This window comes from Ambystoma mexicanum, chromosome 14 (genome assembly GCF_040938575.1).
Source record: "Ambystoma mexicanum isolate Mex_15411 chromosome 14, UKY_AmexF1_1, whole genome shotgun sequence".
Classification (NCBI taxonomy): domain Eukaryota; kingdom Metazoa; phylum Chordata; class Amphibia; order Caudata; family Ambystomatidae; genus Ambystoma; species Ambystoma mexicanum.
Genome location: NC_090940.1, coordinates 389,542,725 through 389,686,903, shown reverse-complemented (window position 1 = coordinate 389,686,903; position 144,179 = coordinate 389,542,725).

The window sequence follows — 144,179 nt, the reverse complement described above, 5'->3', positions numbered from 1 at the left end:
ACCCTATGGAAAACTAACCCCTCAGTAGAAAACAAATACAATCTCATGACCATCTGCTCCCACTACAAGAAACAGATAATCTGCACTAAAAAGGAAGCCTACAATGTTAAAATAAACAATGCCCAATCCTCTGCTAAAGAACTCTTCACCATCCTGAAGGAATTAGAAAATCCCAACCCTCCAACCACTTGCGTGAAGGACAAGCCATGGTGCACCAGCATCTAAAAAGCCCTGGCTAACAAAATCATTGGTCTTCAAAACAAAATCGAGTCCAAAAGACTACAACTCTCAAACAGTAACGCCTTCATACCTAGCACACCTACCCCAACCAACAACACTTCCGGCTTCACATTTAAAATGGTCACTATACCCGAAATCCAAAAAATCATAGCATCCCTCAAACCCTCTAATTGCAAAGGTGACAGCTGCACCGCCCAGATCATCAAAGATGCTGCGTGAGACCTACCCCCCTTCATCTCCAAACTAGTAAACCTATACTTCGACCAATTCTGTACCTAACAATTTGAAACAGTCATGGGTTCTCCCCCTTCTAAAAAAACAGTCTCTCGACCCTGCCATTCCGACCAACTACAGGCCTATCACCACGGTCCCCTTCCTGCTAAAAATCCTTGACAGAGTTGCCTACCTGCGAATTCAAGATTACTTAGAGTCCAATCAACTGCTAGGCCTGCGTCAATCTGGCTTTCGTCCTCAACACGGAACAGAAACCGCCCTTGTTGACCTCAAAAGTCAGATTGATGACATCAAGGACAAAAACAAAGCAGCTATCCTACTCCTTCTGGACATCTCAGCAGCCTTCGACCTGGTTGACCACAAAATACTCTGCAACCACCTCTCATATTGCTGCCCACTTCTCCCCCTCTGCTGTCATGTGGATACAATCCTTCGTAGCCAACAGAACCATGAGGGTCTTCTCATCTGTGGCTGCAGCAGACCCCATCCCCATCACCTGCGGTGTCCCACAAGGGTCCTGCGTCTCCCCCACCCTCTATAACATCTTTACAAAGCCTCTCTTTGATAAACTGGACCATCTGGGTGTCACCTACACCAACTACACAGATGACACCCGTATACTCCTCACCATCACTGGCAACTACAACACAGACGCTACCAGGATTAACAAAATCTTCGCCATCATTCAGGCATGGATGGCTACACACGGCTTTTGCCTGAATGATGAGAAGACCGAGCTCCTCCTAGTCGGATCCCCCAATAATCTGCAGAAACTTAGCCCCGACTACTCCAACTTCACCATAGATGGCAACATCATCCCAGTCATGAAAAATGTGAAAACCTTAGGCTTCCACCTCGACGCCAACACCAACCTCTCCAAACAAGTTAATATGACCGCCTCAGCCACTGCCTACACTGGAAAACTAATCAGGGCCTGCAGACCTTTTCTATCTACGAACAGCTGCCTCACTCTGGCTAGGACCCTCATACAATCGAAGCTTGACTACTGCAATAGCCTCTACCTTGGTGCCAACCAAGCTATAATCAATAAACTTCAGATCCTCCAAAACAATGCGCTGAGAGCAGCATTAAATATTCCCAGGAGAGAGCACATCTCCCACATAAGAACATCTTGCAAATGGTTATCCATTCAACAAAAAATCGACTTAAAAACCCTCTGCCTCACCTATAAAGCTCTAAACCACCTAGCCCCCCGTACCTCACCAACAAACTCACTTTAAAACCTAGCACTAGAATCACTAGATCCTCCCATACTCTCTGCCTCACCGTGCCTAGATTCACCGCCAAAAGAGCCGGGGGCTCGAGCTTCACTGTCCTTGCCCCTCAACTTTGGAACACCTTACCACTGAATATTAAATTTACCAAATCCTTCCAATTGTTCAGATAATTAGTCGTTAGTTGGCTTTTGGAGAAGGCAATCCTTAGATAGACTAATCTCATTACTATCTGTATATATTGTACATACCTTGAAATGTTTAACCGTGAAATCTAACTACCTGCTTGTACATACTGCATATGGCATATTACCGCCACAATTGTATAACTGCAACAAATGTTCTATATATACTGTAATTATGTAACCTGTCCTTAAGCGCCCATTTACCCCTGGGTCTGGAGCGCTATACTAAATAATAAACAAACAAACATAATAGACATGAATCACAGTCATACTGATGTATCCACTCACTTTCTCTCACATCAGCTCACACTGCAATCTCCATATGAGCACCCACCCAGAACATTCACACACATAATCATATTCACACCAATTCGCTCACCAGTCAATCCCTCAAGCAGCTTCTCACATTCGCTCACACTACATTCTCCACAATAGCACCCGCCTATAACATTCACACACATAAAATCACATTTATACCCATTCACACACCCATACACTGTCTCACATTCACTCACACTACATTCTCCACACTAGCGCACAGCCAGAACAGTCACACACATGCAATCACATTCATACCCATTCACACACCAGTCACTCACACTACATTCTCCACACTAGCGCACAGCCAGAACAGTCACACACATGCAATCACATTCATACCCATTCACACACCAGTCACTCACACTACATTCTCCACACTATCGCACAGCCAGAACAGTCACACACATGCAATCACATTCATACCCATTCACACACCAGTCACTCACACTACATTCTCCACACTAGCGCACAACCAGAACATTCACACACACAAAATCACACGCATACCCATTCAACCGCCAGTCACTCATCCATATACCTTATCGCACACTGCATTCCTACACACGAGCATCCAGAACATTCACAATCACACGACAGGCGCACTCACCACCCAAACATACATGCACCATTCACATGCACACACACACACTTAAAAATACATACATACATCCATACCATTACATACATACACAGTCACAAAACTTACTCACGCACACACTCTCAAACATACACTTTAAAAAAAAAAAGGTTTAATTACCTGTTCCGGGAGAGCCAATGCTCCGTCTTCCCTCCGAGGCTACAGCTCACCTGCGCACACAGACAGGGAGCAGGGTCTGCTTCCAGACTGCGTGTGAAGCGAGCCGGACAGTTTGCCCTTACCCAGCCCTCACCCTGCTTTAATGAAAGGGTGTAGGCTGAGTCGTTCCCCCACCCCACAGGACCTGGAGTGGCGGGGGAACCCACTCCACAGGGGCTGAGGGACCCCTGCTACACCAGTGAAATAGTGTAAATGAGCAAATGTGTGATGCACCCTTTTAAGGGCCCTTTGAGACTAATGTGGAACTATTTGGGGGGCAGATGATGAGATGTGCTAGTCCATCTCATCACTTGTGCCAAATACAATTTTGAGGACATGCCTCTTGGTGTCTCATTTCAATACAAAGCTACTAGCTTATGTTATTTTGTTTGGTGTTTGTAAATCACACTCCTGCCATGGGTTGTGCCCACAACACACCCAAAGAGCCAGAGAGGGAGTTGCAACTCCAAGCCCAAATATGTTGACATTATTTAGAGCATCAGTGGACGAGCTGCCACCTCAAAATGGAACTGGTGTTCTAAAAAATATGCGTACCCTGGCACCAATTTACAAATTAAACACCGGTTCCAGTAATGTATTTTCCCCGTGGCATTTCAACACGAAACATTCCAGAAGTTGGTTGGTGGATCAATTTAACATTTCAAAAGCCATACCATGGTATTATGCATAAGATACAATTCCAAGGTGTGACTGCTTTTCAATGTATGTGTGTGGAAAAATAGGGTCATCATGTTTATGAACGAAAAATATTCATGGGAATGAAATCTGTCAGTACTGCTCCCATAGGAAAGACCCTACCTCACAGCTGCTTTGGGTTGTAGCATTTCCTTTTAACACACGGAAGGATTCTACCTTCGGCAATGTAAACAAACGGTTTTATTTTCTGTATGACGCACTTACGAAGATAGCGAAGGACGGCCTGAGAGCAAGTGGGTGTGCCACTTCCCAAAGCTTTAAAAAAATAAAAAAAAGCCTCTAGTGCGTGAAGTGACTAATGCATCAATGTCAAGAGTTCATAGCGAATGCAACTAAACCCCGCCTCCTTCGTGCTTCGACGATGGTTCAAACTTTGGAATTCATTGTTTAATTCCCTTGTGCGTGCCTGGTCGTCACAGGTCGATAGCCTCGCTGACACATAACATAAGGCATAGCAAATGGAGTACTTTGTAGGAAATGTAACTGAGATGGTGCAGCAATTAGCCTGTTTCTGACAAGATTATCGACGTTTTCTTCCTCTGTAAAATAGATATAGTAAATTTGCTGAACACTAAAGATCGATGTGTGCAAATCAGTTGCACACGTGTGTTTAATTTATACAAGAGCTTGAAACAAACTTTTGGATGTGCCGATATGAAAATGTGTAAACGTGCGTATTAAAACAGCATAGTGAGTTAAATGCAAATGCGCGTTACGATTTCTGACAAAATGAGCGTTCGTGGAAAATCTGTAACTCAAATATTTCCAGCTGTCACAGTAACAGTAATGGGAGGATTGATGTTGTCTTTTCTTGTTTTTGTGAAAGGTTTTTCTTGTATAAAACCAGACCACAAATTAAAAAAATATTTTAAAAAACCCAAAACTGCCCACCAAAATAGCAAAAACAATTGTTTACAAAGGAGGTGCTTGATGGTGTTCGCAGGTGTATGCAACAAATAATGCATAAATAAATAAACCTGGTAGTGCCCTGAGCGGGAACAATTCTTGGGTCACAAGGCCTCACCTGCATACACGACCCAGTTTCTTCATTTATGCATTGTGTGCCGGGTGCACATGCAAATGTATCTATTTAGTTTGCTCGAAGCAGACTGTTGTGATATGCACTTATACAGGCCAGACCATTTTTACATGTTTGTCTTTAGGCCACGCCCATTAAGTCCTCGACCACGCCCATCGTGCAAGCCATGCCCCTAAATTAGGCCCCCCCTCAATTTCTTACCCCACTTAAAGCACTGGGAGTAGGTTTAGGTATTTAATAAGGTGGGCAGTATGTAGCAGGATTGTGGGGGTCTCCCCCGCTTTCTTTTGCAGTGAAATGTGTTGGGAAAAAAAGAAAATGAGCAAATGGGCCTTTATGGAGCATTACACACCGGGATGGCCATGCCCACACTGAGCAGAGCGGGACATTGCAGAAACAGCAAAGGCACCATGCTGCATTTACCTTAAGCAACAGGTCCACCAATAGGGGCATGCCTTTCAATACCGACAGACACCCCTCCCCCAACATACCGACTGGAAGGTGTCACTCGCAATTACTGTACAGGCGCACTTCAACATGGGCTAAGTACCGAAGTGCAGGGGACATACACTGTGGAAAAACCCCACAGAGACATCGTCGGGCATGGGCAACCACCTTCACAAGTTCTCACACTGGCACATAAAGAAGCCAGCCAGGGCCCCAGCACACAACCACATGGAGCATTTATGTGGATTACACACGCACATCAAGCAAGGGAATAGGAAACCCTGTACCATTAGCTCCAATCCAGAGGGTGAGAAACAGAGTAAGCACCCACATTGCACAATGTTCATCAAGATACAGCGGAAAGCACAATGCGCCATAACACACAAACTACAACTAAATAGCCCTATGGAAGTCACCCCACGTAAACTAAAGAACTAACTGAAAGATAGTCATAATAGGAGGAAATTAATGACAGAATACACAGGCTGACCAAGACCACTAGAACGCCTGATCAACAGCACTCCGACCCTGAACTATTCAAAGCCTCAACCGACCAGTGTCACATTAGATAACAAGAGAACAGATAGTACCAACCCAGTTCCACACCCGAAGAAAGGGTTCACACACACCTATCACTCCATACAATACTCACTATGATACAGCTGGATCCGCGCAGCACCACCACAGCGAGGCAGCCATAAGGAACCAGCAACAACCCCACCCACAGGGATACAGCTCAAATGGAACCAGAAGTACCCAAATCAGGATACAGACCCCACTAACCCAACTCTCAATTTTCTGCATAATCAACCCACACAAAAGTCACACAACCATTTATCTCCCAGCAATCCACACGCACTTTACCACACTGCATCAACAACACATAAAGAGCACCTACAGCACTGGAGGTGTCGCCTGATCCGATGCTTGCACCAAAGCCCAGCACTCGGTGTAGACCGAGCTGAAGCTGCCAACAGCACACCACTTCTCCCACTCTCCTACTCCCCTCCTCCCAACTAACCCTACCCGCCCTCCTTCCTGTTTACAGATCCGCCAGAGCGCCTGGGGACCAATTCCGTTGGTGACGGTGCGCTATATAAGTACCTTTAACATAACATAACACTATACAACACTAGAGGCCTCTGAATAGACTGACAGGAATACACAGCGTATGGAGGCACTACACAAATCATATACAAATAGTACAACTTCAAAACGATGCATAGCGTCCCATTCGACATGAAATGCAAGGACATCTTGGGGTCAACAGGGTCGAATGAAAGTGGCAACAGATAGGCAGGTCCTGGTTTGCACACTCGAGCAGTAGGATCAACAGGCTGGCGACCAGATGCACGAACGCACCGAGCAGTCATCTCCCTCAAGTGTGCAATAACCGATGGTCTTCCCAGAAGGCGCACCATTGACTTATCTACGAATGAGTTGTGATAAGTGCTGATCACGTTAGTCCCTGCACTTTTAGGTCTGTCAATCAAAAATTAGGTGAACACTACCCTGCAGTCATAACAGAAGCAGATGCATGTATCCTGGCCAAAAACAACAACAACCCTCATCACCAGATTGCAAAACTCGAAGAACTTTCTGATCACCACACTCCTTAAATAGCCCTTTCTTTTTTTAAATCTTTTTGTTAGTGTGTTATAGTTTACCAAGAAACATTTCACACATACAAAAATAGTAAAAACACATGAAGACATTCTTGCAAAATATTCATAAAATTACTTCTCAATTATAAGACACAATCTTAATAAATTCATAATCATATCTAAAATATACACTTGCATTCCTTTAAAACAGTCTCTACAATGGCTGTTCTTGTAACCTCAAATCTGATTCTATGTATTCTAAAAAACAATATTAATAACACAACTTTCTCACTTCAGATTAAGGGTATGAATAAATTAAGATCATTTTAGTAAATGTATTGCATTTAAAATGTTATCACCACAATAGTTAATGAGACTTCATTGCCAGTAAGGACTCTGTACCAGAAATATTCCGTAGTTAAACGTGTTAAATAGCTTATTTCGCAGTGGAGTAACTTTGCTGAAAATGTTGGGGTGTGGGTGGTGGCAGGACACGACAACTAAATGAAAAGGGACTCCTGCCATTATCAAATGTTGTAGGCTTTCTTGCTGTGCTTGCGCTTAACAGAATTGGCAAAACTCTCTCCCAATAGCCTTTATTGGACACCCAAGAGCCAGCACATTGAAGGCCTGAGGTGAATAACTCAGACCATCCAGAAAATGGTCCCTTCACAGCTGCAATCCTTTGTCCAATGCCATTCACTTCTTCACCACTTCCAACCCAAACACGGGATGCAGCACCCTGGTTACTCTCTGGCATAGTCTCCTAGAGTTATCAGACAGTGACCAGCTGGCAAGGCCTAGCTTACCCAATGGCCATGGACCTTTCTCCACCTCCACTCTTGACGCCCAACTATATGGAATGGGGCTATTCAGCTGTGGATAGTGCTTTTATTTCGGTTTTTTCGAAAAACCATATGTATTTTCTAATTTTGCCACAAGGGTTGATCAGTTCATGAAAATCTTTCTTTATTAATTTGGAAAAATCTTTTATTTCCTAGATACACGCTATAAGCTATCTCGAAAAGACTCTGATTATCACTGCAGTACTTGTTCGTGCAATGTCTACATTTTCCTTCCCTCACAGACTTCATTGGGCACGTTGCATTGTTCACTACAATTCCCAGATTTCCGTGTCACAGTTTGCTTTCTCTCTAAATCTTTATTGGATGTTTTCGTACTATGACTATGTTTCCCACAATGCAGCATCATCGTTCTACTTCGCTCACGGTCTCTCTTAGACACTTTGGTATTTGTGCTAGAGTTAGCAGAGTTTTTCTTCTCTCACATTTTTTTATTAGACACTTTGGTACCTTGACTCCAATCCCCCATATGTAGCATCTCACCCAACTCGTGTCCATGTACCTCCCAGGTCTCTCTTCTGTGTGGCCTAGTCTTCGATCCTCTTCCCTTTGCCTCTCAGGTCTGCTCACAGATTTCCAATGTCAGGGATTCAGTGGCTTCTCATGGCACACCGTTCTCCTCTTCAGAGATTAATCACATCTTTCCATCTATTTCATGTCACTTGCCGATCTCGTGCTGGTGACTCCTGCGTCCCTTATTCTTCATGTGTCACTGTCTCCTGGATTCTATGAAAAACACAGACAGTGGCCTCCAGGCCTCAGAACCCGTTCAAACACCCAAAGTGCTCTGATATAATCTATAACCTGGGTCCAGACTAACTGAAGTCAGAGCGCCTCCTCCTCACAGCACTTTCAGGCCCATCTCTCAACCATCCTTCAGGAGCAACCACCTTCATTTAGCCTGCTAACATCTATGCGCCTTCTCCTTCAAACTGTGCTTCTTCCCCATCTCTACACCTCCCAAGATCACACCCTGTTGGTGAGCAGTCCCTTGAACCTTTCTCATTGATCTAATGATCTTTGGCTGCTCCTCATTTCACATTCTCTGTTTCTGACCACTGGTAATATGGTATAAGAAGGGCCGATTACAAAATCTCAGACCACCATCTTGGATGATTTCATTGCCATTTCTCTTTGGAGCTGTTAGGCCATAGTATCAGTTATCTCTTTGCTCCTCTTTTACAAAGGATGCCTCCCTGAATATTTGCTTCACAGGGCTCCATGCAACAACAACGTCCCTTTTTATTTGTACATGTGAGGTTAAATGAGGCCACTCTGCCAGACAGTATTATTACGCTTTTTACAGAAAAAAGGTTTACATGTCACAACGCATTTTCTGTTAATAATGGCTACAACTAAAAGCTGCATGCACAAATATTACCAACACATGAGTTACACATTTATGCTTATCTCTTTGTAATGGTAATGATGACCAATTTGCTACAATTTCCAAAGGCCTCAACCTAATCGGTGCCTTGATGAGCTGCAACAGTGACAACCTTAATGGCACCAAATCAAGGCCTTGATCCTGTGCTCCTGGCACTTGCAAAAAAGTGATATCCTCTGACAGGTGCTACTTTCTTCATTGAAGTGATCCCCACCTAGAAGTAAGTCAGTAACACCAGGGTCATCTGGGTTATGGACATGAGTCTCAATGACAAATGAGTGCAGTGGTCAAGAACTACTTCCGTTAACTTCAACTATTACGGCGGTTTCTAGCATACATGCCCAAGCAAAAACAAACTATGGTGGCTAAGTTTGGCCCCAAAAAAGTTCACACCTCCTCACTTTCAAATGTCCAGCGCTAATCTAACGCAAAAGAAGTAAACAGTTCTGCAGTTCTCAGGTTCCTCACAGACTTCTGACTTGTCTTCTCAATCTTCAACTCTTAGGCTGCTTCCAGACCTCTTGTTTCTCTGGTCTCTCTCAGACTTCTGATAAGCATTTTGCCCTCATATTAGGCCTTAGTAGGCAGGTAGGGAATCCAGAAAACTAACCTCCTTGTTCCCGATAGCTTTTGCCGTGCCCCAACATGGAGCCGCAGAGAACATGTCCTTTTCCCATTAAGCTCGTGACTCTTTTTTCGATATGCCAGAAAGAGTATCTCTCCACCCGCCCGCCCCCTATCAGTCTGGGTGCAAGTCGGGCAGACAATGTTTTTATCCGCCTGCCGTGGGTCTTGTTTTTTCTTTCTCTTCACCGCCGTTTGCTGGTGGAAAGCCCCAGGGTCTGGCTCTCCAGTTCCCACCGTGACCTGCAAACCATTTTCATAAATCTCTGACCAACCTCTCACACCAAGGATTCAAGATATCAGCAAATCTAGCCTTTCTCTACAAGGCCTCCAGGGAACAGCAGGTTGTGGATACTTTCTCAGAGGCTTCCAGGCTTGTCCACCTTTGCTCCAACCAGCAATCATAAAATGGAGTGCTTTCCAAGATCCTCAGCACGACCGCAGTCTCTCCTTGCTGCAATCTCCACCTGCATCAAAGGAGCTCCAGAGCACATGTCTGCTTTCCTGGGATCTAAGACTCAGAGTGAGGTTTCCTCGCCCCATTTATACCCATAAGACGGTGGTGCAGTTTCAAAGACTGTCTCTAATAGGTTATTCCCCAGGTTCCCTTGTTTTCGCACCTGGGACTGGCTAGCCCGGTGGGGAACATAATTTCTCTTGTTTAGCCTTTATAAGTTAGGTGTTGATACCAGCTTATTGTTTTTTCGACTGTATTAGCTATGATGGTAAGCTGCAATGTTTCAAAGACATCCATGGCCTGAGGCATCATCTTGCAAATCATTTGATCGGCATTGGCAGCTGTGCAGCATTCAGTGGCCTCTCTGGGGGTCCTGGTGTGATATGCAATCATGTGCCATATGCGGAAGATAAGCACACTTCCTGCCAATGGTCAGACTGGTTCCTGTTTTCAGGAATCAGTAGTACTGGTTTGCATACAGTCTCACACAGACACTCTGCAATCTTTCCTCACAGTCGGTAAACTGCTGGGCAAAGTAGTCTGCCATAACAGCAGTGGATAAATTCAGTGACATGGCAGCAGGGAATTTATTCAGTACACTTTCTTTGAGAAGGAGACAAATCCCAAGGAAGAACCTCTCCAACCAACTTCAGAGGGGCACATCAGGTAGCTGCCAGACCATCCTAGTGCCCAGGAGCTCATCCGCCACCTCACATAAAAAGATGGAGAGTTTTCCCAACTCGCCACACACCCTGTCCCTTTTTTCTCGAATCCCCTTATCTTTTGCTAGACTTGCCACTTGGAAACCTCGGGGCCAGATCTTATATGGTTCGGGTTTCCCTTCTTGATACTCTGCTGTCTTCCAGTGCTGTCAGGGTCCTTATTTGGGTTTATACAAGATTTGACATTCTGCTGGGACTGTTGCATGAATTGGGAGAATTGAGGCAACTCAAAATCAAGAACCGCATCCTAAAGAAGAACTGGCATTAATGGGACTGCACTGAAGAGGTGTCACAATGGGCTCACAGATGTACCTGGGTTTCTGGATATTTGAGCAGTCTTCATGGACCCAGTAGATTTTAACTCATTCCAGTGGTGTACTCTCTTTGACATCAATCAGGTTTGTGTGGATGGCAGTCTGTTGACTCTCCTAATACAGCAGAACCTGTTCCTCCTTCTCATTGTTGATGGTAACTGTGATCTGGTGTTTCAGGAACTAAACCTGGCAATCATGTACATACGCTCAGAGACAGATATCCCGCCGCTACCCTCTCCTTGGGTGCAAACAGCTGTTTACTTCCTTCAAGTTATAGTCAGATATTTCTAGCTCTGAAATAGAAAGCAGGGAATTAGGTTCTGGGACTTGCACTGAGATGGCAGAAGGACCAAACTACTGGTATTATTCAACGTGACCCATCAACAACTGGAACTTTTTTAGGCAAAGACAGAAGACTCTGTGATGTAAAAGGAAGAATGAATACCAGCAACTCATTTTCAGACAAGTCTTCAAAAGAAGAAGGCTTCATTGTAAATTTGTCATTTTATCAGTAATCCCAGGCTGAACAAAGAGTGCAGAACAGGGGATTAAGCTTTGTGCTGACGTCTTCCTCAAATCCATTTCATGGATTTTGAAATCTTTATTAAAAGAATAAGATTAAAAGTGTTCATTGCCCAAACAGAAATGCTGGAAGGTACTGAATCCAGTTAAGAATCCGAGTTTCTTGAAATACGACCTAAGAGTACTTTTAATCCTCAAAAAGAAATGCAACCTTACGTTATTTTCACAGATTGGCTATTGATGATTTGAAAAGGGTTAAATGGGTGCATACAAACCTGAGGAATCAGTCAAGAACTGATTGGTGGTTATTATTACGATTTAGCAATAATCCCCAATTAGTCCTTTCACCTGCAGATTAAGTAGGATCCATAGTGGTCCTTAACAGTGATGATTATGTCAAGGAATTATGCCGAGTGTCAACTGATTCTACAAGTGACAACTTGACCAAGATCCCACCAGTGATATTCAGATCTTGATTAATGAATTTTTAGAGAAAGCTGCCAAAAAGTGTTGGATTTCGTCTAGTACTAAGGCTTTTTTTATCAGTACAGCATCCTAGAACTCCTGTCTTTTGCATATTGCCTAAAATCCATACAAGTTTAATTAATCCACCAGGAGATCCTATTGTGGCAAGTACTCAATGCTTATTTAGCACAGTTAGGGGTGTATATTGATAAATACTAACAACCTTTAGTTCAAGCAAGTAGTACATATTTGAAGGACAGTGTCTTACAACCTTTAGTACAAGCAGGGTCGGACCGGGCAATAACATTGTCTCGGGCACCAATGAAAAAGTAGCCCATTGTTGCAAATGGCAATTCATTCCTTTTGTGACACAGTTTGAATAGTACCTAAGAGGGAGTTTTTGATAAAATGTGATGCAAATTGTGCATTTTGAAGAATATTTATTGAGCAACACTGGTGAAACTACTAGACCCATAGTAAAGTAGTTCATAAAACTGGCCCACATTGGTGAAAAGGGTGTCCCATATTGACCCAAAAAACAGTCCCATAGCAGCATTTTGTGTTTTTGGTTTGGCCATGGGACTATTTCCCCAAAGGCCAGTCCGAGCCTGAGAACAAGCTAATAATACATATTTGAAGGACGCCTCACATTTTTTACAGATCCTTGCAGGTTTTGAAAATGTAGACAATTATTTGATTTGATTTACAAAAGATGTGAATAGTTTGTACACATCTAATTCTGCAGTGTGAAGGTATGGAAGCAGTTAAGAGTAAGCTTTTTACAGCTACAGATGTACTAACCGAAACAATATTTGTCAAACAAGTGCTGCAGTTTGTATAATACTGCTCTTCTACCTTCCTGGGTTGCCCCTCCTTCCACCCCGTGCACTCTTCTCCCTCCTGCCATTAGCACCAGATGAGCTCTCTAAAGTTGTCCGCTCTATGAAGGTCTCCTCCAAACAGTTGCTGCCCTGCTCTTCTAGGACTATTAAGGACACTATTTCCTCCCTCGACCCGGCTCATGTAGACTTCTGTAACCACTCCTTCACCACTGGCTCCTTCACTCTATCCATCCACCACTCCCTTGTGCGCTCTCTTTTAAGAAAGCCATCTGGTGACCCCTCCTGCCCGGCTAACCATCGGCCTTTCTCCACTGCCCCCTTCCTCAGAAAACTCTTGGAAAATCTTGTCCTCCCCAACTGAGCCTTGTAGGGAAAAACATGGCATTGCTTTCAATGGAGGCAGTGAAATGAATGCAAAGACAGCAAATAATTGAAATGCACTGAGCACATGTAAAATGTTCCATGTTATAGTGAATGGGTGTCAGGATTGAGGCTGGTGGGGGCTCTGGCAGTGTGGTAGGTGCGTAGGATTCATCCTACATTATTCCCCAGGCGTGTCCTTCATCCCTTTTTCAGGAAACAGCTTCCGGGACGAATTGCGATTCCGGCCGGCAGAGAGGAAGGACGTGTAGAGCCAGAGCTCCTGACGGCAAGCCTACGCGGGGCACCCCGCCGCCTGTTAGCCCACCCCAGGCCCCACGTGACAGAAAAGATAAGTGCTGAACCAAGCGCGCACATTCCGGCAGAATTCTTAAGACAGTTTTATTAGAGGAAGTCGGGCTTGGATTTCCGAACTGGAACCGTGCCCGAAGCGGTTTAGGAATGCATGGCGCTCCGTCCAATAACCCAGCATGAGACACCATTAACACGCGATTGTGTTCCTAGACGAAGCATGCTTCCTACATGTGTTTAGACTGAAAAGAATGTAGAGCACAATTGCTAACTCAGAACTATTAACCCCTAAACAGCGACTCCGCTTATATGTACGCTTTCATTCTGACTTTATTCTTGCCTGTTGCTGTGCATGTAAGGTACAGAACGCCATAGGGGTCTAGCAGCACGAAGAGACCAGAAGACTACACAGCAGTGCCGAAGCTAAGTACAACTTCCATTGTTTATTTTACAGTGCTTTCATTCTGTATGATGGTAATGCAGACAGTGCCTTCCTCCATGAAGTAATGTGAGGATAGAGATAGAAGAACAAGTACAGTAACTGGTTGAGGGCTCCAGTACAAAGGCCTAACTTCTCTGGCATAAATGTGCATAGTTGAATGTAAACTGAACACAGTAACTGGTCTGGGGCTCCAGTACAAAGGCCAATTTCATCTGGCATAAGTAAGATTGCTAGTGAATGCAAAAGTGCCAGGGCGGAGAACTCCAGATACAGGAGCCGGAGCTGGGGAGCATGTTACCCTGTTCTTCCCCATCCCCATCCATAGCCGCTCCCTTTCCCTCTTTCCGGTGTTCCTAAACAACCTCTACCCATCCAACCATCGGACCCTAGCCCTCTTTCCCCCAAGGGTCAAGGTGGCCTGTGTTACTTGCTCCCAGGTACCAAGACCCGACGGGGAGGGAGGTGTTCTAGCCGCTTTTGTGCTGCCTCTGCGTTGAGAAGAAGGAAGTCTGACAATGGGCCATCTGTACAGTTTGCACTTAATAAGCTAACCAAGAATAATTAACTAATAATTTCCCATGAAATAACATTTCCCCAGTAATTAATTAATGTACCCTTTAACAGAGCAGTGCAAAAGATTCAGATGAAAGATTCTGTTTTGTCAGTGGTAGTAAACGTGCATGCAAAATGCATTGGCTATCTTTTTCATTCAGAAGGTGCTATTGTGTGCTTTACAGGAAGCAAGTTGGTACAAATATGCTCGGGAGCTGGGGTGTTCGGAGAGAGAAATTATGTGATTCTAGAAGGATCAGCTGGGGTGATAGGAGACGTCAGGAGAGAAGGGGCAGGGTCAATAAGATTGACAGGTCTATGGTATAACTCTAGCTACAAGGCGGGTGGAGGGTCAGTCATCATTTATCCGGAGAGAGGAGATCAGAAGTGCAGCCGTCAGCTGAGCGGAGATGGCAGTGCCAGGCAGTCCAGGCCCTTAGACGAAGCTGGGACTGTGAGCTGACCTTTGTGGTGAGAAAACTGTGCAGAATTTGCAACACTTCCATTTTTTGATAATCCACTTCAGAGAGGGGGCTTTCCTGATAATAACGCAAAGTCTTCACAATTGAATGTGAGCATATTTGTGAATTGAGGAGCATCTGTCTGAATGTGCTGTGAGATAGATAGAGAAAAGTTATTTTTATGGAAAAGATTAATGTCAGTTGGGGAAATTGTATTTCATGCTAAATGTAGCTGTTTGCAAATGTGCATGAACCTAGGCCGAAGTGTGTAAAGCTTGCATTGTGTTCTCATGTTTAATTTTCTCTCTTGCTGTTTTATTCTGGCTGAGTTGTATTACCATGAATATTTTGGGTTGCTGTTCAATGTTGCTATTTTCTTTTTCAGTATGTAAGTTCAATGATAAATGCACATTTTAAAAGTTACTGCATGTCTTGATGCATTATTCCTGGGATCTGGGTTGTGTCATTTCTTTACTGTGACTTCATAGATAGACAGATTGTATGTGTGCGATGTCTCAGCTGTGCATGCTGACAGCTGAGCATTTCTGTCAAAGATGGTAGTCCGGTTCCTTAATTAAATGACCGGGAAAACAGCTAGTGCTGTGTTGTCCCTGCAAGTGCAAAGCCTGATAGCCTGCACTTACAGTCAACCCTAAACCGAATACAAATATTAGGAAAGGGGGGTCTTGTCCCATCATATAGGGCATTTCTATAAATACGCTGTGCTACCACTATTTTATCACGATATTAAAATACTACCCAAGTTATGTAATAGCCCACTGATAACACCTCTAACATATTTTGCTGTGTTGGCCTTGTAGGAACAAATTGTAAGGTAGTTGCTAACTAGAGTTAAGCAGGCTCGATTTGGTATATGTTAAAGGTTGAAAACTTGATTCACCAATAAAACATAAAAAAGAAAGTGTGTTCAGCACGGCCGTTTGGTGCATTTAAAAGGGAACTAATTCTGTGAGGTGATAGTGTGGCACAGCACAGAGTCATTATGTCCCAGATCGAGGCACATTTTTCGGAACTGGTGAACTACCTGGAGGCAAAGCTATTTGCCCATGGGGTGTGGTCATCCGAAAATGCTGTCCTTTGGTGAGATTTGCATCTGTGGGGAGGTGCAAAAAGAGCCCTTAAATGACATTTTTGAAGAAGGCAGCATTATCCAAGTCTGCTTTTTGAGACTTTTTAGAGCTTCAGACAAAAACGCAAAATATGATTGCTTAATAAGGCAAAGATATGGTTCCTCTTAAATCGGTCTTTAAGACTATGGATAATGATGTTGAAGTAGTTAATATATTACAGATCAGTTTGGATGAGCAAGTGAGCAGGCAAAAAGTTTAAAATCGGAATTGGAGTCACGTAACACAGATGCATTCCAAATGCAGTGAATTATACAAACGGCAGTCTCAGAAAAGGAGACCGGTTGAGAAGAATAAACAGGAACTGAAACAATTAAAAGGTGTCATAGACGCGACCAGACAGGACAAAGATGACACCATTCTGGAGGTGCAAACACTCCAAAATAATAACATGGATAGAGAAAACAAATTTCACACTATTAAATAAGAAATGTCCAAAATGCTCCATGCAAATGACCAGAAGGATAGGGAGTTCAATCAGTGCCAAATGCAAATAAATGAAATGCAAGCCATGATTAATAAGTTTACTGGTGAGAACTCTATCCTTTGTCAGGAGATAGACCGACTTCACAAAAGGTGCAAGGATTTGGAACAGCAAATATCTGGTTTTAAATCTCAGGGAAAACAACAAGGCACCACCTTTAATGGGATTGAGATTAGTCCCAACTCTGCACGAGGGAACAATGTACTAATCCCTATACCTGTGACTAGGCCTGATTGTAGCCCATTTGGGGGGTTTGATGCACCCACCGCTGGTTACCATCAACCCTGTCCACCTGAGAAAGGGAATGAGCGACAGAATAATGCATCCCTGAATATTGTGCCAAGTAGCCCCATCAAAATAATGAAATCCATCAAAGCTTTGATTAAACCGTTTAAAAAGGGAGGTGATTGTTGTATAGATGATCACTTAGAATCAGTGCATGATATATTTTAAGTTCTTCAAATACCTAGGGAACAGTATAGGCAGTATTTTCACCTACTTCTTGATTCAGCAACTTTGGGCAGACTTTGAAAAAGAGGTCACCATACCAGTCGATGCAAGACGCCAAGGAAGCAGCGTATACAGCGACGGCAAGGCCAGATTTGTCACCTTGCCGGTTTCTCCAAGATTTAAAAAGAGCTTTTTCTCATTTTGATGTGTCTTTCGATCCTAATTCTGTAGAATTTAAGACCACATACTTTTATGCTCTTCAAAAAGACATTATTTCACAGTTAACTTGTGAATTTGATAGAGAAAAGTCTCTAGAGTGGATTGTTGAACAGGGGACTAAATTATATGAGGTAATCTATAGTAATAGAGAGACAAAATCAAAATCTAAAGATTCCACACCAACGGTAATGGAGATAAAGTCTGCCAAAATTCCGCTCGAATCAGCCCAAAGTCAAACAAGGCACAATATGACAGCTGATCAAAAGGGCGTGCCATCAAAGAGGACGTCACCCCAAAATGTTGTATTTCAATCACATGACCCAAGCAATAGAGACAATTACATTAGTCCTAGATATTTGGGCGACCGACCTAGGGTGAAATACCGGCCCGATATGTCAGGCATGAATAACAATCAAATGCTGGGGGCACAGAGCAGATTTTACCCCAATACTATGGTGTATGGCAATCAAGACAGACCTCGATATGAGGATTGGTTCATTGAAAATGGAAATCAGCATAGGGGACAGCTCCCAGCAAATGAAAGACAAAATATGAACTATGTCCCGCGCCATTATAATCAGTCACCACCACCAGTCGACCACAGCCAAAGGATGGTCACACCGCGCGCTCTCCACCTCCTATGAACCAAGAATTCAGAAACAAATCAAATAGAAATCAATCTCCTGAGAGATGCCAGAACAGATCCAACCAGGGTGAATTTAACCAGTACCGGCTTAGGCCGCAAAGATAGGAATCCAGGGAAATTGACAGATTTCAATGACATGAGGCCCAGGTTAAAATGTTGTCTGAGCAGAATGTCAGAGGAGAGCGTTCTGACAAGTGACTATGTAATAGCGCCTGCAATGATAAAAGTACAGAATCACATAAACCAGTTTCGTGTAACGGTCCTAATTTGCTTGCTGATTCAACCATGAAAATACCCACCAATGAAGGTAAAATAAATAGTACGCACCCACACAAAAAGGGGGTGTTGTTTAATTTAGAGTTGAATAAAACCATTGAGGTGTGTGCAGATGAAAGACAGAAAGGAGAAAATAAACAAGAAATCCTGGAAGAACAGAGAGACAGATTTAAAAAGGACATCATATGCTATGATAAAACACCTGATAAAGAGGTTGGATTAGTTGTTAAAATGTCCTCCCTTGATAGTCAGAATAATGATGAAATGCAGACAGGAAAAATTAGTGCTCAAAAGGAAGGTGCAGGCCAGTCACCTGAGGAGTACTTTGAGCCACACATATTCCAAGAGACCGAGAGGACAGGAGCCATGCAAGTTGCAAATAGATGTTCTGAGCCAAAGAATGACAAGCTACCACATGATTTTTGTGAGGATGTTCAGTCAAGAAGCTGCAGTGTCAACACTGATGGTCCCCGATCAGAGGGACGGACGGTGGCTATACTCCAGATGGGTTCTGAACGTGGAAAAATAGAAAAAGATTCTCAAAATGAAATGGGCAAAAAGGAGGGAAAGGTATCATGTCACTTGCCCCTGTATTTGGCAAAAAGTGAAAAGGGCCTGAGAAAGGTGGGTCCAGCAGAAATGCACACCTTTTGTGTGTGCTGGAAGAAGTTGAGGACAGGTAATATGCTCCCATTACTGTGGAAGAGAAATTTCGACGCATTTGCAATGATTGACACGGGCACATAGGCCACGATAATGTCCAAAGAGCTAGTGAGAAGTGTCAATGAAGGGAGATCCCCACAGAATCATATCAAAGTGAGACAAAGTGAAGGCCTGGTGCACAATTTCAATGGTGAGGAGATACCTATCGAAGGTGTCACTGAGGTTGACATAAAGATAGGAAAACACAGGATGAGACAGGAGGTGTTGATCACATCTCTCGATGAAATTCCATTTCTGATGAGGACAGATTGCCTGAAGAGGTTGTCTCCCCTCATTGATGGAGTGAATGGGGTCTTGTGGTCCCTAAACAAAAAGCCATTGAGGCCTAAGAAGGTGAGGTCACAAAACAACAGTATAAAAGAATGCCATACTGTGGTTAAATTAGATGATGCAGTGAAAGTGTATCTTCAGAATGGCTGTGTGCCTAGTGTCACTGTCGTTCAAATGTGTAAGGGTGAAATGTGAGGTGAAAAGAGAAACAGACTCTAGAGATTTATTTGGACCCCAAGAAAAAATGGCAAACAGAAATAGATCAAAACACATTACACTTTTTCTTTCTTAAAAAAAGAAAATTGCAAACTACCTCTCATTTCAGAGATGAACACAGAGAAACACATTTCGACCCTTTCTGAAATACAAATGGAAGATGGGCAGCCATGAATTTCTATTCCTTGTGAATGGTCATTCTGAAATAATAAAGGCCTGTTTAGCACTTGAACAGGAACATAGTTTCCTTGATTAGAAAATACTCCAGTGAATAATTGGCAGCGAGCAGATCCCAAAATTCAGAATAAAAACCAACACGTTTTTGGGTTGGATTATCCGAATTCAGAGAATATCATCGTAGGAAGATGCTTGCTAAAGATTATCATTGGTCCGAAAAACTATCCGTCACGATGTGTGGATAGTGAGCGGGACACAGAATAACATTTATGTGGGAAATGGCATTATGCACAGAATGTGTATGGTGTTGGAATTCCTTAATCATAAGGTGTGGTCCAGGCTAGGGGGGACCTGCGCCTCAGTTTGTAGACAAGAGACAGGCCAAGGATTGTGCACAGTTGGTGCCATATGAAATTGAGCTACAGGTGAAGAAGGAGGTTATTATTCCCGCATTCAACAGACAAGATACCATAACATTAAAACACAGAAAGGGACAACAGATGAGGGATCCTGATGCATGTGTGTGCTTAAATGAATCCATGAGGCAGCAAGGTCTAGAATGTTAATACATGACATTGGTGGAGAATGGGGCTGGGCCCATCAAATCATGGTGAATAACAAAGAATGTCAGGATATTCATTTAGAAGAGAACTCAGCATTAGGAATGGCAATGCAAAAATCCCATTATACTGTGGATTTCAGCAATGCAGTGATTGGGAATATCCCTGAAAGATATGTGAATGCACAGGGGGAGTTACCAGAATGTTTGAACTCCCAACCTAAAGGAATATTCAAAATTCAGTCTCTTTGCCCTTATGATTCAAGTGAGACGGTGTGCTGCCACCAAGAGAATTGCATGTTAATTGATTTAAATGAAAATGAAACAGCGAAACAGCGTATTGAAATGGAAGCTGATATTCCAAAATATTTAAAGGTGGCAACTCTACAAAGAGATACAGTCACACGGTTAGAAGAGAGCACAGAGGTTCTTCGGTTAAAGGATATCTCTGAATTTTCAAAAATGGTAGTGGAACAGGTTCAGGTTGCAGATGGATGCACAAATGAAGAGGAAAGGAATGAGTTGAGAAAAATATTCATGGAGTTTAAAGAGGTTTTTGCCAAGGGCGCATATGATTGCGGTCTAACCGATTTGCGTGTTGCCACATTACCAGAGGGACATGATAGGGAACTGGTGTTTGTGTATCAATATCGGTTGCCACTGGCATGTTTGGAATCATTAGCTGAGATAATTAAAAATTTTGATTCCAGAGGAATTATTAGGCCCATTCATAGCACCTCAAACACTCCCATTTTGGGAGTGTTTAAACCTAATGGTCAATGGTGTTTGTGTGAAGACTTAAGAGAATTAAACAAAATAGGGCCTGTTTCCAGGTGGCCACTTCAATTTATCGATAATGGTCTCGCACAGGTACACAGGTCAAAGGTGTTTACCACATTGGATCTTACAGCTGCATATTGGCGTGTGCCACTGGATGAAGACATACAACATTTGTTTGCATTTTCATTCGACAGAACCCATACCTGGCCCCGAACACCCTTTTGGTATGTCAATAGTGGGAGTGAATTTGGGATATTGTTGAGGAAGGCACTACCCGATGCAGCAGAAAGGGGGACAATAGTTTATGTAGATGATGTCCTGATTAAAAATGAAAACCTGAAGAGCCATTTTAATGAGATTAGACATTTGTTTGGCCAATTACAGAAAGCGTGAGCCAAAGTATCTTTGCAGAAAGCACAATGGTGCAAAAAGAGAGTGAATTTCTTCGGTCATGAGGTGACTGAAAATGGGTTGAATCCAAATAAGAGAAAGGTGGAGGTAATACCGAAGTTGAAAGATCCTACTAACTTGAAAGGATTGAAGAGTTTATTAGGGATGATAGGATATAACAGGAAGTTTATTGAGAATGACACAGAGATCACTCAACCCTTCACCAAATTACTGAAGCGGAGTGTACCTTGGAAGTGGGAGAAGGAGCAATGTGAAGCGGTGGCTAAACTGAAAGAATGTCTCATGAAGTTGCCATGTTTGGCCTATCCCATAAAGAACCATGATTTCTTTGTAGAAATAGGATTCGCTGATCAGTATATGTTAGCTGTGCAATCTCAAAGGCATGATTTAAATCACAAAACTATTGCCTATGTGAGCAAGGCATTATCTCAGGTTGAAACTAAATTCAGTGAATGTGAGAAAGTGCTCCTGACCACTGTTTGGGCATTGCAACATTTCTGTCCCATCATTCAAGGGAAAAAGGTAATTATTGAAACAAATCACCAACTCCTACAGTTTCTGCAAAGTAAAAGAATTAGGTCAGGTAATTTGAACAGTCCAGAATTACTTCCTGGATGCTGTGATTGCAAGGATTCCCTGTGGAATTAATATATGGGCAGAATAAATAGAGCCCAGTTACCTAAGGGCTGGCAGATCTGCATGATTGCACAGCTGAATGCATGTCTGATGAAACCGAAATAGAATCTAATTTGAATGCATTTGAACAATCTCCACACAAAGCTTTTAATGAGAATGTGTGCAGGGATTTGCCAACAATGTATGTTGATGGGTGCGCATATCATGTGGATATAAAGAAGAAAAACAGCTTGTAGCAGGAATAGGAAATATCTGGTTTAAATGTGAGAACATTCCAAGAGCGAGCATGAGAATTGGATCTAGGAGTAGCCAAGTAGCAGAGCTGGCTGCCATATATAAGGCAATTGCTACTGCAGTTGAAATTAAACTCAAAGTGCCTCATTACAAGTTTGGAGGTAGCCATGGTACTGTTAGCACCATGGCTGCCTCTGAACCGGCTCCATTAACGGGTTCCTGCAATGAGGACTTACCGGCTCATTCCGACATAGGAGGACCCCGTAATTCCTCCTGGCAAGATCCATTTCCCATTCCCATTTGAGCCCACGTAGGGCTCAATGGGAATGGGGAGGGAGGTAATAACGGGCACGTAACAACTGGCCCGTTATTACCTCCCTCTTCCCCTTGCGGGACCCGGAAAGGACGCCTGGTTTTACCAGGCGTCCTTACAGGGTCCCGCAAAGGGAACCTCGTAATCAACGCTCTCGTAATGAAGGTGGCCGGTCCCGTACTGGCCCCCTTCATTACGGGAGTGCCAGGGTTATAATGAGGCCCAAAGAGATAGTATTGGTGACCGATTCTGATTATGGGCTGAACAGTTTTTATGGAATATTTACCTGGATGAAAGGCAAAACGTATCCTCACATGTAACAACAAACCCTTTAAACATGGCAAGATGATCCAAGCCATAAACAAACTGGTGTCTGAAAATGATTTAATAATTTACTGGAGAAAAATCCATGGCCATTTAAAGGTGCCAGGTGAGGGCAAGGAGGGGAATGACAAAGCAGATCAGTTGGGCAAAATTGGTTAATTAATGGGAGAGTTGTTTTCCATTGAAAACCTACTGGGCGAAATACAGGTAGATGCGATTACGCCTCTAAATCTCCAAAAGAAGTCAAACAGCCTGTAGTGCAATGGAGTTATGATACCCCAGATGAAGATCTGATCAAAGCGCAAAAAAATACTTGATTTTAGGCCTATTTTATAATCATTTGGTAGATGCAGAACAAAATCCTCTGTCTGTAAACGATTGCAAAGGGAAGGAAGAGATGAGGTTACTGTTAAAAAATGAAAAGTGAATTAGGTTTAAAGATGGTTTCATGATTAGGGAGTCTGTAACAGGTCAAATACAATGAGTGGTGCCTCTGTCATTTCAGGGACTGATGCTACATCATGCGCATGACGTGAAAACTGCAGGACTCAAAAAACTTTGGAAATTTTAATGGATTATGCTTATTGGCCACATATGTCCCAAGATGTTGAACTATACACCAGTGGGTGTTTGGTATGTGCACAATTTCAACCTGCTTCACCTAAATATAGAGCTCCGTTAATGAAAAGAGGTTTGACCCTTCCATGGTCAGATTTGCAAATTGTCTATGTTGGGCCTGTAAAAAGATCAGCAAGGGGAAATAAATATTTATTAACTGTGGTGTGTCTGATGTCCAAGTGTGTGGAATGTATTCTCGCACCGGACTGTAGTGTGCAAACAGCAGTCAAGTTACTGGTAAATCTTATATTTTCAAGATTTGGGTTACCCCAGAGGATAGAATGAGACTGGGCAAGTAATTTCACTAGCGCATTGATGTATACATTTTGGCAGATATTGGGTGTAAAAAGGAAGCTGCACATCTCATATCGACCATCTTCTTTAGGTGGGGTTGAGAGAAACAATAGACCTATAGAAGACATGCTAAAAAAATATGTAGCTGAGGCAGGATCTAGTTGGATCTTCGGCTGCCTTTAGTATTGATGGCCATTAGATTGACTCCCGCTAAAGCAACAAATATCGGCCCTCATGAGATACTGACAGGGAGAAAAATTGTGTTGCCACAACATTTAATGTACAAGACGCATGAGCAAACACTTGTGAATGCCTCCACAATTCACGAATATGTGGAAGAATTAAGGAAGCATTTACAACATGCGTTTGGTTTGTGCAGAAAAATCTGGAGAGGGCTGCTGATGATGCAAAAACCTATTATGATAGGAAGACATCTGTAAGAGAATACAAGGTAGGTAGGTGATCAGGTTTACAAGTATCACTTTGGGAAAAATAAACATAAAAACTCTACATTTCTGGCAGCTTGGCAAAGGCCATTTGAAATCATAGACAAGGTCTCCCCCTGTGAGGTATACAATTGTCAAAAAGGAAAGTGAAGTATCAGTGGACCAATTCGTCCATGTAAATCAGATTAAGCCCTGCCACCCGAAGCATGAGGTGAGAAGGCTTGAGCAAGTTGAGACTGGTTGAATGCAAATAATACGTGCAGTCAAATAAAGATAACAGAGAAATCAAGGTAAACACATCTGCTTTCATGGGATATAATGTGGAATGGTAAGGAATTTTAAGATTAAGAAATATATTGGGGGGTGCATATTTTTGGAATTATTTTGGTTGCATGATGTGGGATGTTGTTTTGAATTGTGTTGATGGGCTTATTTCCAGGTTTTCCAGGTGTTCCAGTATGGCAAACCCATGGAGCCACTATGTATTAACAATGATTCCAATTTTATTTTCAGGCCTTGTAGCAGAAGAGGGATAACACATTGTTTTATGCTAGGTACTAAATCTGTTTTGTTTCTTTTACCCTAGATGACTAATTCCTTGCAGCGCTGGACCCTTGAAGGATGCCACGAGATCGGAGGTCCCGGGAAAGCCCCAGACCGAAGAATGGGGGTGAAGCTAAGGAGCCCGAAATGCCACAGAGGTGACGCCTCTGGAGGAGATTCCATGAAGTACCAGACTGGAGGAGTTCTGCTGATGACAGCATTGTGTGCAGTGTTAGTACAAAGACCAACGGACAGGACATTCCGGAGATGTGGTCTTGTATATTCTGAGTTCCAGGAACTAAAATGACATAATCTTCACTTTTATTTTATTTTCCGTTTATTTCATGTGGAGCATATTTCGGTGCTGTATTACACCAAAATGGAGATTGGAATGTTGACAACAGATGATGATTTTAAAAAAAAAAATAATAATGTCTCCCTATACATACATACTATTTATTGATGTAGTGATACATCAATGCTGTATCTGTGGCAATGTTGTTTGTCCCATGGAATATGTACATACGTTATGAGCCTGTGATGTAAGGTATATGGTGTTTATTTTGAAATATTGACTTTCTATTTCGTCATGGAAATGTATATATGGGCACCTCAGTCGGGAGTACATGTTTTCTTTTAATTTTTCTTTTATTTTATTTTAATTATGGCCATTTCAAATATGGACACTTCAATGGGAGATACACATATGTTTTCTTTTAATTATTGTTTCCAATTCTTGATTTTATGATGTTTTATGGGAAAGGAGGTTGGAGAATATTGAAGTTTTCCGGAGACACTCATGCACTATTATAGAATTGTAATGAGGCACAAACAGATGCATACCATCAGGATGAATTTGAAGAACGATAATATCACTATGAGTAACCTGGGTTTGAATGAAAGAAATGCATTCAACTGAGGGACCTGGGAAGAAAGAGGTATGGTGATTCTGGCAATTCCAATTGTGTTAATGGGGGTTGGCTAGTTGTTCTTACCATTAAGATGAGGATGTTAGTCCTAATGCTGCCAAAATGAGGAAGGAGAGATGCACTGTGGTGCACACATTATGAAAGGGTTTTTTTTTGTTTCTCCTGCAGTGATGTGGCCGGCGATCTCTACATGAGAAAAAGGAGAGAGTATGTAGGGAAAAACATGACATTGCTTTCAATGGAGGCAGTGAAATGAATGCAAAGACAACAAATTGAAATGCACTGAGCATGTGTAAATTGTTCCATGTTATAGTGAATGGGCCATCTGTACAGTTTGCACTGAATAAGCTAACCCAGAATAATCAACTAACAATTTCCCATGAAATAACATTTCCCCAGTAATTAATTAATGTACCCTTTAACAGAGCAGTGCAAATGATTCAGATGACAGATTCTGTTTTGGTCAGTGGAAGAAAATGTGCATGCAAAATGCATTGGCTGTCTTTTTCATTCAGAAGGCATTATTGTGTGCTTTGCAGGAAGCAAGTTGATACAAATATGCTCGGGAGCTGGGGTGTTCAGAGAAAGAAATGCTGTGATTCTAGAAGGATCAGTTGGGGTGACAGGAGACGTCAGGAGAGAATGGGCAGGGTTAGTAAGATTGACAGGCCTATGGTATAAATCTAGCTACAAGGGGGTGGAGGGTCAGTCATCATTTTGCAGAGAGAGGAGATCAGAAGTGCAGCCATCTGCTGAGCACAGAGGGCAGTGAGAGACAGCCAGGCCCTTAGATGATGCTGGGATTGTGAGCTGACCTTCGTGGGGAGAGAACTGTGTGCAATTTGCAACACTTCCATTTACTGATAATCCACTTCAGAGAGGGGGCTTTGCTGATAATAACGCAGAGTCTTCACAATTGAATGTGAGTCTATTTGTAAATTGAGGAGCACATGAGCAAATGTGTTCTGAGATAGACAGAAACAAGTTATTATAGGTAAAATAATTCAGTATCTTTTAAATGTCATTTGGGAAAATTGTATTTCATGCTAAATGTAGCTGTTGCCAAATGTGCATGAACCAAAGTCGAAGTGGGGGAAGCTTACACTGTGTTCTCATGTTTAATTTTCTCTCTTGCTGTTTTATTCTGGCTGAGTTGTATTCCCATGAATATTTTAGGTCGCTATTCAGTGTTGCTGTTTTTTTTTCAATCAGTACTTTCAATGATAAATGCACATTTTAAAAGTTACTGCGCGCCTTGATACATTATTCCTGGGATCTGGGTTGTGTCATTTGTTTACTGTAACTTCATAGATAGGCAGATTGTATGTGTGGGATGTCTCAGCTGTGCATGCTGACAGCTGAGTAGATCGGTCAAAGACGGTAGGTCCGGTTTCATAAATAAGTAACCGGAAAAACAGCTAGTGCTGTGTTGTCCCTGCAAGTGTGAAGCTCAATAGACTACACTCATAGTCAACCCTAAACAGAATACAAATATTAGGAAAGGGGTGTCTTGTCCCATCATGTAGGGCATTACTATAAGTACGCTGTGCTACCACTATTTTACCACAATTATAAAATACTACCCAATGTACGTAATAGCCCTCTGATAAAACCCTTAACACCCTCTACACTGAACTTGTTGGTTGCCTCCATGACCATCATTTGTTTTTCCGGGCATCCAGAGGCATAGAAACTGCTCCTCTGAACACCCATGAATACATGCTCGCAAACCTTGACTCTGACTCTCCTGCTGTTATCATTCTCCTCTGTCTCTCCTCTGCCTATGACATGGTCAACCATTCTATCCTCATAAAATACTCTGTGATACACTCAGAATCATGGACCAAGCACTGGAATGGCTGACCTCCCTCCTCACTAATCTCCCTTCCCAGTTGCAACAGGGCCCTTTTTTCTACACCACCACAGTCTCGACCTGCAGCGTCCCCCAGGGCTGTATCCTCTCACTGTGGCTCTTCAATATCTATGTCACCCCTCTTGCTCACCTGATCTCCTCTTTCTCTCTTCATTTCCAGTGCTATGCTGATGACACACAGCTTTCATTCAAACTTCCCTCCACTACCTCTTCTTCCTCATATCTCTTCCCTGACTGTCTGACCACCATCCTGGCATGATGTGCAGCTAATGATTTATGTCTTAATGCCAGTAAGATGCAGATGCTTCTCAATGAAACACCTGTGCCTTGCTTTCCTCCTACCCTCTGGCCACCCTCCATGGGCCCTCTACCCTCACCATCCTGTGAGGCCGACAAACGTGGGGTCATCTACGACTCCAATCTCTCTTTCACCCCTCACATCTTGGACCTTGCCAAGAAGGCCCACTTCCAGCTTAACCTCCTCAGAGGCATTCTCCCTTTCCTCACCTTCTCTCCAGAGCTCATGTCCTCTCTAGGCTGTGCAACAGCCTCTTCCTTAATCTCCCCCTCGTCTCTGTATGCCCACTTCAGCTAATCACTAATAGGGCTGCAAGACTTGTTCTTAGCCTCAAACCCAGGACCATATATCTCCAGAACTAAAATCTCTCCACTTGCTCCCTTTGACCATGCCGATCAAATTTAAGACCCTCTGCATCATCCACAAGGCTTTCTGGGGTCTGGGACCATGCTATCTCCAACTTTCTATCCCTAAATACACCCCTGCCAGAGCAATTCACTCCTTTAAATCCAACTCACTAAATTGTCAAACGCTTCTCCAAGCAGAGAGTGGGGGACAGGTGTCTCTCCTCGGCAGGTGCCTCCCTTTGGAACAGCCTCCCTGCCCCTCTTAGACTTGAGCCGGACCTCCTTAAGTTCTGGAAACTTCTCAAGACTTTGCTCTACTCTACCTCTTTCCCTCTTTCCCTTCCTTGCTAAGTAACCCACTGCCACTGAGACTGGTGGCCTGGTCCTCATGAATCTCGAAGGTTACCAGGCCTTCTACCCAGCTGACACCAGCACCCCCACTACACTGCTCTCTCTGGACCCCTGCCTGGTGGCTGTGCATCCTATCCTTGGTATTTGTCCACCCTAGCACTTAGCCTGAGACCTCTGCCTTGGGTCCCCCTTGACACTTCCTCCCAAGCACGCACCTGCATGTGTCCATTGCCCCCCCACCCATCCCTTTCTCATGCACTTCTCTTCACTGCACTTGCATGTCCAAATGCCACAAGACCCAGTAGGACCACAAATGTATATTGTTGTTTTGTCATTGTTATAAATACCTCTATCTCCTCACAAATTAGCCTTGTGGTGCCTTGAAACACAATTCTGCTGTTTACATGCCTAACAAATGCTCAATAAATAAATAAATAAATAACTTTTTTCTCAATGCAAAAAATGTTTTTTGCAGACATCAGGCACATCCATCAGTGCATATATTGTTCCAGCCTAGGCTAACCTTTTTAAGCTCAAATTTGAGAAAGATAATGTTCTAAGTTCAGAGATGGTGATGCAGCATATAGTTTGTTGGTGTTGTTTTATTGATGCCATTGATGGCATTTGGTCAGGCAGTAGAGAGATGTTAATGATATTTTTACAACAGTTAAACACTCAACATGATGCAATAAAATGTACATGGCAGATTGAAGTACCTGAAATTACATATCTTGATGTAAAGCTGAAGGTTCAGAACAGTACATTTATCACTAATTTTCACGTGAAGCACCCAGATAGGAATCATTTGCTTTTGGCTTCTAGTTTTCATCCTACTTCATTAATACAATTTTTTCCATTCTGCCAATACTTAAGAGTGAAATGCATTGTAAGTTATGGGGATGTGTTCCAGAAACAACAAGAGATTATGATGAATACTTTTCGGGCTAGGGGATATTCTGAATCTATTCTCTCTAGATTGACTGTAATAGTCCAAAGTGTTACTTGTGAACAACTATTACAGGGCCACAGTACACAGACAGTACCTCAGTTTTTTTATATTTCTACGTATTTTGGTTCAGAGCAAACAACTGAAGAAGATTATTATTAAACAATGGGCTGTTCTTCAACAATAATCATTAACCAAAACAATGTTTTAACAAACTCCAATCTTTACTTATCGAAGGTCTACAAATGACATATATGTAAGAGTTAAATCATTTCAATCAGTCTTGCATACTTTGGGTGCTAAAAATATTGGCACATTTCCCTGGTTACATTGTGGGAATTGCTCATATTTAATAAGAGGACCTTTTGTGTACCATCCTTATAATTTCAAGAAGGCTAGCTTAAAACATTTTACAGCATGTGATATAACAGGTATGATCTATTGTATATGTTGTCCTTGCAGACTTTATTATGTGTGGTAGACTGTATGGAAAGCTTGTGGAATTAACACTGTTCTAATATGAGAACCAAATATTTGAAATCCCCTGTGGCACAATACTCCGCGACTCACCAGCACACGGTTGACTAAATGTGTTTGAAGTTGTTCACCCCAATATTCATTGGGGATGACTTTTCTCTAAGAGTATCTCAAACAGAAAGGTTCTGGATACATTTTCTGGATTGTTTAGCCCCAAAAGATTGAATGAAGTGGTTGATTATTCCATATTTTCATGGTAGAAAAGGTCAATGAACAATTAAAGAATAATTATAAATAATGTGGCGTCTCTTTGATTGTGAATGGTATGTAGATCATCCTCTTTTTTGAGGGGTGGTTACTGTTTTCGGTAACTTTTTTTACCTTGTTTCTATGTCTTCCTAATCGATTACCTTGATGAAAGTAAATGAACTATAGTTTTGTAGTGAGGACTCCTTATGATGAATTATGTGTAGTTCCTTTGTTTTGACATATTATCTTCTTTTTATTTTCATGTATTTGACTTATTATTTTCTAGATAAATTCTTCTCTTTTTTCTCTTTTTCTTCTTTCTTTTTGTATCTACTTTTTGTGGTTTTGATGCAAGTCTTTAGGATTGGAGTATGATAGCCTTTGGTGCTTTTAGTGTTGTAGGTAAAGTTTTGTTTAATGGACTGTCTTCTTTCTATGTTTGTTTGTAGAATAGTTTTCTGTTGTTTGATTTAGTTATGTTATGGTTATATCGAAAATGATAGGTGAGTTTTAAGTATTACGTCTATGGAGACTTGCTGATGCAATCAAGAGTGAGCAGGTTGTGTTAGCCATGCTGTCCTCGTTCTGTGGTCCGTTCATAGGGGAGTGTGGCTCGTTAGGTTTGCTGTGTCTTTTTTCCATTTTTCTTTAGTCTGGGCTTGTTTTTTAATTTCAACCTTGTCCTCTATCTATAAATATTTGTAGTAAAGTGTGCTTCATTATATTTCTCAAGTTGTTTTCTTTCCGTTGCTTTTTTGGGTTCAATGTTTTCTTTTAACTTGCAGGGTGAGTGATGAGGATTAACTATTATTAGAGTAGTATCTTCAGGAAGGTATTATATGAGGATGAATTGTTTTGTTTCTAGTACTCTTTTGATGATTTTAATTCTGTATACAATGGCATGTGCACATATGGTCTGTTTTCCTGCTTAGTTTCCACTCAGTGATCCTTTATGATGGTGGTTTGTTGAGTTGTTGTTTTTCAATTTTTATCCAAGTGGAAGAATATCTACCTATTGCTTAGATATTGGGCCTCATTACACGGTAGGCGGTAGGGACATACCGTTACCGGTAAGGGATTACCGGTATCGGTAAATCCCCTCCCCAATCACGACCCCGACATACCGCTATTAGCGGCATCGCTAAGTACGGTGGCACTATTAGCGGCAAGTCCGTGAGCGCGCGCCCCCTCAGACCGGAAATAGCGGCATAGCGCTAATATCAGGGCATCACGAGCCATGCGTACATGGCAATACCGGCATGTAGTAGACCCAAAGAACCCTTACCGGCAAGGCGCTAATACCGGCATCGCGAACCACACGTTAAAAGAGCACAGCAGAGTTCCCACCTGCCACAGGTGGACAAAATCAGCACAGGTGGAGGCAATGGAGACTGGCAGCACAAAAGAGCACACCACACCCCTCCCCACACCCATTCCCACACCAAGATGGATGCAATACTAGCAGCATTACATGGGCTAGAGGACATGATTGCAGTGCAGCAGCTACAACAACAGGCAGCACAGAGGAGACGCAGGAGGAGGAGGAGGAGGAGGAGGGCAAGACAGGCGCAGCAAGCACCACCAGTGCACCTAGTGATACCACAGAGGCAGCCACCAATTCCCAGGATCAGAGCCAGTCCAGTCAACCTAACCCCTGAGCAGATACACACCCTGTACCGTCTGGACTGGGATACCATCACCACCATAGTAGACATGATATACAACGACATTGTGAGTCTCATTGACATCCGTACTGCCATCCCCCCTCTACTGAAGGTGGTAACAGTGCTCCACTTCTTGGCCACAGGCACCTACCAGCATACGGTAGGTCAGATGCATGGCATATCACAACCAGTATTCTCACGCACACTGAACCAGGTGCTCGATGCCCTCCTGCAGCACACAAGTCAACACATATACATGCCACGGACTGCCCAGGAGATCTCCAACACCAAAGTTGGCTTCCATTCACTGGCAGGCATCCCAAGTTGCATCGGGGCCATCGACTGTACCCATGTAGAACTGGTGGTCCCACATGCCAATGAGGCAGTGTACCGTAACAGAAAGCTATACCACTCCATCAACGTCCAAATGGTATGTGACTCCAACAAGATCATCACACATTGCTGTGCCCGATATCCCGGTTCAACCCATGATGCAATGGTCCTGCGGAACTCGACAATACCACGATACATGGAGCGACATGCTGGACAACGTTCGTGGCTACTTGGTGAGTAGCAGGCCGACCACATGTCAGTGTGATGTGGATTGTGAGTGGGGGGGAGAGGCATACTCCAACTGGGCGTGAATGGGGGGGGGAGATGCATACTCCAACTGGGCGTGAACTGGTGTCATGAGAAGAATGGACATACATATTTGCATCACTGTACAGTGAGGCAGCCCACAATGGACCAGAGACAAAACCACATGCTGGAAGTGAGTGCCACGACAAACATATCAATCCATTACGCCAAACAGCCCATTCCAAACAACATGCACACCGCACAACACACCATTCCCCCAATTACACAAATCAGCATCATGCATATCAAAATCACAACTGAAATGTACGCTGAACAACATCAGAAATGGTCCGCGCACATGAGTGCATACAAATGGATCCCCTGTAGCCATTGTGGTGAGGCACACCCGTACCCCACCACAGAATTGCCATCAAACAGCATGGGGACATCAACTAAGGAATGGCAGTGTACTAGCAGTGTGGCACTAACGTTGCCAGGGCCAGGAAACACAAATCACTTAAACTCAGGCGGGACATGGCAATCCCTGCCGTATGCATGCATGGTGCATGTCCACTTGCAAGGACCACCTCACCTTCCCACATTGCAGTAACCCTGATTGCCATGCGTGCTTGGATCTGTGGATGTCGTTGAATATGCAATGTTTGTTTGTGTGATATGTGCACGCTCCACATTATGTAGACACTTACACATACCCATTGTTGCACCCATGCAGGTGATGCAGGTTATCCCCTGAAGAGGTGGCTCCTTACCCCTGTGCGGAAACCACAGAACAGGCACGAAGAGGACTACAATCATGCACACACCCGTACCCGCGTGGTGATCGAGCAGACATTCGGCCTATTGAAGGAACGCTTCCGGTGCCTCAGCAGGTCGGGCGGGGCACTCCTGTACGGGCATGAGAAGGTGGCCAAGATCACCATGGCATGTGTCATGCTTCACAATATGTGTATCAGACGGAATGTGCCAATGCCCCCTGACATAGAACTGCGACCACCGTCTGAGGATGATGACGGGGATGAGGATGGAGGAGAGGGGGCTGCAGGTCATGCAGGTGGCGATGCCCATGAGGGACGTGCTGTGCGGCAGCACCTGATAGACCATTGTTTCTGATGCACATGGATTAGGAGGGTGCAATTGGTGTTCAGCTCAGGGCACGGGGTGTATGGAGGACATAAACACAGTGCACCCTTCAACAATAAAGCACACATACACAATGATCAATGTCCAGTCATGTGATTATCCATGCCATTACGTGTGTATTGAGCATTATGACATTCAAACGTGCATGTACCCTCCACCCCAACAACCCTCCCCCCCTCCCCCCACAACTCCCCCAAACACCCTCACCCCCCTCCCCCCACAACTCCCCCAAACACCCTCACCCCCCTCCCCCCACAACTCCACCGAACATGGTGTGCACATCAGTGCTGCATTAGTTCCCAAGTGTCAACAGGGACAGGCTGGCCCTACTTCCCTCCTCCACTACCACCATTGGGGGGTTGTGAGTCTGACCGCCGCAAGGACCGGCTGGACCTGCGCAGGATGGTTGTCTGGTCGGAGCTAGTAGACGAGGGGGTGGCTGGTTCATCTGCTCCCTGTGAGTGACGCATGCTCTCCATCGCCTCAGCAATGGGTGTTAGGACCTGCCTCACAGCGGCCATCTCGTCACATAGGCGCGTCGTGTTGCTGTCCATGGCAGCTTTCATGTCCCTTGACAACACCCGGATCTCCTCCCTGGTCGAGGCAGCCTCGCTCACTTGCCGGGCAACCAGGGCATTGAGCTCCTCCTGGCGCTGGCGTATCAGGCTCATGGTGTCGTCTGCGGCCCTGCCCCTGTTACTCCTCGGCGCAGCTTGCTGCATGTGGGCGACATCAGGTGAGCTCGCCACGGGACTGAATGACCCATCCATTGCATCTCCGGCATGCACCTCATGGATGCTGCCATTGGATGTGTTGCATGGGCTGTGGAGTGGGGACAGCTGGGTGCTGGGTGTACGCTGCCCTTCCGGTGTCGGACATGGGTCGTCCACATCACTCATAGGTGCTGTGGCTGCTGCTTCCCCGACGGAGCTATTGGCTGCGGACGGCGTGCCTTCTGGCACTGGCTCCTGAGTGGTGGGGGTGGGTGGTGGGGGGGCTGCCACAGTGTCGGATCGCATTTCGACCCTTGGTGTGGTTGTTGCGTGTGTGGCTTTTGAACGCTGGGCCACTCCAGATATCCCAGTGCCCCTCGATGTACTGGGCCTGGTGCCTGCATCCTTTCCCTTGGCCTGCTTTTTGGGTGGTGGGGCCTGCGTTGCAGAGTCCAGCTCCTCACTGTCAGATTGTGACCCTGTGGGGGAGCAAGACAGGGATAACATCAGTGATGGGTCAACGTGCATCATGCATATGTTGTTGTTGCTGCAGTTCTTTGGATTTGGACATCTAGTTTGGGCCTGCAGGTTGTTGGCCAGATGGGTGGGTCATCCGGACATGTGTCAGGGTGACACGTGTGTGAGGTGCTGCATGCATGTGGTTGTGTGGGGATGTGCAGGGCATATATGCAGGGTTGTGTACATGTGTGTGTGATGACCCCATCCATTAGCTAATTCCCATTTCACATTTGGGGGAGGGACTCATGCTTAGCATTGCTGTGTTTTGCGTGGTCACTCACCTCCGTCTGACGTTGTTGCCACACCACACTCCATTCGGCCCACTCCCTCGATGGATTCTATGCCAATGGTGCTGGCACATGTCTCCTCCCACTCCTGCATCTTCATCGGGGATCCACCTCCGCCTCCTGTGCCCATGGCCAGATTCCTGTTGGCCGATAAAATGCTGCGTACACGGAGGCGCAGATCATCCCACCGCTTGCGCACGTCCTTTACGGTGCGGGGGGTGGAGCCCACCGCACTGACTTTCTGCGCCACCTCAGCCCAGATTTCCTTTTTTCTCAGGAGTGCCGGGCGCCGCATGTCGCTAGCGAACACTACGTCTGCATTTGCAGCCAGGGTGTCTGCCAGCATTTTCAATTCCTCGTTTGAGAAGCGTTCTTTGCGCTGGCGCGCATCGGCTTTCTTTAGGGCCTTGGGCATTGTTTGTTCTTGTGGGATGTGGTTTTGCCAGTCGTGGTGTTGCTGCAGGTCCTGAGTGCAGGGGATGGCAATGGATTGTGTTTTTAAAGATGGCCGCCGGGCTCTTTCCCGTTCCGGTGCGATGACGCTATTTCCGGTTCCGGTGTTTTACGGTGACCGCTAATAGCAGTGACCGCTAACAGCGGTGACCGCTAATAGCGTGCAGCATGAGGGCGGAGGTGCTATCAGCACTTTGGTCGGAGCCGGTAAGGTGCTTTTGCGCCATGGCGGTAGGGTCATTTACCGGCATGGCCCTATGGCGCGTGTCCGCTAACTCGTAATGGAACGCTATTAGCGGCCTCCTACGATGGCGGACGCGCAAATAGCGCCATGACGGTAAATCACATTTTTTACCGCCTACCGTGTAATGAGGCCCATTGTGTTTTATGGGTATATATATATATATATATATATATATATATATATATATATATATATATATATATATATATATATACATGGCCACGGTAGTGGCCATGTAGTTATGGTTAAGTTGCTGTTTCCATAGGAAGAGCACTTTTTGGGTGGCTTATAACTTCGCTCTCCCTGGACGGATCCTCACCAAACTTTGCAAAAGAAGTAGTTGGGTCACTCTGAATTGTTTTTCAAAGTTTGGTGAGGATTCGTCCAGGGGGGGAAAAGTTATAGGGGGGGTCCCAAAACTTTTTTTTTTCCCATAGACTGAATGGGAAAAAACTTTGCGCACGGCTACAGCCCGAACCGCTGGACCGATTTACACCAAATTTGCGGCAGGAGCGGCGGCCTGGTCCCAAAAGCGTGCTTTTGTAAATTTGGTGTAAATCTGTCCAGTAGTTTTTTAAAAAATGACCAAAATGTAAGGCAAAAAAATTTGTGATATCTGTGTTCGCTTCGCGAACGGACTTCCCTGTTCGCTCCGCGGACAGCACCCCGATTGGCCCATGGCCTTGCGTCATGTCCGTGGACATGCGACGTGTTTGCTGATTGGACGGCGAGGGGCGTGGAGCGCGTCAGATTTTCTGTGGCGCCCACCATCTTGTATTCGCAGTCAAACGCATACAGCACAGTGAAACGTGGATAAAAATTGTATTTAGTGCCGTGTGTTGGTGTGTAAGAGTGTTTGGGGAGGGTGGGGGAGTATGAGATAGGTTCAATGTTTTGTTTTTTTATGTGCTAGACGTTTTTGTTGCATTCGATTTGTCCACGGAGAACACGGCTGTTCTGACATTTTGTAAATAAACTAAATGGTGGGGTGTTTAGAGGACGGAGTATGTGTCATTTTTGTTCGCAAGGAAGGTAAAAATGAGCTATGAACACTCGCGGTGTACTTAATTGTTCGTAAATACACAAACTGGGGGTGTCCTCAGGAAGCTGTCCGTATTGTAATCTGTCTAGTTGAATGTGTTCTAAGAACACTCGCAGTGTCCCGAAATGGTTGCAATTACACAAAATGGGGGTGTTCTGAGAACGTTGTTGGTATTGTTCGTTGTCAGGGTGAAAGTGTTTTAAGAGCACTCCTTTTGTTCGCTAATAGTACAATTTCCTATGGGCGTCAACTGACTTTTTGTCCACTAAAGAAACGATAAATCCGGCTGGTGTGCGCCGACATTATGTGATAATCCTATGACTGGCGCTATTGACCTGGCTGACTTGCTTTTGCGACACTAAATCATATCTCCCGCCCCTAAGCCTGATATTATCAAAGCATTCATATTCCCCGCCTCTCTCCGTGACGTTACAGGGTGCATAATCAAACGCGCCCAGTCGTCTCCAGTACTATGCGACTTTACACAGAACCCGGAAGACAACACACATTATGTCACAACACAGCGCGCCACAATTCGGAATATGAAACTGTGATTGAAAAGCAAACAGCAAGATTGTAAATGTTGTAAAGTACATTTATTTGACATCAAATAATTAGAGAATATTCAGCAATTTGCATTTGTCTTTGTTGTCGATCCGCAAAAGTTCATGTTGAGACACGCGATGTTCTTTTGCGGTACAGAGAGTGTTAGATCAGCTTACAACTCAGTGCGCCACAATTCGGAATATGAAACTGTGGTTTAAAAGTAAACAGCAGGATTGTACATTTGGTAAAGTACATTTATTTCACATGAAATGTTTAGTGAATATTCAGCGATTTGCTAGTGTCTCTGCTGTCGATCAGCAAAAGTTTATTTGGAGCCACGCGTTGTTCCTTTGCGGTAGATAGGCTGTTGGTTTATGATAAAAGCAGTAAATGGTTGCTCTGATAATCGGAAGGTTGCTCAGACAACGAGCCATTAGACCACCCTTTTGGTTGGTATGTTGTTTGTAGCCGCTAGTACTGCGTAAGGGCATATTGGTCCTTGGCGATTGTCCCATAAAATGGTGAGGGTCATGAAGTTGCATATTTGGACCTGCACCTGGCAGTTGAAGACGCCATCCGCTGGAGTCTGTAAATCGTGACATAGGCAAAATGGAGCCACATACCTGTTTTAAAAAACATAAATTAGTATCACCAGCCGATCTTCATTAAAAATCATAATTTTATTTATTAGGGCGTGAAAATATTTGCTATCGAAGATAGTGCAACAGAGTATGTTAATAATAAAATAATAATATTTTCCCATTCATATAGCGCTAAGAACCGTGAGGTATCTAAGCGGTGCTTATTATTAACCACGGTGTGTGGTACTCATTTATCGACAATGGAAGGATGAAAGGCTGAGTTTGGCCTTGCCGGGATTCAAACTTGCGTTAGCAAGCTGTGCACGGATGTCAAAGCGAGCGCTGTACTCGCTGTGCCACTTGACAGGCTACAGTGAAGTGACACAGCGAGTAGAGCGGTTGACCCCCTATAGACCGGTTAAATTATTTCTATTAACCCACCCTGTGTCGTCTGCCTTTTTCAGAGCCCTCTAAACGACAGGGGATCAATTCGGCAGTGATAGTGCGCAGTAGAAAACATTATGCCACTTTCAACGAACAAGTTCAACTTGAGTGGTCTTTAATGCTACGCTATTGTAATTATATTTGGTATAAAATAATCTAAAGGGTTACTTACAGTACAATTGCAATTTCCATTGTCTACGAGTAGTGCAGTCCCAAAATACGACTCTGCGTGTGCCAACGATCTTTCGCATAGTGATATAATATATAAAAGTGGTTTCGTTTCAGAAATTTCATCTTTATCTTCTCTTACGTTTTAGCAACACTCCTTCAAGAGAAGTCTTTCATCACAATCTCTGTCTGTCAAGGTCAAAACACAATACAACCTTATAGTCCACTTCGTGAGCCTCTCCGGGGCCCGAGAAAAAAATGGAAGCAGCTGACCTTCACTGTGAACAAGCATAAATTCTTACTTTGCAACATTCTGTGTAAAGCCATCTGTAGAAGTTGTGGAAGCAGCTGACCTTCACTGTGAACGAGCATAAATTCTTACTTTGAAACATTCTGTGTAAAGCCATCTGTAGAAGTTGGTTTTTGCACGCCATGTTTGTATATTGTTTGCGTGATATTAAAAAAAGTTTGTTTAAAGGACGTTATGTTTCTAAGTACAGCCGAAAGACCCCTGAAAATCGCAAGTTATGGTAAGCTTTGAAAAATAACTGGCCCCACCACCGTGCACTGCTAAGACTAACACCCAGGACATTAAAGATGACATCGCAAATGTCATTGATGAAATCACTGATGACATCACGTGTGTATGTACTTTTCATGGAATTTGTGTACTAGGGATTTTTATTATAATGTTGCGAAAAAAGTGTCAAGGATATTGCAATAAATATCATACCGTTATTAGTGCTTTGAACGATGCATTGATATAAATAGCATTGTATTATGGGATTCTATCTAGTATACTGAGCTACTAATGGAGAAACATAGCATTGTGTGCAGAGTACAAGATGAAAGTATAATATGTGTAATGTTAATATGTTGAATAATGAAATAATAATTGTCCTGAAATGTTCGAAAATTCACAAAATGGGGTTGTTCTGAGGACGTTATTCGTATTGTGTGATTGCTTAGCTGTATGCAAAGAGGGAATGGCACAGAGAGTAAAGTGGACGCCGTCCGCGGACACCGCGGCTGTTCGTGGACAGGGCGTGCTACATCCCGGTTTTTCCAGGAAATCCAACATGTAGAGAAGACTGTACGGATCAGCCAATCAGATGTCGAGGTTGTGGATTTGTGTTGAAAGAGACTGTGTGTGGTGAAGATGGCAGAAGTGGAGAAAGTCAGGGTGTTGGTGCTCGGAGATATGTTTGTGCATGGTTTACAGCAGTACGCTGAATGCAGGCATGTTGCAAAGAACTTTGATGTGAAAGGAGTGGAGGTGGTGTGGAGCAGTGTGCCTGATTGCAATGTACAGGGAATTGTACAGGTTTGTGAGGATATGGCCACAATGAACAGTCCGCATGTGGTAGTTTTGCACTAAGGTGCTTTCCATTTGGGCAACGTCAGTGCCCCTAATTTGTTGGCTGATTTGGAACGCTTGGTTCAAGCAGTAATGAAGATCCTTCCAAATGCAAAAGTAATTTTTTCTGGATTACTACCTAGGGCAATATGGGACAATAGTTCAGTTTTTTGTCCTCAGCAAAATATTGCTAGGTGTGTCATCAACCGAGGCATGTGTGCCTTCATGCTTAGAGCTGGTATGTTCTTCTGTAACAATGAGAATATTGATGCCAGTAATGCTGTTCATTTTAAAGAAGATGGCATTTCTTTATCTTTTACGGGAAATGCCTTTCTATTTTGGAATGTAAGGGTTGCTTTGGAGAAGGTTATGTGAAGATTTTAGGAGTAAAGTAAGAAAAAAAACACGAAAAAAAATACAAAATAACAGGTGTCTGTCAAGCATCTGTAAAAAAAAAAAAAACGTCTCTTTTCAGAGCCAACTTCAAAGGGGAAATGGGGCACACTATTTAAATTTACATTCACCACGCTCAGATTTTCGATGTGTCCGCGGACATGGCGGTAGTCCGCGGATATGAAAATCACTATGAGGGGGTCAGTATGTTCTATGTTACATGTATATGAAGTCAGGGATATTATGGTTAAGTTGTGCACTAAAAACCTATGAAATTCAGTGAAAAAACTTTGTTAAAGGGACATTATGGCTCAAAGTAAAACCGAAAAACCCCTGAAATTCGGCAGTTATGGTAACATAAGCAACCATAACTCGCGCCACCGTGCACTGCTAACACTAACACCCAGGACATCAAAGATGACATCACAAATGTCATTGATGACATCACTGATGACATCACATGGCTGGCCCTCCCTTTTTATCCTTTACTGACATATCGAAGCCACATAGTTTTCTTCAGTAACAGTCAGGAAGTAAACATTGAAAAGGTACTATATTTGTAGACTTAGGGTCCAGTCACATCATATGAAACATATACATAGCGGAAGATACAGGCTTAAAAGAGAGCAATCCTTTCTGTGCATGAAGATAATCATTATGGTTATCAGCACTTTCTAATAGTTTTATTTTTATTACTCTACCTTCCCTCTATATGCTCATATTTGTATACATTATACTCACTCTCCATAGAGTGAATGGGAAAAAATGTTTGCTCGCGCCTACAGTCCAAACCGCTGGACGGATATCCACCAAATTTGGACCAGGAGCAGCGGCTTGGTCCCGAAAGCGTGCTTTTGCAAATTTGGTGAAAATCCGTCCAGTAGTTTTTTTTAAAATGACCAAAAAGTAGGTAAAACAAAATTAGTGATATCTGTGTTGGGTTTGCGGCCACACTTCCCTGTTCGCTCCACGGAAAGTGTCCTGATTGGCCAATCGTCTTGCGTAATGTTCGCGGACATGCAAAGTGTTCGCTGATAGGACGGCGTGGAGCGTGAAGCGCGTCAGATTTTTTGGTAGCGCCCGCCATCTTGGATTCGCGGACGTCCCCGGACAGCGTGGTGTGTATTTTGTAGAGTGTGTTGGTGTGTAGGAGTGTTTGGGGAGGGTGGGAGTGTATGAGATAGGATGAAAGTTGTGTTTTTATGTGTTAGATGTTCTTTTTGTGTTCGATTTGTTTGCGGCCATCACGGGTGTTCTGAAATGTTCTAAATAATCTGACTGGGGGGTGTTCTAAGGAGTCAATATGTGTCCGTTTTGTTCGCAAGCAAAGTGAAACTGTTCTAAGAACACTCGCGGTGTCCGGGGAGTGTTCGTAGGGGGTGTCTTGAGGACGCTGTCCGTATTGTTCTCTGTCAAGTTGAATGTGTTCTAAGAACACGCGCAGTGTCCTGAAATGTTCGCAAATAAACAAAATGGGGGTGTTCTGAAGACGCTTCTAAGAACACTCACGGTGTCCGGGGAGTGTTCGTAGGGGGTGTCCTGAGGACGCTGTCCGTATTGTTCTCTGTCAAGTAGAATGTGTCCTAAGAACACTCACGGTGTCCTGAAATGTTTGCAAAAAAACAAAATGGGGGTGTTCTGAAGACGCTTCTAAGAACACTCGCGGTGTCTGGGGAGTGTTCGTAGGGGGTGTCCTGAGGACGCTGTCCGTATTGTTCTCTGTCAAGTTGAATGTGTCCTAAGAACACTCACGGTGTACTGAAATGTTCGCAAATAAACAAGATGGTGGTGTTCTGAAGACGCTTCTAAGAACACTCGCGGTGTCCGGGGAGTGTTCGTAGGGGGTGTCCTGAGGACGCTGTCCGTATTGTTCTCTGTCAAGTTGAATGTGTCCTAAGAACTATCGCGTTGTTCTGAAATGTTCGTAGGGGGTGTCCTGAAAACGGTGTCCGTATTGTTCGCTGGCACGTTCAAAGTGTTCTAAGAACACTCACATTGTTTGCGGACATTAAAAGTTTCCCATAGATCATAGTTGAAATGTTTGACTCTATGGATGTGATATGCTGCGGTGGTTGTTGCCAGGGCATAGAGTCTTGGGTGCATGGCCATTTGGCCATGCACCCAAGACTGTATGCCCAGGCAACAACCACCGCAGCATATCACATTCATATTTGCTTATAACTTTGGGTGAAAAACAAATGTATAAGGAACAAAGGTATTAGATACTATGGATGTGATATGCTGCTATGGTTGTCCTTATTATTGTATACTTACTGTTTGGTCTAGTAATGGGAGTCCATGTTTTTCTTCTTCATTTCTGTGATAAAAGAAAATAGCATGTTAGTATTAGTATTTTGTAATGACTAATTACATTGTATAAGCAATATACTTTTATTTTTTTTCGACCCTCATATTTAGTAGAGTACAAATCAGAGTACTGTGCAATTTGCTCAGTTTCTGTATTTGTTGCTAAAATCATTGGGTCTGTGGGAGAAAAAAAAATCCATGTTGGATTAAAAAAAAAAAACTTTTTCTGTTATGCTACAGTTTATTTGTTTGTTTGTTTTCAGTGTTCACTTGTTGTTTCTGGCTAATGCTTTATACTTTGCTTTGTTGTATTTTTTTTGGAGCAGTAACAGATTCTTCATTTGTTTTGATATTATAAAATTTTGGAGCAGTTAGATACCAATTGGCGTATTCTAACTGTCTATTTTTTTAATATATTTTAGTGGTTTTGATTTATCTATTTGGATATTGTTAAATTTTGGGACAGTTAGATAGCAATTGGCGTATTCTAACTGTGTATTTTTTGGCCTAATTTAGTGGTATTCATTTATCTGATTAGTTGTTGTAGAATCTTTGAGCTGTTAGATAGCTTTTGGAGTATTCTAACAGTTTATATTATTTTAACACAAATTTATAATTTTGGGACAGTTAGATACCAATTGACGTATTCTAACTGTGTATTTTTTGGTCTAATTTAGTGGTATTAATTTATCTGATTAGTTGTTGTAGAATCTTTGAGCAGTTAGATAGCTTTTGGAGTATTCTAACAGTTTATATTTTTGTAACACAAATTTACTTAAAGGTTTAAATACAGTTTATTTATCAAATTTTGGTTTTAAGAACATCAAATAAGCGTTTGTAAGATTTGCTGGTAATCTCTGCTTTAGAGTAATGGTACTATCATTACATTCAAACCATCCACATTTCTTTTTTATATATGCAGTGTAGTGCCCTGAATTGGTTGTGGCTCCTGCGTGGTAGATTATACCTATTGTTGTGAAGGTTTTCTTACCAAGTGATATTTGACCATGTGTGAATCCAGTCAGCTTGCAGTTGTTTTTGGTACCATCTGCATTGTAACGTAGAAGCATTAGTATTACATATTTACTATGTGTTTGTATTACTAACGTGGAGCGATTATCTGAATTGCAGGTAGAGCATAATCTACCATGGTTTGCATTTTGTACAAGTTGCTGAAATGGAATGGATTCACAATTTGGTATTGATATATATATGAAGCGTTCATTGGGGATTTCTTCTTGTGTCACATTGTTGCAGAGAGTGCATGTATGTTTCCACATGTATGAAATCTGAAAGATTTCATTTATAGGTATGTTTTTGTTTTCCAGTACTTGTAGTAAGTACATTAGAAATTCTTGTGGATCTTCCTGTGAGTTTATAGTGAATTTCACCATTCCAGCACAGTAGTCCAATTGTCGTCTTATTCCAAAAACACTATATGTGTTGTCAGGATTGTTTGCTGTATTTCTGTGAAGTACTAACATTTGCAAACACAATGGGTTTGTACTGTGTAAGTAAATGTTGTCAACAATTGGTGGTAATTGAAATAGAATATTCATTGCTACATTTGCATAGCAACTTACACCAACTATATTTGAGAATTTAAATGGTCCAGGTAGTTCTGTATCTAACTGCTTTTTTTGGAGTTTGTCTTCCTTCTTTAAAGAAGTACCTGGTTTACTTTCTCTAATTGATTCTTTTTTGTTTGTGGTACTTGATGAATTATTAGTTTATTTTACTCTCTTTGGAGGATTTGCAGTGACGTCCTGTTGCATTTCTGTTTGATTTAGTTTTCTTTTACAACGTTTTAGTTTTTGTGGAACAGAATATGTGTTTAGATGGGGAGTGTATAGTGAGCGAAGTCTATTATATTCTAAAATGCAAGGAATATCAGCGTTTACTTTACTTGCATCAAAGTTGATTAGAAATAGACCGTCAAGTGTACGTAAGCGTGATAGTGCTACGTAGCTCATGCCTTCTTTAAAGACTGTGTTACCAATATCTATCATTGCTTTTTCTAGGGTAAGACCTTGTGATTTATGAATCGTGACTGCGTATGCACGAGTTAGAGAAAATTGTTCTCTGCGTACATACATATCTTTGAAGAGAAGGAATCTAGCTGTTGAGCGTCCTATCCGTTTTACTTCTGAATGTTTGTCAAAGAGTATATTGACAAACTGAATTTTGTTGTTACGTGGGTATGTTTGAAAGCCAACAACTGTACCCAGTGCTCCATTAACTAGTCCTTGGTCCACATCAAGGTTATTTTTAAGCATTACTCTGCAATTTAAGGATAATTTTAACATCTTTTCTAAGCCTGCTGTGTTTGAGATTGATTTTTCTATATTATTTAGTCTTGTTGTGGCTTGGTCACACATGGGTAGTGTCATACCATGTACATCTAGTTTGTCTGTGGCGCTAATTTCCATTATTGGTTGCATTTCTTTACTTAGCATGATTTCATTGAATTTGAGACAGCTTGCAAGAGTTGGCATTAAGGCCATACAATTGACATTTTTGTGGGCTAATTGTTCCATAACATCTGTAGAACATGCATTATCGCCATAAAGTGCATTAATGTGCCGGGTTTTCAATGTTGCTTCTGCTTCTTTAGAAAGTATACCAACTCTCAAACTTTTTAAAATGTTGGCATAAGTTAGATCTGCAGATTGGCGCATGTTTTCTGTTAATTCTCTGTATTGGAAATGTTGCCAAAGGTTGACATTTCCAATGCTGCCAACAGTTTTACGGCAGAGTTTGTGCCCTAATGTTTTAAAAATAGGTTCACCTTTTACTGGTGTTAATTGAAGCAGATCTCCAAAAACAATAATGTGTTTTCCTGCAAAGAGCTCTTCATAGTCTGTTTTGAGTACTTCTTGTAATCTGAGGTGAATCAAAGCTAGCATCAGGTTGGAGACCATTCCATTGCAGCTTCTGCAGAAATTTTGTAATAGTCTAATTTGTTCTGGTGTTCTACTGGTAATAGTAGTAACCGGTGCAATGTAACACCACCTATGTTGTAGGCAGCTAAACCTGTGGGGGCAGTGACAACAGCTGACAGTTTGTTGTTTGTCAATTTTTGAAGGAACTTACTAATGATTTTGATTAGGAATGTTTTGCCAGAACCCGCTTCACCACTGACGTACAGTAGTATAGGTTTATAATTATGGCAGGAAAATTCTTTATTTTCATGTTTTACACCATGTGCAATTTGTTTTGTTACTTCTTGAAAAATGCTACTTTGCTCATTGTTTAGTTTTGATTGTAGTATAGTTAAGTCTTCCTTATCTTCATACTGACACATGGTGTTTTCTACTTCTATCATAGCTAATTCTGCCTCATTTGTTACTAGTGGTTCTCCCAGTGGTTCTTGGCTTCCTGTTACAGAAGGTTGACTACTGTCAGGAGTATCCTTATCTAGTTGGGCTTGGAGTTCTTCTTCATGTTGCTGTTCATTGTGCAACATTGTTTTGTACTGTGTAAAGTTTACATCAGGTATAGTGCTTTCATTTGCTTTGAAAGCATCCTCGTATGAGTCATAGTTATCTAGTAATTGTTCTTCTTTTCTCCATGGTTTGAAGAGTTGTAACAGGGACATGTAATATACTTCTTTATGTTGAGGAGTCTTCAATGACAATTTGATATGATTAATTAAATTTGGTTTAGTGAGTTTAACTAAGCTGCCTTCACAGTCTGTCACTCTATATTTACCTTTTTTTTCATCAGGTTTCATATTATTTTTGTATGTGTAGTTTTGGGCTATTTGGTATAGACACATGTTTTCCAAAGTATAACTTCTGTTTGGGTAGTATGTGTCCAATAAATTGTTTTTTAAAATGTCTTGGCTGTTGGGATCATGTTTGGCTATTGTTTCTATGTCTTCATATGATTTTAGAACTCTTTTTCTAGATTTAGCTGGACCAAGACTTAGCCATACTATATTTTCAGATTTACCATACAATGAAGTACCAGTTAAACGATCAGCTGCTTCATAAGATCCACATTCTCTATGGGTGAGCATTTTTATGCTCAAGCTGTATAATTTCTGAGATACTGTTTTATCTGATGACAGGTCATTCCAGAGGTCTTGGAGCTCTGTCTTTTCTGCTTTAGTTAAGTATGCTGTGACATATCGTGCAACTGCAGTAGAATTGTCTGCAATGTACTGCACATCTATGTTTGCATTCCATAAGTGGGCAATGATTGCATTATAATCATTGACATATTTTTCTTCTTCTTTTCTTTTTATGTAATATGTATTTTTAGGTGACTTACCTTTAACACTATGTCTAACTGAAGACATGAGGTTGTTTACTTGACCTGTATTTGTAACTGGTCTAGGGAAACCAAATCGGCATTTGGTGTAGTATTTGCCTTTGTTTTTGTATTTGCGACGAGAATATTTTCCACATTTGTGTCTTTGAAATTGTAAAATTTGTGCACGAAGATCACTATTTGTGGCTTCTGATGGAATTTCACAAGTGACATATTTTTCAATAAACTGTAAAACAGTGGCATCACTGTCTTGACCAAATTTAGGAGCATCTTTAATCCATAAAAGCATGTGGATATGTGGTGCTCCTCTGGCTTGGTATTCTTTTCTCCAAAAGAAGTGTTGCACTTCTCCAAGGGGAGGAACAGTTTTATTACAAATAAAATGTAGCATAGCAATGAAGCGATGGTGAAAATATCTTGAAACATTAACAGGATCCAAAGAACAAAGTTCTCCAGGTGTTAGAATATCTATGTTTGTTTTGTTTTTATTTTATATGCGTAGGAAATCATGTAAATCTTCCCATGCATATTCTGCACAACTTAATGTAACAAACCAAGTGGGTGGGCCAAGGTTTCTGATCATACAACGTACATCTCCATGACGTTGAAACCAGTACTCTTTAGTACCACGCATATTTGCTAATAGATTTGTAATATTTGATTGTAAAACCTCATCCTTTTGTTGCACTTTCTCTAATAATTGTGTAGCTGTCATATTTTGAAAGTGTGATCCTGATTTTAATATGTGTGCAACTCCGTAACATAAAGTTGCTAGTTCACTTTCAAAGAGTAGGTGGAATATGTATTCCATATTTTGTCTAAATCTGGGATCTTCAGAATACATCCGTAATGAGCGGTATTCTGAAGCTGATATTTGAATAGGTCTATCATCATACCTTCCTCCTTTGCCAGTAGGAAAGAGTAGAGGAAAAGCACGTGCTTCTATACTTTTTTCCCATATACTGATTGGCGATCCTTTGGTTTGACGCATTTGGTAAGTTTCCAGTACATCTTGTACGTGTCATTACAGTGCAAAGGATGAATTGTATAATGGTCTAAAGTATTTGATATTGTAGCAGGACCTAGTAGCTCAAATTGACCAGCTTCTTGTGTTTCTTGAATTATTTCAGTTATATCTTTCAAGTTTTCTTCAATATTAATTTCTTTGTAATATTCATTATTCTCTTTAAGATATTGGAAGGCTTGTCTAACTTTATATAAATCTACCAGCTGTTGCCATAACTTTTTGTCTTTTGTAGGTACTCCATTAACTAATATAATTAAAGATTGCTGCATTGGACGTTGCACTCCTAGAGTATGCACATTTTCTTTTAGATTTAATGGTAAATAATCTACTTTTCCACAAATGCCTTTTACCTATTCAGAGGGAGGTAATTTTGCTGTTTTTGGTTGAAGGCGTATTATTGCTTGAAATGGGTGTACTGTTTGAATTATGATGCTCTCATATAAATTAAGTTGTTGTAGAGGTTTTGGTACTGGGTATAATTCCAAATTATTTGTGATAGAACGTGAAGGAGTTTGGTTGTTGTCAAGTTTTGTAGTGCAATAACTGCAAAGTATTAAGGGCTCAGTTATTTCATATTTCTTTTCTGCTAGAAGGTAGAGAGCTAATTCAAACCATTTAGAATCTTCATTGTCTTCTATTTTGTATGATAGGTCCACAGTTTTTGTGTTACTTTTATAAAAAATTCTACGGCAACATACACATACATGGTTTGGTACTTCAGCTGATGTACTTTTAAATTTTAGTATTTCTTTTTTGTATGTGTTTAGCAAAAGGTTGCCATGTGTAGAATTGTTGCTTAATTGGTTTAACGCTATTTCATTCTGTAAATGGCTTTCACTTCCAAAATATTTTTTCTGGATATAGTCAATTTCTTCAAGTAGGTCTTTTGCTGTACCATGTAGAAGGATGTTATTTAACTTTGCTAGTGCTAAAGCAGGACTTTTAGCATAGTACAGTTTATAGACTAGATTTCTTATAGTTGAATGATGTGTTGATATCCTTTTGATATCATGGAAAGTGGTTTTACAAGTAGGTCCTGTAATGCAGGCCAATAAATGTCCTTGTAGTCCTGTGTACTTGCGCACTGGACAGGTATCTATATTTTGCAGTAATTTAATTTTGATTTTGTCTTTGCTTTTTACATATTTATTGAGGAATTGGTGTAAAGATTTGAAACATTGTTTGGGAATGTTACACATTGACGTGCATGGCCATTTGTACACTAGACGTTCTGATTCAGTTGAATGGAGGGGTAATTCTAAGTTTTCAGGGCATATTTTTGTAAGAAGTACTTCTTGTTCCATTATGGTATTATTCACTTTTTCATAACCTCGACCACTGCTATTTATGGCAATTGTATTCATTTGCTTTTGTTTGTACGCTTCTTCATTAAAATATGGTTCTGTGCTCGTAGTGTGATTCCATTCACCTCCGCAGATACTTAAGAAGTTCCTTCTGTTGACATTTCGCTTATTGAGAAGTCTTTTTTGTAATTTAGTTATTAGTTTTGTTAGTGGTTTAATTTTGTTTAACAGTAAAATAAATACATTTCTTTTGAGAAGAATTGCACTGTCCATCAATGCTTCTAAGATTAATTTCCTACGATAGGTTTTAAGCTTTGAACCTGATTTCTCTCCTGTTTTTATAAGATTTTGAAGGACTTTGTGATGGTATATTTTGGCTAAAATACTTTTCTTGGTATGCTTACTTTGCACTATATTAAAATTTGAAGAAGTAGTTTTATCTGTACTGATAGCTGATTTTCTGTTAATTGTTTTTTTAGTTTGTTTTACATTTTGATAGAGGAAGCGAAGTTGTTGTACTTGAAACTTCTTGTGTTTCACTAAATGATTGTATTAGCTGTTTTGTTTCAACTTTTTTTTACAAATTCTGCTAGAGATGGATGCTTATGTTGGACACCTTTATTTTCATTTGCTCTACTTTTGCGTTGCTTTCTACGGACTTGTCTTTTGGTAGGCATTCTTTAGGGTCTGTTGAAAAAAATAAGGAAGATATGGGTTGGGGTGTTCTGGAATGTATGTGTGCTGTGTGCATGAGTGTTTGAGTAAGATGATAAAGATGTATGTAATGGTGTGTGATTGTGCATTGGGAACTAAAACTAGTAGGGATAGGTATTCTTGAATTTATGTGTTACTAAACTGGGGTTCAGATGACAAAAAAAAAGTAAGCTAGTGGTGTGGAAAAGTACAAATAGTAAATCTAATGTATACAATTAAAACAGTTGTTTGTTCTATAATATGAACATTGTAGTGGTTCAGTTGGCTAATTTGTGTGTCCAAAAATAGAAATTTGTGGACCATTCTGGCTGTAAATCGCTGTTTAAGACATGGAAATTTTTGGACAAAATGGTACAAAATCTCTATTTTAAGAAACCAAAATAGCTCGTATTAATGTTATAGTATATTTGATTAATAATACAAATATTATGGTGATATTTTGCTTACTTTTTTTTAAATTAACAGGTAACTTCTTAGTTTTTCTTTCTTCTTCGAATTCGGCTGCTTCTTTTCAGGAAACTGGTCTTCACTGCAATTGTAAGAGCTTCAAATTAGTAACTTTGTTTGTATATAGCACTGTTTTTAATTTAGATATTGATTTTTTTAATTGAAATCCTCAGTGCCTTCTGTAAAACCATTAAACTAATTTATTTACATTAGATACATTGCATCAGTTGAGTACATATGATATGTTCTTAATGAACAAATTGTATTGAATGACTAACTGTAGCAAAAAAAAAATATATTTACTATGTCTTGTGACATTTATAATATATTAGTGAATACCACTATTTCTGTAAGTAAACTGTTCTAGGTTATAGCGCCTCAATGTCATGTCTAATTTAAAGTAATTAAGTAAATAAATAAATAAAAACAAAAAATATGAAATTGTATAAGTATTTTTATAAAGGTTTAAACATAGATTGTGTTTGCATGCAATTTTGTTTCAATATATGTAGTCTATATATTTCATTTAAAATTTTTTAGTTTAACATGATTTGAGTGTGTGTGTATAAAGAAAGTAAAAAGTATAAAGGTTTATAAGTGATAGTTGATTTTAGGAAATTGAAAAAAGTACAGTAAATTCATTTTACAGATTTTACAAGGTAAAAGTCTGTTTGAAAATGTGTTCATCTCATAGCTCTCAACTCACACGCTTTTGGCGGGTGTCACACGCCTTGTAAAGGGCAGACTCACCCGCCAAGCCTCCTGCACGCCCATTCATTCCAATGGGTGTCTCACCCGCCAAAAACAAAATCGGGTGATTTCACCCACCTGTAAAACAAAAATGGTTGAGAGCTATGTCATCTACTATACAGAAAATATGCATACCTGAAGTTTGTGTTCATGCATATGGATATGCATGGAGCTGCAAGTAGATATCTTGAAGACTTGTACAGTATTTCTGGTAGATGCTGCTTGCCAATGATATGACACTTGTACTCAGAGAGATTCAGAGTACATTTGCAGTGCTGATCTATGATGATGCAGTTAGATGTAGAGGTCTTGATTGTGATTGGTGCATGGTCATGTGATTTTTGAGGAACATCCAATGAGGGAATGGCAGAGAGAGTGTAGTGGAAATGGTAGAAGGGCTGTTCATGTTACGATATGTCCACGAACATGGCGGTAGTTCGCGGACATCGGGAGTTACATCCGGGGATATTTGGGTTCAGAAGTCATGCAAATGAGAATAAGCACTGAAAGGGATTGGTCAGGAAAGTTTGGTGGGTGTGTTGTGCCAGGAGAGATTTTCTCAGATACTCTTTTTGCTGAGAGAACAAACGATAGCTATGGCTGTGTGTTTCAGAAAACAGATTGTTTGGATTTTAGGAGATTCGTGGATACATTGGTTGAAGGTGCATGCAGAAAGCTGTGGAGTAGCTGTAGATCTTGGATTCCCACATGTGGAAGTACACTGGCATGGAGTACGTGGAATGAAGTGGTTGGACTTGCTACCTCTCTGTGCTACTTTGGAGAAAGAGCAACATCCAGACATAATTGTAATTCATTGTGGAGGGAACAGTTTAGGACATGTGACTGGAATTTGTTTGCAATTTGCTATGAAAGAAGGACTTAGGAAGGTTATGGACATGTTTCCTAATTCTCAAGTGATATTTTCACGGATTGCGCAGAGACAAATGTGGCTTCGTTCTTCTTCATTTGGTCCACAAATGGAAAAAGCAAGGCGCAATGTTAATAAGGCTGTTTGTGGCTTTCTAAGAGATTTTGGCATGTCTTCTTTTCACAATGAAAATATTATGTTTTGTAGTACATACATTTTTCGCAGAGATGGAGTCCATCTTACTTATGCTGGCAATCAGATTTTTCTGAGAAATGTACAAAATGCATTGCAACCTTTTTTGGAATTACAACAACGATTTTGAAGTAGATGTTAAGCATTTACAATTTTTGACTTACAAACACCACCCAAAGGCTCTTTTCAGAGCCACCACTTCTTTCCAGAGAAAATTACAATGTTTGTGATGGAGTAGCAACCCAATTTTTTTAATGTTCGCAAACTGTCCGCGGACTTCTAAAAAATACCAAGAGCCCTGCTTCATTTATTTTCACTTCTATTTTTTAACTGGGAAAGGTGGCTCTGAAAAGAGTCTTATTTTTTTTTGATTTTTGTAATTTTGTATTTTTTTGGTTTTTCAGACACGACACACTAGGAGAGGTGGTTAAAGGAGGGTAAAGGGGGGGACACCAACCACAGGGATAAGAAAGGGTGAGCTGAGAGAGGAAGATGTAGAGTGGGTTTTATTTGGGTAGTGAGCAGGTCTTCTCGTGCTCTGAGACGATAGTCTCAAAAGCACTCCGAAGTCGCTCCCCCCTGCAGAGTACTGCGTCACAGTACATACATACAACTGTGACCCTCGAAAGGTAAGGGTCATCAGCATTCTGTATGGCCTGTGAGGCAGCTTGAGAAAGACGCTGTCCCACAGAGGTGGTCATTGTGGTGACAGGATCAGAAACAGAGGATGAAGTAGAGGAAATCAACCTGCTACGTTCTTCGCAAGGTACAACCCTGCGAATAGCCCCAGAGTGAAATGACCTCAGGTGTCGCTTCATAGTAGTGGTCCCAAAGCTGTAGTTACCGTGCTTCCCGCGACTGAGTATCATTTTGCACTCATTGCAGGTAACATGGTTCGCACGAGCCTTAGGACCATTCCCATGAATGGTAAATAACCGCCACACCCAGGACTCACGCCTAGTGCGGGTAGTAGGGATTTCCTCTGCCTCATTCTCATCATCCTCTTCTTCCTCCTCCGCATCCTCAGTCCTGTTCCCCTCTTCAGGCCCATGGGGAGGTGGTGGTGGTGGAGGGGGTGGTGGTGGTGCTGAAGCAGGTGCAGCACCAAGTGGCAGTTCAGCAGCCAAGGATGCCATCTCGATGATGGTGTAGTCTGCAGGTGGCAGCAAAAATCACTGTGTTCTGAAGAATAGCCAGAAACACAATGGGAATAAGCTCTTGGGCGTGGTCTTTTATAGGGGTGCTTGTGCGCGGTCCGCAGACATGCGCACTGTGCGCGGACAGATCGAACACAAAAAAAGGATCGGAAAGTTTCAAAAGGTATATAGAAACTCAAGATTGCTTTGTGGGACTTGTGGCATGGTGAGATTTTATTGAAAAATATTATGGATTAACTGAAAATGTACTTTTAAATTGTTCGGGGACACGAACAGTGTCCGCATTTCAGGACACACGATGAGCGTGGGCGCGGTCATATGATCCGTTTGCGAACTAGTCCGCGAAGGAAGCGCCTGTCCGCAGGACACCAAGTGCACAGAGATTGGTTAGCGCATGCGCATTGATGTCCTACGAACACTGTTCGGGTTCTGAAGTAATTAAAAGTGCGTCACACGTGAAACGAACATTTCAGGACACCGCGTGTGTTCTTAGAACAGTTTAAACATGGTAGCGAACAGTAAGGACAGATATAGTGTTCTTCAGGACACTTGTAATTTAGTTTATGTACGAACATTTCAGGACACCAATTGTGTTCTTAGAACAGTTTCAATTGGGTAGCGAACACTATGAACAGGTATAGTGTTCTTCAGGACACCTCCATTTTCGTTTACGTACGAACATTTCAGGACACCAATAGCGTTCTTAGAACAGTTTGAACTTGCTAGCGAACAGTACCGGACAGGTATAGTGTTCCTTAGGACACTTTAATTTTTGTTTGTTTACGAACAATTCAGGACACCGCGTGTGTTCTTAGTACAGTTTCATGTTGCTAGCGAACACTACAAACAGTTGTACTGTTGTTCAGGACACATCATTTTCGTTTATTTACGAACATTTCAGGACACCAATTGTGTTCTTAGGACAGTTTTAAGTTGATAGCGAACATTACGGACAGATATAGTGTTCTTTAGAACACTTTAATTTTTGTTTCTTTACGAACATTTCAGGACACCACGTGTGTTCTTAGATAGAACAGTTTCAACTTGCTAGCGAACAGTACGAACAGGTGTGGTGTTTTTCAGGACACCTCCATTTTTGTTTATGTACGAACATTTCAGAACACTCGCACTGTCCGCGGACACTTTTATTGTTTTTAAAAAAAAAACGGAAACTATTCACAATACAATATAAAAATTAAACTTTATTTAACATATATTAATAATTTATGACAGAGAATGTGAGGCAGAAACAGAAACAAAAACAGGAGAATTTGGGGTTTCAACATGATTGGTATTAGGTGAAGAAGGGATGGAAATCTCATCAAAACGTTTTGGATTATGGAGAGGGTTTGGTGATAATTGACTGGGATATGGTGAGGAGGGACAAGTCATTTGGGGCAATGGTATGACGTTTTTGTTTTAAAATGATCTTCAACAAAAGTTTTCAAATTATTAAAATTGGTCAACAGTAAATCAATTTTTTCTTTTATGTTGTCAAGCGTGTTTTCCATAACAGCTTCTTCAGAGGTAGTTTCTCTTGTGTTATGCTCTGTACAAAAAAATATATATATGTTAAATGTATACAAAATAATAATATTTAAATGGTTTATATTATAAAGTGTTTACCATTAGTTTCACTATCTTGTGACATTTCTTCATGTGGGAAATTGTTCTCCAGCCATTCCAGAGTACTAGACATTTCTGTGAGAAAAAAAAAAAAAGATAATATATTTTTTAATGTAATACAGAAAGTTTATAAATATATGAGTAAAATGAAGTACACTTACTATTTCTGGTAAGATAAGTCCTATGTATTCAGTGGTTCTGGTCTTGTTCTCAGTTCTGTTGTGTCTGTGAGGTAATTATGTTGGAAGCCAATTTATGTTCTTGTGCTATATTCCATTTCAGAACATATTGTATTTAAATGAATGGTTAGTGTGTTACATATATATATATGGGTTACATTTCTTATGTATTACTATATATAATGTGTTTGTGTGCTGCTTTTTGAATTTGTTAAATGTTCCTATATTATGATATAACAATCAAACATACCCCCCCACCCCCCCTACAGTTTTTAGGTAGTGGTACTGTTCTCCAAACATGTCCGCGAACATTAAATAAGTTCGCGGACATCACGTTCATAAGAAGAGATCTAGTCAGTTCCACATGACATGTATATGAATTCAAAGTCATTATTGTTAAGTTGTGCTACTAAAAAACTATGAAATTCAGTGAAAAAACTTTGTTAAAGGGACGTTATGGTTAAGTTGCGCTACTAAAAACCTATGAAATTCAGTGAAAAAAACTTTGTTAAAGGGACGTTATGGTTAAGTTGCGCTACTAAAAACCTATGAAATTCAGTGAAAAAACTTTGTTAAAGGGACGTTATGGTTCCAAGTAAAACCGAAAAACCCTTGAAATTCGCCAGTTATGGTAAGCTAAGCAACCATAACTCGCGCCACCACCGTGCACTGCTAAGACTAACACCCAGGACATCAAAGATGACATCACAAATGTCATTGATGACATCACTGCTGACATCACATGTGTATGTACTTCTCATGAAATATGTGTAGAAGGGATTCTTATTATGTTGCGAAAAAAGTGTCAAGAATCATTGCAAGAAATATACCCTAATAAGTGCATTGAACGATGCATTGATATAAATAGCATCCTATTATGGGGTTCTATCTAGTATACTAAGCTACTCATACAGAAACATAACATTGTGTGCAGCGTACAAGATGAAGTTATGATATTTGTAATGTTAATATGTTGAATAATGAAATGATAATTGTTTTCTTAATAGATTTTTGTGTACTGTGAAATATGTAATAAGTAGCTAATAAAACCCATGTATTACATAATTGCATTACTATAGACAAAACACAAAGACACAAGAACACATACCAATATGGGTATATACAGGGAAAGTGAAGTTAGCAAAAAAGCACAAGTAGTAGCAGAAACAATTCATAACAACTGATTAGTTTCATGCAAATAAATGATTGCTCTGTTTCAAAGCTGCTATTTACCCTATGTATATGTATCACTTGATGTGATTGGACTCTAAGGAAAGTAGTGTGAGTACAATGTATACAAATATGACCATATACAGGGAAAGTACAGCTATAAAAAAAAAACAACAGAACTATCAGAAAGTGCTCATAAGTCTAGTGATTATCTTTATGCACAAAAAGGATAGCTGTCTTTCAAGCTTGTGTTTTCCCATATGTATATGTTTCATATGATGTGACTGTACTCTGAGGGAATTACTGTAAGAACCTACTAGAAGGATATGTCTACAAATAAAATAAAATTCTTAGTTTCTGACTGTTACTGAAGAAAACCATGTGGCCTAGATATGTCAGCAAAAGAAAAAATAGTGAGCCAGACATGTGATGTCATCAGTGATGTCATCAATGACATTTGTGATGTCATCTTTGATGTCCTGGGTGTTAGTCTTAGCAGTGCACGGTGGTGGCGCGAGTTATGGTTGCTTAGCTTACCATAACTGGCGAATTTCAAGGGTTTTTCGGTTTTACTTGGAACCATAATGTCCCTTTAACAAAGTTTTTTCACTGAATTTCATAGGTTTTTAGTAGCGCAACTTAACCATAACGTCCCTTTAACAAAGTTTTTTTCACTGAATTTCATAGGTTTTTAGTAGCGCAACTTAACCATAACGTCCCTTTAACAAAGTTTTTTCACTGAATATATATATATATATATATATATATATATTACATGGCCACGGTAGTGGCCATGTAGTTATGGTTAAGTTGCTGTTTCCATAGGAAGAGCACTTTTTGGGTGGCTTATAACTTCGCTCTCCCTGGACGGATCCTCACCAAACTTTGCAAAAAAAGTAGCTGCGTCACTCTGAATTTTTTTGAAAAGTTTGATGAGGATTCGTCCAGGGGGGAAAAGTTATAGGGGGGGTCCCAAAACTTTCTTTTTTCCCATAGACTGAATGGGAAAACACTTTGCGCAAGGCTACAGCCCGAACCGCTGGACGGATTTACACCAAATTTGCGGCAGGAGCGGCGGCCTGGTCCCAAAAGCGTGCTTTTGTAAATTTGGTGTAAATCTGTCCAGTAGTTTTTTTAAAAATGACCAAAATGTAAGGCAAAAAAATTAGTGATATCTGTGTTCGCTTCGCGGACGGACTTCCCTGTTCGCTCCGCGGACAGCACCCCGATTGACCCATGGCCTTGTGTCATGTCCGCGGACATGCGACGTGTTCGCTGATTGGACGGCGAGGGGCGTGGAGCGCGTCAGATTTTCTGTGGCACCCGCCATCTTGTATTCGCAGTCGACCGCGTACAGCGCAGTGAAACGTGGATAAAAAATTGTATTTAGTGCCGTGTGTTGGTGTGTAAGAGTGTTTGGGGAGGGTGGGGGAGTATGAGATAGGTTCAATGTTTGGTTTTTTTATGTGCTAGACGTTTTTGTTGCGTTCGATTTGTCCACGGAGAACACGGCTGTTCTGACATTTTGTAAATAAACTAAATGGTGGGGTGTTTAGAGGACGGAGTATGTGTCATTTTTGTTCGCAAGGAAGGTAAAAATGAGCTATGAACACTCGCGGTGTACTTAATTGTTCGTAAATACACAAACTGGGGTGTCCTCAGGAAGCTGTCCGTATTGTAATCTGTCTAGTTGAATGTGTTCTAAGAACACTCGCAGTGTCCCGAAATGGTTGCAATTACACAAAATGGGGGTGTTCTGAGAACGTTGTTTGTATTGTTCGTTGTCAGGGTGAAAGTGGTTTTTAAGAGCACTCCTTTTGTTCGCTAATAGTACAATTTCCTATGGGCGTCAACTGACTTTTTGTCCACTAAAGAAACGATAAATCCGGCTGGTGTGCGCCGACATTATGTGATAATCCTATGACTGGCGCTATTGACCTGGCTGACTTGCTTTTGCGACACTAAATCATATCTCCCGCCCCTAAGCCTGATATTATCAAAGCATTCATATTCCCCGCCTCTCTCTGTGACGTTACAGTGTGCGTAATCAAACGCGCCCAGTCGTCTCCAGTACTACGCGACTTTACACAGAACCCGGAAGACAACACACATTATGTCACAACACAGCGCGCCACAATTCGGAATATGAAACTGTGATTGAAAAGCAAACAGCAAGATTGTAAATGTTGTAAAGTACATTTATTTGACATCAAATGTTTAGAGAATATTCAGCAATTTACATTTGTCTTTGTTGTCGATCCGCAAAAGTTCATGTTGAGACACGCGATGTTCCTTTGCGGTACAGAGAGTGTTAGATCAGTTTACAAATCAGTGCGCCACAATTCGGAATATGAAACTGTGGTTTAAAAGTAAACAGCAGGATTGTACATTTGGTAAAGTACATTTATTTCACATGAAATGTTTAGTGAATATTCAGCGATTTGCTATTGTCTCTGCTGTCGATCAGCAAAAGTTTATTTGGAGCCACGCGTTGTACCTTTGCGGTAGATAGGCTGTTGGTTTATGATAAAAGCAGTAAATGGTCGCTCTGATAATCGGAAGGTTGCTCCAACAACGAGCCATTAGACCACCCTATTGGTTGGTATGTTGTTTGTAGCCGCTAGTACTGCGTAAGTGCATATTGGTCCTTGGCAATTGTCCCATAAAATGGTGAGGGTCATGAAGTTGCATATTTGGACCTGCACCTGGCAGTTGAAGACGCCATCCGCTGGAGTCTGTAAATTGTGACAAATAGGCAAAATGGAGCCACATACCTGTTTTAAAAAACATAAATTAGTATCACCAGCCGATCTTCATTAAAAATCATCATTTTATTTATTAGGGCGAGAAAATATTTGCTATCGAAGATAGTGCAACAGAGTATGTTAATAATAAAATAATAATATTTTCCCATTCATATAGCGCTAAGAACCGTGAGTTATCTAAGCAGTGCCTATTATTAACCACGGTGTGTGGTGCTCATTTATCGACAACGGAAGGATGAAAGGCTGAGTTTGGCCTTGCCGGGATTCAAACTTGCGTTAGCAAGCTGTGCACGGATGTCAAAGCGAGCGCTGTACTCGCTGTGCCACTTGACAGGCTACAGTGAAGTGGCACAGTGAGTAGAGCGGTTGACCGCCTATAGACCAGTTAAATTATTTCTATTAACCCACCCTGTGTCGTCTGCCTTTTTCAGAGCCCTCTAAACGACAGGGGATCAATTCGGCGGTGATAGTGCACGGTAGAAAACATTATGCCACTTTCAACGAACAAGTTCAACTTGAGTGGTCTTTAATGCTACGCTATTGTAATTATATTTGGTATAAAATAATCTAAAGGGTTACTTACAGTACAATTGCAATTTCCATTGTCTACGAGTAGTGCAGTCCCAAAATACGACTCTGCGTGTGCCAACGATCTTTCGCATAGTGATAAAATATATAAAAGTGGTTTCGTTTCAGAAATTTCATCTTTATCTTCTCTTACGTTTTAGCAACAGTCCTTCAAGAGAAGTCTTTCATCACAATCTCTGTCTGTCAAGGTCAAAACACAATACAACCTTATAGTCCGCTTCGTGAGCCTCTCCGGGGCCCGAGAAAAAAATGGAAGCAGCTGACCTTCACTGTGAACGAGCATAAATTCTTACTTTGCAACATTCTGTGTAAAGCCATCTGTAGATGTTGTGGAAGCAGCTGACCTTCACTGTGAACGAGCATAAATTCTTACTTTGAAACATTCTGTGTAAAGCTATCTGTAGAAGTTGGTTTTTGCACGCCATGTTTGTATATTGTTTGCGTGATATTAAAAAAAGTTTGTTTAAAGGACGTTATGGTTCTAAGTACAGCCGAAAGACCCCTGAAAATCGCAAGTTATGGTAAGCTTTGAAAAATAACTGGCGCCACCACCGTGCACTGCTAAGACTAACACCCAGGACATTAAAGATGACATCGCAAATGTCATTGATGAAATCACTGATGACATCACGTGTGTATGTACTTTTCATGGAATTTGTGTACTAGGGATTTTTATTATAATGTTGCGAAAAAAGTGTCAAGGATATTGCAATAAATATCATACCGTTATTAGTGCTTTGAACGATGCATTGATATAAATAGCATTGTATTATGGGATTCTATAAAGTATACTGAGCTACTAATGGAGAAACATAGCATTGTGTGCAGAGTACAAGATGAAAGTATAATATGTGTAATGTTAATATGTTGAATAATGAAATAATAATTGTCCTGAAATGTTCGAAAATTCACAAAATGGGGTTGTTCTGAGGACGTTATTTGTATTGTGTGATTGCTTAGCTGTATGCAATGAGGGAATGGCACAGAGAGTAAAGTGGACGCCGTCCGCGGACACCGCGGCTGTTCGTGGACAGGGCGTGCTACATCCGGGTTTTTCCAGGAAATCCAACATGGAGAGAAGACTGTACGGATCAGCCAATCAGATGTCGAGGTTGTGGATTTGTGTTGAAAGAGACTGTGTGTGGTGAAGATGGCAGAAGTGGAGAAAGTCAGGGTGTTGGTGCTCGGAGATATGTTTGTGCATGGTTTACAGCAGTACGCTGAATGCAGGCATGTTGCAAAGAACTTTGATGTGAAAGGAGTGGAGGTGGTGTGGAGCAGTGTGCCTGATTGCAATGTACAGGGAATTGTACAAGTTTGTGAGGATATGGCCACGATGAACAGTCCGCATGTGGTAGTTTTGCACTATGGTGCTTTCCATTTGGGCAACGTCAGTGCCCCTACTTTGTTGGCTGATTTGGAACGCTTGGTTCAAGCAGTAATGAAGATCCTTCCAAATTCAAAAGTAATTTTTTCTGGATTACTACCTAGGGCAATATGGGACAATATTGCTAGGTGTGTCATCAACCGAGGCATGTGTGCCTTCATGCTTAGAGCTGGTATGTTCTTCTGTAACAATGAGAATATTTATGCCAGTAATGCTGTTAATTTTAAAGAAGATGGCATTTCTTTATCTTTTACGGGAAATGCCTTTCTATTTTGGAATGTAAGGGTTGCTTTGGAGAAGGTTATGTGAAGATTTTAGGAGTAAAGTAAGAAAAAAAAACAAGAAAAAAAATACAAAATAACAGGTGTCTGTCAAGCATCTGGTAAAAAAAAAAAAAACAGCTCTTTTCAGAGCCAACTTCAAAGGGGAAATAATGGGGCACACTATTTAAATTTACATTCACCACGCTCAGATTTTCGATGTGTCCGCGGACATGGCGGTAGTCCCCGGATATGAAAATCACTACGAGGGGGTTAGTATGTTCTATGTTACATGTATATGAAGTCAGGGATATTATGGTTAAGTTGTGCACTAAAAACCTATGAAATTCAGTGAAAAAACTTTGTTAAAGGGACGTTATGGTTAAGTTGCGCTACTAAAAACCCATGAAATTCAGTGAAAAAACTTTGTTAAAGGGACGTTATGGCTCAAAGTAAAACCGAAAAACCCCTGAAATTCGGCAGTTATGGTAACATAAACAACCATAACTCGCGCCACCGTGCACTGCTAACACTAACAACCAGGACATCAAAGATGACATCACAAATGTCATTGATGACATCACTGATGACATCACATGGCTGGCTCTCCCTTTTTATCCTTTACTGATATATCGAAGCCACATAGTTTTCTTCAGTAACAGTCAGGAAGTAAAAATTGAAAAGGTACTATATTTGTAGACTTAGGGTCCAGTCACATTATATGAAACATATACATAGCGGAAGATACAGGCTTGAAAGAGAGCAATCCTTTCTGTGCATGAAGATAATCATTATGGTTATCAGCACTTTCTCATAGTTTTATTTTTATTACTCTACCTTCCCTCTATATGCTCATATTTGTATACATTATACTCACTCTCCATAGAGTGAATGGGAAAAAAAATTTGCTTGCGCCTACAGTCCAAACCGCTGGACGGATTTCCACCAAATTTGGACCAGGAGCAGCGGCTTGGTCCCGAAAGCGTGCTTTTGCAAATTTGGTGAAAATCCGTCCCGTAGTTTTTTTTAAAATGACCAAAAAGTAGGTAAAAAAAAATTAGTGATATCTGTGTTGGGTTTGCGGACACACTTCCCTGTTCGCTCCGTGGAAAGTGTCCTGATTGGCCAATCGTCTTGCGTAATGTTTGCGGACATGCAGAGTGCTCGCTGATTGGACGGCGTGGAGTGTAAAAGCGCGTCAGATTTTTCGGTAGCGCCCGCCATCTTGGATTCGCGGACGTCCCCGGACAGCGCGGTGAAATTTTGTTCAAAATGTGTATTTTGTAGAGTATGTTGTTGTGTAGGAATGTTTGGGGAGGGTGACAGTGTATGAGATAGGATGAAAGTTGTGTTTTTTATGTGTTAGATGTTCTTTTTGTGTTCGATTTGTTTGCGGCCATCACGGGTGTTCTGAAATGTTCTAAATAAACTGACTAGGGGGTGTTCTAAGGAGTCAATATGTGTCCGTTTTGTTCGCAAGCAAAGTGAAACTGTGCTAAGAACACTCGCGGTGTCCGGGGAGTGTTCGTAGGGGGTGTCCTGAGGACGCTGTCCGTATTGTTCTCTGTCAAGTTGAATGTGTTCTAAGAACACGCGCGGTGTCCTGAAATGTTCGCAAATAAACAAAATGGGGGTGTTCTGAAGACGCTTCTAAGAACACTCACGGTGTCCGGGGAGTGTTCGTAGGGGGTGTCCTGAGGACGCTGTCCGTATTGTTCTCTGTCAAGTTGAATGTGTCCTAAGAACACTCGCGGTGTCCTGAAATGTTCGCAAAAAAACAAAATGGGGGTGTTCTGAAGACGCTTCTAAGAACACTCGCGGTGTCCGGGGAGTGTTCGTAGGGGGTGTCCTGAGGACGCTGTCCGTATTGTTCTCTGTCAAGTTGAATGTGTCCTAAGAACACTTGCGGTGTCCTGAAATGTTCACAAATAAACAAAATGGGGGTGTTCTGAAGACGCTTCTAAGAACACTCGCGGTGTCCGGGGAGTGTTCGTAGGGGGTGTCCTGAGGACGCTGTCCGTATTGTTCTCTGTCAAGTTGAATGTGTTCTAAGAACACACGCGGTGTCCTGAAATGTTCGCAAATAAACAAAATGGGGGTGTTCTGAAGACGCTTCTAAGAACACTCACGGTGTCCGGGGAGTGTTCGTAGGGGGTGTCCTGAGGACGCTGTCCGTATTGTTCTCTGTCAAGTTGAATGTGTCCTAAGAACACTCGCGGTGTCCTGAAATGTTCACAAAAAAACAAAATGGGGGTGTTCTGAAGACGCTTCTAAGAACACTCGCGGTGTCCGGGGAGTGTTCGTAGGGGGTGTCCTGAGGACACTGTCCGTATTGTTCTTTGTCAAGTTGAATGTGTCCTAAGAACACTCGCGGTGTCCTGAAATGTTCGCAAATAAACAAGATGGTGGTGTTCTGAAGACGCTTCTAAGAACACTCGCGGTGTCCGGGGAGTGTTCGTAGGGGGTGTCCTGAGGACGCTGTCCGTATAGTTCTTTGTCAAGTTGAATGTGTCCTAAGAACACTCGCGGTGTACTGAAATGTTCGCAAATAAACAAGATGGTGGTGTTCTGAAGACGCTTCTAAGAACACTCCCGGTGTCCTGGAATGTTCGTAGGGGGTGTCCTTAGGACGCTGTCCGTATTGTTCGTTGTTAAGTTGAAAGTGTTCTAAGAACTATCGCGTTGTTCTGAAATGTTCGTAGGGGGTGTCCTGAAAACGGTGTCCGTATTGTTCGCTGGCACTTTCAAAGTGTTCTAAGAACACTCACATTGTTCACGGACATTTAAAGTTTCCCATAGATCATAGTTGAAATGTTTGACTCTATGGATGTGATATGCTGCGGTGGTTGTTGCCAGGGCATAGAGTCTTGGGTGCATGGCCATTTGGCCATGCACCCAAGACTGTATGCTCTTGGGTGCATGGCCATTTGGCCATGCACCCAAGACTGTATGCTCTGGCAACAACCACCGCAGCATATCACATTCATATTTGCTTATAACTTTGGGTGAAAAACAAATGTATAAGGAACAAAGGTATTAGATACTATGGATGTGATATGCTGCTATGGTTGTCCTTATTATTGTATACTTACTGTTTGGTCTAGTAATGGGAGTTCATGTTTTTCTTCTTCATTTCTGTGATTAAAGAAAATAGCATGTTAGTATTAGTATTTTGTAATGACTTATTACATTGTATAAGCAATATACTTTTATTTTTTTTCGACCCTCATATTTAGTAGAGTACAAATCAGAGTACTGTGCAATTTGCTCAGTTTCTGTATTTGTTGCTAAAATCATTGGGTCTGTTGGAGAAAAAAAAATCCATGTTGGATTAAAAAAAACCCTTTTTCTGTTATGCTACAGTTTATTTGTTTGTTTGTTTTCAGTGTTCACTTGTTGTTTCTGGCTAATGCTTTATACTTTGCTTTGTTGTATTTTTTTTGGAGCAGTAACAGATTCTTCATTTGTTTTGATATTATAAAATTTTGGAGCAGTTAGATACCAATTGGCGTATTCTAACTGTCTATTTTTTTAATATATTTTAGTGGTTTTGATTTATCTATTTGGATATTGTTAAATTTTGGGACAGTTAGATAGCAATTGGCGTATTCTAACTGTGTAGTTTTTGGCCTAATTTAGTGGTATTCATTTATCTGATTAGTTGTTGTAGAATCTTTGAGCTGTTAGATAGCTTTTGGAGTATTCTAACAGTTTATATTATTTTAACACAAATTTATAATTTTGGGACAGTTAGATACCAATTGGCGTATTCTAACTGTGTATGTTTTGGTCTAATTTAGTGGTATTAATTTATCTGATTAGTTGTTGTAGAATCTTTGAGCAGTTAGATAGCTTTTGGAGTATTCTAACAGTTTATATTTTTGTAACATAAATTTACTTAAAGGTTTAAATACAGTTTATTTATCAAATTTTGGTTTTAAGAACATCAAATAAGCGTTTGTAAGATTTGCTGGTAATCTCTGCTTTAGAGGAATGGTACTATCATTACATTCAAACCATCCACATTTCTTTTTTATATATGCAGTGTAGTGCCCTGAATTGGTTGTGGCTCCTGCGTGGTAGATTATACCTATTGTTGTGAAGGTTTTCTTACCAAGTGATATTTGACCATGTGTGAATCCAGTCAGCTTGCAGTTGTTTTTGGTACCATCTGCATTGTAACGTAGAAGCATTAGTATTACGTATTTACTATGTGTTTGTATTACTATCGTGGAGCGATTATCTGAATTGCAGGTAGAGCATAATCTACCATGGTTTGCATTTTGTACAAGTTGCTGAAATGGAATGGATTCACAATTTGGTATTGCTATATATATGAAGCGTTCATTGAGGATTTCTTCTTGTGTCACATTGTTGCAGAGAGTGCATGTATGTTTCCACATGTATGAAATCTGAAAGATTTCATTTATAGGTATGTTTTTGTTTTCCAGTACTTGTAGTAAGTACATTAGAAATTCTTGTGGATCTTCCTGTGAGTTTATAGTGAATTTCACCATTCCAGCACAGTAGTCCAATTGTCGTCTTATTCCAAAAACACTATATGTGTTGTCAGTATTGTTGGCTGCATTTCTGTGAAGTACTAACATTTGCAAACACAATGGGTTTGTACTGTGTAAGTAAATGTTGTCAACAATTGGTGGTAATTGAAATAGAATATTCATTGCTACATTTGCATAGCAACTTACACCAACTATATTTGAGAATTTAAATGGTCCAGGTAGTTCTGTATCTAACTGCTTTTTTGGAGTTTGTCTTCCTTCTTTAAAGAAGTACCTGGTTTACTTTCTCTAATTGATTCTTTTTTGTTTGTGGTACTTGATGAAGTATTAGTTTATTTTACTCTCTTTGGAGGATTTGCAGTGACGTCCTGTTGCATTTCTGTTTGATTTAGTTTTCTTTTACAACGTTTTAGTTTTTGTGGAACAGAATATGTGTTTAGATGGGGAGTGTATAGTGAGCGAAGTCTATTATATTCTAAAATGCAAGGAATATCAGCGTTTACTTTACTTGCATCAAAGTTGATTAGAAATAGACCGTCAAGTGTACGTAAGCGTGATAGTGCTACGTAGCTCATGCCTTCTTTAAAGACTGTGTTACCAATATCTATCATTGCTTTGTCTAGGGTAAGACCTTGTGATTTATGAATCGTGACTGCGTATGCAAGAGTTAGAGAAAATTGTTCTCTGCGTACATACATATCTTTGAAGAGAAGGAATCTAGCTGTTGAGCGTCCTATCCGTTTTACTTCTGAAAGTTTGTCAAAGAGTATATTGACGAACTGAATTTTGTTGTCACGTGGGTATGTTTGAAAGCCAACAACTGTACCCAGTGCTCCATTAACTAGTCCTTGGTCCACGTCAAGGTTACGTTTAAGCATTACTCTGCAATTTAAGGATAATTTTAACATCTTTTCTAAGCCTGCTGTGTTTGAGATTGATTTTTCTAAATTATTTAGTCTTGTTGTGGCTTGGTCACACATGGGTAGTGTCATACCATGTACATCTAGTTTGTCTGTGGCGCTAATTTCCATTATTGGTTGCATTTCTTTACTTAGCATGATTTCATTGAATTTGATACAGCTTGCAAGAGTTGGCATTAAGGCCATACAATTGACATTTTTGTGGGCTAATTGTTCCATAACATCTGTAGCACATGCATTATCGCCATAAAGTGCATTAATGTGCCGGGTTTTCAATGTTGCTTCTGCTTCTTTAGAAAGTATACCAACTCTCAAACATTTTAAAATGTTGGCATAAGTTAGATCTGCAGATTGGCGCATGTTTTTTGTTAATTCTCTGTATTGGAAATGTTGCCAAAGGTTGACATTTCCAATGCTGCCAACAGTTTTACGGCAGAGTTTGTGCCCTAATGTTTTAAAAATAGGTTCACCTTTTACTGGTGTTAATTGAAGCAGATCTCCAAAAACAATAATGTGTTTTCCTGCAAAGAGCTCTTCATAGTCTGTTTTGAGTACTTCTTGTAATCTGAGGTGAATCAAAGCTCTCATCAGGTTGGAGACCATGCTCACTTCATCTATTAGTAGCATTTTCATTTGTTTCAATACTCTGCGTAATTCCATTGCAGCTTCTGCAGAAAGTTTGTAATAGTCTAATTTGTTCTGGTGTTCTACTGGTAATAGTAGTAATTGGTGTAATGTAACACCACCTATGTTGTAGGCAGCTAAACCTGTGGGGGCAGTGACAACAGCTGTCAGTTTGTTGTTTGTCAATTGTTGAAGGAACTTACTAATGATTTTGATTAGGAATGTTTTGCCAGAACCAGCTTCACCACTGACGTACAGTAGTATAGGTTTATAATTATGGCAGGAACATTCTTTATTTTCATGTTTTACACCATGTGCAATTTGTTTTGTTACTTCTTGAAAAATGCTACTTTGCTCATTGTTTAGTTTTGATTGTAGTATAGTTAAGTCTTCCTTATCTTCATACTGACACATGGTGTTTTCTACTTCTATCATAGCTAATTGTGCCGCATTTGTTACTAGTAGTTCTCCCAGTGGTTCTTGGCTTCCTGTTACAGAAGGTTGACTACTGTCAGGAGTATCCTTATCTAGTTGGGCTTGGAGTTCTTCTTCATGTTGCTGTTCATTGTGCAACATTGTTTTGTACTGTGTAAAGTTTACATCAGTTATAGTGCTTTCATTTGCTTTGAATGCATCCTCATATGAGTCATAGTTATCTAGTAATTGTTCTTCTTTTCTCCATGGTTTGAAGAGTTGTAGCAGGGACATGTAATATACTTCTTTATGTTGAGGAGTCTTCAATGACAATTTGATATGATTAATTAAATTTGGTTTAGTGAGTTTAACTAAGCTGCCTTCACAGTCTGTCACTCTATATTTACCTTTTTTTTCATCAGGTTTCATATTATTTTTGTATGTGTAGTTTTGGGCTATTTGGTATAGACACATGTTTTCCAAAGTATTACTTCTGTTTGGGTAGTATGTGTCCAATACATTGTTTTTTAAAATGTCTTGGCTGTTGGGATCATGTTTGGCAATTGTTTCTATGTCTTCATATGATTTTAGAACTCTTTTTCTAGATTTAGCTGAACCAAGACTTAGCCATACTATATTTTCAGATTTACCATACAATGAAGTACCAGTTAAACGATCAGCTGCTTCATAAGATCCACATTCTCTATGGGTGAGCATTTTTATGCCCAAGCTGTATAATTTCTGAGATACTGTTTTATCTGATGACAGGTCATTCCAGAGGTCTTGGAGCTCTGTCTTTTCTTCTTTAGTTAAGTATGCTGTGACATACCGTGCAACTGCAGTAGAATTGTCTGTAATGTACTGCACATCTATTTTTGCATTCCATAAGTGGGCAATGATTGCATTATAATCATTGATATATTTTTCTTCTTCTTTTCTTTTTATGTAATATGTATTTTTAGGTGACTTACCTTTAACACTATGTCTAACTGAAGACATGAGGTTGTTTACTTGACCTGTATTTGTAACTGGTCTAGGGAAACCAAATCGGCATTTGGTGTAGTATTTGCCTTTGTTTTTGTATTTGCGACGAGAATATTTTCCACATTTGTGTCTTTGAAATTGTAAAATTTGTGCACGAAGATCACTATTTGTGGCTTCTGATGGAATTTCACAAGTGACATATTTTTCAATAAACTGTAAAACAGTGGCATCACTGTCTTGACCAAATTTAGGAGCATCTTTAATCCATAAAAGCATGTGGATATGTGGTGCTCCTCTGGCTTGGTATTCTTTTCTCCAAAAGAAGTGTTGCACTTCTCCAAGGGGAGGAACAGTTTTATTACAAATATAAATGTAGCATAGCAATGAAGCGATGGTGAAAATATCTTGAAACATTAACAGGATCCAAAGAACAAAGTTCTCCAGGTGTTAGAATATCTATGTTTGTTTTGTTTTTATTTTATATACGTAGGAAATCATGTAAATCTTCCCATGCATATTCTGCACAACTTAATGTAACAAACCAAGTGGGTGGGCCAAGGTTTCTGATCATACAACGTACATCTCCATGACGTCGAAACCAGTACTCTTTAGTACCACGCATATTTGCTAATAGATTTGTAATATTTGATTGTAAAACCTCATCCTTTTGTTGCACTTTCTTTAATAATTGTGTAGCTGTCATATTTTGAAAGTGTGATCCTGATTTTAATATGTGTGCAACTCCGTAACATAAAGTTGCTAGTTCACTTTCAAAGAGTAGGTGGAATATGTATTCCACATTTTGTCTAAATCTGGGATCTTCAGAATATATCCGTAATGAGCGGTATTCTGAAGCTGATATTTGAATAGGTCTATCATCATACCTTCCTCCTTTGCCAGTAGGAAAGAGTAGAGGAAAAGCACGTGCTTCTATACTTTTTTCCCATATACTGATTGGCAATCCTTTTGTTTGACGCATTTGGTAAGTTTCCAGTACATCTTGTACGGTGTCATTACAGTGCAAAGGATGAATTGTATAATGGTCTAAAGTATTTGATATTGTAGCAGGATCTAGTAGCTCAAATTGACCAGCTTCTTGTGTTTCTTGAATTATTAAGCCGGTCAAGTGGCACAGTGAGTAGAGCGCTCGCTTTGACATCCGTGCAGAGCCTGCTAACGCAGGTTCGAATCCCGGCGGGGCCAATCTCAGCCTTTCATCCTTCCGAGGTCGATAAATGAGCACCACACACCGTGGGTAATAATAAGCAGCGCTCAGATACCTGAGGGTTTGTAGCGCTATATAAAAGCCTAATTATTATTATTATTATTATTTCAGTTGTATCTTTCAAGTTTTCTTCAATATTAATTTCTTTGTAATATTCATTATTCTCTTTAAGATATTGGAAGGCTTGTCTAACTTTATATAAATCTACCAGCTGTTGCCATATTTTTTTGTCTTTTGTAGGTACTCCATTAACTAATATAATTAAAGCAGGGGGCGCTGTTGAGCAGCCTGCAAGATGGCTGCTTAGCTTTCATGCTCTGTGCCCGGCTGCTCTTCATCCGTTTATATCAGCGGATATATACTCCATCGGAGGTTCGGAGTGCGAGAATCAAGCTGCCAATGTAGTGGGCGACACTACGATACCTTTTTTGGGCGGATTGGAGCGTTGGCTGCGCCGGTGCCGGCGGGCTCTTTGGGCGGTTGAGGCCTCGTTGCCACTGGATCGGGCTGCGGCCTCGCCCGCTGAGGATCTCCGGGGGCTGGGTTCCTGTCTGCCTCCGGCCTGCGGGTCCTGGAGTTTGGGCGATGACCCGAGGACTCTCCCCCCCGCCCAGCTTCCTGAGCGGGCCCGCGCCCCGCTGGGCTTCCTCTTTCCGCCACCGCTCTCCCTCCTGCCCACCAGTTGGGGCCGACTCCTTTTCCCGGCTTGCCTCCCGAGTGGAGCAGGGGCGGGCAGCCCCGCTGACACTTACCTGCGGGAGCCGCCGCAGCGGCTTCCCCAACTTGACTCCTGTGCGGTGCCCCAGGGACTCTTCGGGCCGCCCGGCCTTGTGAGCGGGCCCGCGCGCCGCTGGGCTTTCTCTTTCCGCCCCCGCTGTCCCTACTGCCCACCACCTGGGGCCGACTGCTCTTCCCAGCCTGCCTCCCGAGTGGGACGGGGGCGGGTGGGCCCGCCAACACTCACCTGCGGGAGCTGCCGGAGCGGCTTCCCCAACTTGACCGCTGACTTCGCGCGGGCCCGGCGCCCCGCTCTCCCTTCTGCTGGATCGCTGGGCCCCCTCTGGCCTCCTGGAGTGGATCCTCTGCCGGCGGCCCTTACAACCCGAGGTCCCTGGTGACGCCTGAACGTCGGGGGCTTCCCTGCTCTGATCCATCTGGGGGCTGGCCTCCATTCCTCGACCTGCTCTCCCTGCCGCTGGCCGCCCGCGGGGCATCCCGCCTCCTGCTGCTTCTCTGACCACGGCTCCCCAGACCCGTGGGGCGGCCCTGGCCACGGGAGACGCCTGGCCCCCTCTATGCTGCCCGCGGATCCTGGGGTAGCCGTGCTGGATTTGGCCCGCTCCTGACACCACATCCATCGGGCTGCTGATTGCGGGTGATTGCAGGTGAGGGGTAGGGGGTCCTTCACTACAGCTTGCCGCCCTCTCTACTTCACCAATCCTTGGGGGGCACCCCTGTGGAGCATTATCGCCCCCCACACTTTCTGACTGCTGTGTATAACCCTGGAGCCTTGGACGACCTCTCGGGGATCACTGCCATCCCCATTGCCAACCTCTCACTCCCCCGCCTGCTGCCCCCCTACAACACTCTCTGCCCGGCGACCCTCGCCCACCTGGCGTCCTGGGCCTGGGTTGCGCTGTGTGGCGATCGCTCTCTGACTGCTACTCGACCTGATCCTTGCTGGGCCTGTCTTTACACTATAGTCCCCTATCACTCCTGCCAGCCAGACCTACTGCCTCCTCGTACAGGGATACACGCACCCCGAGACGCACCTGCCTACTGCGCACCTCGCTTTCATCCCTATATGGTGATTAGCCCTGTATGGCCTGCCGCCCCCTCTGAGGCCCCCGCCATCGCCTGCCCTGTGGCCTGGTACGTGCATTCTGATTAACTGCCCTCTGGATCTTGGTGTGTCGCCAATATGTCTGACAAGTCACGTGGGGCCAACAAATCTGGGGCAATGGACAAATTCGCCAAAAATCTCTCTAGACAGGAGCAGGGAGGAACAACCCTACCTCAGGATGATTCTGATGCTCCCTCGCCCTCCCCTCAGCCAGACCTTACAATATTGATGGAATCTATGGCCAAAAACTTTGCTTCGTTTCATGAAAAACTAGATGACATCAACGCCAGTGTCGCCTCACTGCGCACCAAATTGGACCAGCATGGTACTAGGTTGGTCGAGGCTGAGACCAGGATTGGGGCCAATGAGGATGTGGTGCACACGCTCCAGAGCACGGTGTCCGACCTGGTGCGCGATATGAAGCAGGTCAAGGTGAAGTGCGATGACTTAGAGTCCAGATCCCGCAGGAACAATATCCGCATCGTCGGGGTCCCGGAGGCGGCCCTCAAGGGCAAAATGGAACATGCTGTTGAAAATCTCCTGAAAGACCTCTTGGGCAATCCTCAACTCTCCCCGTTTTTCACTATTGAGCGCGCTCATCGCGCACTGGCTCCCCGCCCCAAACCCGGCAATTTTCCCAGACCAATCACCGCCAAGGTTCTCAGTTTCAGGGACAGGGATCTCATTCTACGTCTGGCTCGAGAAAAGGGTGAACTGAAATTTGAGTCCCAGACAATCCGTATTTTCCCCGACTTCTCTGTCAATGTCCAAATGGAGCGCAGACAATTCAATGGTGTGAAAAAACTGCTCAGGGAGAGAAGGGTGGAATACGCCATGCTGTTCCCCGCAAGGCTGAAGCTTACCCACCGCAATAAGTTGTATTTTTTCACGGTCCCAGAGGAGGCGGTGAAATTTATTGAGTCCCATATTCCTCTCCCTGCCCCTCTCGACGAACCATCAGCGGAGGGTTAAGTGGGTTGGCCTCGCCCCGAGACTTGAATCCTTTACTGTACTGATGGCCTCCTCGCCATCTGCATTTGCCTCGCAATCTCATGAACCCTTGTCTTGCATATCCTTTGTTTGCTGTAACTTGTTGTAACGTCTCCTGAAACTTAATAAGGGACACTGGAGCACGAACTACGGTATATCTCACCGACCACTGGGGACTTCTAGTTCTGTACCCTCTGTCTATCGTACTCTGCTGTGGTGTCTCTTGGAAAATCACCATGTTTTCTGCTGTATGCTATACGGTGTATACCACCGATCAGTCATCTTAGTCGGGCTCACGGCAGCAGTGACCCCCGCTGCAACTGCAACGCCGAGTTTGGCTTGTTTTGATCCCTGGTTGCGCCCCTGTTGGGCGCGCGAGTGTGGGGTGCCCTGTTGGGGTTCACACGCTCGCTTTGGTTTTCTGGGTGGGTACACGGGCACTGCTGAGTTGGGGGTGGCAGTGAGGGAGGGGGGGCTCAGTTGTGGGATGTTATGGTAAAAATGGTAAGATAGCAGTGGCTTATGGCCCGATACGGCGTGTTACTGTTGGGGTGACCGATACTTATTTAACTGGCTATGGCATTCGTTACTGGAATCCCCCTTAAAAACACTACTGAATGGCGGTTAGGTTAATGTCATGGAATATCAGAGGGCTCAGTAACTTCACGAAGGCGCGCAGTATTACTGCATATGCCCAGCGACACGGGGTCAAAATACTTCTCTTGCAAGAAACCCACGCCCTCGCTCACCTCTCGGCTTCTCTCGCCCCGGCATGGGGCCCCAACAAATACTACACAGTGTACTCCTCACAGTCCAGGGGGGTCCTTACCTTGATTCACAAATCCTTGGAATTCTCCCTGCGCTCCAGCCACATAGATACGGAGGGCAGGTACGTGATCCTCCACTGCTTCCTAGCTAACACTGAATGCCTACTCGTTAATACTTATGCCCCGAGTATCGATGCACCTGACTTCTTTGATCGCATTAATGACACCCTCCTAAGATATGTCGGGGTTCCAATTATTTGGGGGGGGGACATGAATCTCATCCTGGACTCCGAGTTGGACAGATCCGGAACCACACCCAGGGTGTTGTCCAGGGCTGCTCGCCGCCTCCGTGCACATATGGCAACTGCTGGGCTGGTCGATGCCTGGAGAGCATTCTTCCCTTTGTCTAAAGAGTTTACATTCTACTCCTCTGCCCATGACAGTCACTCCAGAATCGATCTCTTCCTTCTCTCTGCCGGGCTCATGGCCAAAACACTTACCACACAGATCCTGCCACGCACGCTGTCCGACCACTCCCCGATCACATTGGACATAGCCCTGCACCCGTCCCTCCCCCAGCACTCTAACTGGCGTTTTAAGTCAGAGGCGCTCCAGGATATTGTCTTCAGGGCAGATATCCTCGCCGATATTACCTTGTTTTTTGACACTAACAAACGACATGACACAACGGATGGGGTGAGATGGGAGGCATTCAAGGCCTACATCAGAGGCATGTGTATCTCCAGGGAGGCGGGGGTCCTGAAAGCTATTAGAAACTCGTTACGCCGCTCTGAGTCTAGACTTGGGGGGCTGGAGCGCGAGTACGCTGCCTCCCCTTCCCCACCGAAGCTGGCAGAGATACGTTCTGAACTAGATACATTTGAATCCCTTGCCCTCAGCGAGATAAGATACTTTGCCCGGCCAGTTGCGGCCCGGAGGTATGGGGAGGGAGAGAGGCCGGGTCGCACCCTTGCCGGTTCCTCCCCATCATGAAATATCTGATCGACCCGGATCAAAGTGGTTTTGTCCCTGCCCGCTCCACTACATTAAACATCCGACGGTTATTCAACGTTATTTCTAGGATAGACCCCAAAGCCAACGCGGTTGCCGTGGCGCTAGACCCCAAAAGGCATTCGACATGGTCTCATGGCAATACCTGTGGGCGGTGCTGGTGAAGATGGGGATCGGCCCTTACAAGTTGGCCTGCATTAAACTGCTTTATACTAACCCTGTCGCCAGAGTCCTGATTAATTCTCACCTTTCAGCTCCCTTCACCCTCCATAGAGGGACCCGTCAGGGCTGCCCATTTTCTCCCCTCCTTTTTGCGATGGCTATCGAGCCCATGGCGGATAGTGTCAGAGACAACCACACCCGTAAAGGTATACGGCTACGGGACACCCTTGAGATCATATCACTTTATGCGGATGACGTGCTCTTGTACATAAGAGACCCATCGGTCCATCTTGACCCGATCATTCGTGAAATAATCAAAATTGGCACCTTCTCGGGCTTCACTATAAATTACACCAAATCAGAAATCTTCCCCCTCACACCCGCAACTCCCCAACCTGCATGTGAATTCCCACTCAAGTGGGCCCCCGAGGGCATCAAATACCTGGGGGTCCAGGTGTCCCTCTCGAAACCCTCTCTATTGGCTGACAACTATGGGGCGGCCGCGCAATACACTGAGACCAGGATGAAAAGATGGTACTGTTTGGGGTCTGGAGGACTACATCAACATGTTGCCTGTGAATGCTAGACCTAAAAATGTTTGGACTGAGTTCTGTAGCTACCTTAACAGAAGGGTTGACCTGGAGCTTCTGTCTTCTCCCCCTGCTGTAATTTACCTGCTGGCATATGCTTGTGTGTTTTCTTTGCTGCGCCTTTGCATCGACACCTACTTTTTCGACCTGTACCCTATGTTGTTACTGTAAAATGTGCCGTGCCTACTACTGCTTCTTGCCAATAAAGAAAAGATTTAAAAAAAAAATAATATAATTAAAGATTGCTGCATTGGACGTTGCACTCCTAGAGTATGCACATTTTCTTTTAGATTTAATGGTAAATAAACTACTTTTCCACGAATGCCTTTTACCAATTCAGAGGGAGGTAATTTTGCTGTTTTTGGTTGAATGCGTATTATTGCTTGAAATGGGTGTACTGTTTGAATTATGATGCTCTCATATAAATTAAGTTGTTGTAGAGGTTTTGGTACTGGGTATAATTCCAAATTATTTGTGATAGAACGTGAAGGAGTTTGGTTGTTGTCAAGTTTTGTAGTGCAATAACTGCAAAGTATTAAGGGCTCAGTTATTTCATATTTGTTTTCTGCTAGAAGGTAGAGAGCTAATTCAAACCATTTAGAATCTTCATTGTCTTCTATTTTGTATGATAGGTCCACAGTTTTTGTGTTACTTTTATAAAAAATTCTACGGCAACATACACATACATGGTTTGGTACTTCAGCTGATGTACTTTTAAATTTTAGTATTTCTTTTTTGTATGTGTTTAGCAAAAGGTTGCCATGTGTAGAATTGTTGCTTAATTGGTTTAAAGCTATTTCATTCTGTAAATGGCTTTCACTTCCAAAATATTTTTTCTGGATAAAGTCAATTTCTTCAAGTAGGTCTTTTGCTGTACCATGTAGAAGGATGTTATTTAACTTTGCTAGTGCTAAAGCAGGACTTTTAGCATAGTACAGTTTATAGACTAGATTTCTTATAGTTGAATGATGTGTTGATATCCTTTTGATATCATGGAAAGTGGTTTTACAAGTAGGTCCTGTAATGCAGGCCAATGAATGTCCTTGTAGTCCTGTGTACTTGCGCACTGGACAGGTATGTATATTTTGCAGTAATTTAATTTTGATTTTGTCTTTGCTTTTTACATATTTATTGAGGAATTGGTGTAAAGATTTGAAACATTGTTTGGGAATGTTACACATTGACGTGCATGGCCATTTGTACAATAGACGTTCTGATTCAGTTGAATGGAGTGGTAATTCTAAGTTTTCAGGGCATATTTTTTTAAGGAGTACTTCTTGTTGCATTATGGTATTATTCACTTTTTCATAACCTCGACCACTGCTATTTATGGCAATTGTATTCATTTGCTTTTGTTTGTACGCTTCTTCATTAAAATATGGTTCTGTGCTCGTAGTGTGATTCCATTCACCTCCGCAGATACTTAAGAAGTTCTTTCTGTTGACATTTCGCTTATTGAGAAGTCTTTTTTGTAATTTAGTTATTAGTTTTGTTAGTGGTTTCATTTTGTTTAACAGTAAAATAAATAAATTTCTTTTGAGAAGAATTGCACTGTCCATCAATGCTTCGAAGATTAATTTCCTACGATAGGTTTTAAGCTTTGAACCTGATTTCTCTCCTGTTTTTATAAGATTTTGAAGGACTTTGTGACAGTATATTTTGGCTAAAATACTTTTCTTGGTATGCTTACTTTGCACTATATTAAAATTTGAAGAAGTAGTTTTATCTGTACTGATAGCTGATTTTCTGTTAATTGTTTTTTGGTTTGTTTTACATTTTGATAGAGGAAGCGAAGCTGTTGTACTTGAAACTTCTTGTGTTTCACTAAATGATTGTATTAGCTGTTTTGTTTCAACTTTTTTTACAAATTCTGCTAGAGATGGATGCTTATGTTGGACACCTTTATTTTCATTTGCTCTACTTTTGCGTTGCTTTCTACGGACTTGTCTTTTGGTAGGCATTCTTTAGGGTCTGTTGAAAAAAATAAAGAAGATATGGGTTGGGGTGCTCTGGGATGTATGTGTACTGTGTGCATGAGTGTTTGAGTAAGATGATAAAGATGTCTGTAATGGTGTGTGATTGTGCATTGGGAACTAAAACTAGTAGGGACAGGTATTCTTGAAGTTATGTGTTACTAAACTGGGGTTCAGATGACAAAAAAAAATAAGCTAGTGGTGTGGAAAAGTACAAATAGTAAATCTAATGTATACAATTAAAACAGTTGTTTGTTCTATAATATGAAAATTGTAGTGGTTCAGTTGGCTAATTTGTGTGTCCAAAAATAGAAATTTGTGGGCCATTCTGGCTGTAAATCGCTGTTTAAGACATGGAAATTTTTGGACAAAATGGTACAAAATCTCTATTTTAAGAAACCAAAATAGCTCGTATTAATGTTATAGTATATTTGATTAATAATACAAATATAATGGTGATATTTTACTTACTTTTTTTAAAAATTAACAGGTAACTTCAGGTGGTCTTCACTGCAATAGTAAAAGCTTCAAATTAGTAACTTTGTTTGTATATAGCACTGTTTTTAATTTAGATATTGATTTTATTAATTGAAATCCTCAGTGCCTTCTGTAAAACCATTAAACTAATTTATTTACATAAGATACATTGCATCAGTTCAGTACATATGATATGTTCTTAATGAACAAATTGTATTGAATGACTAACTGTAGCAAAAAAGAAATATCTTTACTATGTCTTGTGAAATTTATAATATATTAGTGAATACCACTATATCTGTAAGTAAACTGTTCTAGGTAATAGCGCCTCAATGTCATGTCTAATTTAAAGTAATTAAGTAAATAAATAAATAAAAACAAAAAATATGAAATTGTATAAGTATTTTTATAAAGGTTTAAACATAGATTGTGTTTGCATGCAATTTTGTTTGAATATATGTAGTCTATATATTTCATTTAAAAAATGTTAGTTTAACATGATTTGAGTGTGTGTGTATAAAGAAAGTAAAAAGTATAAAGGTTTATAAGTGATAGTTGATTTTAGGAAATTGAAAAAAGTACAGTAAATTCATTTTACATATTTTACAAGGTAAAAGTCTGTTTGAAAATGTGTTCATCTCATAGCTCTCAACTCACACGCTTTTGGCGGGTGTCACACGCCTTGTAAAGGGCAGACTCACCCGCCAAGCCTCCTGCACGCCCATTCATTCCAATGGGCGTCTCACCCGCCAAAAACAAAATTGGGTGATTTCACCCGCCTGTAAAACAAAAATGGTTGAGAGCTATGTCATCTACTATACAGAAAATATGCATACCTGAAGTTTGTGTTCATGCATATGGATATGCATGGAGCTGCAAGTAGAAATCTTGAAGACTTGTACAGTATTTCTGGTAGATGCTGCTTGCCAATGATATGACACTTGTACTCAGAGAGATTCAGAGTACATTTGCAGTGCTGATCTATGATGATGCAGTTAGATGTAGAGGTCTTCATTGTGATTGGTGCATGGTCATGTGATTTTTGAGGTACATCCAATGAGGGAATGGCAGAGAGAGTGTAGTGGAAATGGTAGAAGGGCTGTTCATGTTACGATATGTCCACGGACATGGCGGTAGTTCGCGGACATCGGGAGTTACATCCGGGGATTTTTGGGTTCAGAAGTCATGCAAATGAGAATAAGCACTGAAAGGGATTGGTCAGGAAAGTTTGGTGGGTGTGTTGTGCCAGGAGAGATTTTCTCAGACACTCTTTTTGCTGAGAGAACAAACGATAGCTATGGCTTGGTGTTTCAGAAAACAGATTGTTTGGATTTTAGGAGATTCGTGGAAACTTTGGTTGAAGGTGCATGCAGAAAGCTGTGGAGTAGCTGTAGATCTTGGATTCCCACATGTGGAAGTACACTGGCATGGAGTACGTGGAATAAAGTGGTTGGACTTGCTACCTCTCTGTGTTATTTCGGAGACAGAGCAACATCCAGATATAATTGTAACTCATTGTGGGGCGAACAGTTTAGGACATGTGACTGGAATTTTTTTGCAATTTGATATGAAAGAAGGACTTAGGAAGGTTATGGACATGTTTCCTAATTCTCAAGTGATATTTTCACGGATTGCGCAGAGACAAATGTGGCTTCGTTCTTCTTCATTTGGTCCACAAATGGAAAAAGCAAGGCGCAATGTTAATAAGGCTGTTTGTGGCTTTCTAAGAGATTTTGGCATGTCTTCTTTTCACAATGAAAATATTATGTTTTGTAGTACATACATTTTTCGCAGAGATGGAGTCCATCTTACTTATGCTGGCAATCAGATTTTTCTGAGAAATGTACAAAATGCATTGCGACCTTTTTTGGAATTACAACAACGATTTTGAAGTAGATGTTAAGCATTTACAATTTTTGACTTACAAACACCACCCAAAGGCTCTTTTCAGAGCCACCACTTCTTTCCAGAGAACATTACAATGTTTGTGATGGAGTAGCAACCCAATTTTTTTAATGTTCGCAAACTGTCCACGGACTTCTAAAAAATACCAAGAGCCCTGCTTCATTTATTTTCACTTCTATTTTTTAACTGGGAAAGGCGGCTCTGAAAAGAGCCTTATTTTTTTTGATTTTTGTAATTTTGTATTTTGTTTGGTTTTTCAGACACGACACACTAGGAGAGGAGGGTAAAGGAGGGTAAAGGGGGGGACACCAACCACAGGGATAAGAAAGGGTGAGCTGAGAGAGGAAGATGTAGAGTGGGTTTTATTTGGGTAGTGAGCAGGTCTTCTCGTGCTCTGAGACGATAGTCTCAAAAGCACTCCGAAGTCGCTCCCCCCTGCAGAGTGCTGTGTCACAGTACATACATACAACTGTGACCCTCGAAAGGTAAGGGTCATCAGCATTCTGTATGGCCTGTGAGGCAGCTTGAGAAAGACGCTGTCCCACAGAGGTGGTCCTTGTGGTGACAGGATCAGAAACAGAGGATGAAGTAGAGGAAATCAACCTGCTACGTTCTTCGCAAGGTACAACCCTGCGAATAGCCCCAGAGTGAAATGATCTCAGGTGTCACTTCATAGTAGTGGTCCCAAAGCTGTAGTTACCGTGCTTCCCGCGACTGAGTATCATTTTGCACTCATTGCAGGTAACATGGTTCGCACGAGCCTTAGGACCATTCCCATGAATGGTAAATAACCGCCACACCCAAGACTCACGCCTAGTGTGGGTAGTAGGGATTTCCTCTGCCTCATTCTCATCATCCTCTTCTTCCTCCTCCGCATCCTCAGTCCTGTTCCCCTCTTCAGGCCCATGGGGAGGTGGTGGTGGTGGAGGGGGTGGTGGTGGTGCTGAAGCAGGTGCAGCACCAAGTGGCAGTTCAGCAGCCAAGGATGCCATCTCGATGATGGTGTAGTCTGCAGGTGGCAGCAAAAATCACTGTGTTCTGAAGAATAGCCAGAAACACAATGGGAATAAGCTCTTGGGCGTGGTCTTTTATAGGGGTGCTTGTGCGCGGTCCGCGGACATGCGCACTGTGCGCGGACAGATCGAACACAAAAAAAGGATCGGAAAGTTTCAAAAGGTATATAGAAACTCAAGATTGCTATGTGGGACTTGTGGCATGGTGAGATTTTATTGAAAAATATTATGGATTAACTGAAAATGTACTTTTAAATTGTTCGGGGACACGAACAGTGTCCGCATTTCAGGACACATGATGAGCGTGGGCGCGGTAATATGATCCGTTTGCGAACTAGTCCGCGAAGGAAGCGCCTGTCCGCAGGACACCAAGTGCACGGAGATTGGTTAGCGCATGCGCATTGATGTCCTACGGACACTGTTCGGGTTCTGAAGTAATTAAAAGTGCGTCACACGTGAAACAAACATTTCAGGACACTGCGTGTGTTCTTAGAACAGTTTAAACTTGGTAGCGAACAGTAAGGACAGATATAGTGTTCTTCAGGACACGTGTAATTTAGTTTATGTACGAACATTTCAGGACACCAATTGTGTTCTTAGAACAGTTTCAATTGGGTAGCGAACACTATGAACAGGTATAGTGTTCTTCAGGACACCTCCATTTTCGTTTACGTACGAACATTTCAGGACACCAATAGCGTTCTTAGAACAGTTTGAACTTGCTAGCGAACAGTACCGGACAGGTATAGTGTTCCTTAGGACACTTTAATTTTTGTTTGTTTACGAACAATTCAGGACACCGCGTGTGTTCTTAGTACAGTTTCATGTTGCTAGCGAACACTACGAACAGTTGTACTGTTGTTCAGGACACATCATTTTCGTTTATTCGCGAACATTTCAGGACACCAATTGTGTTCTTAGGACAGTTTTAAGTTGATAGCGAACATTACGGACAGATATAGTGTTCTTTAGAACACTTTAATTTTTGTTTCTTTACGAACATTTCAGGACACCAACTGTGTTCTTAGAACAGTTTCAACTTTCTAGCGAACAGTACGAACAGGTGTGGGGTTTTTCAGGACACCTCCATTTTCGTTTATGTACGAACATTTCAGAACACTCGCACTGACCGCGGACACTTTTATTGTTTTTTTTTTAAAAAAAACGAAACTATTCATAATACAATATAAAAATTAAACTTTATTTAACATATATTAATAATTTATGACAGAGAAGGTGAGGCAGAAACAGAAACAAAAACAGGAGAATTTGGGGTTTCAACATGATTGGTATTAGGTGAAGAAGGGATGGAAATCTCATCAAAACGTTTTGGATTATGGAGAGGGCTTGGGGATAATTGACTGGGATATGGTGAGGAGGGACAAGTACATGTGGCGCAGTGGTATGACGTTTTTGTTTTAAAATGATCTTCAACAAAAGTTTTCAAATTATTAAAATTGGTCAACAGTAAATCAATTTTTTCTTTTATGTTGTCAAGCGTGTTTTCCATAACAGCTTCTTCAGAGGTAGTTTCTATTTTGTTATGCTCTGTACAAAAAAATATATATATGTTAAATGTATACAAAATAATAATATTTAAATGGTTTATATTATAAAGTGTTTACCATTAGTTTCACTATCTTGTGACATTTCTTCATGTGGGAAATTGTTCTCTAGCCATTCCAGAGTACTAGACATTTCTGTGAGAAAAAAAAAAAAGATAATATATTTTTTAATCTAATACAGAAAGTTTATAAATATATGAGTAAAATGAAGTACACTTACTATTTCTGGTAAGATAAGTCCTATGTATTCAGTGGGTCTGGTCTTGTTCTCAGTTCTGTTGTGTCTGTGAGGTAATTATGTTGGAGGCCAATTTATGTTCTTGTGGTATATTCCATTTCAGAACATATTGTATTTAAAGGAATGGTTAGTGTGTTACATATATGGGTTACATTTCTTATGTATTAATATATATAATGTGTTTGTGTGCTGCTTTTTGAATTTGTTAAATGTTCCTATATTATGATATAACAATCAAACATACCCCACCACCCCCCCTGCCCCACAGTTTTTAGGTAGTGGTACTGTTCTCCGAACATGTCCGTGAACATTAAATAAGTTCGCGGACATCACGTTCATAAGAAGAGATCTAGTCAGTTCCATATGACATGTATATAAAGTCAAAGTCATTATTGTTAAGTTGTGCTACTAAAAAACTATGAAATTCAGTGAAAAAACTTTGTTAAAGGGACGTTATGGTTCCAAGTAAAACCGAAAAACCCTTGAAATTCGCCAGTTATGGTAAGCTAAGAACCATAACTCGCGCCACCACCGTGCACTACTAAGACTAACACCCAGGACATCAAAGATGACATCACAAATGTCATTGATGACATCACTGATGACATCACATGTGTATGTACTTCTCATGAAATATGTGTAGAAGGGATTCTTATTATGTTGCGAAAAAAGTGTCAAGAATCATTGCAAGAAATATACCCTAATAAGTGCATTGAACGATGCATTGATATAAATAGCATCCTATTATGGGGTTCTATCTAGTATACTAAGCTACTCATACAGAAACATAACATTGTGTGCAGCGTACAAGATGAAGGTATGATATTCGTAATGTTAATATGTTGAATAATGAAATGATAATTGTTTTCTTAATAGATTTTTGTGTACTGTGAAATATGTAATAAGTAGCTAATAAAACCCATGTATTTAATAATTGCATTACTATAGACAAAACACAAAGACACAAGAACACATACCAATATGGGTATAAACAGGGAAAGTGAAGTTAGCAAAAAAGCACAAGTAGTAGCAGAAACAATTCATAACTTAACTAATTAGTTTCATGCAAATAAATGATTGCTCTGTTTCAAAGCTGCTATTTACCCTATGTATATGTATCACTTGATGTGATTGGACCCCAAGGAAAGTAGTGTGAGTACAATGTATACAAATATGACCATATACAGGGAAAGTACAGCCATAAAAAAAAACAACTATCAGAAAGTGCTCATAAGTCTAGTGATAATCTTTATGCACAAAAAGGATAGCTGTCTTTCAAGCTTGTGTTTTCCCATATGTATATGTTTCATATGATGTGACTGTACTCTAAGGGAATTACTGTAAGAACCTACTAGAAGGATATGTCTACAAATAAAATAAAATTCTTAGTTTCTGGCTGTTACTGAAGAAAACCATGTGGCCTAGATATGTCAGCAAAAGAAAAAATAGTGAGCCAGACATGTGATGTCATCAGTGATGTCATCAATGACATTTGTGATGTCATCTTTGATGTCCTGGGTGTTAGTCTTAGCAGTGCACGGTGGTGGCGCGAGTTATGGTTGCTTAGCTTACCATAACTGGCGAATTTCAAGGGTTTTTCAGTTTTACTTGGAACCATAACGTCCCTTTAACAAAGTTTTTTCACTGAATTTCATAGGTTTTTAGTAGCGCAACTTAACCATAACGTCCCTTTAACAATTTTTTTTTCACTGAATATATATATATATATATATATATATATATGAAAAAACAAGGAAAGGTGCGCACTCCAATTCTCTGCATAACCGTCCAGGCCGCTGGTGTACTCCTCCGACCGGTTTCTGTGCCAATACACGTCATCAGGGAGGCTGGGTGGATTTGCAGCTCACCGCAGGTGCAGGTGATAAAAATCTGCGGCAAGGGCTACTGGTAGATGTAGTCATCTGGTCAGCAGAGAAAACGCTCACGCCCAATCTCACAGTGGAGAAAGGGGGGGAGTGTAGCCTCAAGTGAGGCACTCCAAAGCGGGCATATATAACCCTGGTGCGCACCTTGTCAGGTCTTGAGGATTCCACCCCTCAAGGTCCTGCGAAAAATGAAAAAACAAGGAAAGGTGCGCACTCCAATTCTCTGCATAACTGTCCAGGCCACTAGTGTACTCCTCCGACCGGTTTCTGTGCCAATACATGTCATCAGGGAGGCTGGGTGGATTTGCAGCTCACCGCAGGTGCAGGTGATAAAAATCTGCTGCAAGGGCTACTGGTAGATGTAGTCATCTGGTCAGCAGAGAAAAAGCTCACGCCCAATCTCACAATGGAGAAAGGGGGGGAGTGTAGCCTCAAGTGAGGCACTCCAAAGCCGGGCATATATAACCCTGGTGCGCACCTTGTCAGGTCTTGAGGATTCCACCCCTCAAGGTCCTGCGAAAAATGAAAAAACAAGGAAAGGTGCGCACTCCAATTCTCTGCATAACCGTCCAGGCCACTGGTGTTCTCCTCCGACCGGTTTCTGTGCCAATACATGTCATCAGGGAGGCTGGGTGGATTTGCAGCTCACCGCAGGTGCAGGTGATAAAAATCTGCTGCAAGGGCTACTGGTAGATGTAGTCATCTGGTCAGCAGAGAAAACGCTCACGCCCAATCTCACAGTGGAGAAAGGGGGAGAGTGTAGCCTCAAGTGAGGCACTCCAAAGCCGGGCATATATAACCCTGGTGCGCACCTTTTCAGGTCTTGAGGATTCCACCTCTCAAGGTCCTGCGAAAAATGAAAAAACAAGGAAAGGTGCGCACTCCAATTCTCTGCATAACCGTCCAGGCCACTGGTGTACTCCTCCGACCGGTTTCTGTGCCAATACACGTCATCAGGGAGGCTGGGTGGATTTGCAGCTCACCGCAGGTGCAGGTGATAAAAATCTGCTGCAAGGGCTACTGGTAGATGTAGTCATCTGGTCAGCAGAGAAAATGCCCACGCCCAATCTCACAGTGGAGAAAGGGGGGGAGTGTAGCCTCAAGTGAGGCACTCCAAAGCCGGGCATATATAACCCTGGTGCGCACCTTGTCAGGACTTGAGGATTCCACCCCTCAAGGTCCTGCGAAAAATGAAAAAACAAGGAAAGGTGCGCACTCCAATTCTCTGCATAACCGTCCAGGCCACTGGTGTACTCCTCCGACCGGTTTCTGTGCCAATACATGTCATCAGGGAGGCTGGGTGGATTTGCAGCTCACCGCAGGTGCAGGTGATGAAAATCTGCTGCAAGGGCTACTGGTAGATGTAGTCATCTGGTCAGCAGAGAAAACGCTCACGCCCAATCTCACAGTGGAGAAAGGGGGGGAGAGTGTAGCCTCAAGTGAGGCACTCCAAAGCCGGGCATATATAACCCTGGTGCGCACCTTGTCAGGTCTTGAGGATTCCACCCCTCAAGGTCCTGCGAAAAATGAAAAAACAAGGAAAGGTGCGCACTCCAATTCTCTGCATAACCGTCCAGGCCACTGGTGTACTCCTCCGACCGGTTTCTGTGCCAATACACGTCATCAGGGAGGCTGGGTGGATTTGCAGCTCACCGCAGGTGCAGGTGATAAAAATCTGCTGCAAGGGCTACTGGTAGATGTAGTCATCTGGTCAGCAGAGAAAACGCTCACGCCCAATCTCACAGTGGAGAAAGGGGGGGAGTGTACCCTCAAGTGAGGCACTCCAAAGCCGGGCATATATAACCCTGGTGCGCACCTTGTCAGGTCTTGAGGATTCCACCCCTCAAGGTCCTGCGAAAAATGAAAAAACAAGGAAAGGTGCGCACTCCAATTCTCTGCATAACCGTCCAGGCCACTGGTGTACTCCTCCGACCGGTTTCTGTGCCAATACACGTCATCAGGGAGGCTGGGTGGATTTGCAGCTCACCACAGGTGCAGGTGATAAAAATCTGCTGCAAAGGCTACTGGTAGATGTAGTCATCTGGTCAGCAGAGAAAACGCTCACGCCCAATCTCACAGTGGAGAAAGGGGAGGAGTGTAGCCTCAAGTGAGGCACTCCAAAGCCGGGCATATATAACCCTGGTGCGTACCTTGTCAGGTCTTGAGGATTCCACCCCTCAAGGTCCTGCGAAAAATGAAAAAACAAGGAAAGGTGCGCACTCCAATTCTCTGCATAACCGTCCAGGCCACTGGTGTACTCCTCCGACCGGTTTCTGTGCCAATACACGTCATCAGGGAGGCTGGGTGGATTTGCAGCTCACCGCAGGTGCAGGTGATAAAAATCTGCTGCAAGGGCTACTGGTAGATGTAGTCATCTGGTCAGCAGAGAAAACGCTCACGCCCAATCTCACAGTGGAGAAAGGGGGGGAGTGTAGCCTCAAGTGAGGCACTCCAAAGCCGGGCATATATAACCCTGGTGCGCACCTTGTCAGGTCTTGAGGATTCCACCCCTCAAGGTCCTGCGAAAAATGAAAAAACAAGGAAAGGTGCGCACTCCAATTCTCTGCATAACCGTCCAGGCCACTGGTGTACTCCTCCGACCGGTTTCTGTGCCAATACACGTCATCAGGTAGGCTGGGTGGATTTGCAGCTCACCGCAGGTGCAGGTGATAAAAATCTGCTGCAAGGGCTACTGGTAGATGTAGTCATCTGGTCAGCAGAGAAAACGCTCACGCCCAATCTCACAGTGGAGAAAGGGGGGGAGTGTAGCCTCAAGTGAGGTACTCCAAAGCCGGGCATATATAACCCTGGTGCGCACCTTGTCAGGTCTTGAGGATTCCACCCCTCAAGGTCCTGCGAAAAATGAAAAAAACAAGGAAAGGTGCGCACTCCAATTCTCTGCATAACCGTCCAGGCCACTGGTGTACTCCTCCGACCGGTTTCTGTGTCAATACACGTCATCAGGGAGGCTGGGTGGATATGCAGCTCACCGCAGGTGCAGGTGATAAAAATCTGCTGCAAGGGCTACTGGTAGATGTAGTCATCTGGTCAGCAGAGAAAACGCTCACGCCCAATCTCACAGTAGAGAAAGGGGGGGAGTGTAGCCTCAAGTGAGTTTTGATGCAAGTCTTTAGGATTGGAGTATGATAGCCTTTGGTGCTTTTAGTGTTGTAGGTAAAGTTTTGTTTAATGGACTGTCTTCTTTCTATGTTTGTTTGTAGAATTGTTTTCTGTTGTTTGATTTAGTTATGTTATGGTTATATCGAAAATGATAGGTGAGTTTTAAGTATTACGCCTATGGAGACTTGCTGATGCAATCAAGAGTGAGCAGGTTGTGTTAGCCATGCTGTCCTCATTCTGTGGTCAGTTCATAGGGGAGTGTGGCTCGTTAGGTTTGCTGTGTCTTTTTTCCTTTTTTCTTTAGTCTGGGCTTGTTTTTTAATTTCAACCTTGTCCTCTATCTATAAATATTTGTAGTAAAGTGTGCTTCATTATATTTCTCAAGTTGTTTTCTTTCCGTTCCTTTTTTGGGTTCAATGTTTTCTTTTAACTTGCAGGGTGAGTGATGAGGATTAACTATTATTAGAGTAGTATCTTCAGGAAGGTATTATATGAGGAAGAATTGTTTTGTTTCTAGTACTCTTTTGATGATTTTAATTCTGTATACAATGGCATGTGCACATATGGTCTGTTTTCCTGCTTAGTTTCCACTCAGTGATCCTTTATGATGGTGGTTTGTTGAGTTGTTGTTTTTCAATTTTTATCCAAGTGGAAGAATATCTACCTATTGCTTAGATATTGTGTTATATATATATATATATATATATATATATATATATATATATATATATATATATATATATATATATATATATATAATAGTTTTGGAGTTTTATTGTGGGTGTTTCATTGTGAAAAAAGAAGATTATTGATTTACTAGAATTGAGATTTGAGACTATTATGGTAAGTGGTATTTTTTAAATATTGTTTAGTTTTTTAAAGCTTGTGTAGTGTGTATTATTTGCACATGATTAAGAGTTCATTTGGTCCAGATTTTCTAGCTTGAATCAGTTTGATGACTAAGTCAAGCATACTGTGATGAGAGGCAAGCCTTTTTTTCTAAATTTGTATGCAGTTTTTCTATAGCTGTTTCAGATTATGTATCAATTGTTCGATTCTTCTATTTTTAATCTGTAACCATTAGTTGAGATTCTGTATTTTTATGGATTGATTGTGACATATAATGTGAGACAAACATGTTTCGGAAAGGGAAATGTGTGGATATGTGTGTGTGTGTGTGTGTGTGTGTGTGTGTGTGTGTGTGTGTGTGTGTGTGTGTGTGTGTGTGTGTGTGTGTGTGTGTGTGTGTGTGTGTTCAAAATGTTCAGCATACTTCATATCATGCTACATACCTGAAATTTGGCCTGTGGTTAGGTTCCATGGTGTAGACAATGTAAAAAGTATAAAATATACATTTGTCTGATTTTGTTTTTTTAAGTGTTTTTTTGTTAACGCGGTCTGCAATGCTTGGATATGTGTCTGTGTCTATTCAAAATGTTCAGTATACTTCCCAACATGCTACAAACTTGAGGATTGGCATGTGAGTAGATTCCATGATGCAGACAATGTATAAAGATTAAAATATACATTTTTCAAATATTCTTTTTTTAAGCAGTTTTTCTAATCACTCTGCAATGCTTGGATAGATATGTGTGTTTGTCATTTCTAAATGTTCAGCATACTTCCCAACATGCTACAAACCTGAAATTTGGCATGAGGGCGGGTTCCACGGTGTAGAAAATCTAACAAGTATAAAATATACCTCTTTTGGATTTTTGTTTTTTATGTGGTCTGCAATGCTTAACCCTTCTATATGGTTTTTCGTGGCATAGTTTTGACATAGTTCTTCATTGTTCCTAAAGTTCAGTAGTTCATGAAAACCTCAGCAGTTCATTGTTCCTAAACTTTCCACACTATCAGTATTCAAGCTGACATTAGCAGCACTTACTTTTGAAGTCATGCGGGTGACACAAAACGGTGCTTTTGTAGTAATGCGGGTGACAGGAAATAGTGCATGTCTCTTCAGTAGTGTCTGAAATTACGTTGTACGTCACATCACACCAAATCTCTCATGATAATTACAGAAACTTAATTTCCATGGAAGTTGATGAATGAATGTCATCTCAACCGTATGAAACTTACATGCTTCAGCCGTACATGTAGGAGTATGGCACTTCTAGCTCACATGCTTCAGCCCTACACGTACAGCACTTATGTTGAGGTCACTGCTGCCTCAAATGTAGATTGGGACACCAATAATGTTGCTGCGCAATCCCAGTGCTCCAACTCAAAGTAGCTGGAACCGATTTACAGGATTCATGCTTTTCTCATGGTCAGCTTATTGTGGTTTGATCCAGCATGGGAAACAAAGACAATTTGCTCACACTAGCTCTTACAGGAAAGACTAGCAATATTGTATACAAAGAAGCATTGGTTTAGTTCATTAAATAAACTTCAAACAAGGAGTGAAGTAGGAATTACCATGCAAAGCACGGGTACACCTGCTGCTAGTGTATCTATCTTGTTCTTTATATATATATATATATATATATATATATACATATATATATATATATATATACATACACAAGGGAAATGTGTGGATGTGTGTCTTTTCAAAATGTTCAGCATACTTCCCAACATGCTACAAGCCTGAAATGTGGCATGTAGGTAGGTTCCATGGTTCCATGGTGTAAACAATGTAAAAGTATATCATATGAAATAAAATATTTTTGCGGTCTGCAAGGCTTGGATATGTGTGTGTCTGTTCAACATGTTCAGCATACTTCCCAACAAGCTACAAACGTGAAATTTGGCAGTGGTGTAGACACTGTCCATGGTGTTGACAATGTTACAAGTATAGAATATACCCTTTTCAGATTTATTTTTAAACCGGTCTGCAATGCTTTTACCGCTGCCACATGGCTCTTCATGCCATAGTTCTACGTTCATTGTTCCGAAGGTTCAGCAGTTCATGAAAACTTCAGCAGTTCATTGTTCTGAAACATTCCGCACTGTCAGCATTCTAGCTGACATTTGCAGCACTCACTTTTGAGTCATGCGGGTGATACAATACAGTGCTTTTGTAGTAATGCAGGTGACAGGAAATGGTGCATGTCTCTTCAATAGTGTCCACAATGATGTTGTCCATCACATTGTGGCAAATCTCTCATTATAATTACAGGAACTTCGTTTCCCACAGAAGTTGATGAATGTATGGCACCTCAACAGTACAAAGCTGATTCAGCCGTACACGCACGAGTATGGCACTTCACGCTTACATGCTTCAGCCCTAGGAATTACAGTGCGAAGCACGGGTACACCTGCTAGTGAATACATATAAAACACGGGCAAGAGCAAGAGGTACCATTTTAAGAAGTGCTCATTTATGCAATCTCCTGACAATAGAGGATTCATTTTTACGTTTTTATCACGTAGTAGGTAAAATGACATTGACATTGATGTTTAACTAAGCAGATAATTCAACATTCACTCCATTATGATCAAAGTTGATCAATAGGTTGGGGGCGCTTGGGAGCCCGAGTAATATGGCCGTGGGGTAATGTTGCTCCCTTGGGGATGGGAAGGCCCATCCAAATAATGCCCGTCCCTGATCGTCTAGGTGCTGATTGAATCATGGTGCCGGTGGTGCTGACCCGTGGGCACACGCAGCAGAAATCTGGAGGAGTGAGGTGGTCCTACTATAGCATAAAAACAAGCTGAGTGCGCCATCCATTGGGGACTTGATTGCCCTATGTCCCGCCTGGAGTTCATGCGAGTCGCGTCAGCTGCTGTGATCAAAGATGTGCTGAGAGGGAAACCAGGGCCCTCCGAAGACCGTGGTACATTGCTGCCCCTCTGTGGCATGTGCTTGTGCCCCATGGGGCCTATGCTGGGTGGCAGGCCACTAGTAGCCGGTAGGTCTGGTGACATCCCTCCCCCCAAGGAGACCACTGCTGACTCGGCTACATATGCGGCAGGCGGCTGCTCCGCTGTCGTGAACAAACATGCTGCCATGTGAGGGATGCACAGCGGGACAAATGCTGCAGCCCGGGATGAAGAGGTGAAGTGCCCCAGGCTGCTGCTGACGGTTCCATGTCTTAAAATCCTGGCAAAAATGGCAGTGGATACAAAATATCATGGCAAAAATGCTGTGGTTTTGCTGCCACAATCATGTAAAGGATGCGGGCACACCTCCGCAAGCCCCAGACGCATTATACCATTTAAGGGGAGCAGGAGACACCCCTGCAACTCCCGCACCCCTTAAATGGTATAATGGGGTGCACCTTTACCGGTTTAAACCACAGCATTTTTCCCTCAATTTATTTTACCGGCAACGTTTTTGCCACAGTTTTATTACCTATACCCTGCTGACTTGGGATCCCACTGAGCAACATTGTACTTGGAGCCGAACACCGAGAGAACTAAGCCCTGATAAAGCCAAAGCTATAATTTGGCAGTTCTGCAGACCAAGTTGCAAACAAGTGCTGCAAAGGATTGGCTATGTGCATAAGATTGCCATCGGCTGACATCAACCCGGATGGGCTACAGGCTGAGTGCATGGGACTGTGCATGTGTAACGCCCCACCACTGGACACTTTGCTAACAGCAACACACCATATTGCCACCCTCCCGGAATATGGTGCTGAGAACTGAGGGACGAGCGAGGGAGCCACCTCCCTGATGTGCATGGCTAAAGGTGAGAAGGCCAATTGCTGAGTTTGTCCCATAGTGGAAAGGCTGTCCAGAGTCACTTTATGACTACCTACATTTAAAAAAAAACATTGCACACACTGGACTGAGGCGAGCCGCACGGGGCACTGTGGTGGGTAACCCTTGCTATGGGTAAGCAGCGCCAGAGGCGGGCACTGCTGGCGAGGTCGGGGTCTACGCTTGCAGCTTGCCTGGAGTTCTGCTGTCAGGGGAGACGTGCACAGGGGTAGGTCTGAGGGAGATATCAACTGAGGCACTCCCTGGAGCTGATACCCTTCACAGACAGATTGGATCTGGCCCTGGTGGGCTATGTCCTGACGGTCGGCAGATTCAGAGGTGGAGACTACGGAATGAAACACCACTTGTGTCCCCCCATCAGCCTGTGTGCATCGGTCCGATGCACAAAGTATGCAATAATATTGCTCCTATCAAATCTGGACAAATAAAAAATACAGCTAAGTGGTATTCTGGCTTCCTTTGGTACTCAATCAGGACTACAGTAATCAAAAAATTGTGGCAAAATATACAGATCACGTCTCCCGTAACACAGCAACAAATGTCCTCACGACATATTAAAAGGCTGTCTTTTTCTGCAAAGTCTAGCTTTGTTCAGAGCTATTGTAATTTGACCATCGATAAGCCTAATGGACATTTTAAGTCATAAAATAAGTCTGTAACCCACAAATGTGCCACCTACTCTGGAACTCGAGCTAAGTCAGTACAATCAGAAACAATATTGATGTTGTATCTGCGATTTCTCAAACGTCTTCAGCTGAAGATAATCCTATGATATCTCGCTCCACTTTTACATTTGAGTTTTTGTCAATTTTCCCTGATGAAATATCTTCATTAATCGCAACATTGAAACCTACCAATTATAATGCACGATTACCAGCTTCTCCCACTCATCATCAGGCCAGTGCATTAAGTGAATGTATCACTTACATTGTTAATTAATTTATCTTTCAAAGAACTGTTGCTAAGGAGTTGAAAGCTTTAATTTGAACACCTTTATTGATAAGAACATCTTCAGATCACAACATAATCACTTAAGGCCAACAAGGATTCTTGAAAAGGTGGTCACCTCACAGTTGTGGAAGAACATCTGGTTGGTTTTAGGCCACCACACCGTAATGAAACAGCACTCTTAGCAATCTGGGATGATATTCTGAAATTGGGAGATGAGGTCAGTCTCATCTTGCTGGTCATGCCCGACCTCTCTGTGGCTTTCAATACTTTCAATTATCAAAGTCGCTCATGTGTCTCATAACTCCCTAAAATGGTCTGATTTATTTTTATCTGAGCAGATCCAACAGGTTCGGATTGGACCTTATAACTCCATCTTAATTCCAGTCTCCTGCCTGGTCCCTCTGGGTTCCTCTCTGCCCCTATTATTGTTTAATATCTACATCCAACCGCTTATGCGCATATTTTCAAAGTTTAACTGAAATTGCTTATCCAGTTCCCACCTGACACTCTTCCCGACTCCACTTCAGCCAGAAAACTGGGTTTCATCTACGACCCTCCACATGCATTCTCTACCTTCATATCCAAAACTGCAATGGCGGCTCACCCCAACCTCCTAAATATAAGGAAAATCAGGCACATGCTTCCCTTCAAAACCACCACGCATCCCCTAATTACTCTTGTCATCTCTAAACTGAACTAGTGTAGCAGTATCCTCTTTGGTCTTCCAAACTATGTATGCTATCCCCTTGACAAGATTATTAACTTTCCTACCAGGACTCTCTTTGAACTCCCTCGCTTCACCCCTACTTTCTCCTCTCTCCAGCAGGCTAGCTGACTAACTATGCAGAACAGGGCCAAATTCAAATTTCTCCTACTAGTACATAAATCCATCAACCCCTACAAAATCTCTCACAGCCTTCGCTCTGCTTCCTCCACACCCTTGTGGCACCTTGCCCACCACTTAGACTCTTTTACTCTTCTTGCCCTACTTACTTGGAACTCCGTGTCCCCTCTGCATTACAAAACATGGTGAATATCCATGTATTCAAGAGCAAACTGAAAGCCCACCTGCTTTCAAATGTTAACACAGTCTTTCGCTGACTAACCTTACTGAAAAATCTGCACCCTACTGCCTCGTACGATCACTACAATACTCCAATGATATGATATGATATGATTAGTTATTTATAACGCGCTTAATACCCAGAGGTTTCTAAGGGCGGACCGAACCGTTGTTGCTCCACGTCATCTTGCTTCCAAGGCGAGCACATTGCCGCTGAGCTATACCCCTGAGACAATCAACACCTTCTAGTAGTACCTGCCTCCCACTTTGTTCAAAGAGGTGACAGGTGCTTATCAGGTTTGGAGCCTTGTTTATGAAATTCACTTCCCATTGATCTTTGAACAAAGGGGTCTTATCTGTCATTTAATTAAAACTAAATGAAAAACTTATCTCTTGTACTAATCCTTTAACTCTTATCTCGTAAACATTATGGTTTTCTGTTAAGATCGGCAGGTGCAGTTTAGTCTGCCCAGATACTCCCCCTTTGCTGATACAAAATATGGCTTGATAAATACATGTACAATCAAACATATTAAAATCTTGTGACTGCTAGAAAACAGAGATCTACACCCCAGCTCCTGGTGCTCCTTCCCCGTTTATATTCTATTTCTTATTTTTCAATATTCCTGCTAAACACGCCCCATGCCAGAGAATTGAGACACAGCTAGTTTTCCTGCGTTACATCATCCCAGATCACATAGCTGTTGAGAGAGAAAAGTACAGTAGGGAGACCTGGGTAACAGACACACAAGGAGGATCTGAACGTCTGATCAATTTCATGTCAGATGGAAATGAAAGTCTTCACTAAAGCCACCATTACGGAGCAGCTGGCCTATAGCTGTGCATTTATTTTGGAGGGGAAGGGGTAGACAGATAACAAATCTTGCACACCATATTATTCTCACATTTGTTCCAGACTCATTTACACAATAATACTGGCTTATCTTTCTGCACGGATATTTTTCCTTCTAAACGTTGTGCATGGATACAGAGTGCTTTAAACATGTAGTTGCATTTATATGTTTGAACAGCCTGTTGTTTTCTTAACCAAGTAGGCGCTTAGAGAGAGCTCTTAGCATTTAATCCAGGCTGCTGGTTACCAGAGACAAACAGAGATAAATGGAAAAAACACATAGCAACAGATTTAAATTAATTAACTAAACCAACCTTTTTTCAATTGAGAACCGAGGCTCCCAAATCCATAGCTCTCAACTCACACGCTTTTGGCGGGTGTCACCCGCCTTGTAAAGGGCTGACTCACCCGCCAAGCCTCCTGCACGCCCATTCATTCCAATGGGCCTCTCACCCGCCAAAAACAAAATCGGGGGATTTCACCCGCCTTTGCAAGACAAATGGTTGAGAGCTATGCCAAATCTGTGGACGCGCCCCTGAATGATCTCCCCACTAAGGCGAGTATGCTACCTCATTTGATTGGCCAATGGTTCGTCGCTGAGAAGGCCACGCCCAGATCCTCGGGACATCCGGCCTGTTAATGATCTGGCTCTTCTGGAGGCACCACTCGTGTAACAGAAAAATCCAGACTTGAAAAGCCAATGATGTACGAGCTCGGCTTACTAACCCTATAGTAGCAAAGCAAAGCAAGACCCTTGACCTCTAATAACATCACAGGAAGTGATGCCCTTTGACCCCGCTCCCAAGTGACATGACGGCAAGTGACAAAACAGGAAGTGGCATCACATAGCATTGTTCGTCAGTACCCTAAGAAAAATATGGTTACGATATCACTGTAATATAGTATACATTTCATACAAGAATGGATCATCATATGCAGTGTTAATATCAGTGTGTATAGGCCCATATTATCAATTACTGTGAGTGTAAGCAGACCTCCAGCACAACAGCATGGACTATTGTACATCACTCGGGATAAGCTGTAAATGGACAGATCATCTCAAAGAGGCCTAAACCCGCCTGGCCACAGACTGGAAACAGCAACTGACCAACAAAAGTCCAATCAGAAGACAATCAGAGGCTGTACCACTTCACGCTTTTACACTTGGACAATACCTGCAGGGATTTTCTTGTTAATAGTGCACTTTGAACCATTGCACAGCAACCCACCCCCGCCAGTCACCCGGAGCCTGAATATTCACAAACTCTTTTCTCTACGGGCACTCCACGATCCACTGGGAGTCGCTAAGGGCCCTCCATCAACAGCTTTAAATGTCTGGCACCAATTCCCACACTCCAACACCTTACACCTCCAATGCCTTGCTCCAGCAACTTCATGTTTACACAGTGTCACTCTCCAGCAGCTTAAGTCTCCAGCATTCGCCAACACCATCAACCTCAAGCAAACGGTCTGCAGTACCCTCCTTCAACACCCCAACAGTGTGAGTCTCAATTACCCTCCTCAAACATCATATATCTACATTCAATGCATTTCAACTCTCTTACAAAGCATTGCATCTCAAACACTCTCTCCCACTAGTACAATATCTTAAGTCTCCAGTACCAGCCTCCATAAAATTGAGCCTCACGCACACTCCTCGAACCCTTCTTAAATCTTAACACCCCAACACTGTGAGTCTTTCACCCGCCGTTAACATCTTACACCCTCTTCAACATCTAGAGCCGCAAGCATCTTAAGTCTCCAGCACTCTCCAACAATACATTGAGTCTTAAGGACTTTGGCCAAATATCTCTCTGAACTAGCCTCCTCCAACAGGTTGAGCCTCAAGCACATCCATCAAATGTTAAGACTCCAGCACCCCGACACTTTTTGTATCAAGTACTATCTCCAACATCTTGAGTCTCCAGCATCCTCCCCCAACATCTTGCACCCCAAGCAGCCCTTAAATGCCTCAAATCTCAGGCACACTCGTTAAACGTACGAAGACCCATGCATGCTTCTACAATGCCTTAAGTCTGTGGTACCATCCACCAACATCTTTGACTTTCCAGACCAGGGCCCCTCCAACCTCTTTAAGTCTGGTGCATTCTCCGCCAAGCCATAAATCTTGCGCACCTCCCCCAAAATTTCAAGTATCCAGTTTTTCTTGTTAGATGGGAGATAGAAGGGAAGGATGTGTTACAGGTCAGAGTAATTGCAGGTTTTTTAAAATGTTTAAATGTAAACAGCAGCAGCTCCATGACATCACACCTAGAAAAGGCCCATTTAATTATTTTCTCTGTTCCTTTTGTTGGGTAAGAGTTAGGAGTTAAGCGTACGCTTCCCACCCCCCCCATACAGCAGGGAAAGACCTAGCACATGCCCTAGCCCTGGACCGCACCCAGCAAACAGCCAAACATCACTTCCGGAGCACCTCAGGGATGTGTGCGAGCAGATGGGCATGGCCGCTCCTATTGTAGCTGCTATGCTGTGGTGGGAGGGGCCAAATCCTGCGTTTCATTTTTCCACGGGCACAGTGACAAGTCAAATAGCACTTCCGGAGACCCCCCTGGTTGGACGCGCGCCCGCTCCTATTGTAGCTGCTATGCTGGGGTGGAGGGGTCAAATCAAAAGGTTTCAGTTGAAAGCCACTAGCGATGCAGCCCCCATGCCTATGGCCACCCACTGCACACTGAACACACAACACTTAGCCTTTATATCTTGCTTAATGCCAGCCTCCTCCAGCTTCTAAGCACTGCAACAGGAACTGAAACCATGTTGCACTGTATTCTCCCGTTTCCAAAACAAGAGCGCTGCCCCTGAGCTATCCTTCTAAATATATAATTTTTCTTTGCTTGAGGAAGCAACAGATGGTTTACTTCAAAGGCGGAGGGCAACTGTATGTAAATTAATCATCTCACCTTGCGTCTATCTACAGTCTATCTGTGATGCCGATCTGGCAGATCTGTGCCAGGTCACAGAGTTCCCATGCAGGATTCATGGCAGAAGCCACTGGGGTACACCCCTCATCACAGGCCCAGTTACTCACTGGAGGTGCAAAGAAGACAACGAGAAACACTGATGAGATTTGTGTTCATACTGTGCTGTCACTGAGTACTACAGGCTGCTGTTACCCATTACCAGCTAGCTAGACCAGCCCCCATACCTTTCCTTTTGCTACAGTACTGGGTATGAGCTGCATAGATGGCCAGCCTCTCAACACAACCTTTCAAGCATTCTTCACTAATGCACTGTCAACCTGTTAGTAATGCCGGCTTCATGGTTTTTCCTGCATCCCTTTTATTTCTCCAACTAACGAGATCTAGATTCCAGGTGAAAAAAGCTGTGGCACATTTAGCTGCATTTACAACTGATTTTTTCAGGTGCAACACAGACATCTACTCTTGGCACTGCCTCTTTGTCCAGTGGCCCAGGGGTCGCAAGGACAGGTCTAGGGGTAGCAGAGGGGGAGCAGTGGAAGCAGCTGCTACCCCTCGCAACCCCAAACTGACGTCCCTCCCTGGTACTCTATCACCTTTTGGCGATTACCTGGTGCAGAGTCGGTCTTCCATGATGACAGTCAGCTGACACAGCTTAAAACCTTGGAGGCACAAAAGAAATGCATCATGTATTGGCAGTAGGGAGTTTGCAGCAGAGTTCATGCTGGTAATTGTCATGGGAGACTGAGCAATTCTCATCTGCAGGTGTGAGGAGAGGGCCAATGGTGAGGAAATGAGAGGAAGATGTGTTGTGTGGAATCGTCGATTTCTGACATGGTGTCGCTCAGCAGCAGCAGCAGTGAGGATGAGATAAGTACCCTGCCTGAGCAGAGAGTTTTGGGGAAAAGGCAGAGAAAATGCTTGAATGGGAAGCTCATGAGACACGGAAACCAATTGGGCAAAGCGCAGCTGAGCAAGACAGCAATTGTATGGGAACTGCTATGGGGCAGAGGAGTCAACTGGGGAGGCAAGACTGAAGCATTAAAGGAAGATTTATTGTCCCGTCCAGGCTGAGAAAGAGAAAAGGTGAGAGTGTCTCCATAAACATTCGTAGGGTAGACAATTGATAAGTGCAGGGAATGTTCAAAAGCCTCAAGGCCAGTCTCTGGTAGGGTCATCCCTCTGGGACAAAGTTCCACAAATGTTCATAGAAAAAGGGTCCACAATACAAAGCCACTCGCAATTCCTTTGAGAGTTTTCTGCACCTGAAACCTCTATATCACAGAACATTATTGAGATGGTCGTCTGGTTATCATAGGTTTTTTCCCTGTCATAGGTAGTATGGCACATGAATACTCTTCCCTATTTGCAGGGCCATCGAGTATTCTTTAGTATTGTTGGTGGGCTTGCCAATTCCACAAGAGTCGGTCTACAATGTCTGATAGCCAACCTTTTGAATGTTTGTTTCAGTGGAGATAATGGCTGTAATGTACAAGGTCTTGGCCTCAGTTGAGTAAGACGCTCAACTGCTTTGGCCCTGGTACTCTGACCCTACTACAATTAGGACACTACTGGTTTTGCCTTTCACCTCCTGACTCACCCACTACATAATTAACTGCTTGGCTTGTTAAATTCTGTCTTCCCAAGAGCTTTTTTTGTCACCACTTGCTTTTTTCCACCTCCTCCTGCCAGTAAATTCTCATCTCCTCATCCTGCTCCATCGATCCAAGCCAGGATATTGTTCAAGACAGCATGTATCATCTACAAAGCAGTTACGAGTAGCACACCAGCATACCTGGTGGCGCAGCAAATTGACCAACTGGCTTGAATCACAACTTGTCCGCAAAGGGAGGACCTACAAACAATCCTTCTCTTGTCATGCACCTACCCTTTGAACTCGATCCCAATGTCTGCTCAGAATGATGCCCCCACAATTCTCCAGTTTCGCAATCTCTCAAAACATGGCCCTTTCAACAAAACCTGACCAAGAACTAATTTCAATGGATGCACATACCGACGCACAGATCTCACAATACTTCCCTACTGTTAGAAGATGCCAGCCCAAGTGCCGGCTACCCACACTCGGTACAGCGCTCCGCTGCTCTCGAGCTAGGTCTGTGATTTAAACAATAAAATAAAAATAATAATATCTCTTCTTCTGGTTGCCCACCTTTCTACTCTTGATCCCTCCTTTGTACAATGCCTCAGTTTTATTGCTCATTCTTTACTGCTTAATCCTGATGGGTCCCCCGTACCTGCCTAACTTCTTATTGACTCTGTTCTCCTTCTCTCATCCCCATTGTACTCAATCCTCTCTCTGATTCTTGCTTCTCCTTATCCTCTGCCTCACTTATTCTAACTGCCAAAATAGCCTCAGCCGTTGTCCATTATTATACTCTAAGTTGTGTGTGGTTCATTTCTTTTAACCTACACGGACTTATAGATCAGATCAGGGACTGGTGTATGCCATTCAGCCCTGTTTCCAACCAGCGTGCATTTAAGGAACTTCTCTTTGGCTCCAATGGGCCCGTGCCGATTGAGAAAATATCTGGGCCAACAACTTGGAATCAGGTGTTCCTTTCATGGCAGCCCCTTGATTCCAGAATTACCCCCTTGTTTTGTTGTATCTTGTTCTTGTCTCATTTCTGCAAACTGTTTGCAGGCATAGACTATTCTCAATTCTGGCATAAGCAGTAGTTTGTGGTCCGCTCCACAAACCACAAGCCTACACTTGTTGTTGAAGTTTTGGATCACGGTTTTGGTGGATGTGCATTAGAGTCTGGGGGAAAAATGTCATCTCTGATTTCTCGTGTGGATCATTTTCCTCCTATAGCACATTGGCCTTGAATAGGGAAGAAACTCTAGTGGATCTATTGCATACCACTTCCAGGTAGACAACATGTAGCAGGTGCTCTCCTGCATGCCTCAGCATTTCTCTTACCCCACTCAATCACAGAGCCCAAACCAGATAGCAGACGTGGAGATAAGGAGAGAAACAGGGAGAAGGCAATGCCTTTTATGGGGACAGAAGTGGAGGTCCTAAATGGATGCAAGACACCAGAGTGTGGAAATCGGGTGAAGACCCAGCTGCTGAGGAGAAGCCATCAATGCTAAACACCAAAGGTACATGATGGCACATGACACATTGAGTAGCCATCCTGCATTTTGGGACTTGACGTGCAATATTGAGAAGCATGCAGGGCCTTGAGGTGAATAATCCTAGAGCACATTGAAATATATGTTTTGGGAAGAAAAGCTGCATTCTGTAACTTAGGGTGGGATCTCCTACCATTCAGAAAGCCCCATTGAAACCAAAGATTGCCTGATGAACTCTAAACTTCTAATCACCTTGGAAGGAGACGTTGATGGACCATTATGAATGCTGGGGTTTGCCTTAGACACTCTGAGACAAAGGAATTGAAGGAACACAGAACATGTTGTAATGGTGAGTTAACACGGTGCAAGTCTCTCGAGAAAGAACAATTAAAATAATACAGTGGATTTGAGAACTTTGATGCCCATATAAAAAGAAAACTGGTTGCAAAAGTTAACCCTAGTAATTTCTTGAAAAAAAGGGGAAAAGTGCTGTTAACTCATATGGAGGGCTTTGGTTGTCACCCGCAGTGTGCCGCAGAAAATGAATAAGGCATTCAACATAATTTAAATACTTTCTTACATGAAACCAGTCTGCTCCCTTTAATCAACAGTCACCTTCTCCACAGACACCAGCAGCCAGATCTCAACTTTCATATCTGTCATTCTGTCATTGGTCTTGTCAGCTGTCACTCTTTGTCTCCTACCAATGGGTCTTTGCCTGTTACACAACCACTGGACATGGCACTGCCTGAGGATGAAGCATCCCTCATCACAGTCCATGCAAGCAGTCCCAAGAACATGCAGGTGTTATGTCATACAGTCAAATGTCAGGGGTTGGATATGGGTTATCCCTTGGCATTTAGTCCACAGCCCAACCCTTATGAAGGTTTTAGGGTAAAAGAAGAATAGATTGTGGCTTAACATAGGGCCTCGTGAGGAAGCTTACTGACAATATTTTAGGAAGTTCATGCTTCTCCCACGACAGAGACATAGAGACAGATATTCTAACACCTGTGAAAATGTGGCAAAAATGCTGGAACAATGTCTCAAATCGCTCCCTTTCCATGCTTAAAGATGAGTGAAGCAATGTCATTGCTCCACTGTGGAAGAGGCCATCAATATTCCTTCTGCATTCCAGAAGTCTGGTAAGACCTCCTGCCTCTTGGAATGTCTTTTGGCTCACCCTCCATCCCATATAGGATATGGCAGTGTCTTGTAACACAGGTCTCCTATCTTACCATTACCAGCAAATAACAAGTCAAGAGGCCATCGTGATCAGGGCTGCACACTGCTATCAAGACCCAAGCATCCAGGAAGACTATCCTGCAGAGAACTATGAGCTTAGTGATATAAAATGCTATGGAGATCCTGCAGTATCTCTGTGCTTGTACCAACAACAAGGGAAGAACGGAATCAAGATGCTCCTTCAGATGAACCGATAGAACCAGATAGTCTGTACTTCTGACCCAATTGGAAACCCAGAGAACAGCATAACATTCCTTTGGAAGCCCATGATCAAGAACGTACTGCAATTTAGGACCCAAACAATAAACAGACCTCAGTGGTTCCTGAGTTCATTGACCCACAAGAGTAGGTGCCTGGCAGAAGGAATGGGACCAAATGTGCACCAGTATATAATAAGACCCAACTCAAGGCCAGTACAATGTTTATTATCGAGGGCATGAACATTTCCTGGTGGACCATGGCTATGCCACATTTACCCACATCCATCTTTTTCACAACAGACATTTCACATTTTAATGACTTATTCCAAACACAAAATATAGCAAACAACAGAAAATTGACCACCAGGAAACATGAATAGCTCATCAATTAATCCGCAGCATACCATGAGTGACTGAAATAGTGTGTATCTGACATTAATTATACAAAAGGAAGGTTATAAAGTGTGTGTCACAACTTCTTGTTACAGAAAGACCTGTACAACAATGGATTATTACCCAGAACACATTATTAAAACATATAGTTCAATTTAATAAAACTTTTAACACAAAAAATAATACTGTTTTAAAAACACTAAAAAAGAATGCATAAAACCACAAATTAATACAAACATGTATACACAATTCATGAAATGTGAAGCAATGATCAGTGTCTAAATCTACATGGGATTATAACCAATTGAGTGTGTTGATCATGGTTATTCTTATTTCATTCAAAGCTCCACTTGTACACGTTTCTGTCCTAACACAGCAAATAAATGATGGACATTCATCAGGGGCATCATGTTCCACTTGTGTGTACTGTATGTGGGACCCAGCTATACAATTCAACCTCTTTGAGCCGTGGTCTTCCTGTCGATCCCTAGTGGGATAAGGACACATGTTTTATATACTAGGATGGTCTTGTAATTCGACCTGCAACAACCCTGCCCCCTAGCGTATTAGATGTAACATTTAATGGAATACCTATGAAGTAACATCCATTTGGAAGTTACTTCCAATGACTCTACACAACCATTAGTTGTTGCTTTCACTGGCTTCCTAATTCTGTGAATGTCAGTACTTCTTCCTCTCCCTATCCTAGGAGATAAAACAACCTTAGTTGTGGATGATATAGTGACCTGTCACAACCTGTTGACTCATCCTTCCACTTTCGTTTTACCTCTTCAAGATGATGCACCACATTTTCTCTGGGTGTAATTCCCCTGTATGATGGTGAGAGGTATATACATTTCCTGATCTTGTGCACAACCAAATTGGATCCCTACCATCACTGCCAGCTTGCCATGGGGGTCATCTCATTCTAAGGAGAGGATTTCATAGTCATTCGGTCTTGGTAGGCTTGACTATTGCAACTCTGAAATGTCCATACAGACTAATATTAATCTCCTGTACTTACACTGCGACAGATGATGTCTAGGTGAGTTAGCACTGGCCACCCATCAACAAAATAACATAGTGGCACTGGAACTGAACCCACCACTAATGTATGTTGGAGCAACACAGGGGGGTCTCCAAATCCCTCCACCTCACCTGGCTAGGATGTCAGTATTACATGGAACGCCAGCTCCTCCACTCGTGGGTCTGGCACCATTCCAAAAATGACAGCCATTTAAGTTATGAACATGATGACATCTCGTAACTATTTGTTTTGCTTTTGTGTCGTGTGCAGCTACCCTAGAAACCACTTACCAGACCACACAGACCAAAAGTTTTTAGACTCAAAGAGGCAATAACCCACACTTCCACCAATAGTTAGAATATAATCGGCTCTTTACAGGCCCTTTATTCACATCAAAAATAAACATACACACACCACGCAGTAAATGAATAAGGTTGATTATACATAAACAAATACATGAGAGAAGTAAGGATAGATATGTTACATCACCACAGCCACCACGTCACTACCCAGTTCCAAAACAGGTAGGCATGTATCTGCTTCCAAATATACACATCGCAATGGTGGGAGGACTCATGTCAGCAAACTGCGCTCACACAAACGTAGACTTTCATTGCGGTAATGGAAGTGAATGTCCAAAATGGCCACGCACGGGCGGCAAGTTCTTTTAGCTCACTTTTGCATTACACTCCATATTCCTCCATTTGCGATCAGTGTCAGCGCAAAATCGTCAGTACTCATAAACAGAAAAATAACTGACATTTGAATCCTCAACGAGGGAGTCATTATGCAGTACTCCAAAATGTACCGCAACACTGAGGCCGGCGTAGGCACAGCCACAAAGCACGTTGAAATCAAATTCATACCATTGTGAACGTCAGCCAAACAGATACGTGAGATGTTCAGTACTAGGCGGGCCATAAAGACCCATATCTTCTCAGGTTGATCCAGAGCTGCGGCATAGCCATGCCAAACAAAAGACATGGACATTTCAGAAGGGGGCAAAACATCATGCCCATGACGTTTCTTTCAGGAGCCACGATACCATGTAGCGGAACTGGCAGCAGGTGGCATGGGAACATCATCATCCTCATTTATCATCCAGATCGTTGATTTCAGCTATGACATGGAGACACTTGCCACCGTTTCTGGCATGTCCCAGACCCGCCCAAATGCACTCCACACACACCCACAAGCGCAAACACCACAACTAGTGTCTGAAACAAAATGTCAAAAGAGAACAAGATATCAGTGGAGTACATCACTTGAATAAATAACATTTGTTAGCAGGAACATGGCTCCACTTCCTCTTCCTGGTTCCATCACAAGAACCACTTGGTCCTCTCCTGCTGCAATAACATCAGCCAGAACGGGCACACCAGTAGGTTTCTCGATGCAGACTTTCGCTCCCGGAACCATTTTGCCTGATGAGCCAAAACCTCTATCCCCACATGTAGTTATCACAGTGAGTGGCTCTCCCTTTTTCACCAAAGACATTTTTACAGGTACAATGATTAGCTGTGCCACCCTATCATCCTTATGGATAGTTAGCAAGTTCACTCCACTATTAATCAGAATGACTTTTATTTCCCCTTGATAGTCGGCATCAACAATCCCTCCCAATATCTGGATTCCTCTTAAGGCTAACCCAGATTGAGGGGCAATTAATCCCATTTGTCTGATGGAATTTGTACTCTGATTCCTGTGTCAATTACACCAATGCCCCTTGGTTCCATTCTAATTTCTTCCCTTGCATGCAAATCCACCCCTGCAGACTCTGGTGTGGTTCAATAAGGAGCTAGTGCTTCCCAATACACCAAAGTTTCAACGACCCTAATTGGTTTCATTTATAATGCTGGTGTTAACATACACATCAAGGGGATCTCTCCTTTGGCAATTGGTCTGTTATTAAGCACTTGTACCGTATCCAAAACTCGTTCACACCACTCTTTCAGACTGCCTTCACCAGTTTTCCGCAACTGTTCTTTCAACAAACAATTAATTCTGTCAATTAATCCTGAAGCCTCGTGAACAATCCATTCAACCCCCTTCTCTTGACAATAGTCTTTAATCAATTTTCCTTTAATATGTGACCCATTTTTATTTTGAATTTGTAAAGGTATTTCATAGTGCAATGCCACTTGTACTAACAATTTAATCGTATTTAATTGGGTAGCTCTCATGCATGGCATCACCATCAAATATCCAAAATATGTGTCCACAATAGTGCACACATATTGACATCCTCTGCTTATTGCCATCTGACCAATGTAATCAATCTGCCAGATTTGTCCAGGTAGTTTACCCCTTTTTAATGTACCCTGAATGATATGTGGGACAGACCTTTGTTTGTGATGCTGGCACACTGGGCATTGTAAAATCAAAGTTTTCACGATCCCTAACGGAAGGCTAATTCCTCTATCTTGTGTCCACCAGATAGTAGCCTTTTCTATGAGATGCCCACTTTTCTGGTGTGCCCACTTAGCAAGCCCTTCCAGATCATCTTCCCCAGACCTCGTATCTATGACTGAAATTTTGGCATGGTCATCTGCAACAGAATTGAACCAACGTTCCAATGAGTCTGTTGCGCAATGGCCGTCTACATGATACACAGTCACTGTATCATGCGTCAACAGCTCAGCAATGTCTTGCCACAAATCTTTTGCCCACACCTCTTTAGCATGAATCTTCCAACCCTTCTTTTGCCATGTTGGCAGCCAAACTGCTAGTCCATTTGCCACTGACCAGGAGTTGGTGTATACATAACAACAACCAGGTGCCTCGTGCTTTAATTCCTGATATACTGTATACAATTCTGCAGATTGACTACTCTTCCCTTTCCCTGATGTGGTCAATATTTTCTTCATGTTGGGATTATATGCCACAGCCTTCCAGTGTTGCTCCGTCCCCACATATTTGGCAGAACCACCAGTAAACCATGCATGCTCAGTTTGTTCACTCGTCACCTCTCATTACGGGACTCCCCATTTCACAGGATACTCCCTCACCTCAGTCTTCTCCGAAGGTTCCATCAACCATCAGAACACCAGCCACCTGCCCATGCAATTTCGCAATTCCCCCTTTTCCGATTTTGGCACGATCTTGAATGTACCACTTCCATTTAATGATGCTTGCCTCTTGGGCATGACCTATCCGATGTGTTTCAGGACAGCTCACTGCCCATTGCATGATCGGAATTTCCTGTCGGATCAATACATTGTAACCCACCGTCATTTGCTCTGCATCCACAAGAGCCCAATAGCATGCCAATAAATGTTTTTCAAAAGGAGTATATCGGTCACCAGCATCAGGTAACTTGCGACGCCAGAATCCAAAAGGGACTCACTTTCGGTCCTTTTTCTGCTACAAACTCCAATTGGCATCGTTTTCTTGTGCTGACACATTTAACGCCACTTCGCCTGCCCACAATGGCCATAAATCAAGCACTCTCTGTACGGTATCTTTTGCGCACTGAAATGCTTTCTCCTGTTCCTCTCCCCACTCAAAGCTAGACTTCTTTCGTGTCACCTTGTAAAGGGGAGCACGAATATGCCCCAAATGTGGTATATGTTGTCTCCAGAACCCAAACAACTCTATGAACTGTTGGGCATGTTTCTTATTCATAGGTGTGGAGAACTCAGGGATCTTCTGTTTAGCCTTTGGCACCATTTCACAAAGCCCATTATGCCAGGGAATCCTCAGAAAAATCAGAGTCGCTGCGGGCCTTGTGTTTTTATCTCATTAATCTCCCACCCTACCTTTCTCAGCCCCTCAATAAGGAGGTCTAGGTGCATCCGCACACTGCTCATCTTTTCCCTGAATCAAAATATCATGTGCGAAATGTGCACATCAGGTTTGCACAGAATCTTATCTAAGTGTTCTGCCACCAGCCGGTCATAGATGGTCGGACTATGCATGTACCCCATGGCCAAACGTTGGAATGTAAACTGCCTCCCATTCCAAGAGAATGCAAACTGCTCTTGGCATTCTTCCGCAATCAATACTGTTAAAAATGCATTTGCCAGATCGATTACCGCATACCAGGTCCCTTCAAACTTTTGCACATTCTCAATCAAGTTAACCGTATCTGGAACTGCGGAGACTAACGGTGGAGTGTACTTATTCAACTCTCGATAATCCACAGTCATCCAATAGCTTCCGTCCAGCTTTTTAACCAGCCAGACTGGATTATTCCAAGCTCTAGTCATAGGTCATAGCACACCTGCTTCAACATATCCTTAAATGGTGTCCAAAATCTCCTTCTGCCCCCCAGGAATCCGATATTTTTTCAAAGATACTTGTTTTGTGGCTAGTGGAATCTGCACAGTGGGTAATTGCAATTTTCCTACAAGGATGGGAGTACACATCAATGCACTCACCCCCAATTGATAGGTTTTGCCTTCTAAACCAAGTGTCAACCCCTCCAGTATATCGAAGCCAATAATGTATTCTGGTATGGGAACTATCAGTACTTGATATTTGTTCCTGTTCAAATTGGCAATTTTCATGTCAACTCTAGTTTGGACTGCCAGAGTCTCTATACCTCCCAATCCTGTAATGGTGAAATGTTTACCATTAAACCTTGAAGAATTCCTGTGATTCAATGAGGCCTCCACCCCAGTATCAATTAAGGGGTGAATCTCTTGTGTATTTCCCGATTGCCAAAATAATTTCACATTCACATGAGGCCGTCTGTCGACCTTAAGTCGGGCAACCGCTACTGGAGTTTGACCAAAATCCTATTCATATTTTGAATGCGTGTGTTTGGACTCGGTCTCCAACATTGCGCTCACAACCTCCCGTAACTCAGCATAAGTTGGCTGATATGGTAAAGGCATCCCGAGGGTCTCCTCATCCACCTCCTCCTCAGGCGGTGCAGAAGGAACCTTCCCCCCCGTTTGATTTATTCACATCTTGCATCTTTACTTGCTTGTACCGCTCCTTTACCTCTAGTCCACTCTTTTTATAGAGCTGATATATTTCTTGGGTTTCGATCCCATCAATGTCTTCCCGCGGCACTCCATCTTTTAGTAGCGCCAAAAACATATCTTTCCTAGATATTCGGGAATCTCGGCTATCGAACCTCCTTCCAGGGGTTTGTCCGTAACTATGCCCCTCTCTTTCTCTTTCTCTGCGTCTTTCTTCTGCCTTATTCCATTCTCCCAGACCAGCCAACTGCCTGATAACGTCCACCACTTCATCTGTTACATTACTAGTCATCCCCACCAGCAAAGTCATAATGACACTTTGTATGCCGGAGGAGCAGTTTCAATAATGGTATTTGGGGCAGAGACTGATAATGCTGCTACCCCCATATGTTTGGGTATCTCAACATGAATGGCTTCTTGCATGGCATGCTCTCTCAACCTCTGAATCACCTCTCTCAAGGTTTACCATTTTTTCTCCTCACTAGACCAGTCCGATGCCATTGGATACTTGTGACTACACCCTTGTGCAGCTAACTGAATAGCGATAGTTGCGGTTCCCTGCCATCCTGATAATGAGGTGGTTCCGCACACAAAGTCTCCAGAATATTTGTTTCCTGTGACAATGGTAGAAACCTGGCAGCATCTGTCATATCCAAAGAAGATCTGCTGCACCTCCATCAAAAAATCAAACCATCCATGTCAACAGAGGCTCACCAGCCCTCTGTTTCAATCGGTTGATTATCTCCCCAACATCCTGCTGAGAGTAATCCTTTAATGTTGTCACATCCACTAAACCATCTCCCGGATTATTCGAATTTGGCTCAGCTCGCTGGTGCATGATTCGTTTAACGGGTACTTCTTTATGAAAGGTTCCAGTCTGGATGGCACTTCCCTCTCCGACCCACTCTCTGAGCTGGTACTATCGAAAACATCTCCATCCCATTGGTCGGGGTCCCAGTCAACCCTGGGGGAGGCAATTACTGTTGCCACCTTTCGGGTGTTCACCCTCCCTCATCTCTTTCAATATTTATATCGAGCAACTCTCACAGCAGCTCGCTCAGCAACTGCTTGGTATTTGTCAGCCTTATCAGTGTTTTCAGCTCATTGCTGCGCTGCCACTCGTTTCAATTCAATCAATCTCTAGGAGGGCGTTGAAGCACAGTTGGTACACGTTATGTGTTGACTTGTATTGGTAGAGATTGGACTATTTGCAAATCACGTTGCACTTAGACTGACCCGCCCATCTACCCAGAATCCCATATTACTCTATGGCCACAAGCATGAGCGTGCACGCATGAGAACTGTGCTGATAAGTGTGCTGCTTCGCTGCTGGAGACGCTTCGTTTCAATACTTCTACTAGCGGTATACAGCTCTGATGAGCCACGCCCCAGAGTGCCATTAACAGAGACTCTCTTGCTCACTCGCATGATTTACCTTACTAATATTGTTTGTATTTGTTTGCTTTCCTAGATTGGACTATTCGAAAATCACGTTGCACTGAGGCTGCCCCCCATCTACCCAGAATCCCATATTACTCTATGGCCACGCGCATGAGTGCGCGCGCCTGAGAAGGGCATTGCTAAGTGTGCTGCTTCGCTGCTTAGCTGAGCAGCTGACAGCCCAGCTCCAGCAGAACTTCTGCCGATTCGGTAACGCGCTACTAGCGTAAATAATATTCTAAGAGGTGGGTGCGTCAGCCCGTGCTTATAGCTGTTTGTATAGCTGCGTGCGTGATTGCTCTGTTATTCTTGCTGAGAAAGAGAATATCACAGCTTGTAGTGCTATATTGTCTACATCGTTGTATGATACTCGCTAAATCTAGTATATGTCCTGGTCATTATACACATTATAGACGTAGATGCCACCCTCAAAAGAAGTTTTGAGTCTATCGATTCAGCTAGCTCGCACTCTGGTGAGCGTCCCATCGGAGAGAAGTAGTGCCAGAAAAATAAACACGTCCGCTACACTGGCATCGAAAGCACACATGGTTGATATCCAGGATTTTTATCATCCGGACCAAAGATCTCAGTTACTTTCTCCTAGGAGCGAACTGGACACACCAGTGATCCCACCTTTTGACCCTGATGGAGAGTTAATTGCCCCGTGTAACGACAACATTAAGCCAATAGAACTTCCAGGCTCCTTGGTAGAAGCAGGGTTTAATCAAACACCCACTGACTGCTATTCCATCCCTACAGGCGTACTTGAGAACACAGTGCCTAATGAAATACCTAATACTCGAACAGATAGCCTGCTTCAACATGGAACAACTAGAAATCACTCTGTTGAAACAGATTTGCTAGATCACAATCCTTGTGGGGAAGGCTCTCAAGAAAGTGTTATTATAAGGGAAACACTGATGAATATAACAGATCAAGCTCCCATTATGTTAAACCATGAGTCTCGCATTGCTGTGGAGAATAATGCTGTCAATTGTGAACCCCGAAAAATTAGTCATTATATTCCCCACAATGCTTAACCTGTGACAATCTTTCACAGTCACCTAGTCTATTCAACCAATGAGTCCATAACTCCTCTATTTTATCATTATCTTACACCAAACCTACCCTACGCAAAGCATTAAAAGCTTTGTAAATACTACTGAAATCACACTTACAGCGATGAATATCGCTTTGATGTCCTTAGTGAAATTATTTTAAGTGCTTGACTCTAAAGTAACCTTCCAAACCGAGATGTTGTCGGAATTATGCCTGCAATCTGCAGCGAGGTTAAATCATTCATTTCCTGCAGGCACAGATGGGGCGAAACTAGTGTTGAATACGGGTTTGCCCATACCACCAGTAGTAGCCATAGGCTCGAATCTTGGAGTTCTTTTTCCTACTACCCAAGTCAAGATGATTTTGATCTTGATCCAAGACCCTCTACAACTAAATAAACAAATATCAGTCCCAGCAGTGTGTGAAATCCAATCTGATCCTGACTCCACGCAACTTATTGCTAAATCAGCAAAGGTTATACAGCCCATCAGCAAAAGTACCGACATGCAAGACTTTGAGATCTTCAACCATTGTGTCGGTCCGAAACCTAGAGTTAAAGTGATGTCATCACTACCAAAAAATCAAAAAACATGAAAGCTAGAGAAACATACATTCATTCTAACGCTAAGCAATTTATTCAAGCTCTATCAATACCTAAAACAAATGTTATTCCCTCAGCAGTTACTATTGTTAAGAAATATGTGAAAATTAAGCGGTCAAAAATTACAAAAGAAGGAAAAGAAATAGTAACTGATAAGCAATATTATCCACTAGATGACCTAGTATCAGCAGTAGAGAAGCAGCAAGTGTTTGAGGTTCAAAAATGACCACCTCATCTTCCGCAAACGAATGTAATCCCCGTCTAACAACCATTAGGTTTACCGCCTCGGATAGCATTCCACCCTATCACGCAGCCGTCTGCTACCTCGGGACAATACAGATCCGAGATTGAGAAATCAATTGCTATCTTTATGGCGACCATTCCTAAAAGCACTCAAATTTGCCCAAATTCCTTAGCCTTGGCACCATCCCGCCAGCAGGCCTAAATTCTAGAGGTTGATACCCCACATCAGCCTCCTTCTTGTTGGCAACCATAGAATTAATATAAGAAAAATAAAATGCCTGAACAATCCTCTAAGAAGCAGTCTCAGGTTTGTGGCAACTATACTGGGCCCCCACGAAGGAGACATCCACTTCACTTAAATCAGCAACCAACTATTTACATAATTTGATACTTCAGTGTAGGCCAAGCCCTTATCCTCAATATGATCTTAATAGATCAAGTGTTTTGAATATCTTCAATGAAATCCAAAGTCTAGAAGATATTACTTCTTCTGATATTAACTAGGTAGAGTTTTTAAGCTTAAATTCCCTGTCAGTTGTGAAGCTGTGGATTCAGTCTGGAGTGGTGCTTAATACTCTATGGCAAGGAAAGGCAGAATTATACGAACTAGGTTTTCTGCTTAGTCAAGATACATTTAGCAACTCCTACACCATAACAATACCTCTGAATTGTCCTCCAGGAGGTCACCAGTTAGTACATCCTCCTGCTATGAATCAACTAAATAAAGAACAACGTAATCCTCAAGATGGTATTGACTGGATACCAACAATGCCCTCAATATCTAATAAACCACAAATGACTATACCACGAAAGCTGGAGCCCCTGCGTATTACATGCATAGGTCTTCAGTTGAATACAATTCCATCATTCCAATCAAAAATGCATCAATCTGGAGGTAGAGTCATTTTTAACGCATAACAACAACCAATAGATAGTATGACCCAAATGTCAATGGCCAGCTAGAATACTAAAGGGTATTTACACCTCCTAAATCCAGATTTTAAAGACCTAGAGGCATTTGATTTGGTACTCCCCCAAGAGACCTGGTTAACAACAACCCCTATATGTTCAATCACACTGTTCTAACGGTCCCAGCTGTAGAACCAGCCAAGGGCAGACCCATAGCCAGAATTTTGATCACGATAAAATCTACGGCCAGCTCTTCCCTGGTACCCTGATCCTCTCCAAACAATTATATTCAGTTATTGAAAACTAATTGGGGAGAGAAAAGCCTTGCAGTTATTAACATGTACAGAAGCGATAAGTGTATAGAGCCATCATGATTCATGAAGGCATTAATAAAAGTCCTTGACTTAGTGCCCGCTGATTCTTCTATATGTCATACCATCCTGGCTGGAGAGCTCAATCTCCACCTTTTTACCCACTCTATTTTGACAGAAACTCTCTTTAAGAAACAATGGCAAGACCTGACGTCCAATAGGCAATTGTTTATGACTAACGGAGCTATTTCAGGGGATAATCCCCCAAAATACACATTGCGCCGAGGAATGCAGCAGGCAATAATTGACTACATTTATATTGATCAAAATGTATTTGCTTCTGCAAATTAATTTATAATTCACTCTCAGCTCCAAAGAGACCATGAGATGTTAGTATTGTCTTGGTCCTGGCAACTCCATTCTGAGCCCAGTAAAGCCTTACAATACCATTGTCAGCTTACAATCTCAGGAGGAACAAACCACCTTCGTTGGACTGACACCAGGTTATCCCAACTCTATGATTGTATATCTCTGTCTCCTAATAATCCATATACTACTGCTTTGCAGTTATTCCGAAGAGGTTAAATCAATGACTAATAAACTGACTTTTGAACACTTACACACCTTTGATTGCGAAGTGCAGAAAATGAAAACTGTCTTGCGGAAAGCAAAACGCAATATTACATTCTTTCCATTGGCTGAGCGACGAACTGCCCTACAGTAGATGAGAACTCTGTTTAAAAACTGCCACAAAGGACGGAAAGCATGGATGTACCAGCAAGATGGTGAGCTGATGCTTCATAGTATTGAATCAAAAAAATCAGGCCAAATTTGGCAACTTATTAATCAAGCGCATGGTTTGACTCAATCCTCAATCTAAATAAATGCGGTGCCTCACCAGCAATGGATAACACACTTTTCTGCTTTATATGCATTGCCAAAAGATAAGATACGATACCAATGATTCAATCCCGCTTAAGTATGATCTACAAATAGTAATTACAGAGGAGGACATTATATATTACATCAATAAACTTAGTACATCAAGAGCAGCAGGGCCAGATGGCCTACATAATTGCATGCTAAAACAATATCCTGTCTTATGGGCCAAGATCCTCTATGTCATTTTGAATCAAGTCCTAACCCAAAGAGTGATTCCGCTATCTTGGCTCCATTCGATCATCATCCCAATTTTTAAAAAGGGTGCTAGGCAGCCACCTAGCAATTATAGGCCGATCACACTATTAGACATGCCTGGAAATTTTTTTGCACGCCTGAGTGCAGAATTTGAACACCTGGTTAGACACAAGTAACCTAAGAGACACATTCCAAATGGGTTTTATACCTGGCCTAGGGACATCTATAAACTTATTTATGATAAATAGTATACAGGCCCATGCACTATTAATGCACCATCAAGTATATATGGCTTTCATAGACGTACAATCGGCCTTTTTCTCACAGTATCTAGAGGTTTCTTAATACAGAAACTTTGCAAAGCAAATTGTCCAGAGTCGATAATGTAAGTCTGCTCCACTCTAATACATCGATCCAAGTGAGGCTTACCACGTCTGGAGAAATGTCTGCTATAATCCCAACCCACAGAGGTTTGAAGCAGGGCTGCATACTCGCAGCAGCCCTGTTCAACTTTTTTTATCTCAGGTGTGGGTAATAAGTTAGCAGGTGTGATGGCAGATGCCCCTAAAATGGGTCCTACCCCGTCTCGTGACTCCTATACGCGGATGACATGGTCCTCATGTCAAAAACCCTGCAGGGACTCCAGAACCTCCTATCGCCCCTCCAGGATTACATGCAAACAATTGATCTAACAATAAACATGGAAACAATGCAAATTGTGATCTACGGGAAGAGAAAGACTTGGTCACCTACTTTAAAAAGGTCATTTAATAACCTAAATATTCAGGTAGTCCATGAATATCGTTACCTGGGCATACATTTCAATGATTATACACATGATTTACCATATATCAATGAATTACATGTCAAATTAGATACAGCTATATCCCAGGCCAAAATAATTTGCATAAAATATGTCAGGTTTTCCATCTCACCATTCATTTCCTTTTATCGCCTGAAGGTAATACCTATTTTATTGTATGGGGCAGAAACAAAGTTCTGGGATTGCGAACAATTTTGGTTGCAAGCGGAAGGGCGATTCTGGAAGAAAGATTTGTCTCTGCCAGAAAGCTATCCCATTGCGCTGATCAGACACGAGTTAGGTCTAATTTCTCTCAATGGACCTTTGATATGGAAACAGTGTGCCTTATTTAGAAAATGTCCTCTAGAAAGCAAGCCTGGTGCTTTAGCAAATGTCTTGTCCACTTATGTGCAAACAACCGACCATAAATGCATGAGAATGTGGAAAGCTAAAATCGCCAAGTACGAAAGCAAAAAACAAAATTTGGTTAAATGACTGGATTAAAACATGTGAGGTCTGTGGGAAGTATAAAGATTGTAATGACAACCCATTCCCTCACAAAAGATTTGGTTATTCTGAAACGCATTTAGTCAAATGTCCATCGTGTGTATATCGACAAGCATTTCTGCGTTTCAGTTTGAATTTATGGCCTACTAAACAATTGTTAGCCAAACCTAAAACCATCTCAAAAGCAGAAGAAATGTGTAGATTTTGCCAAACTAAAGGGCAAACATAATGACTAAAGCATCTCCTGACAGAAATTTTCAAGTTAAATGATCAACAAGAGTCTTTCCTAAAATAAATTGTGAAATGTTGAATATTAGAGACCAAGCAATCTTATGGAATGTTCTATTTCAAACATCGAAAAACTTGGTTAGAATAGCTATTGTCCAATAGCTACTAGGAGTTGGTTCAAGCGATGTGATCCACTGGAATGCAATATAAGAGTACATAAATGTGGAAGTGTGGCCATGGATCACATGACTAAATGCAACCAGAAATTGGAGAAATAACAGGGCCAATCACATTATGTTGTTTGTACTACCTAAGTCTAATTTATAGATTAAGTAACTAAATGGAAGTTGAATCGGAATTGTATCCGATGCTGATTGGTTTAACAATGGTTGTTAATTTTAGTAATTTCAGTATTTCTTTCTTTGCTGGTCTCCGACTTTTATTATCTTTTATTATCTTTTGCTGGTTATGGATACTAAATGCTGTATTAATGAATTGTAAAAGAACATTTTATAATGTACTGCTAATCGAACAAACATTTTACAGTTTGTAAATTTGATGTTTGTAGGAAAGATAACAACTGAATGTACGAGGAACTGAAGAGATTTATTTTCTTCTCTCTGTTACTTTGTGGAGATATTATATTTTGATTTATGTATAATGTGATTTGATGATGATAACATGTATTATTAATTTGATACATTGTAAAATATTGAAAGGTTGTATTTGTTTTACAACTATATCAATGAAAGAAATTAAAAAATGATCAGCCTTCTCATGATACAACTTCATTTGAAGCTTCTGCATTAACACAATTTGTTTCTCAGCAGCCAGCTCCTTTTCCAATCTTAAAACATGCACCTTCAACTCTACATTCTGTTGGTGTATCCTTCTAAACGCATGCAACAAATTCCTCCCTTGTCACCTAAGGCGGAACACTCCTTCCCCTTTTCCACGTGCACCTGTTGCAGGCTCCCGCCACTTCAGCTGGACTCGCCTCTCCTAAACTCTGATCCTAAGTCTCACTCAAACCTGCCCCACATGCCCAGGTCTGTGCCAATGTATCACATGGACTCTTTGTCCACCCTAGGATCCTCACCTCAAGATAGTCTCCACCTGCGGAGCTTACTTTTTTCCTAAATAGAGAACACATACGGTCAATTAATCACATCCCTATGCCCAGTACCTCCACAAACACACTCACTTTCCGTCCGATTACAAAAAGACAGTTACCGGTCTGTGCCCAAGCTCCAAGTTCGTCGGGTTCTTTGGCATCAACAACAGCACAAAGACCCTGCTCCCAGTGCCAAATATTTTACTTTTGTGTTGTGTGCAGTTACCCTAAAAACCACTTACCAGACCACACAGACCAAAACTTCTTAGACTCAGAGAGGCAATAACCCACACTTAGACCAATAGTTAGAATGTAATCAGCTCTTTACAGGCAATTTATTCACATAACACATAAAATATAAACACACATACCGCTCGGTAGATTAATTGGGTTGATTATACATAAACAGGCACATAAGATAAGTAAGGATAGATATGCTACATCATCGTTAGTGTAGTTGAAGAAGAAAACCTCATCTCAGCCACCACGTCACTACCCAGTCCCAAGGCAGGTAGGCAGAGAGATCACACGTGCTAACCGTGTCTAGAGCAGATGGTCCTCCCTCTCAGCTAGACTTCATCACCTGGGGTTCCAATTTGGATTCTACTACATAGATACCCCTTCTATTATACGGTATGCATCCACGGCCACCGTAGGTTGCCAACTGTGCCCGGCCGAAGGACAGACAGCAAGCATGGGGGCACAGAGTGGAAAAATCCAGTTAATAGTAGAAAAACACAGATCACCTCCTGTGCGCTCATTACCAGCACCCCGTATCCCTGCAACTGCACAACTCCGACTCCATTCTTGGCACATCCGTGATCGAACAATGCGCCAACTATCCTCCATAATGAGCTCATCTGCTTCCAAATATACACATTGCAACTGTAACAGAAATCATGTCTGCTAATTCCGCTCACAGAAACATAGACTTCCATTGTGGTAATGGAAGTGAATGTCCAAAATGGCCACCCACCGGCGACATTTTTTTTAGCTCATTTTCACACACGCATTACACTATGATCGTGATGGCATGGATGGGCAATACAACATCACCTTTGCAGTTATAAGATGGGCCCATCCGATATCGGCACAAAGAGGGTGAGAACATTTTTACTTGAGTCTGATCGGTGCATTGATGATGTCATCACGGCCTATGTGATGATGTCATCATCTTTATAACATTAATAGTGGATATTTTGGAATGGTGCCAGACCCACAAGTAGAGGAGCTGGCGTTACATTTAATACTGATATCCTAGCCAGGTAAGGTGGAGGGATTTGGGGACCCCCCTGTGCTGCTCCAACACACATTAGTGGTGGGTTCGGCACCAGCCCCACTATGTTAATTGGTTGATGGGCGGGCATTGTCTGACTCACCTAGACATCATCTGTGATAGTGTAAGTGCATGAGATTAATATTAGTCTGTATAGACATTTCAGAGTTGTGATAGTCAAGCCTACCAAGACCGAATGACTATGAAATCCTCTCCTTAGAACGAGCTGACCTCTGCCAATGATGCTAGAGATCCAAATTGGTTGTGCACGAGATCAGGAAAAGAATATACCTCTCACCACCACATGGGGAATTACACCCAGAGTAAAGTTGGTACTTCATCTTGAAGAGGTAAGATGAAAGTGAAAGGATGAGTAAACAGGTTGTGACAGGTCATTATATTATCCACAACTAAGGTTGTTTTATCTCCTAGGATAGCAAGAGGGAGAAGGACTGACATTCCCAGAATGAGGAAGCCATCATTAGATCATCAAATCCGAGTGAGGAAGAAGTAAGCCATGAAATCTTCTCAGCGAGCTCTTCGAATTCAGAGTGCCATTTTCAGGATGTTAGAGTTATTCTGTATGGACCACTATTTCAGTCACACTAATCTCACAAGGGCTAAGGTAGATAGATACAGAAGTTAAGATGGGAGATGTTCGATGAAGTCTCCTCCACCACTTAAGGCAAAATATCATGTCTGGGATTAATTGTCCAGAAGGACGGTGAGCTGACTGCAATCACAAAGAATAAAATGTGGCATTAGGAGAGTGGAATCTGTGGCAGAAGGAACGGGAGAATCAGGAACACCGACCTGCAAGTGCAAGGAGAGGGTCCTTGGAGGTAGTGGAGTATTTTTGCTGAAAATGTTTTTGGGACATGACATCTAAATTAATGGGTCCCCTTGGCAAATGAGCTGGGCAAAATGGTGTTCCACAAAAGATGGGGGAACAAACACCCTTGTCCTTGCCTAAGATTACACCCATGCATGGAGAGGGAGTATGATGCAGCCATGCAGTGTAAAATAGATGCAGGTCTGACACTGTGATGCTCTCCTGCGTGCATGAGACACAAACACCTGTCAGAATATTGAAGACCAGGGTAACGCAAGAGCCAAAACCAGAGGTCAGGTGCAAACCTCTGGGATTAAGCAAAGCTGTTAGGAGCCCGGATATGAGACCCAACCCTGAGAGCAGACCAAGAAATAAGGAGCGAGACCAGGTGAAGATGAAGTCCAGAACTGAGACAGAGGTGAAGATCCCTGAATGGATCTCAGCAACCATAGAGAGAAGTTGGTGCAATGGTTCAGCCACTGAGTACAAGGAACTGAGGCTAAACTTTGATGGTAAAAGCCACATTGATGAGATGTGTTGCATGCAGGAACTTGAAGTGCACGATCCAAGATAGAATTGAGACAACTGTATTGAGAAGACATTCTGAATGCTGGAACTTTAAGTTTCATTTACTAAAGAAAAGCCCCTTGAGAAGCCAGATTATAAAGAAACACTGCTTGCTGGAGCTTGAGGTGTGAGTTAGCGCATTAAAATGTTGCATTGATAAGAAACGCTGCATGCTGCAAAATAATGTACAAGTTCCTAAAGCACCCTGGGGAAGCTGTAATGGGAAGAAATACTGCGTTCTAGATTTTGACGTGCAAGATTCTAGAGAGCAATGGCAAGACTGTTTTGAGGCTAAAGGCTTTGTGATGAAACGAAACTCATGAATGCCCTAGAGTGAACAGTGAAAGCAACATTGAAAAGAAAGCGAACTTGCTGGAGCTTGTGGGGTGAAATATAGCCCCTGAATGCCAGGAAAAAAGAGGCCAGAGTGATTTGGGAAGTCCCATTGAAGTATAAGGCCAGTACAAAAATGTGATGTCAGACATGAGGCCTATTGAACCAAAAACAGGCCTAAACCTCAAAGGAAAGATAGTGGGATTGAATGTCAAAATTGCAAAGATATGCAAAATGCATTTCAGCAAGAAAAAGAAAGACATATGGCTGACAATGCTGTTTTACTAAATCCATGAAGAGCTGCACATTTAATTAAAAAGCCAGATAGCAGTGTGTACATTATCTTCAATGTAATACCAGATTGTGCCCCAGTCATCTCAAGTGAAACTGAGCTCATTGCAATTATAAGAAATAAAATAACTTCCTTTTTCCTCATCCAAATGACAGTGTGCTAAGAGAAATGCTCACTAGGCTTTCAGAGTTTGAACATGGTTTTCTCCTATAACTGCCCTATACATATGGACAATCTAGAAGTGATATTCATGGAATTTGCAACTGTGAGATTAAAGAAGTACATTATACATACATATAAGGCCCAGGTGCCTTATAAAATGGCATGTAAAATGTATTGTGTGTGAGTTTAAAAGCTATTGCTTGCAGAAATCTCCTAAAGATTAAACTTAACCTTCAAACATTTCCTCTGCTGATCCTGGAGAAGATGGTCTAGTTGTCAACTATCAATCAGGGCCATTGCTTAACAATATAAAAATAAATACACTGCCTCGATTTAAACCACAGTCGGAACAGATAAGGCCATATCTGTTCTTTCAGCAGAAGTGAGCTTGAGGTCACAATTCCAATTAAATGTCCATTAGAGTTGCAGAAAGGGCCATTACATGCAATGAAGGGAGAGAAGAAGATAAACATGAGCCAGTCTCCGGCTGATCACATGTTCAAGAGAAAATGAAACTGAAAGTGAATAAATAAACAACTGGAGTTTAGTTAAGCGAAAAATACGTATTATTGCATAAAAGGGGCAGCGTATATGCCACAATAGTCATTCCAGACTTTTATTAAAGGTGACAGCAACCCCCTTTGAACCACAGCAAAAATTATTTTGTCTGATTAACATAACACAAGTTATTAATGAACATTTTATTTGGGCCTTTTTGCTTGAATTCCGAGAGATTTGAAAGTTGGTGTGAGGGTGAAGGATACAATTAACATGGAAACTATGAAGTGGCATATTTTTTACCGATACGGATCCTGAGTAAATGAAGAAAAAATGTACCTCTGCTTTGGAAGGGCGTGCCAACTTCAGATTAGCATCATCTGATTTTCCTTAAAATGTAGTTCTTAAAAATATATCCATACATGGAACGATTTGAAAAATTAGGGTACTTGCCATGTTGATAGATATTCAGAGTTTTGGACATGCCAAGCCCACATATTAGTTTGGGATGACAAAGCTTTCTCCTCCCACAGCTTTCCTAACTCATACCCCCATATTTGTGTCCTATTAGCACACAAGTGAGAGGTGGGTAGATAAAACCAACCAATCCTTTTTGCATGAATCCTGACAAGTTTGTGATGTCCTTTGCCCTATAAGTATACCACTTTGCATTAGAACTGGGCTTTTTTCCATTTATTCCGGGAGGTAACCTGCTGCTGAACTCTTGCGAGAAACATCCAAGCCGAGAGGCCCCAAATCTTGTATTTGAGACAGGGCCCAGGAGACATAGAAGCTAACTGGGACCCCTTTGAGGAGCCAGAGGGGACTATCCTGGACTGATACCCTTGTTGTCCCAGAAGTGCCCTGCTGTTCCCCGATGCTCATTACAAGGCCTCCCTGTAAGTAAAACTATGCAAAGTCACACATTGTGTACAACCTGCATTTTTCAAGTATTGTTCTAGTTATTTCCCCATAGCAAAAAATATCCTGTTTGTCTGTGAAGATCCTTAGCATATTTAATTAAAGTAACTCAAATAATTCCTCTATAGAAATCATGTGATGTGTTTTGTTGGCATTCAAACCTAACAAACTATTCCCAGTGCAATTTGAGCCGGTATAGAGATAAAGATTTGCCAAAAGAATACATCACAAAAGCCTGTTTCCACGTGATAGTGCAGGGTGCAAAAAAATGAAATTGCACCTTTTGTTCCCATTGTGCTCTGACCACAAAGCCCTGCTTGTTCTTTTTAGGTGTGGCAAAACAAATGTTCCCATTGCTTTTCTTTCCTTCATATTGGATCTGTGGTAATAAGTTAAAAAAAAAGATTTTGCCCCTTTCATCCCTTTTTCCAAAGAGTGCATTTTATCAGAAACCCAAAACGATTTTCCCATTGCGTTACCACTCTCTGCCATTGGCCTTCAATTCAGAGTGGTCACGTCTAATTGATGTTTGGATGGCGGTGTTGCTGGGTGAAAAGTATTATAACCAAATCAGCAATCACTGTGGGTTTTGAATTGTTATTTTTCTCTATTGGTGGGTGATTTGAAAAGAAAGCTGCAGGAAATTGTGACTGTATATCTCAGTATTATCTCTGTGTCGGAGCTATTATGGAAGTCATTTTTGTTTTTGGGTTGCCACAGCATTCGTGGCTGATGTTAGTGTGTCATATTTGGTTTAAATAGATTAATAAATCTACATTCTTCCTACACGTCGGCCTTGTTCCTAGTCCATTATGGCACCGGGTATTTGTTGGGGTTGGGTGAGAGACGAGTTGGAGGCCTTACCAAAGTGAACCTTAATAAACAATAGTGAGTTATTGTGTGTCACAATCATTGGGGGGAGAGGAACTCCCTGAGTTGAGTGTATCCACGTAAGAAACTGCAACAAGCTGGGCGTCAGAACTTCTAAGCACCTTAAGAAAGAGACTTTGAAAGACTACATTGCATGCTGCAGCTTGGAGTCATAGCTCCTAAAACACTTGATAAAACAACCATAAAGGAAGGAAGTGCATGCTAGAATTGGGAGGCCACACCTCTACCCTTATCTACATCTTCCATAGAGGGACACACAAACAATAGTGTGTGTCGGAACTTTGAGGTAGAAATAAAATAACAATGGGAAAGTGAACTCTAGTTGCAACTCAACCTTCAGTAGACTAGTGCCAGAAATGACGATTTTGCAGACAACTTATCCAAAAATATGTTTTTTAACTATTACCTTTCTAGCCAAGTCTGCAGTTTGTTGAGCCTGTCACAACATGCAAGAAGGTTGGCTGCACTGTACTTATGATGCTCACCCCGACCTCCTACAACATGACTAAGGATCTGAATGTGGTGCAATGCCACCTACATTTGTGTATCTTGAATGTGCAACCAAACCTTTGTGAATGGTGGGGCTTAGAGTTTCTCCCCCATCCCCCCAAAGTATCTGGCTGGGCACTTTTTTAGTTTGGGCTATTAGGTAGAGTTTGCACCACCTATAAGCCGAAACTATTGCATTAGAGTACAGGTTGGGAGAAATTGGATATGTGGAGGGACACAAAGCTTGTAGGTGTTGTTTGGTTATTTGCCCGCCAATTGACTGCCCATGCCCATGCTAATCCCTATTGCCATTCCCGCCCAGTTCCTGCCCCTCCCCGTCCAAAACACCTCCTCATGGGAACTCTTTCAGCTAGCTTTATCAAGGGAGGATAGCTCAGGGACAACACACTCGCCTTGGAAGCCCAACGACGCAAAGCAACACAGGTTTGATCCCCGGGTCTGCGCTTAGAAACGTCTAGGTATTGAGCGTGTTATAAATAACCAATTATAATTAATTATAAGCCTTACCATCAAACTTTGCACTCAAAGTACCTGTCAATCTTTTCTCAAAGCAGTCTTCCGAGAGTTAATGACTTAATTGAAGCTGTAAATGGGCTACTGGTGTAATAAAAATGTCTTAACCAGGCATGCCTTCAGTGAGTTATAAGGACTATGTGTGTCCTTCGCTGAAGGCTTGTAAAAAGTAAGGCATTTGCCAGTCACTGCTAACAGAAGCCCAGGTATGCGCACCATTTTGCACCTGTTACCATCCATGGGCAGTTCATTCCACTACGGCAGTATCTGGCAAGGGCCTTTCCCATGCCTACAGAAAAGCCCAAACTGATGGCATTGCCAATGCTTGTTTATTATTTCATAATGGGAACACTGCTAGTAGTCTGTAACCAGCGCAGGTCTTCTTTGACCTGAACACTCTGCGAATTCTCGGCGAGCACACAGTGCATAAGGCAAAGTATTTACAATACCAAAAAATGATGAAGCAACATCCTCTTAGTGCATAATTCTTTCTGGCTCCGTTCTCCCATAAGCAGAGAACACGCGCATTGCTCTTCTCGCAATGATTGCAATACACAGCTGAGTCGCCCATTTTAAATTCTGACATTGTAATCAGAAAACAAAATATACACACTTGCTGTTTCCTGAAAACATTTCCTTCTCTCCAAAAGCCATCCATCTCCCTTTCCTTCCTTTTTGCAAACATCTACTGAGCTAAAAAATGAGAACAAAATAGCAATGTAAACACAGTACCCGCTTTAGAGAATTTATTGAGCATTTTAGAACCGTGTCTGAACCTTAAAAATGCAAAAGTGTTGCCAGAATGATTAGGGTTACTTTTGAACTGTGGAATTGCCAGGAAGACATTTTTTAAAAAAATATCAAATTCAAATTTATCACGTTTGTGTTCAGGCAGATACATTATTTCCTAACATGGCCAGTCATTCTTTTGTTTAAAGTGGTTGAAATTTAGAAATGTTCTCTCCAAAGACTAACTTGCATACATGTTTAGAACTGTTAATGTAATAATTTTTCTAGGGTGGGTGTATCCAGGATGGGTGAGCGGCGCTAGGGTGGATGGGCCGGTGTATGGAGATATGGGGTATGTTTGGTGGGGTTCCATAGTAAGGTGTGGGGTATTGGGTCCAGGTGTGTGTGGTTGGGGGCAGGTGTGGTTTAGTTTGGCAGAGGGTAGGCAGATGTGGGGTAGGCTGGCGGGCAGTGGTAGGCAAGCATAGGCTATGGTGTATTAGTCAGACCTTATGTGGGGTAAGGTGGGTTGAGCTATGCAGGCATAGAGTAGCACGGGTATGTGCATGGCTGGGGTACAGTAGGTGGGTCGTGGGGATAGTAAGGCATGATGTGGGATAAGGTGGTTAGGTTTAGATAGGCAGGTGTGTGGCAGGTGGGGTGGGATGGGTGTAGGAAGGCTTGGAGTAGGGTAGATGTCAACAGGTTTGAGCTAGGTTGGGTTAAATGAGTCTGGGGTGGATGGTGGTAGGCAATCATGAGGTGGGGTGGGTGCAATCTATTGCGGGGTAGGTTGGGTCTTGAAAGGCTTGGGTTGGGGAGGTAGGATCAGTATAGGGAGTCATGGAGTAGGAAGGGGGTTGGCAATTGTGAGGTACAGTGGCATAGTATGGGTGTGAGGAAGCATAGAATAGGTTGGATAAATTGTGTGTGGGCAGGAGTGGGGCATGGTTGGTGTGTGATGGCCTGGGCTAGGGTGGGTGTAGGAATGCATAGGGTAGTGTGGTGTAGGCAGGTGTGCATCAGGGTGGGGGTGTAGCTAGGGGTGGGTAGGATTGGCTTGGGTAAGCGATGGGGTAACAAGGAGTTGGCTTGGTTATGAGGGTGTCGGCAGAGTGAGGCATGGTGGTCATAGTAAGCTGCGTCATAGCATGGGGCAGGGTGGGTGTAGGGTGGCATGTGTTAAGGTGGGCCAAGGATCTGGTACTCAAGCATTGAGTGGGGTGAGATAGGCAGGCATGTGGTAAGGTAGAGATTTGGCAAACATGTGGTAGGGTAAGGTTGGGCGGGGGTAAGCTGGAATGGGGTAGGGAAAGTGTAGGCAGGCATGGGATAGGTTGTTGTAGGAAGATTATAGGAAAGCATGTGTTAGGATGGAATTGGGTGGGTGTGTAGGCAGGTGTGGGGCGGGGTGAACAGGTGTGAGGTAGGTTTGGGGAAGATATCCGTGGGATAAAGTTGAGGGAGTGTGTATGTAAACAGACCTGGTGTAGGGTGGGGGTAGGCACAGGTGCATTAGGACGGGGTAAGAAGATGTGTGCTAGGGTGAGGTAGGGTCGGCAAAGGAAGGTGTGGGGTGGTGTAGGGACAAGGTTGGACAGGCAGGCATGGGTAGTGTGAGAGTAGGCAAACATGGGATATGGAGGAAGGCAAAGTGTGGTGCATGGGGCAGGCTGGGAGCAAGCAGATTTGGGGCACGTATGGGGATGGGGGTATGCTGGCTTGGGGTAACATGGGTAGGCAAGCATGGGACAGTTTGGGGTTTAATGGGTGAAGGGGAGCTTAGGCAAGGGTGGGGCTGGTGGGAATAGACCAGCTTGGGAAGGCAACGGAGCGAGTAGCATTTTGGATTACCTGTTCATTGCTAACTCTCCATCAGTGGTAAGGGACATGTGTGCTTACCACTGCCCAGAAAGCGACCACTTCCCGATTATGGCACTGTTGAACATCAATATGCCTCCGTAGGGTGTTAGGCCAGCAGACACTCTGAGTGTGAATTCAGCTATTAATCATATTTCTTGGGAAGATGGTAATTTGGGAAGGTCAAAGGAAGTTGCTCCTGTCTCCTTAGACCCTGTTGGTACTCGTGTCTCCTCCAATGTGTAGCTTCTCTGGATAGAGGAGGCTGACAAGGTCCTCTGTCAGTTTGGGACACACCTTGAAACCATTCGGAATGGTCCTTTTGTTTCTATTTTCCCTGTGGGGAGAAGGGTGGGGGGTGCCTTAGGGAAGTTCATCGGCACCCCTGCGATAAAGAAAGGGGCAAATGAGAAGGGAACTCAGAGCAACGGCAAAACTGCACTTACTACTACTAGCAAATAGCACCAGGGTCAAGTCTGCCAAAGCCAGTTACAACAAATGGCTAAAAAATCACAGATATGTGAGGTGCTGCAGTCGCTGATGAGAGCTACTTTTGGCAGCACAATTGAAAAATAATAGAGAATTCTGGAGAATTGTAAACAGCCGAGAACCAAATACAAGGGGTATAAATGGGGTCACCGAGACTCCATGGGTTTCCTTTTTGAAGGAGGTGCTGGGGGGGACAACATAGTGATGCCCAGGGGGTAACTATTCGTCCGGGCAGGTGGGTGTATTGCCTAAATCAAGAGGACATCCGGGGGATTATTGAGGCTAGTAAATCCTTGTGTACCCCAAGACCTGATGGTATCTGCAGTACCTTGGTGAAGGCGGACCCCACGCTGTGGGAGGGTGCCCTGCACAGAGGTTTCTGCAGCATCGCGGTACCGCAGAGCATTCCATCGCCATCGCCATGGCAGGGCAGCATAGCTGTACCTATCCTTAAGAAAGGTAAGCACTGTTACCCAAGAAATTACCGCTTACTAGCTGTGCTGGACGTCCCAGCATAAAGGTTCGTTCTGGGTGCTCCTGAAAGAGTTGGAGGAATGGTCAGAAGCCCTGAACATTATCACCATTAACCAGACAGGATTCCGCAGGAAGTCTAGCACCACTATTAACGTGCTCACCTTATCTACCATCATACCACAGGCAGGCCAGATTAGAAAGTAATCAGTATACGTGGCATTATTGACCAAAGTGCTGCATTCGACCCAGTGGACCATAACAGGCTTATGGCGAAGTTGTCTGTCATGAAGATTCCCCCGTTCCTACTAAATGATCACTCTATTGTACTCCAGCACCAAAGTCAAGGTCAGATTAGACCATGGCTGGGGACTGTCGTCCTGGGTACCAACGCACAAAGGCCTGTAACAAGGCTGTATTCCAGTTCACATATTGTATAAGCTTTACACAGCAGACCTGGGAGGGGCTGTACACAATGCGGTTGCCATTCCCCCAAAACTAGGTGATATTGCAATGCAATGGCTGGGTTATGTTGACGACCTAGCCATATTGGATGTAACACCGGGATGACTACAGGCATCCCTAGACAGGTTGACAGAGTATCTTAACATCAACTCGGTAGTTATCAACACGTCCAAATCTAAAATAATGACATTCAGCTAAGGGAGATCTATGAAAAAAGGGCTGAATTGGGGAATTGAAGGGGTGCAACTGGAGGTGGTTACCACGTATAGATATTTGGGGATACAGTTAGACCAGAGATTTCAAGGCAACCTTCATTTAGACCAGGTCCGGTTGAGAACTCACTCATTTCAGGTGGGATTTGTACCTTTGCACGAAATGGAGGTGGATTCTCAATGGGTTTGCTGCTACAGATATATCAAGCTAAATTTGCCTCTATCATAAGGCATGGGGCTGAGATTTGGGCATTAACTGAATTGGAGGAGATAAGGAAGCTCGAAAGCTCCTTAATAAAAAACCTTTTACGCCTTCCAAAACATACATCAATGGAAATGGTGACGCTGGAATACGAAATCCTGCCCATTGAATGTAAAATATATTTAAGCTGATTAACACTACATTGGAAATTAGTTAATTCCCCCGGGGACTCGCTGCTGGGTTTAGCTCTAGGAAGTAGACAACTCATGGGAGGCCCCTAAGTGGAAAGACAAAAGGACTAAATAAAGATATGAAACAAAGGAACATGGTCTTTCCACTAAACAGTTCAACATACTTTCAATCGTATATGTATCAAGTTTTCAAGGGTTCGGCTGGATTAAGTCATCCTTGAAGTAACCCTCCGAAGGGTCCTCATGTGAGGTGAGTACAGGAGTGTCAATGGTATTAGTGCTCCCTTGAGGCAAATCACAACATTTTCATGTATTTTTCATAGGCGGTTCAATCAATCGTCTGGTTAGCGGTGTTTGATTGAAAGTATGTCGAATTGTTTTGTGGAACGACCAGGTTCTTAGGTTTATTTCTAGCGGCATACACAAATAGTGTGGGTCGCATGCCTCAGAGTACCATCGCAAAGGCTTGTGGCATAGCAGAAAATAGCTGCACTTAGCGCATGGTTTTCCATTGGCTCTACCATTGATAGGCTTCAAGAAAACAATGAAAGACATTTTGGCCGAATACGGGGTCTAACAACCTCTGGTTAACATCAGCACGAAAAGCATAGGCGTTGCTAGGGGCCGGGGGGCTGAGGGGACTATAGCCCCGGGTCTTTTGGTTGTAGCCCCGGATAGAAGCTTAGGGGTTACAACCAAAAAGGCTAGCTAGCCCCCAGTCCCGACAGTCCCAAAATCAGCATAGCCTCACATCTTTTGCAGACCTAGCAACACCCCTTATGAAAAGACATGCAAAGAGTTTGCGGCCTTCATGCTGAAACGGCAACTCTGTCCCAAATCCAGCAATTTACAGGCAATAGGGTGATATGGGACTATTTGAAATTGAAATGTAATGCTGTTAAGGATCTGGTCCCAAACAACAGGAATGGGAAGGGAGTGTCGTCTATCTTGGGACAATGAGGTCGCATCAGTAAAACACATCTCCTATGTGACCTTACCCCGGACATGATATGGGATATGGGACGAATCCATGCAGGGGAATAATCAGGCGCACATTGTCTTCTTCACACTGCTGTGGAGAAAAATTACCTGTGCTTTTGAAACTTTAAATACAATGTGGTGGGCTCAGCAACCAGCATGTGTTCTGTTGTTTCACTGTTTTATTATGTAATGGATTTTAGGTTGGAAACTCAGTATTTTAAATAAGTGTATTTAACATTTTTGTATTTTACTTAAGTGTAATGGTTCAGACAAAAGTATAAACCTTTCACTTAATACAAAGCCTAACAAAGAAAATCAAATTAGCATTCTCATGCAAAACAAGTATTAAAATATTCAAACTAATTACATAAGACAAGTTACGTAAAACAAGTTGCATTAAACATTACTTCAGGAAAAACAGAGAAGTTGGTCAGTATGCTTCATCGTAACTCTGTTATTTCTTTTTGTATCTGATCAAGAAAACCAGTTAGAGACAATATCCGGGTCTGACCCTGGCCAATCATCAGGCTAGACCACACAAGTTCACTAACAATTTTCATCCCCAGATGTTTAACCCTTTCTGTTTGCAGAGCCGGGCAGTCGGCCACCAGATGCTTAATAGTTTCTTTGGTAGCCGAGTTCTTACAAAATCTACAGCTCTGGTCGGTTGTGCCCGGCCCCCATTTAAACGTACTTCGGTAGCACCTCTCTCTCAGTGAGAAATTTGCTGTATTCAACATACAAACTATAATTCCCCACCTGTTCTGACGAGATCCCGCCAGTCATGTGTGTGCAGTTTATTCTTGACAATGGCCAGTTTATGACAAAGGTCTCCAGTAGATGACCCTATCAAGGTTAGAAGTTCGTCCATTTCTTCCTTGAATTTTGTAATGGTAACCCCAGATGGTCTGGTTTGCTCCACCCCCCAGAGCTCTGATAGAGACATAGGGCCTCATTACACGGATGGCGGAGAACCATGGCGCTATTAGCACCATGGTTCATGCCGGTAAAATACCGGCACCGCCTTGGCGGAAAGGGGAATTACCACCCCATTCCAAGGTTGGCGGGGCGGTAATTCCCCCTTCCACCATTGCCCTTCCCCATTCCCATTTTTGGCCCATAGGGCTCAATGGGAATGGGGAAGGCGCTAATTACGGTACCGCAAATTGCGGTACCGTAATTAGCTCCCTGGGTCCCTTTGCGGGTTGGTTTTTAACGCCTGCAAAAAGCAGGCGTTAAATCCCCCAACCCGCAAAGGGACCTCGTAGTAAGGTGGTAAGGATTTACCGGCACCAGTATTTTACCGGTACCGGTAAATCCTTACCGCCATCCGTGTAATGAGGCCCATAGCCTTGCTTCCCCCTAATAGCAACTTTGTTGTAAGTGTGGAGGCATTGCAGCTCGAAGGGGGTATTTGCCATCATATCTTGTAACAGTAGCACTCCTGCCCTCTTTAGTTCGAAAGAAGCCAATCCCTTCAACTTCAGGTAGCCACAGATGTTCCATGAGGTCAGTGCTAAGCACCCTTCATTAAAGGTTCAACTGCTTAACTTTCTCTTCTTAAACATTTCCAGGGCTGACTCCAACCACAGCCATTCTTCAAGGTCTGTTTTCCCTGTTAAGTCCTGTTTGGTATGTATTACTTGTGCTAGTGCCGGTGAAATCTGCGAGGGAGCTAAGAAAGCCTCCAATCCTTCCATTGTGATTAGTTAGCCTACTTGATAGCCAATGCTGGTGCGATGCACCCGATTATTTCATACGATTTGTGCTATGAGGTTGGAAGCATAGTAACAGACTGATCTATCGGCTCCCTTTTTTGGGAAGCCCACCCTCAGTATATCCTCTGATCTGAGGGCCGTTAGGTGCAGAATTTCTTGGAAGATTTTTAGAATTTGGACTCTGTTTAGATGAACTTGCCCACAGATTGAGAAGTTGCTTTCCCCACTCATTGTGGTCCCGGTAAAAGAGTCTGAGTCGTTCTTCTGTGGTACAATGACCACCTGTACTTCCGCTGGTACCTGAGTGGGCTTCAATATTGACATCCCATTTATTAGCAAAGAGTCAGATGCCTGTTCTTCTAAGGATGTAGAGACATTAGTTGTTGCTTGCATATTCTGATCCAGGTTCGAAATATTAGGAAGTTCCAAGAAGCCAGTGATTTTGGGTTGTTTTGAGGTTTTAGCAGTTACCTTTTTCTTTCCAGTGCCAGCTAATTTTACCTGGTTTGTGGAATCCGACGTCTCCTGTGTCAAGGATTGGATGACCTGTCTGAAGTTACTTCTCTTGTTTCCATGTTGCGCTGGCAGGTTTTTAGTCTTTTTTCCTTTGTGATTTTCCTTTTCTCCTTTGTCTAGTGACCCTAACCCAACCCTCATGATCTGAGTCTTCCTCTGGAGAGTCATTTATAACCTCTATTTGTGGTGGACCGTCTGAGTCATCTGGGGTGTTTTCCTGTTCTATGAGACACAACTCTACCAAAGGTAACGGACAATCTGGTGTTGGTGAAGGAGTTTCTGGCAAAAGTTCACCAATTTCTGTCTCTGAGATTTTTGAAGCCCCGTTCTCCTCGGTAGGGAACAGTATCGTTCCCGCCCCTCCTGAGCCAGTAAAACACTGACCAGTAGAGGCATTTGCCAGTATTCTGGTGATGCCCTGGTCCAAGGAATCCAGCTTTGTTGCATTGGCTTGGACCAGCTCTTTTACTTTGTCGTATAACCTTAACATTGACTTCAGAACCAAGTGCAGGGCGAATATTGAAGCCAGGCCCAAAGACTCAAGTTGTGGCATAATATTTGAATCTCTCCTTAATGGACTACTGCAATGCCCTCCTTCTAGGGACCTCCTGTAAAAACCTGGCTAAACTCCAACTTGTCCAGAAAAAAGGTCCAACCTTCAGACCACCTTTTTCCTCAGACACCCACCCCCGCCCCCCAGAACCTCACCAAAGACAAAGACTGGTGTGATGAAATACAAACGGCCATGCAAACCAAATTAAGCCTCCTCAAAAACAAAATACTAGCCACTAAACAAGCCCTACCCAATAAGCATATCCCTGTCCCACCATCTGCCCCAGACCCCCCCCGCCCTTCTCCTTCAAACCCATTCAGGAAAAAGACATCATCAACATAATGAGGAACATCAAACCCTCTAACTGCAAAGGTGATGCATGCCCAGCCTCCATTATCAAAGACTGCACGGAAGCGCTGGCTTCCTTCCTGACAGCCTTTGTTAATGCCTCCTTTACCACAGGAAAAGTCCCCGCCTCCCTCAAGGAAGCTTGGGTACGCCCTCTTCTAAAAAAGCCAACTCTCGATCCCACCTCCCCTAACAACTACAGACCCATCACCACTGTCCCTTTCCTCCTCAAAATATTGGACAAAGCAGCATACCTGCAGGTTCAGCACTTCATTGAAGAGAACAAACTCCTTGGACTCCGCCAATCCGGCTTCCGCCCCAGACACGGGACCGAAACTGCCCTACTTGACCTGAAAAAACAGATGGACGATGCTAGAGACATGGGTAAACCAGCACTTCTCCTACTCCTTGACCTATCTGCGGCCTTAGACCTCTTTGATCATGGCGTCCTATGCCACCACCTTTCCTCCACTGCCAAATTCTCCCCAGAGGCCACATCATGGATCATCTCTTTCCTACAGGACAGAACCATGCAAGTATTCTCTGACCTAGCCGCCGCATCACCAATCATCATACTCTGTGGTGTGCCCCAAGGTTCCTGCCTCTCCCCCACCCTATACAACATCTTTACACGACCCCTCTTCTTCATCATCGACGCTATGGGCATCTCCTACACCAACTACGCCGACGACACTCAGATCCTCCTTACCCTCACAGGTAACTATGACACTGACTCCCTGACCCTGAACAACCTCTACAACACCATCCAAGCCTAGATGGCAGACAACGGACTATGCCTCAACTCTGACAAGACGGAACTCCTCCTGGTAGGTTCCCCGACACACTAAAAAATCTAGATGCCCAATTCAGTCACTTCACCATTGACTCCATCAAAATTCCTGTCTCAGATTCTGTCAAAACTCTGGGAGTCTACCTAGATTCCAGCCTATCCCTGGACAGACAAGTCAACGCAATAGCCTCCGCAGCTGCATATCATGCGAAACTTATCAACGCTGTCAGACCCTTTCTCTCCAAAGAGAACTGCACCAATATAGCCAGAGCCATCACCGGCCCAAGGCATTGCTAAAAGAGAACACATTTCTGAGGCCAGAAAACTAGCCCACTGGCTCCCAATAAAGGAAAGGATTGTATTCAAAGCCCTGACACTGACCCACAAGTGCATTCACCTCACTGCTCCTGCCTACCTCTCACAAAGGATACACCCCGTCTCCACTACCAGGCCAACCAGATCACCATACACCAACATGCTCTCTGTGCCACTAGTAAAAAGAGTCAGAGCGGTGGATCCAGCTTCCCTTATCTCGCACCCACTCATTGGAACGCCCTACCTCCCACTATACGAGGTGAGGCCTCCCTCACCACCTTCTGCAAATCTCTGAAAACTATCCTCTTCACATAAGGCCCATCACACCAGCACGAATACCTATCATATTAGTTGTAATATATGACCAAATGCTATATCTGTAACAACAGTATGAAGTTTTGTAGTATTCATAATGTGTCAACAACCGCGATCATGCCTGTACCCTGTAACCAAGTTATTGCAAGTAACAGCGCCTCAATGCCCCTGGGCTGCTTGCGTGCTATATAAATATAAATATATATAACGCCCTTAGGGCCACCACAGGGATCTCGAGGAAGGACCACATCTCTTAGACGAGGAGGCAGATTCATTAGCTTCCTGTCAAAGAGAGAATTGTTTTTAAAACCCTCTTCCTCATGCATACATGCCTCCATGATCTGGCACCCCCCTACTTGGTCCAAAGAAGAGCCAAGCTTACCTCCTCTAGGCCTATGAGAAAGGTCCTCACTAACATGATAGCCACTCCCAAGAAACAGAGTCGGTGCCGGCGGCACCAGCTTCCCTACTATGGCCGCCTCACACCGGAATATTCTTCCCACCCACACACCTTCGGATGATCGACTCTCATTTAGCCTTCCGCAAAGCTATTAAAATGAGGCTATTTGTCTGATTGTTTGACTCTGTACCGGCTCCTATCTGCTCATCTCGCCGTATTGTGGCCGGATGCTAGCACCCTTTAAGAAGGACGATCTCCCCCGTTAATGTAATGTATCTTATGCTAACAATGAAACCTCGCTGATCACCTCTGTTTATTACCTATATATCTGCAACCAAGAGACCCTTTGTTGTCCTATGTAACCCTTGAATCATGCTATGTACAATTTCCTGTAACAGTGCCTCGATGCCTTTGGGCTGCTAGTGCGCTCTACAAATAAATACAAATAAATAAATAAGGTTAGATTCTTAGGAGGATAATATTTTTCGTGGATTGGTGGGCCATTTTCCCGTCATTCCTGATGCTCCATTAGAGAGCTATTGAGTGGGCTAAGTACGTATTTATAAGTACTTCCCGTTCTTTGATTCCCCGTTTCTCTGAAAAAACCCTCCTTTCCAACGGTCCGATGTTGACGAGCTCTAATTCCTTCCATGTCGTTGCACAGTTTCTCAAACGATTGGTACAACAAAGAATCCTGGATTTTAGCTTGTGGAGAATGAGGATGGGTAAGATGTCCATCCCCCCTAACCCCAGACAATGAGCTTTGACCGGGTTGTTCATCGGTGTGATTGTTTCTCATCCTTGATGTGTTCCCTTCCTGAAGGATATTAGAGGTCTCAAATGTTACTTGGTTCGCTGTAGGTGGAAAAGTCTTGTCTGGGCACGTTACAATTCCTGTGGATAGGGTATGAATCTCCTCTCCCAGCTAGTGGCTCTCTAAATTAGGAGCCGGAGTGGAATTTGAGGTAGCTCCTACTGCTTCCGGTACATCCCTATCTAACACGCTCCCTTCATGGATGTTCGGAAGGAGTTCCCCATTTGCCAATGGTGTCAAAGGTGCCGAGTTCAGTAAACTTTCATCGTTCACCTCAATTGGCATCTTTGGTGCCAGGTCTGTACCTTTGGTTGACTGCAACTCAGTCGATGTGGTAGTAATGTTCGAACACAAACTCTTTGTGTCACATAGACGTCCCAGCTCTTGATGATCTTGTAGAGCAATCCGCCCCTTTGCTGTGATTTTTAGTTTTCCATTTCGTAGCTTCGACATATTGATGTCCTAAAAAGTGAGGGACCTTGTAGGTCAGCAAGGCTTTAACCTGAGGAGCTGCAGCGTATTATCAGGAATTGGTTTGTGAAACATTTTCTTCTAAAACCTGTAACACAAAAAAGACTGGCTTGGGAACGGTGGGAAAGTGTGGGAGTATGCATGCGTGGGGTAGGGTGGAGTTGGCCAAGTGTGCGATGGGGTTGAGTCACAAGCTCAGGTATCAACAGATACTCAAAGCAAACTGTTAAGTATCAATGATCTTTATTAATTAACATAAAAACTGAGGAATTAGGGTGAGTTGAAAACTCTTGAGTAGGGGCAGCAAAGGAGAGTAACTTCATTGATGGAGCAATATAAAACAAAAGAATCTTCCATGTTAGACTATATTCCCTCTCTCCCTCTGTCATCTCCTCCATGCCAATGAGCAATGTATCACTCAGGGCCAGGATGTTGTGTATCTCCTTCTAGTTGGAGACATCTGCTTCTTGTCATGAATGTCGGGGTGTCTTAGTCAATGTCAGTCATCTTGATACATAGGAGTTGTCAAACATAATCCATCGATTGACAGCCTGGGATCTTCCCTGTCTCTGCCTCTGAGCTGCCCTCTCCCTTTCTCTGATTCATACTCTTGATATTTCTATAGTAGGCCTACTTCACCTTGTCCCTCGTTCAACATTATCTCTCTTGGCTCCTTGATGCCTGTCCATGTCTTAAAATGAACCCTCTTTCTGCTGCATTTCATGGTGTACCACCCACTCTTACTACTTCTTATCTCCTTAATCTTTCTGTTTTCTTCATCGAAGTGGGATTACCTAGTTCCATGTTGTCTTCCATCCCTTCTTCACCTTTTGGATTTCTTTTTATCTTCCTGCTCTCTCCTCTTCTCATCCTCTGGACCTCTCTTTCACCTTCTCTTTTTGTCCCTCCCTGGGTTTTCCACCTTTCAGAACCTTTCTTTTTTCTCTTTAGCATTCTTTCTTGCCTTCCCTTTATAGGTTCTTTTCCACTCCCTCCTCACATCTGTTATCTAGCATCCTCTTCTATGCCACCTCTTCTCTGCAGTGTTCTCCCTTTCTCCAATCAACCTCCTATCAACCCTTGCCTTTTTCTTTAGTTCCTCCTATTCTTATCTCTCCATGTACATTTTATCCCTTAGTGCTTTGTCATTATCTCCTTCAGTTCCTCTTCTCCCCACACTTCTTCTCAACCTCATGAGCATTCTTTCTCCTCTTTTCTCCACTCCCTCTTCTCTTCTAGGTTGTTCTTTCTTCTCTTTCCACTGCAACTGCTTTGCTTTTCTAGATCATTGTTTCTCCTCTTCACCTCTTTTCTGTGCCTCCCCAGTCCCTCTCTATAATCTCTTTCAACTCTCCTCCTCACTAATCCAACAAGCCATGCTGATCTCCTCTTTCCCCCTGCTTCCATCCTCCTCGTTTCTGCAAAACACTCTCCTGAATACTAAATCCGCTGACTACCACACTGACTGGATGTCTATGGCCCTTTATATAGGGGTCTGGCTTGGTTTTCGGCCTTTCCTGTTACTGCGCAAACAGAAGCATTGCATTGTCTTTGTGACATCTGAATTACTTACATGTTTGAGAACACAATGTATTGTATTATTATTATTATTATTATTATTATTATTATTATTATTATTATTATTATTATTATTATTTTTTTTTAATTATTATTTTATTTTGGGTAGCAGGGCAAGTCTGAGGTTAGAGCCTTCCTCAAGCTGGCCACAGTATTCGGTTCTTTTGATAGCTGGTTGGGTAAGGTGGTACATGCTTAAGGTTTGCACCTAGCTGCATCAATGAGAAACACTGTGGCGCCTTAGTCGCAGGACTCCATTTCCACGGAAAACCATTTTTCTGGCATCCAGATTGATGGGAGTGGGGTATGTTGATGGCCTCACTGAGTGAACCATTTTCTCACAGAGTGTGGGAGGCAGCAGCACAAGCACCATGCCATGCATGTTACCCAGTATGATGTTTTCCACAAAAACCGAAGTATAGAGCGGACTGGAAGTTGCCATGCCAACTAGGACACAGAATGATCGACTGTTCCCAGCATAATGCATCAGCAGGCGCGACACCCTACCATACTGCCAGTTACCGGAAGATCGAGATGCTGAAGAAGCCGAAGAGGACAGAGCTCCAGTGTTCGACAACCTTTCAGTGAGTTTAGCATTAGTTTCCTTTTCACAGTGACCCTCTCCTTTGATTCCTTGTGCTCAGTCCGTGGCATGTCCCTGACCCTGCTATTTGGATTTCCCTTGGTGCTGGTTACTTGTTTGTTGTGTGTATCTGACCCACTATAATCTGTTACTCTGCCTCTGGATGTTCCTTGGTGTTTGTTCTGCCCATTCTGTGTTCTGACTCAGACTGTGTCTGGACCGGGCTCTGGACTCTGTCTACCTTGGACCCTTGAACTTCTTTCCGTCCATCCTTAGTTGTATCCTTGTGGTGCCCGGGAGCCCCTTGCGCTGTTTGAATTTGTATGCATCCTTGTGGCATACAGGGATGTATTCCCTACTTTTCCATCCTAGGATCTTCTAACCCTGACAGAACTCTGCTTGTAACCCAATCTGGAGTATGCTTCACCCACTACTTGAGCCCTGTTGGTGAGTACTATCTACACTAGATTTGGGGTTGTGTGTGTTCATGTACACTGGTCCTTTGTCAGCTCTGTGAATGTCGGCATAGAAGTCTAGTTTCAAGAATGTTGTGTTCATACTGTTTCTGTATTCTTACATTATTTATTTCAAGGGGAGGGTCCAAGTTTCTTTTTGCACAGCCCTGTCTGTCCAGTTTCTCCATGTGGGATGTTTAAATGTGGCGTTTACCCTTAACAAGTACTGTAGAGATTTAAGGCTTTCTAGTGTCACCCAGGCCAGCCTACTAGCAGATGTCCTGCCATCACTTGGTTTTGGAATTTGGGTTCCTAAGGCAGACAGCGTAGTCTGGGTAGGTATCATAGTAGTAGCTTACAAACCAGAATTTGAGGGAAATAGCAGGGAGGTTCTTAGTTGGCCTTTTGCCCTCACGGGGAACCAGAAACCCTCACTTTAGGATTGTAACTTTTCAGTCAGGTCATTCCTCCTACCTCTCCCTGGAATGCTTACCTTGGTGAGAATAACGCAGCGTAGAAGGGCCAGGTCTTCAGCCATTTGTTCATGGATGGAATGCTTTAGGATTTAGCCTGGTAATGGACTGAAAAACCTGGAGAATCAACTGTATTTCTTCTCAGGGCCCAACATCATGGGGAAGGTGCTTGTGCCTGACCCCTAGGCTTACACTAGTCCCATCACCCAGCCTGAACTACCAAACCTCATTACAGTATGCAGGAGTTGGATATGCTGGGGCTAGGCAGGTGTAACGCTCACCTGGTTCCCTCGGAGGCGCGGGTTTTGGCTGGGCGGTGAAACCGTCTTCAATGTTAGGCGTAGGGTTCGTTTGGCTCCCTGGTTTGGCCCCCTTCTCACCGAAAGCTTGACTTGGAGGGTGAGATGTCTACAAGTGGAAAAATCAGGGGATTAGTAGCTGGAAGGTTGGATGAAGTCTCTACCCCCACACTCTCTCCTCCCGTGGTACTCGGTTGCTAACTGTGCTCACCTTAAATAGGTGAATGCCGGGCTCTCCATCCTGCGTCTTGTGCAGGGGCTCTGGGTCCAGTTACTTCACTGGATTTGGGATCAGCCTCTTGATTGCAGAGGGTAAGTAGAGAGCGATGCCGCCGTTAATTGCACAAGCGTATTTTGCATATATCAAAGTCCTTAATGTCTCTTTTAACGTCCCTTTTCTGCAGGGTTCACTGAGAAGAAATGATGGTGAAAGAATGCCAAAGTTCGTGGAGGCACGTAAGTAGAATGAATGCCACAGTACTTTAATGCGCACCTTAATGTCTTTTCCTTTCAGATGGAGAATGATGAAGGCGCCGGAGATGATGCCCAGGTTTGTGCCGAAGAGTGAACAAGATGATGGAGCATATGAAGGCACGTAAGTAGAAAGTCTGTTCTAGGCCTTTAAACGCACCTTAATGTCTCTCTTTTGCCTTGCAGGTGGCGGAGTGCGGTGCGAGCTGACTTTGGAGCGTACGTCGCACAGGTAAGCCGTTCAGAAACAGAACGTTACTAACCAATGTTCTTTTGTCTTTGCAGGGCTCGATGGCGGAGAAAGAATGCGGCAAATACCTTAAACACTCCGGTGGATCGGGTAAGTTGAAGCGCTGACCTTGACTTTGCTAATCTGTGTTTTTGTAGTTTTGCAGATGCTGCTGAAAACTGAAGATTGGATTCTCATCAGGTAAATCCGGAGATTTCGCGTTCACAGGAGCCGGAATGGAAGATTCCCTGGAGCTGACACGGTGAGCGTCCTGCTGCTGATGCAGAATAACGCGAAGCACGTTGCACCAATCGGGTGTGGTTTAAATAGTGCACAGGAGTGCTTAGGCGTCTTCTTCCACAGCCTCGCCCAGGTAAGAAAAAGAGTTCCAGTTTCTAGAAGAGTTCCAGTCCTAGGGAGTGGTGCCAGCCCCACCCAGAGGAAAAGTAGTTCCTGCCAGAAGAGGATGAAGACATCATCTTGTCGGTAAGGAAGCAGCATGGTCTGCTGCAGGTAGGTCCACCCAAGCACTTCTGTATTTGCTATGAGCCTGGCGCTTCTTGTGCCGGGACCAGTCCCCACAATGAGCCTGGCACCACCGGTGCCAGGACAAGTCCCAAAAGGTCCCTAAAGGGACTTGCTGGCATCTGCAGTGAATGTTGTGAGCCTGTTTCCAAGGGCGTTGGGCTGCTCCTGACTCCTTGGAAGCAGTGGTCATGACAGCAGGTGAGGGGTAGGCTGCAGTAGCGTGGTGGAAGCCAGTCATGGTGGAAGGTTGGGTAGGGCGCAGATAGGCAGGCGCGGAGTAGGGATAGGGCATGTCTAGGCAGCTAGGTAGGTAATAGGTTGGCATATGTTGGGGAGTGTGGGAGTAGGCTAGCACAGGGTAGGGTGGAGTTGGGTGGGGATAAGCAGGCATGAGTTTGGATGGTGAGAATGGGTGTAGGCAGTTTGGGGGTAGGGTGAGGCAGGGCAGCTATAGGAAGGAGATGGTAGGTTGAATGTAGACAAGTATGGGGTATGGTGGGTCAGTGTGGATGCAAGTAAGCAGGGGTGGGGTGGGGTTGTGGCACAGATGGCCTCTAGTGCACACCAACTCTCAAACACAATTTAAAGTTTGGTATATCCGTTTTTAAAGTGATCCAGCTAAGGGCCATCCATGTGGGATTCCTTCACTGTATCTCAAATTGATCTAATCCCCAATATGGTCACTAGAGATCATTAACCTCCACTATCTAAAATATAACTGTCGAGAGATGTGGGCCTAAAAACAACAACCTTACTTATCAAGGTCTTTCTAGGTGAATCAAACGTTGGGGACAGATTATCATTTGCAACAGTGCTAGAAATTGAGCAAATACTTGGACATTAAAAGATGGAGCAAACAGTTTTAGTCACCATGTATATTATCTAGAAATGTGTACATTAGTGCAAACATCGACCAGGCTGTTTTTGTACTGTTTGCTGAGTAATATATACATTTAAAAAGTGTTTATTACATTTCTGTTCATGTTACGCAGCAAACCTACTAAATAAAACAACCTGCTTCAATTTTGCCCAGGTGAAAACATTTTTAGATAATAGCGATTGGGGTTAAACCTGTTTGCTCCATTGTCTATTATTTAAGCAGAAAATGTGTTCTAAATGAATTTGCAGTGCTTTTTGGCACAATTGCAAATCTTTGATAATCTGGCCCCTTGTGTCCCATGTTGAGGTAGACTGATTGTATCCCAATAGAAAAGAGAAATTCATCTTGTGCGCGCCATATCAATGTTGAGTGGATGTGATATTGTTCCAATGTTGTATTTTTGCATGTATTTAGAATCGTTAATTGAGGTTTATTAAAGGTTACTTTTAGTGTTATGTGGTGTCAAGTGGGATACATTTTCGATTTGTATACATGTAGCAACATACATTGTGCGACTATAAAATGGGAGCACATTGTGCAATTTAGCACAATGAGATTTAAAGCACAGAAGCTTCATATAAAGGGCCTCATCACGAGTTGGGTGGTAGCCCTTAAATGTGGTAGTAATGGGGTTACTGCCACATGTAAGGGCCTGCACATTCATGAACATGACCTGTTTACCCCCAGCTCAGAGCTGGTGGTAAACACACTGGAAAAATGCCAATTTTTGGCACAACTACCATGCTGTAATACCGCTGGCGGTAATTGCACTGAACATTTCCCATTGGGTACAATGGACTCAATGGGGAACAGGGAATAACATTTACCACCCAACCCATGATCTGGCATTAATACCACTGGACGGGTGGGTAGTGAGGCAAATAAAGTTGGAGGTATCCCTGTCGGGATACCGCCCAACTCATGATGAGGCCTAAAGTGGAAAAAGACTCTTGAATGGGGAATCCATTATGAGGGAATGCAGTAGTTTTGAACAGACGTACACAAAAATAAACATGCCCACATTCTTGTTTGGGAAAACTGGCTGGCCATGGGAGAAAGTATCGGTGGGCAGAAAGACAGGTGCATCCACATGGGAACAGCTGTTTGGATCTGAAATAGAATGAGGAAGCATGGGCCCAGGGTTTGGCTCGGATAATTGCTGAGTGAGCGGCCCGAAGAAGCATCTGCCACCTGGCACTGTCAATCTAGGGTTAGTGGTTAAAACTGTTAAAGGGTGACTGGGAGTGGAGATGACCGCATGCCTATGATAAGGTCAAATATATTAGTAGGAATAAGATTATAATGGGAACAGAGGCCAAATGGATTGAACTGGTGGTCGCGCACAATGAAAAGACAAGAAGATGCCGAGAATACATATGCAGAGTATCAGAGTGCTTGACTAAAAGAGGTATTACCCATTCAAAGGAGCCTTTCATTAGCTCTCTATAGCCTCATAAAGCGGCCATACATAAACCATGCATGTCAGATTTAGTGTTGCAGGATTTGTGACCAAGTGGAAGCTGTACTAAAAATATATTGTATGCCATGTTAGGGCTGTGTGTCATGCAGGAAGAAACTGAAGAAGAGGGCTGGACTTGTATTTGCAATGTCATAAACATTCTATGTCTAAGGGGATGGTGCCACAGTGAAGGCAGCAAATGAGATTGCTGGGATTATATTTTGGGTAATGACTTGAAAGGGAACATGAGGGGAATGTGGGAGTGTGTTAAATGTTCTGTAAATGTATATATACTGTATATGTTCTGTGGTTCAGGGAGAGTCAGGTTAGTTCAATCTCCAAGGAGTTGTGTAACCTTTCTCCCAGCGACTGTTGTGAAATAAACTTGGTTTAATGATGACGTGCATTCACTTCGTGAGAGGTGGGCTATTTTAGAGCACTACAGAGATCCAAGGTAAGCCCTGACACTCACAAAAACTATGATGGTCTTAAAAATATATAATTGGGCTTTCGAACCACCAAGGTCTCTCTCGCTCTTCCCTCTGATGCTTGTGGATTCCTTTTTATGATGTTACTTCCTTCCCCTTTCTTCTACTTGCCCCCTTCTCCACTACTCTTCACTTCCCTCTACTCACTACTACTTTCCACTCTCCCACTACTTGCCACTGCTCTCCACTTCCCCATTATCCACTACTCACAATGCCTGCTACTCTCAGCCTTATACTTGACGTCTCATTCTGATGCACTCACCCTCCTAGAACAATCCCAGTCATGTGTCTCAATCAATCTCACTTACTCTTCCACTTGGTCTCAATAACTTATCTTACCCTCCATACATGTACTCTCATGCCCAAGTACCACTTTTTCTAGCCAATGAATACTTCACTTTTATTGTCTCCATTCTCTCTGTTAGGTTCCTCCATGCTCTGCTCCACTGTCCTTCTACTGCATGGTCTCTTGGTCCTCCTACACCTCGCCCTTTGACCTCACCTGCACAACCAACCCGCACTCAGCCCTTTTATCTTCCCCATTGATATTACATGGTCTGAGATATAGCCATCTCCTCCCCATCACATTGTCTGAAGCGCTCACCTGCTTCC